This window comes from Sphaeramia orbicularis, chromosome 14 (assembly GCF_902148855.1).
Source record: "Sphaeramia orbicularis chromosome 14, fSphaOr1.1, whole genome shotgun sequence".
NCBI lineage: Eukaryota > Metazoa > Chordata > Actinopteri > Kurtiformes > Apogonidae > Sphaeramia > Sphaeramia orbicularis.
The window spans coordinates 15272046-15416224 of record NC_043970.1 but is presented as its reverse complement, the minus strand read 5'-3'; the positions used below and the strand labels follow the sequence as shown (position 1 = coordinate 15416224).

General features: G+C 36.6%; 4 protein-coding genes and 1 long non-coding RNA gene across 5 annotated transcripts in view; 3 read left to right on the top strand and 2 right to left on the bottom strand.

Annotated features, from left to right (window-relative positions):
- LOC115432955 (dapper homolog 3-like) overlaps positions 1 to 30753 on the top strand; it is a 60440-nt gene extending 29687 nt beyond the window's left edge. The window contains exons 2-3 of the mRNA XM_030154085.1: positions 14401 to 14530; positions 27828 to 30753. Coding sequence (XP_030009945.1) covers positions 14401 to 14530; positions 27828 to 29506 — 1809 coding nt within the window. The 3' untranslated portion in view covers positions 29507 to 30753. The remainder of the gene's footprint in view (positions 1 to 14400; positions 14531 to 27827) is intronic.
- Positions 30754 to 48193: 17440 nt separating this feature from the next.
- LOC115432851 (protein LBH-like) lies at positions 48194 to 57646 on the bottom strand. The gene is made up of 4 exons (XM_030153905.1): positions 57382 to 57646; positions 53644 to 53716; positions 53297 to 53532; positions 48194 to 48971 (listed from the first exon to the last, which is right to left on the bottom strand). The coding sequence occupies exons 1-4, from the start codon at positions 57405 to 57407 to the stop codon at positions 48854 to 48856; spliced, it is 453 nt and encodes a 150-aa protein (XP_030009765.1). The 5' UTR covers positions 57408 to 57646; the 3' UTR covers positions 48194 to 48853.
- LOC115432852 (uncharacterized) lies at positions 51601 to 60939 on the top strand. The gene is made up of 3 exons (XR_003937261.1): positions 51601 to 51697; positions 54612 to 54620; positions 60925 to 60939. It is a non-coding gene; the product is annotated as an uncharacterized LOC115432852 (long non-coding RNA).
- A 9378-nt stretch (positions 60940 to 70317) lies between these two features.
- On the top strand, positions 70318 to 129492 carry dmpk (DM1 protein kinase). Its single transcript, XM_030153904.1, has 15 exons — positions 70318 to 70668; positions 101413 to 101504; positions 104681 to 104764; positions 104888 to 104983; positions 106288 to 106436; positions 107568 to 107661; positions 108552 to 108749; positions 109434 to 109682; positions 109762 to 109841; positions 111001 to 111097; positions 111182 to 111336; positions 114458 to 114555; positions 120773 to 120834; positions 121129 to 121203; positions 127372 to 129492. Exons 1-15 carry the CDS (start codon positions 70503 to 70505, stop codon positions 127471 to 127473), a joined length of 1797 nt encoding a protein of 598 aa, XP_030009764.1. The 5' UTR covers positions 70318 to 70502; the 3' UTR covers positions 127474 to 129492.
- A 5225-nt stretch (positions 129493 to 134717) lies between these two features.
- Positions 134718 to 143816, bottom strand: LOC115433286 (putative transcription factor ovo-like protein 3). The gene is made up of 4 exons (XM_030154606.1): positions 143733 to 143816; positions 141179 to 141411; positions 140191 to 140380; positions 134718 to 135040 (listed from the first exon to the last, which is right to left on the bottom strand). Exons 1-4 carry the CDS (start codon positions 143734 to 143736, stop codon positions 134718 to 134720), a joined length of 750 nt encoding a protein of 249 aa, XP_030010466.1. The 5' UTR covers positions 143737 to 143816.
- Positions 143817 to 144179: the final 363 nt, after the last annotated feature.

The following is a 144179-nucleotide window of genomic DNA, read 5'->3' as shown; positions in this document are numbered from 1 at the left end:
TGAAGCTAAGAAACATGTATTTAAACTTATCACCAGAAAGTGATATACTGTGTGAAAACCATGAAATAAAAGCATTTTTAATACCGCTAATTTGATGTTTTCTCACATTTTAATGTACTATAATACTAGTTATTACTAATTTCATGGAGATATGTGAAAAATAAAAACTTTTTGTTTAAGAAAAGTGTTAATTACAGCCTGATAACAACTAGTAATTCATTTACACGCAAACATTTTGCTGCAGATCAGGTTTATCAAGAAAAGCAAAGTTACAGTAATGGTATGAATTGCAGTCTTTGGGATGATGCATAAGTGTCCACTGTGTTGGCTGATATGGAACTAAAACAACAAAACCAATGAATATACAAGAGAACAGCTGGAGAATAGCTGTCTGTCCCCCCCCCCCCATATCAAGGTGTCCAGGAGAGGGCGGGGTGTCACACCTCTTCAGTCTCCAAAAGCATACGACGAAAAGGTTTCTCAATAAAGCCAGTTTATTCAAGGCTGCTTTTCTTTAAACAATGTGTTTTCAAAAATGAAACAAAGTAATCCAGGTGAGTAAAGTTGGACAAAGATGGTACCAGAATAAATAAAAAAAACTCAGCAAACCAAAACCAAACTGACTGGTGACCCCTGCACTAACAAAAGAAACTGGTGGGACAAAATAAAACATCTGCCTCCTTACTAGTCCAAAAATAAAAATACAGAGGATGGCACCAACCAACTAATCTAGTGTATATAATATAAAACAATACTAAGTGTAGTGTATGGGGTACCCCGTCTTAACTAAACCCAACTCAACTCACCACAGAAGAACAAAGGTAGGGCACAAAAAAGCAAAATGGCTCTGACAAAGCATGGACAGAAACAAGAGCAGCAGCACAGACAGAGAGGCAGGGCTGGATTTGTAGTTTCTGTGGCCGGTCAGGATTGGACAGCTCCTCCTTCCTTCACCTGAGCCGGCCCCTTCAGGTACAGCCCTGGAGGAGGTCCTAGAACCACGCCCACACCCCGACGACCAGGCCATCCCCGACCTAGTGAACAGAAGGGGAGGAGAAACACACACACATATACATACCCATGCCCTCAGGCATGTAACACCCCCCCCACAAGAAAAAATCAAACATCATGTTTGATATAACTATGACTACGTATGAGACAGGGCATCAGCCATTACATTCTGTAGTGACCACAATACATGAAAGGGATATACATTACAGGGTGGGGAAGCAAAATTTACAATATTTTGAGGCAGGGATTGAAAGACAGTGTATGACCAATTAGTTTATTGAAAGTCATGAGAATTTATTTGCCACAAGAAAATTGACATAATAGAAAATGTTTTTATTCTATGTGTCCTCCTTCTTTCTCAATAACTGCCTTCACACGCTTCCTGAAACTTGCGCAAGTGTTCCTCAAATATTCGGGTGACAACTTCTCCCATTCTTCTTTAATAGTATCTTTAAGAAAGTCGACATTGCTGTGTGTTGTTCTATTGGTAGCATGTTCTAAAACGCCCCAAATAGCAGAATCCAGAGGGTTTAGATCTGGGCTAGAAGGCGGCCATAAACATGATTCCCAAAAATTGCTAAAGTTGGATTTGTTGCTGTTGTCAACCAGTGTTTTGGTGTTCTTGTGTAAGATTTTAACTTCAAATCATAATTTACTGCATTTCTAACGGTCTTGTTGTCTACCTCAAGTTCAATTGCCATTTTTCTCATGGATTTGGTTGGATCCTTTAGGATTTTGGATTTGAGAGCTTTAATAAAAGCTTTGGTACGTTTTTTGTTGCTTCCTCCACTTCCAGACTTTCTCATAATAGTTTTGCTCATAGTCATTCTCCTCTTTACATTATAAACAGTCTTTATGGACACTCCAACTATTTTTGAAATCTCCTTTGGTGTGACGAGTGCATTCAGCAAATCACACACTCTTTGACGTTTGCTTTCCTGATTACTCATATGGGCAAAAGTTTCTGAAAAGGTATGGATAATAGTGTTAGGTATGATTATGACATCAATATATATTTGGTTTCAAAACAATTGACGTAGTGCCTGCTGAGAAAAAACAACTAAATGTTCATTGTAAATTTTGCTTCCCCACCCTGTATATAGACTAAATGTCATCTAAAATTAATGTTTATTTGCAACATAGTATACCAAACTATTACATGATCAAAAACAAATTAATATTAGTAAAAAAAATCTCTGGGGTCACCAGATGTTAACCCTTTCATGCATGAATTATGAGAACCTTAATCATGACTTTTCCCCCCTGTTTTTATTCCTCTTCAGGCATGAAAAAAAATGCAATTGACAGCTTTTTATGAACCTCTGTTTTTATGGAGCTGCAAAAATGTTCACTCAAATGGATACGATGCGTTTAATTTTTGAAGCAAAGGAACATGTATTTACTGATATACTGTGAAAACTATGAAATATAAACACTTTTAATGCCGCAAATTTGATGTTTTCTCATATCTAAACATACTCTAATACCAGTTATTACTCACTTCATGGAGATAATATACAAAAAAAACCATTTTGCTTAAAGAAAAAGTGATAATTACAGTCGATTAACAATTGATTTACACTCAAACACGTCACTGCAGATCAGGTTTATCAAGAACAGCAAAGTTACATATGCATAAGTGTCCACTGTGTTGGCTGATAATGAACTAAAACAACAAAACCCATGAATATACAAGAGAACAGCTGTAGAATAGCTGTCCACTGTAGTGACCACTATGCATGAAAGGGTTAAAATGGAGTCATGAGCCAAAAAAAGGTTGGGAACCACTGCATTAATGTCTCATTCTGTAGCTTAACACTCAGAATAGCATTTACAGACTTGAAGCCAGAAACTGGGTGGTTTTCTCTGTGTATTTTCTCTTCATCCAGTCTATCAGCTTGTACTATTATTTTGGCCGGTGGCTTTTCTTATGAGGAAAATTTGGATTGGGTGTAAAGTTTGGTGTGGCTTCTGAGCTACCACTATTTACAAAAGCTTTCCAACTCTCCACTTTCTGAAGGAAAAGGCAGATGTGATGAAGTAGGAAAAAATACATAATTTCAAGTGCTTATCCACATTTATGGGTATGATGTATGTCTGAGAGGCATCCAGCGAATAAATCATGGCGGCTGTTATATTCTAATACCTGTCTGCACAGTTTGGAACAGCTGCAGTCTCCACAAAAGTCATTATGTGAAGCAAACTGGGCACGCCACTGGTCTGAGGAAACCCAGTCCAAAGTCAGTTTTTGTAAAGCGGCTAATGTGTGTGTGGTATTTGGTTGTCTTGGTTCAGTCAGCCAATGAACTTGTATATTTTCCTTCCAGAGGATATTATTATGTCTTACATTACACTACAGCATAAAACCAGCCGTGCACAAACTAATTTGGAGGTTCCACTTGTGGAGTAATACCTTCCAGTAACTTCCCAGTGAGTAAACAGCCGTCGTCTCTAACTCAGTCACATGCGCAACTAATGATGAAGGCACAGACTGAACCACCTACATGTTACATCACTTTCAAAGTCATCAGGTGGTTTCACTGGTCGCGGCACATGACTCTATTATAATATGGCATTAGGAGGTGGGTGCTTCTATGAAACTGGGATCTAAACATGGGACAGAAGGGCTAAAAATTCAAACCACATGTAGACTAATGTTACGAAGCAAGTTTGGAAGCACTTTGGGTCTATTTTAAAAATAAATACTTAAGAGAAACTATTTTTCAGATAGAACACATTTTTATTTGCCATATGCATTCAAAAATCCGCATGTAACACGGTAAAAAGGACATGAAAATTATGCACGACTATTTTTTCAGATGGATGCTTTTATGAAACTGGGTTTATTTTGGTATCTGGCACTTTTCCAGCTTTTCAGACCCAATAATAAAAGAGAAATGTGGACATTTTTCCCCCCAGGATGTACCTATTGATGACCTCTGATAAATATTTAAAAAATTATACTCTTGCTCTGAGCCATCCCAAAATTAATGCATTTTAATCAAATACTGGGGCCAAAAATAGGACCAAAATTGGGACATGAAAAGCCACCTAGGTGTCAGTGCATTTGATCTGGAAAATATGGCTGTAAATGGTCATATATACCACTATAAATAAAGACACTGTGTTAAATTTGATGATCCTAGCAGTTTTTCTAATCCAGACATGTGGGTTTTCTTGAATCTCTGTCTCATTCCAGGTTTCATGTGTAACCTATTGTGTCCCCTTGTGTTACATGCAGAACCTGCCCAGTTAAACGCATATAAATCGTAATGATTTTGCAACAGCGGTCATTTTTGTGAAACACTCTGCCTTGTATAATTAGTTCAATTCCTAAAATGTACCCGTGAGAAAATAAGAAGACATTCAAAACAGTAGAAGTGTCTAATTTTCGTGTCCTTTTGACCATGTTACATGCAGATTTTTGTATTAAATATAATGAAAAATAATATAAAAATGTGTTCTATCTGAAAAATAGTTTCTCTATTATCTCAGTAAGTATTCATTTTTAAAATAGACCCAAAGTGCTTCCAAACTTGCTTCATAACATTAGTCTACATCTGGTTTGAATTTTTAGCCCCTATTTCCTGTTTTTAGGGACCAGTTTCATAGAAGCACCCACATATCCTATCATTCTCTCACAGGTACATTTTGGGATTGGAACTAATTATGTAAGGCAGAGGGTTTCATAAAAATGGCCACTGTTGCAAAATCACTCGCAATTTAAATGTGTTTAAATGGACAAGTTCTGTATGTAACGCCAGTGGACACGATGGGTTACACGCGAAACCTGGAATGAGACTGAGATTTATGAAATCAACATGTCTGGATTAGAAAAACCACTAGGATATATAAGACCATTTACAGCCATGTTTTCCAGATCAAATGCATTGACATCTAGGTGGCTTTTCATGTCCCAATTTTGGTCTTATTTTTGGCCCCCAATATTTTACTAAAAAATCATTAATTTTGGGATGGCTTAGAGCAAGAGTATAATTTTCTTGCATTTATCTAAGGTCATCATTAGGTACATCCTGGGGGAAATATGTCTAAATTTGTCTGTTATTATTAGGTCTAAAAAGCTGGTAAAGTGTCAGAGACCAAAATAAACCCAGTTTCATAAAAGCACCATGGTTATAATGGTTAAAATCCAGTTAACGTTAATTTATGTATCCCAATGATAAGTAAATAAATAATCAGAAATATGACGATTTAACCCTTTCATGCACAGTGGTCACTCCAGTGGACAGTTATTCTACAGCTGTTCTCTTGTATACTCATGGATTTTGTTGTTTTACTTGCATATCAACCAACACAGTGGATACTTATGCACCATCCCATAATACACTGCAATTCATACCGTGACTGTGACATTCCTGTTCTTGATAAACCTGACCTCCAGCAACATATTTGAGTGTAAATCAATTGCTAATTGTTATTAGACTGTAATTAACAGGTTTTTTTTTTTTTAAGTTGTTGTGTTTTGTTGTTTTTTGCATATTATTTGAGTGAGTAATAACTACTATTATAGTATGTTAAAATGTGAGAAAACATCAGATTAGCACCATTAAAAAAACATCTATTTCATCGTTTTCACACAGTATGACAGTAAATGCATGTTTTTTTTTTTTTGCTTCAAAAATTAAACACATGGTGTCCAGCTGAGTGGACATTTTTGTAACTCCATGAAAAATACATTCATAAAAAACAAAAATTTCAATCACATTATTTTTTTCATGCCTAAAGAGGAATAAAAACACTCAGGAAAAAAATCTTGATTAAGGTTCTCATAATTCATGCATGAAAGGGTTAAGCCCATATCAGCTACAAAAACAAAAATTAATTGACCTTGTTCTTTGAGATTTTAGTCCAAGATTGACTGGCTTCACTTTTGAGAAACTGTCCATGTTTATATTCAGTATTTATAAATTACATAAGTCAGTACAGCCAGGGAGTCATGGATTACTGGAACCCATGACAACTGTGTCTGTGTGACTAGTTGAAGCTGTGGTTTTCCAGTGATTTAAAAATGACCCCCCCACATCTGTGATTCAGGCAGAACATTCGTGCAGGATTAGTCTGTTTTTAGGTTCACTCTATCGGTGCATATCCACACCATATGATGACATAAGCCTCCTGCATTTGCACCCTAATCCTCTTCTTTTATCATCAGTGTCCATAGTCTTTGACCAGGAAAAGGCTGAATAAAAGCACAGAGGAAAGCAGAATGATGCAAATCCAACCAAATCACATGTTATTTACATATTTATGAGGCTAATATGAATGATCACACTGTGGCCAAAACTATACCAGTATGAGTCGAATCAAATCGAATAGAACAGAGTAGAATAGAATAGAATAGAATAGAATACAATACAATACAATACAATACAATAGAGCATTCTAGAATAGAATAGAATAGAATAGAATACAATACAATAGAGCATTCTAGAATAGAATAGAATAGAATAGAATAGAATAGAATAGAATAGAATAGAAAACAGCATTCTGGAATAGAATAGAATAGAATAGAATAGAATAGAATAGAATAGAATAGAATAGAATAGAATAGAATAGAATAGAATAGAGCATTCTAGAATACAAAAGAGCATTCTAGAATAGAATAGAATAGAATAGAGCATTCTGGAATAGAACAGAGCATTCTAGAATAGAATAGAATAGAATAGAATAGAATAGAATAGAATAGAGCATTCTAGAATAGAACAGAGCATTCTAGAATAGAATAGAATAGAATAGAATAGAATAGAAAACAGCATTCTGGAATAGAATAGAATAGAATAGAATAGAATAGAGCATTCTAGAATACAAAAGAGCATTCTAGAATAGAATAGAATAGAATAGAATAGAGCATTCTAGAAGAGAAGAGAAGAGAAGAGAAGAGAAGAGAAGAGAAGAGAAGAGAAGAGAAGAGAAGAGAAGAGAAGAGAAGAGAAGAGAAGAGAAGAGAAGAGCATTCTAGAATAGAATAGAATAGAATAGAATAGAATAGGAGTAAAGTAGAACAGAATAGAACAGAAAGGAATACAATACAATACTATAAATTAGGATGTCACCAGTTCTTTAATGAAATCTAATTTAAAAAGGAAAAATTCACAACAACACAATACACATGATAATGAAACCGTTCAATATTTGTATAAATTTTGTTCTCCTTTATTGTATCTTTAATTTACACATTTAAGGAAATGTTATAAAGACATCAATCATCAACCCTTTACACGTCACATGTAAGTATTTTGACTTCAGTGGGTTTCTGTGATTCTGTCAAATGGAAACATGGTTAATAAACTGCTCCTTCATGGTAAGCTAATTATATTTATATGACACAAGCCAAGTGTTTAATCCAGTGTTGCGGTCTTTTAGAGGAAAAGTGGATTAAAACAGACATGAAATGGCTGATTCTGTAATTAATAAAAGAACAGATAGCGATTTGATTATTAGTTTATGGCTGGAACTTTTCTTTTTGTTCTCTAGATTTTGCCTTAATTAGGACAGAAAAAAAAAGGTTGAAACAAGCAAAACCGTTCCAGATGATCAGCGCTCCTTCCAGCTGGTTTTCTTCTCCGGTCTTGACATACAGCTGTTGCCCAGAAAAACAGAGAAATCTCTTCTCACAATGGGCTTTGTCTCCATGTTTGGGCACCTTCGAGACTCTGCTTTGCATAACACAGGTTTATAGATCTACAGTCCTGCAGACTTTTCCACACTGAGTTTATAACCTTTAGTTTATGAGCTTTTTTAATCTTCTGTTCTATTACTGCAAGGTTTTTGGAGTGTGTAACTTTTTTTGACAAATAGTAGCTGCTCAATAAAACCAGTGAAAACGTAGCAGGGTAGTAGTTGTACTAGTCTAAGCTTGAAACCCATCTTTTATCTGAAAGCAGTGGCATAAATCAGGTTGCATTAATAATCCAGATGCAACATTTGGTGCATTTTATTCACAGATGAGGTGGTGCTGAAGTCTGAACGCTGAAAACATGTGGGTATGGTTTAACATGTGAAGCCTGTCTGTAGTTGAGCAGACCCTCTGCTGTGTCTCAGGGGGAACCACACCATCTGATGCTTTCGGTGTCACTGCTGACACAGGCTGCTTTGATTAAACGGATTGTAAACTTTTATTGAATTCATGCAGGGAAAAGCATAATTAATAGGAGTGGTATTTTCAGAGTCTCTTCAGCCCTGTAGGTTTCTCTCCCCTTTCCCTTCTATGTCTCTGCAGCGCTCTGTTGTTTAGACAGCTTAAACTCCTACATAACAGATTTTGTTCCCATCCTTCAGCTTACATTTGGGTGGTTCAGGCTGACTGTGTGTGTGTGTGTGTGTGCGGCGTGTTATTGTTCCAGTGTTTTGATAATAAGTGCCTGTGGTCATAGCTGTCTGTGAATGTGAAGGTTTTTGCTTTCTGTCTACCTCTTATCCTGGGACACAGAGTTATTTGTATGCTCTCTCCAGATGAATGTGTGTTTTAATTGTAGTCTCATAATGACTAGGCCTTTGGGTTTCAGGGTGTGGATGTGTGCTCTTACAATGTTGTCCAGATTTACTGATAAGGACAAAAAGCACATAAAAATTTTAAATACATTTCACAAATCAGCTTACCAGGGAAAACAACTGTGCCATATCACATGAATACCTCTTTAAATAATACGATGCATTCACATATACAGCACTAAAGGTTATTTTGGTTACCGTGGTAAAATGTGATACGTTACGTCACTGCTTTAATTACTTTATCTAAGTTATGCAGCTTATTGCATTTACATTGTCATTACTTTCAAATAGGAATGCACCGATACCGATACGAGTATCAGGTATCGGCTCCGATACTCAGTGTGTGCTCGTATTCGTACTCGTAAAAGATATCCGATACAAATGCATCAATACTACTTACAGCCGAGTGACATTCACAGTTCAGTGCAGCAGGTATGTGGCAGTAGAATAATGTGTGGGGAGTGTGAAGAGTGTGGAGATTTTTCAAAATAAATGATGGTGATAAAAGTAACGCTGACTGCAAGTAACATTAAAGACACAGACAGATACGGACGCAGCGTTCTGTCCACCCTCTGCGTACATTCCATCTGTTTTCCAGGTGCTGGCAGATGCATACCCAGACAGAGAATACCAGCAGGAGTACAGAGCGGACCACCGCCAGTGGAAGTGAAAACAAAGCTTATCACTCATTTCTCTTTTCTCTTCCTGCTGAAGCTAAGCTTTTAAATGTTACCAGCGAAAACGCTGCAATATTAGTATCACATTAGTGTTGCCTCTGTCGTCTCCGTGTTTGTTATTACTGACTTTCTTCTTCTTCTTCTTCTCTAAAAACTAAAAACTTTACTCTTCTTCGTGATATTTGTCCAGTCTGGTTAATTCAGAGCGGCGGCCCCTGGTGGATCAATTGAGAAGCACTCATTCCAACACATTAAATGTCAGTAGCAGCACTTTGTTCCAGTCAGACTAATGACAACGACAATAAAGCACATTTACAAAAGGAACTAAGAACTGGAATGGGATTATTAAGTACTCGTATCGGTACTTGGTATCGGCAAGTACTCAAATGTGAGTACTTGTACTCGTACTCGGTCTGGAAAAAAGTGGTATTGGTGCATCCCTACTTTCAAATGTTTTAAAATGGGAAACAAAGTTGAAAATGTCAACTCAAATAGTGCCAAAGACTGTCTAGCGGAACCTATCTTAGAAAAAACATTTTAAAAAATTAATTGGTGAGAAAATTTTTTGATTCTTGTTCAGTTGTGCTTCCGTTCACACATGTGATGTTTTTCAATATATAAGGTAATTTTACGAGCAAAGAAAGTCACAGGTTGTGGGAAAGAAAACAAGTGGTGCCAGGCACAACAAACCCCGCCCCTTTGCACGTATTATAGCTTATTTTGGCATCGATCCAGCTGATGTCATCATGTATATGCGTGTGCTGATGTCAGCATATCAATTTCCTCTGTTAATTGAAGTAAATTGAAGCAAAATTGATGTTTTTATAAACATTTGAATTTTCGTCCATTATAAGTAAATGGGAGAAGAAAAAAGATTTTAAAAATTCATTAAAAAATTGGAACTTTGACCTACTTTTCCCAAAATGTAACCACATCTATTTGGGGTCACTGGCAATATATAAATCCAATTTGGTATGAATTCAACTCACAGTTTTGCTGCTACAGACATTTGAAATGTTGCCTATTATAAGTAAATGGGAAAAACAATTTTAAAATTCATAAGAAATTGAAACTTGGACCAACATTTTCCTAAATGTAATGACATCTATCCTGGGTCACTGGCAATCTATAAACCCAATTTGGTATGAATTTGACTCATAGTTTTGCTGCTACAAACATTTGAAATTTTGCCTATTATAAGCAAAAGGTAAAAAAAAAGATTTAAAAAATTCATTAAAAATTTGAACTTTGACCTACTGTTCCTAAAATGTAATCAGATCTCTTCTGGGTCACTGGAAATCTATCAACCCAATTTTAAATGCATTCAATCCATAGTTTTGCTGCTAGAGTGTTAACAAACAAAGAAACAAACAAACTGAACGAAAAACAATACCCCTTGCCTCCCCTCCAGGGGGCGGGGTAATAAAGAAACATTTAGTTTAATGGACTGCATTTCTTATCACATCTGAAACATGGCACCAAAACCAAATTACTGCTGCCTTGGCACGTTTCACTTTAATTTTTGAATGCAAGTATTAAAAGATGTGAAAATCCCTCCAGTCTGGTCCTGCTGGAGCTGCAGAGACATCTTCTGTGACTCTGACCACATCGTAGAAACCACCTCTGCAACATTCAGGTCATTCACAGTCTGATACATCCATAGTTTAACCACAAACTATGACTTTCATGTAAAATGATCTTTTAAATTGATGTAAATGATGCGTAACTCAAAGGAGATCAAAAATAACTTCTCTCACCTTTGACTGCGATTCAGATTTTCTCCAAATTAAAGTCCCATGTGGCACAACTTCAGCTCTTTACACACTTTACTACAGACTGACTTCCATTTTCCATGTCACATGGTTTCTCCACTGCCCCACCCCATTTAGAAGACTACGACCACATCACACCCTATTCATTCTAATGGGAAACAGTGTACAGGATGACAGATTTCAATTATTGTTTTCCCCTTTAGTCACGCAAGTGAATTTGGGCCCATTTTCTACAGGCTACATACCCTCTGAACATTGGAATGTTAAGATGATATTTTTCAGACACACTGATCACGAGAAAATTGACACAAATCTCACAGGGAGGCAAAAATGAGCAAGAAAATAAAGTGAATGGGAATTATGACAAAATAATGTTAGTGTTAGTAAATGTTAGTAAAGCACATAATAATAGTGTATTATTATTTTGTTATTTTATTATTTAGAGTTTTATCCATTCATTTGACATTTTCAACCTATGTGACCCCGCCCACTTAGGAGACAGGAAGTGAGCCATTTGATATCAATGACAAAACCCGCATTGTTGAAAATACACATCACTGATAAATGTCAAACTTTTATTTAAGTACAATAATGTTAGGAAAATCTTCAGTTCGGGTCAGTTCAGTCTGGTTTTATGGAAGGTGATACTTCATTTATTTATTAATGCTGCTATGGATGGTTTTATAATGTTATGTAATTATTCACAGGTATTGTTTTCACTGCATTTATTATGTATTTATTGAGTTTAAAGGTTGAGAGAGAGCTAGGGCAAAACTAATTTTAATTGCATTTTATTGTATGTGTACTTTAAATGTACATAAAACTGAATTTCAGACCCATCGGCAATTCATTTGTAAGTCCATACATCTAGTCCCAACTGACAAACCAAATTACATTTAAAATTAAAATGTTTGAGAGAATATATAACGACAGGCATGGGATACATGCAATAAATAAAAGCAATGAAAAAGCAATAGATAAAAGCAATAAATAATCTTTTATGGGAATTGTCTATGTTAAGCAGCCTAACAGAGGGAATGAAGGACCTGGATTAATGATTAGGCCTCATTATGGGCACATTATAACATCAGCCTGAAGGCGGCAGGGGGTTGTCTACTTTCTATATTCCAGGTTCCAGTACTGAAAGGTGTCCTTGCCCACTGACATAACCACCCTCTGTGTCATAGTCATATGGTCTCACACTCAGGTTGTTACAAGCCAATCAGAGTTCAGAGTTCGAGTCCATAATGTGAAATTAATGGATCAACTTAGATGTAGAGGCAGGTCCTTTACAGTATCCCACTGCTAATGGTGTTGGAAGAAACCATTCAGTTAACGAGTGAAAACAGCGGTCCACTTAGAGCTGTCCATCTGATGACATGTCAGATGGACATGTCTGATTATGTTTTATGTTACTGACTTCAGGGTTATAACCTACATTTATACTCAAAGACCAGGTACATGTGATTTGAGGTTTGGAGTGAAGTAGCCATTCTTAATATTCAATATAAATAAACATTAAGAGGTTGTTAGAAGTTTTTAACCCTTTCATGCATGAATTATGAGAACCTTAATCAAGATTTGTTTTCCTGAGTGTTTTTATTCCTCTTTAGGCATAAAAAAAAACCCAATGTGATTGAATTTTTTTTTTTTTTTTTAAATCAACCTGTTTTTCATGGAGTTACAAAAATGTCCGCTCAGCTACACCATGAATTTTATTCTTGAAGCAAAGAAACATGTATTTAAAACCCAATATCATAAAGTGATATGAAAACAGTGAAATGAAACCATGTTTAATGCAGCTAATCTGATGTTTTCTCACATTTTAACATATTCTAATACTAGTTATTACTCACTTCATGGAGATAATATGCAAAAAATAAATATTAACAATTGATTTCCACTCAAGAACCAATCAAGAACAGCAAAGTTACAACAATGGTATGAATTGCAGTTTATGAGATGATGTGTCCACTGTGTTGGTTGATATGGAACTAAAACAACAAAACCCATGAATATACTAGAAGCACTCGGAGAGCGCAGACCTCTGCCAAGGCTGATCAGTGGCCCCCCCCGTGGGCCCCCCCACGCCAAGGAGGTTATGTTTTTGCCAGGGTTTGTCTGTCTGTCTGTCTGTCTGTCCGTTAGTGTGCAACATAACTCAAAAAGTTATGGACAGATTTTGATGAAATTTTCTGGTCTGCGCCCCCGCCGTAGGCCCCCCCACCCCCGATCACCACCAAAATTTAATCATTTCTTCCTTATCCCATTTCCAACAAACCCTGAAAATTTCATCAAAATCTGTCCATAACTTTTTGAGTTATGTTGCACACTAACGGACAGACAAACAGACAGACAGACAAACAAACAAACCCTGGCAAAAACATAACCTCCTTGGCAGAGGTAACAAGAGTAAAGCTGTAGAGTAACTGTCCACTGTAGTGACCACTATGCATGAAAGGGTTAAATTCAGATTTTTTTCTAACAATCAAATAACGGTATCAATATCATGATATCAAGACATATGCATGCACACTTACCAAACAGATCAAAAAATGGCTAAATTAGGCTGAATCATAAAAATCTGAAGTGGTACAGCAACAACCATTCCTATCACTAATAAGGAGGGGTAAATTCATCAATCAGTAGGAATTGATATAACATTTTTGTGTATATACATCCAACAAAAGTATGTAAGTACAGTTAGATCCGTTTTAGTTATAGATGTTTTATGTCTTGTGTGTCTTTGAGCTGTTTTCTGTTCAAGATGGAATATTTCTTATGTTTCTATTCTGTATTAATTTAGTGAACATTACAGACATTACAGTCAACACATGCATATATACATATTTATTCACTAAGCCTGTTTCCATTTTTGCACCTCTCCCACACTTAGACAAGTATTTTTGGAGGTTTTCAGCATTGCCACCCTGTTTATTAGTGTCAGAACTGTTAAAACTGGTGTTTTCCCTCTGTTTTCATATGTTTTAGGTGGATTTTGTTCGACAAAGTTGTGTGAACTGATCATTTATTTCCATTCTTTGTGCAGAGTTGAGCTAACCAGCTGCTGGCTCTGGACTTATTTTTAACAACCACGTATATACAAGCATATATCACTCTTCTCATCTAACGCTGTGCCCGAAAGGGAATCAAAATGTCAACATTTTAGATGGTTTCGTGCCTTGGCACAGCTACAACTTTACAGCAGATGAGTACTTTACCCTCAAACATAAAAATGCAGCTCATCATGCTTGAGATAATGTTAGGCTGTAATATCACTGAACAGAGTGTGTGGTCACGAGGAGCTTTGGAATAAATGCAGAAAATGATGGGTCTCTGTGTGCATGTTCAGTAAATGTATTTTGATCTTTCTGTTAAGAGTATATCACCTTTCTAAGTTCAGTTCTACTTCTGTCCATGTGTTTCAGAGCAGTCTCCAGTGTACACCATGGGGTATAATGGCGTCTTTGGAGCAGCAGGTGGCAAAACTGAAGGTGAACACTGAGGTTAAATTGGCTGATTTCCCTGTTGATCTGGAGGACAGCCAACTCATTTCAGGTAAACTCAACTCTCCTTTTCAAAAACTGGAGAAAAAAAAAACTAAAGAAAAAAAAATAAAAAGGCCACTGCAACTTCATGAGTAGTTTTCATACATTGGTTAGTATAGTTATAATGATTTTATAGTTTTTATTGCCTTATTTGAATAAATGTTTTGTATATACAGAGCTGTGCTGGGCACCCTTAACTATGCTGTTTTTCAGTGTTTGAACGAGGATACATATTTATTAATCTGTCTACTTCTCAGAATACAAGAAAATACAAGAAAGCCGAACACAGTATTTCCAAAAAAAAAAAAAAAGAAAGAAAAAACACCAAAAAGTCTGAAGTAAGTGGCTCCTATAGGCTACAGTCAGTATCTGGAATCAAGTCCATTCCCATGACAAAAAGGAGCCTAAAATATAAGAAATGTATATGTGTTGAATGATACCTGATGTAAAACAGCAGAAAATTAATGCAGTAAAAAGTAGAAGTCATTGTTTGAACAAGAGTAAAAGACATTTTAATTGCAAAGTGAGGCCACATGAAATCATTGACTCTCTTGTAGAAGCTGTTATTTCCCACCAAATATATACAGGGTGGGGAAGCAAAATTTACAATATTTTGAGGCAGGGATTGAAAGACAGTGTATGACCAATTAGTTTATTGAAAGTCATGAGAATTTATTTGCCACAAGAAAATTGACATAATAGAAAATGTTTTTATTCTATGTGTCCTCCTTCTTTCTCAATAACTGCCTTCACACACTTCCTGAAACTTGCGCAAGTGTTCCTCAAATATTGGGGTGACAACTTCTCCCATTCTTCTTTAATAGTATCTTCCAGACTTTCTCCTAATAGTTTTGCTCATAGTCATTCTCTTCTTTCCATTATAAACAGTCTTTATGGACACTCCAACTATTTTTGAAATCTCCTTTGGTGTGACGAGTGCATTCAGCAAATCACACACTCTTTGACGTTTGCTTTCCTGATTACTCATATGGGCAAAAGTTTCTGAAAAGGTATGGATAATAGTGTTAGGTATGATTATGACATCAATATATGTTTGGTTTCAAAACAATTGATGTAGTGCCTGCTGAGAAAAAAACAACTAAATGTTCATTGTAAATTTTGCTTCCCCACCCTGTAGATATTTCCCATATATCTTGGTTGTATCTTAACATAGAAACTGAGAACTGCATATGTACGGTCATTATGAATTTTCAAAACAACAAACCTAATGATGGTCCAAAACTTTTGCAGGTTACTGCATATGTTTTGTTTTTTTTTAACACTAACCATGTTGTTTTGCTCTTATTTTGAAAAAGACAAAATTAGTTATAAGCTGTGCGAATATTGACTAAAAATATGTTTTTTTATACATATTTTTCCACTGGTGGCACTATCTGAACAGAATTTTCCGCTTTAGTTCTTTCAAACCATGTCATGAAAAGCTGTTGATATCATCTTTCACAGTGTTTGAAAGTATGTGTTTGTCCTCTTCAGACCAGCAATGTGAACTTTTCCTCAGAACATCCTTGTTTAGAGGAGATCTTTATCTTTACCCCAGTTGAGCATAAGCAGTAAAACCCACAAATGAAATGCACGTTTAGAATACACTGCATATATGTATGAAAAAATCCTTAAAAAAAAAAAAACAACAAAACAAAACAGTATAATACTGGCACATTGTCATTGTATTGTATTCTTAATATCCAAATGAAATAGGCTATTTATATGATGCATGACATATTTACAATCAAATAAAGCTGAAGTCCTTCTCCTTCCAGTTGTGCACCATGGGACTTTATTTTGGGAAATTAAAAAAATGCATAACGGTCAAAGGTGAGAGACAAGTAATTTTTTGATGCCGTTTTGAATTCTGCTATGATGTTTCAAAGGTAATTTTACAAGTCAAGACAGTAACAAGTTATGCATCAGATTGTAAAAATACATTAATACAAAGGCTACACACCCAAAAGTCTTGGATGTGAGATCATCATAACTGTCTCTTTCCAAGATCTCCTCAGAGGCGCTGCAGACATCGGTGCAGCTTCAACATAACCAGGCTTGTAGTCATTTATGCCTCTTTTAATATTTCTTCACCTCACTCTTGAAGGTAAAATAGCTGGTGCTGTTGTGGTGTTAGTCACATCCATCACATAACCATTACTGTATTTCACTACTGATGCTACCGTACCAATTTTATTACGTCCCCCAAGGAGGTTATGTTTTCATCAGGGTTTGTCTGTTTGTTAGCAAGATAACTCAAAAAGTTATGGACGGATTTGGATGAAATTTTAAGGAAATGTTGATACTGGCACAAGGAACAAATGATTAAATTTTGGTGGTGGCGATGGTGGGGAGGGACTTATCTGCCTTGGTGGAGGTCTGCGCTCTCCGAGTGCTTTTCTAGTTTATAAAGCACTTTAAAAACTTTACAGTTGGCCAAAGTGCCGTACAGGAATCATAGAACTGTAATGCTGCTAGTACGGACCCAGAACCCAAATGCAGAACTAGGAGGCGGATGTAAAAGTTTACAGAGTTTATTAAATTCAGGTATCACAAAAATACAGGCTGTGATAATGAACAGGATCTTGAGGACAGCAGCCAAGGAAGTCCTCGAGGGATTCGTCCTCCGGGCTAGGGACACGAACCCACGGTTAGTCTCCGGGTTTTGAGTCGGCACGCCGACTAGGGAGAAGCAGAGGGAGGTCAGGGATGGAAACAGGTCAAACACGGGAGAGCAAACAGACAGGCAACAGGACATAGGGGTAAAGCTAGCTCACATACCAAAAACCAGGTGAAGAAGTCAAAATCCAGGAAGGCAGATAGAGGCAGACAAAAACCGACAGGGAGCAGGCAAAAAACAGGCAAAACAGGATGACAAAACGGGTCAAAACACAGGTAGGCAAACGAACAGACAGGATCAAAACGCTGGTAAGTAGACTACGAGAGAATACGAACTGGCGTCTGATCAGGGGAAAGGACAGGGTATAAATACACAAAAGGGAGGGAAGACAACGAGACACAGGTGGAACACATCAGGGCGGAGTCAGGTAATCAGGGAAAAGGTGAACACGAACCAGGAAGGGAAGTAAAGACCACAGACAAGACACATGAGGAAAACTTAACAAAATAAAACAGGAAGTGACAGACAAACATAAAAGACAGACAACACCAGACTAACGTCCGGTAGCAGGCTTCACAAGAACAAGGGAATAAATAAATAAAACAGTGATGACACAAGATGTAAAGTGAGCTAAGAACAACAAAATACAACCATCTTAAAAACAAAGACAGATTCAAATCTGGGTAAAACAGCATAGGAAATCTAAAAAACAGGCAAAAATTAGAAAAGCACTCTGAGAGCGCAGACCTTGGGCAAGACAGATCAGTGCCCCCCACCACCGCCACCAAAGCGTAATCATTTGTTCCTTGTGTCACTATCAACATGTCCTGAAAATGTCAACCAAATCCGTCGATAACTTTTTGAGTTATCTTGCTAACAGACAAACAGACAAACCCTGATGAAAACATAACCTCCGCCGTTTCTCAGTGGAGGTAAAAACCCAAACATCTCACTCACCCAACAAAAAAAACATGTTCTTAGACGTGATTTAAATCCAGGCAGAGACCGAGCCTGTCTAACTTCTAAAGGCAACTGGTTCCACAGCTTTGGGGCAGCAACAGAAATGGCCCAGTCCCCATGAAGCTTCTTTTTAATTTTTGGGACCACAAGCTGCAGCTGAGAATATGAAAGGGGGCGTAGGGGTGGATCAGGTCAGACAGATAAAATAATTTTAAAATCAACTCTAAAACGCACTGGCAAACAATGGAGTGAAGCTAAAACTGGTCAGATATGTTCATGTGTCCCTGTTAAAAGCCGAGCTGCAGCATTTTGAACAAGCTGCAGTCGGTAAAGTGCATTTTCATTCAAACCAGCATAAAGTGCATTACAATAGTCGAGTCTAGTAGTCACAAAAGCATGGATCACAGTTTCAAAATGATCTGTAGGCAGAAATGATTAGACTTTTGCAAGTTTAGTGAAAGAAACTAGACTTGACAACACCCCTGCTACTGTAAAAAGATTGACATGTACCCTTTAAATCCTGTTATAGTTTATTCTTTATACCATGTCTTTATTCTTATTCAGTTTTTACCTCCTTTTTAAATGCGTGACATTGAACACGGTGAGAGAGAAACAGTATTTCAGTTCTCTGTATGTTCTATGCGTCTGGTGAATTGACAATAAAGAATCTGTGAGTCTTGAATCACATGCAACAAGGCACGTAGTCCATTAAACTGATTAACACAAGACTCGATGTTTCCTTACTACACTACAAACAAAAAGTTAAGGATAATTTTTTTTTGTCATTTTCTTTGTCATTTTAGCTATTTGTAAATAAAACTATGTCTGGTCAATAAAAAAATGTGTTTCAATTCACACACAAAAAAGTAAAAAGCACTGTGCAAGAATCCCAACTGAAAAAATAGCCCAAAATTTTAAAAATATCCTTAACTTTTTGTTTGTAGTGTATTTTTGACCACAAACCAAGACTTTCTCAGCTCATAAAATCTTATATTTCCATCTTATAATCGTATATTTAAATTGACAAACATCTTGTGTGTAAAAGATGACAACATTAAGCACGTAGTCCATTAAACTGGTTAACACAAGACTAGATGTTTCCTAACTACACTACAAACAAAAAGTTAAGCATATTTCTTTTTTTTTTTTTTTTTTTTTGGTCATTTTTGCTATTTGTAAATAAAACTATGTCTGGACATTAAAAAAATGTGTTGCAATTCAATTCACACACAAAAAAGTAAAAAGCACTGTGCAAGAATCCCAACTGAAAAAAATAGCCCAAAAATTAAAAAATATCCTTAACTTTTTGTTTGCAGTGTATTTTTGACCACAAACCATGACTTTCTCAGCTCATAAAATCTTATATTTCCATCTTATAATCGTATATTTAAATTGACAAACATCTTGTGTGTAAAAGATGACAACATTTAGCACGTAGTCCATTAAACTGGTTAACACAAGACTAGATGTTTCCTAATTTTTTTTTTTTTTTTGGCTTTTTTTTGGGTCATTTTTGCTATTTGTAAATAAAACTATGTCTGGACATTAAAAAAAATGTGTTGCAATTCAATTCACACACAAAAAAGTAAAAAGCACTGTGCAAGAATCCCAACTGAAAAAAATAGCCCAAAAATTAAAAAATATCCCTAACTTTTTTTTTTTTTGTAGTGTATTTTTGACCTCAAACCATGACTTTCTCAGCTCATAAAATCTTACATTTCCATCTTATAATCATATATTTAAATTGACAAACATCTTGTGTGTAAAAGATGACAACATTAAGGACGTAGTCCATTAAACTGGTTAACACAAGACTGGATGTTTCCTAACTACACTACAAACAAAAAGTTAAGCATATTTCTTTTTTTTTTTTTTTTTTTTGGTCATTTTTGCTATTTGTAAATAAAACTATGTCTGGACATTAAAAAAATGTGTTGCAATTCAATTCACACACAAAAAAGTAAAAAGCACTGTGCAAGAATCCCAACTGAAAAAAATAGCCCAAAAATTAAAAATTATCCCTAACTTTTTTTTTTTGTAGTGTATTTTTGACCTCAAACCATGACTTTCTCAGCTCATAAAATCTTACATTTCCATCTTATAATCATATATTTAAATTGACAAACATCTTGTGTGTAAAAGATGACAACATTTAGCACGTAGTCCATTAAACTGGTTAACACAAGACTGGATGTTTCCTAACTACACTACAAACAAAAAGTTAAGGATAATTTTTTTTTGTCATTTTCTTTGTCATTTTAGCTATTTGTAAATAAAACTATGTCTGGTCAATAAAAAAAATGTGTTTCAATTCACACACAAAAAAGTAAAAAGCACTGTGCAAGAATCCCAACTGAAAAATTAGCCCAAAATTTCAAAAAATATCCTTAACTTTTTGTTTGTAGTGTATTTTTGACCTCAAACCATGACTTTCTCAGCTCATAAAATCTTACATTTCAATCTTATAATCATATATTTAAATTGACAAACATCTTGTGTGTAAAAGATGACAACATTAAGGACGTAGTCCATTAAACTGGTTAACACAAGACTAGATGTTTCCTAACTACACTACAAACAAAAAGTTAAGCATATTTCTTTTTTTTTTTTTTTTTTTTTTGGTCATTTTTGCTATTTGTAAATAAAACTATGTCTGGACATTAAAAAAATGTGTTGCAATTCAATTCACACACAAAAAAGTAAAAAGCACTGTGCAAGAATCCCAACTGAAAAAAATAGCCCAAAAATTAAAAAATATCCCTAACTTTTTTTTTTTGTAGTGTATTTTTGACCTCAAACCATGACTTTCTCAGCTCATAAAATCTTACATTTCCATCTTATAATCATATATTTAAATTGACAAACATCTTGTGTGTAAAAGATGACAACATTTAGCACGTAGTCCATTAAACTGGTTAACACAAGACTAGCTGTTTCCTAATTTTTTTTTTTTTTTGGCTTTTTTTTGGGTCATTTTTGCTATTTGTAAATAAAACTATGTCTGGACATTAAAAAAAATGTGTTCCAATTCAATTCACACACAAAAAAGTAAAAAGCACTGTGCAAGAATCCCAACTGAAAAAAATAGCCCAAAAATTAAAAAATATCCCTAACTTTTTTTTTTTTGTAGTGTATTTTTGACCTCAAACCATGACTTTCTCAGCTCATAAAATCTTACATTTCCATCTTATAATCATATATTTAAATTGACAAACATCTTGTGTATAAAAGATGACAACATTAAGACGGATTAAAAAATTGTCATCTCTTGCCATTGACTGTCATTCATATTTTTACCCAAGTTACCTCCCATTGGACACAGCAGAAGGAGCAGTATTTCAGTTATCTATAGTGGTACATTACTGTGCATTAAAACATGTAGTCAAATGAAAGGCCTGAATAAGCTCCATGCTGCACAAACTGAACAACAGTCACTGCTCCTCTCGCTGCACAAACACAGGGCACTGTCTGACTCATCATCATTATTAAGAGCAATGATTCTTGCCATGCTACACACACTGGGGTCATTAAGGATGCAGTTTAGTGTCTGGAAAAACAAACATCAAGCAGACAAATCTATTACACGTCCTCGGGGGCTGAACATCCTCTATCAGTGAAGTTTTACCACATCCCATTCTCTGTGTCATGTATCTGGAGCACAGCGAGAGTTAACATGACAAACAACATCGTCTGTCCCACCACAAAGGCTGTAATCTGTTGGTACTGGTTATACATGACCGTAATTAAACTATACTCGTGTCTGGCAAGACCACAAATGGGTTTTATCAGCAAAGAGTAGCTATGAATTAAGTCTGGATTGTTTTTATTTGGTGATTTTAACTGTGTTGTTAAGAATAATCGTAACGCACATAAAACAACACACTCTCTTCCATCAATGTCTTTCCAAGGAAATGGATTCTTTTAATCAGAGCCTTACTGTGTAATGGACTTTAGACTATTTATAGCAAACAGCCCTACAGGTCATATACATGTCAATCCAATTATCAGAAAAAATACAGCCATTATCCCATAAAGACCCACTGATACTTTTGTGGCAGTTCCCAAATGAATTTTTCTCTCTAACCCAGTGTTTTTCAACCTCAGGTGGGGTCACCTGAAATTCAAATGCGGTCACCTGAAATTTCTAGTAATTGATAAAAATAAAAATAAAAACTCACTAATAAAAAATATATGGTGAGTTTACAGACACAATCACAATCCATAAAAGACATGACAAACTCTGAAGCTGAAACTGAAGCACTGTGGTACTGTTTATCTGTCAAATGTTCATTGTGGTCGGTTTCAGATGCTGCATCTCTTTCATAATTCATAGTTTGAGTTCTTGTTTGTTCAGTATTAATTGTCAGCCTTGTAAATCCAAGCTGGACTGACTGTACATATCCTGACCAAGGAAAATCAAATTCTCACTTTTTGCAGTAATCTACACCTGGATCTTCTGCTTCCGTCCATAATAATATACATTATATAGACTAAATGTCGTCTAAAATTAACATTTATTTGCAACATAGTATAGCAAACTATTACATGATCAAAAAAAAAAGTCTCAGTTTTGAATGTCTGGGGTCGGCAGAAATTTGTGATGTTAAAATGGGGTCGGAAAGTGCATGAGTGGCCTCTGGGGGGGGGGGGGGGGGGGGGGCTTTCTGGCTGCGGTCATTGGGTGCCCGGGGTCTCTGGGCTACCCCACTCCTTGGCGGCCCTGCCTGGGGACGGGTACTGGGGAACGGGGGTGCAAAAAAGGTTGGGAACCACTGCTTTAACCATTCTTAAGTGATTCATCACCATTTATTATAATATTATCCACTGTATTTTCCATTTTTCTTCCCAGTGAAAATCAGATATTTTTCTTTATTTAATTCATTGATCATGTTGATGTTCATAAAAGCTCAAATTAAAGTTGAGGGTTATTATATCAGAAACAGAGAAAACTGAGGAAAAAGTGACTTTTTCAGTAAAATGTATAATTAACTGAACATAATCCAAGTGTCTCCGTCCACTGTCACTGATCCAATCTGTGGGTTTTACTCGTGGCAGTGTTTCCACGTTCACTGCAGAGCCTCTGAATGTCCAAATGGGTCATATCTGATGACCATGAAAAGATGACAAACTGTATTTTACACCAATTATTTACATGTATTGACAGGATTAGTGGATCAACAGTTATTAAACATTTCATATCAGTAGATGGTTTTGGTTGTCAGTGGATATTTGGGTCTGTATGGGTTAATCACTTTAATTTTGATGCAAAACTACATATATATATATATATATATATATATATATATATATTAGGTCTGTAACGGTACACAAAATTTTCGGTTCGGTACGTTTTCGGTTTTCAAAGCCACGGTTCGGTTTTTTTCGGTTCGGTACGGGAAGAAAGAAAACCCCTCAAAATATCTTTAATACGTTTGAATTTTTGAACATTTTTCCCCCAATTTTTGGACACAATAGAATATAGAAAAACAGGAATAATATAATTCTGCTACTATAAATCAAATAGAAAATAAAATAAATTATTAATATTACTAAATGTATTTTAAACATTAGTATTACACTTTTCCCTGACAGGTAGTTTTGAACAAACAACAAAAATCTAATCACAGTTCTGTCAGTTCACATTCTGCATAAAAATATCAACAAAAAAATTCTGCATGTAGTGCAACATTAACAGGAGGGTAAACTGGTATTCTGTTTTAACAAACTTAAGAGCAACACTGACAACAAACTGAACCAAATTATTTATTTTAGGACAGAGAACAAACTGTTTAGAACACTTTGTGTACTCGTGTGTGTGCGCGTGTGTGTGCGCACACGCAAGGTGCGATTTGTCTGGGGGATGGTTTGTTTGTTTGGTTGTTTTTTTGTTTTTGTTTTTTTTTTTTGGTCGGAGCCGGGGGCGCGTGTGGGGGGGGGGGGGGGCGGTCCGGTCCATAACTAACGTAACTAACGCTGGCGTGAAACGAAAGTGAAACTTTATTTTTATATACTTTCAACGTCCAACTCCGAGTTCTATTCCTCTGGTATACAGCGTGCGTGAGAGACAGACAGACAGTTAGTGTGTTTTAGAACTACCGTAGCTCCCAGGGGCCACACAGCGTTCGTCTTATCTCCGTCTCTTTCCTCGTTGTTGTCTTTCACCGGGACCTGAAGTGATCCCAAACTGGACTGTACTGATGGTGGAGGGTCTCCAATCTCTTCCTTCCAGGTTCTCATCATATTTTTTTTTATTTATTTATTTTTTTTACCTTATATCAGCTGCTATTTCATATTTAGGGTCGATGTATGCGTCCTTAAATATGTCCGTGTGAAACTTGCGTGTATTTAACGTTCCGCATCAAACAATGTCTTTTGTTCCTTTTTCTTTTTCTCAACAGACTGTGCCGTTTCGGTACAGCTGTGTACCGAACCGAACAGGTGTGTACCGAAACGGTTCGGTTCGGTACGTGTACCGTTACAGGCCTAATATATATATATATATATATACTGATGAATGGTGGAACACTGAGCACTTTTTGTCTTTTTGTCTTGTCTGTATGCGTGATCAAGTACCTGTTTTACATGTTCAAAGTATGTATTGTTGTAATACCAAAGCAATCACCTAGACTGCAAAACAAATCTACCTACGGGTACATATAAAGTAACCTTGACCTTAATATATAATAATAAAACTGCCCTGGGTATTCACCAGTATATTGACGTTCCAGTACATACACAGTAATGGCGGTTTGGAAGTACATGGTTGATGATTCACATTTCAACACCATTTCCACATCACTTTTTCCCCCTATATTTAATTTTACTGATCATGTCGATGTTCATAAAAGCTCTGATTAAATTTGAGGATTATCATATCAAAAACAGAGAAAACTGAAGAAAAACTGACTTTTTCACGAAAAGATATCAATAACTGAACATAAACCAAGTGTCTCCATCCACTTTCATTGGTCCAACTCCAAGGGTCTTACTGACGAATCAATGTTGTAGAAGAGGACGGTGCTTCCACGGTAACTACACAGCTTCCAAACATCCAAATGGGTCATATCTGATGACCATTTCTGATGCATATTGCAACAATTATTTTAACATATTAATAGGTTTAGTGGTTCAGAAGTTATTAAACATTTTAGATCAGTAGATGCTTTTAGTTGCCAGTGGCTGTTTGGGTCTTAATGGGTTAAATATTTTGCAAACCTTGTATACATATAATGTCAGCATTCATGTAGTTGATGACTCTTAGTGAAGCTGTACCGTATCTGGTGGTCTGGTTTGTAACTTCTCACTTCCATATCCACTTTTCTTCACTCCTCTGTATTCAATCTGTTCCATCACTGTGTCCTTGAATCCAGTAAACACATCCAGTTGTCCTTCTACAACTTTACATGTGATGATAAAGAGCAGGTGAAGAAGATGAAGTCAGTGTGTAATGTTACTAGTGTAAATCAAGAGAGAAAAAAATAACATTACCTATCATTCGATCCCACTGCATCTGCTAAACTGGATCTAAATGAATTCCTCTCCCGTAAAATAAGGCTTTTATGAGGTGTTTCACATTTTCACACTTTGTGTTTCATTTGTCAGTGTACTGTCCAGTTCAGGGGAAGGTAGGTAGGTAGGTAGGTAGGTAGGTAGGTAGGTAGGTAGGTAGGTAGATAGATAGATAGATAGATAGATAGATAGATAGATAGATAGATAGATAGATAGATAGATAGATAGATATTCAAGGTAAATACATTTGTTCCACACACAGCTAAACACAAAGTATATGATGCACTGCTGATAATATTTAAGACATCATCTATTGCAGGTAAAACAGTGACTATGGAAACTTATCATTGTATTTCAGTTCAGTAAATTAATATCGCCCTTTCAGAGCCCTAATTAGTGCCTTATTTAAGAAAAAAAACTTTTTGTAAACTCGCATACATGTCCCATCATTGTTGACTGCTTGAACACAAAAGGACTTTTATGCTTCAATGATTTTATAACTCGATAGGAATATTAAACAGTTATAGAGCTGCACAATATATCGTTTGAGCATCATCATCGCAATGTACGTGTGCACAATAGTCACATCGCAGGTCCTGTAATGTAGGAGGCAAACTAACTCAATGTGTTTTCATCTAATTTCAACCTGGATATCTGACACACCCTGAGCACAGCGATCCACCAATCACAATCATTCTTAATCAGTTTGCCAAAGCAGACCACGCCCCTGCACATGGAGTAAATCACTGGAAACGACATTGAAAAATGAGCAACGAACAAGAGAAAAATCACCAGAAATTAAGACTTAGTGCCAAAAAAGAAAAGCAACGTCAGTTAATCTGGAATTATTTCAGCTATAAGAAGGATGATAATGAAACGTGTTCTGAACGAGGAGGAAGGAAACACAACTAATTTGTTTGAACATTTACGTCGGCACCATACAGCTGTTAAATCCTCCTGAGTAGTTTTTCATATTGCAAATTTTTTTTAGTTAGTGATTTAAAAAAATATATATATATCTGTCTCTGAGATGTGCTGAAGTAGAAACCAAATAAAGTAAGAAGTGCTTTAAAGCGCTGTAGTTTATGAGTCAAAGTACCTATAGACCACCACCAATACAGACTATTTCAGTGCACTCTGAACTGTATCTGTGTATAAGGGCGTTTTCACACAGCATACTCCAGTCCGTACCGTACTTGGATGCTGCATTCACATGCGCATACCGAGGTCCGTGCCCGAGTATGAATGGGTGTTACAGGGCCGAAACAGTAGGTGGCGATGTGGAGGGAATTGTGTCGCTATACTACAAACGTGGGAGTCAGAAGACAAACCCGTACCTATCTGTTAGCCTGTTTGAGGCAGAGAGAAGCAGAGCGACCTTCGTTATCCCTGATATATCACCGAGTGTTTCAGTCAATAAGGCGAACCCGTGCCGCGTGGATCCGAAGCTTTTTCAGGAGACAACAGGAGCACCATCTATGGTCTTGTGGTGATTAAGCCACTTCTGTTGTCGGAGTAGTGATTAGGTCACTTGCGGACTTGGGCATGGATCACATTCACACGGCAACATACCATGCTGGAGTACGGGCAGTCCAGACCCAGGACTACCTTCTCAACTGGACTTGAGCACGGAATGGTTGCATCCACATGGATAAAATTAAGCGGACTTGGGGGTCCAGCGTACTCGGATACAGACTCGAGTACGCTGTGTGAAAACGCCCTAAATTGACAAATAGAATTATTCTGATAAAATAAAAATGATAAAACTGTCAAAAGTCTGTGTATTATGTTAATGTTTCTGTGCTTTGATATCATATTTATTCAGATGAGATGACATTAATTGCAGTATAATTGTAATTAACAAATGTTCACATCATTAAAATGACCATTGATAACTATGAAATATTACATCTGTATCATATCTTCTTCATGTCTTATTGTCCGTTTATTGGAATGAATTCATCTCCAGAACCACTTTTCTCATTAAGTATAATTATGTTACATCACTCTCTTTGTCATGCAGTCACCACAAATCTACTGTTTATTGTTTGCAATAATCAGGACCCAGATTTTTCAGATTATCTTCAAAACTCTTGTCCTGTGTCTTGTTATTTGTTATCAGGGAGCTATGCATTGATTTATACACTACTGTACACTTTTTTCTAATGTTGTGCGTGATTATGGTGATCCTGAGCTTTATCTTTCCTCTATTTTCCAGGAGATGGGTTTTTAACAAAGCAAGATGGACCTGAATCAGATTATAACCCCAGGATTCCTCGTTCCTTCTCAGCTCCTGATGGGACCGGGGAGACAGAACCAGGGAACACATGGCTCTTAGATCTAAGCAGGGGAACAGTAGCTACAGATGCTTTGGGGGAGGTGAAGACTGTCGATCATAGTCAGGAGGGATATCAGCAAGCCCAAAAGGTAGAGACATATATTTTTGGATTGATCCAGCGCCGAGCTCTACCCCCGCGGCCTTCCAAGCCTCGTACCAGCTTGGCACATGACACCCGAGCAGTCAGTGTGGTGAGGCAGAGTAGTTTATGCCGCAAAGAGGAGCAACATTCACCAAAGCAAGTGCCAGTTCAAGGAGGGCAAGAGATTTCTACTCCGATCACCAGTCAGTCCCAAGAAAGAATGCCACCACAGGCTTGCCATAACTTGGATCAGGAGCGTTATTTGGGAACAGGGTTCAATGAAGAAGCCCCACCCCCTTACCATCACATCCAGCCAAGTGTCCAGCATCAACCTGGACATTATCACAAACCCAAGCAGGCCCCGATGGTTAGCAGCACCCGTTCAACCTCCTTGGATTACCCATCCTGCAGAGTGCTCCAGGGTCATGCAGACTCTAGCAACAGTGAACCAGATTCCCCGCAGAATTTCCCCAACTACCCTTCTCCTACAGCTCTGCCAAAGCCTCACCAACTTCCTCCAACTGATGAGCAGCTGGTCAATGCTGAGTATATCCCAGCCCAGCCCTGCCGAGCCTCCACCAGAACGTACGCCCATCACCACTCCAGCACCAATAAGGGCTCCGGAACATCCAAACCTAATCGGAGCACATATTCTCCAGAGAGAGGCCATCACCATCCAGAGCAGCAGATCCAGTCGTCCAGATCCAGAGGCGGTGCCAAGAAATGTCGCTCTAATGAGGAAAAAAGCGGTGCTACTAGGAAGCAGGGAAAGAAAGCATGTAGGTCTCAATCTGAGAACAGCCTGCAAAGGGTCCCGGAGCGCAAGTACAACACAGTAGAGAGGGACGGCGCAGGAAGTGGAAGTGGAAGCAGGGGAAGTCGTAGTAGTCAGTCCAGGAGCAAGAAGCAGCAGCAGCAGCAAGGAAATGGAAGCTATCGCCGCTGGCAGTCCACGTTGGAGCTCAGCCAAGATGAGGCTGACCAACCGCCTGCACAGCCGCCCATGCATGGCCCTTCAGCCTCAAACCAAAGGGACCATTGTTCAAGGCGCACTCGCAAATCTCGCCCTTCGCATACATCATACGCCTACCCCAATCACAATCACAACCACCACCATCACCAACACCAACACCACTCCCACCATCACCAGCACATGGAGTACCAGCTGGAGAGGGACCAGGTGCCACTGTGTCAGCCCACTGAGGACTACCCTCACCCAGGTCAGGGTGAGTCTGAGTCCAGCATGAGCGAGGCTGACTCCCCAGATTCCAGCTCTTTGTCCAGTGACTCAGATGAGAGCGGTGGTCTGGTTTGGCCTCAGCAACTTCCACCTCAACTTTCCCACCCATCCCCCTCAGCCCCACCTGGAGCACCTCTACAGCCTAAAGCTTTTGTCAAGATAAAGGCCTCACATGCCCTCAAGAAGAAGATCCTGCGCTTCCGTACTGGTTCGCTGAAAGTAATGACCACAGTATAAAGTGGAATACTGGCCAGCATCTATGGGATATTATGTATTGTTGGTGAGAGAGTTTCTTTTTACCTTGAGGGACCATTAGCTGTAGAGCTTTGGACTCTGAAGAATGATGGACTACAAATGTGATTGTAAAATTCACTCTGTATATAAAGGTGCTATTAGTTACCTAAATTAATAGAGTGGTTTTAGATCAGACCTAATGAACAATGAAGGAAATATCTATCACTAAATCAACCTTTTTGTTTGTTGGTATATTAAAATGTAAATAAACTCTACTAAAAGTGTCACATTTAGGACAAAGGGTACTTTAATTTGGCCACATTGGCCCCTAAATAGCACCCTTGCATACATACACTCACTACTGCTAATGATAGATGTTAAGTCATTGAAAGCTTTACAGATCAGTAACAACCATAATGCATACTTGAAAAGTATGGATTATCAGTCACCATGGAAATGAAGGATCTTTGAGACTATTTCTCTATTATTTAAGGGATCCTAAAATAACACTAACTGTGCACATCAGGAACTTATTATTAACACTAGTAGAAAGTACTGAAACGGGACACAGATTCATTATGTCCTGTTTTTTATCTTCACTTTTATTACAGAGGTGATGTATACCTGTTATTATGAAGTTGTTAAGTCAGACTGTATATAAATAACAGATAATAACTTAAGTCAAGCAACCAAAACTTAATGCTTTCTACATGTTTGTGTTTTTCTTCATAAACATACGGCTTTTAAATGTTTTGTGGACAGAAAGTAATTTATGTGTCAGACATGGGGAAATGTAACCACAGTAGATAAAATGAATGGTTGTGAAAGAGTGGATTGTTCAAACAATGTTCTTGTGAGACATTTCATCTGGAATTTGCGGTTGAGATAAATCTCATTGGAGGAAAAAAAGTGACTTTTGCAGAAAAGAAGTCTGTAAATCTTTGACATTTTACTGTAGCAGCTGAGACAATCCAGCAAGACACCGCAGTGAACAGATTTAAAGCATCTTTTAGGAGTTTTGGTGAGGAAAAATAATCACAGTCACATATTTTAAGTCGTAAATTGCAGTTTCTACTGTTTTAATGTTAATAATAGGTAGAAACCTCAACCAGCCCAAAGAATGTAATTAATGTTATAATGTCACTTTGAATATTTGGCAGTATTATCATTTAAAGTGCACTATCCCATCTATTATCAACTGTTTTTGTATGAAATTTGTCTTTGAAAATGCGGTGTTTGTATTAAAAACTGGGGGGAAAATGTGTGTTTCTTTACAGTTTGAACAGAAAATTAATTCTACATCAACTTTTTCCTTTCATGGTAACTGTTCATCGCATCACAGTGCAAGGTGTCACCAAATGGTCATGCTAACGTCCCCGGGCAGACCACACATGGTGGCACAGGTACTGAATCCACTCACACAGGCCACTCAGCAGCCGGAGTGTCGCTGATGGAAGTGTTGAGTGACTGAAAACTGTGAGAGAGAGGAGTGGGTGAGTGGGGGAGGTGACAGAAGGAGGTGGGATTAAAGTGGAAAGTTATGGGCTCAAGGGGAACGTTGGGTAGTTGGAGACTAATGATGCCAGTGACGTTTGGAAGCCAATATTCCACAGTAAAATGGCACAAACAGGACACGAAGAGAGTGGACTGAACTGGAATCAAAGTACTTTTCTCATTTCCACATCATCTACAAGCACTATACCTATCATTAATCTTACTTTTATAATGTTTAAAGGAAAATTGAAAATACCACTTTACCTTTGCTACTACTAAATCTACCGCTACTTCTATTTTTTTGTCCAAATTGCTAGTGCTACTTTTATTTCCACAGCTGGTAATAATAGAAGTACTGCCATTGAGAGCTGTACAATTTACACTTATGTTACTCTTCAACTATTACACTTCCTGGCTGTTTTAACACGCTACAACTCCTCCTGTTATTTCTATTTCTGCACATGAAAGATTTTGCTACTATATTCAGTGGTGTAGTGGTCCCTGGAGAAGTGGGTATACTCTCAATTTTTTGCTTTTTTTTAATCCAGAAAAACGCCCTCTTTTAGAAACTGTAACTGTAAGACTACTCTATTTAGTTCACCCAAAAATCCATCAGTAGAATTTGCTCACTAATATAAAATTATCATGATTTGATCAGGAGCAGTTTGTAGGTATTACTGATCACACAAGCAGCTGCACGAATGTAAATGTATTCAGGATGAGGCAAACATAGGATAACATTAGCCTTTCATAACGTTAGCCTACTCACACAGTTTATCTATTGGGACAAAATCTCTTCTCTTCTAAATGTGCAGTCATATGGTCATTAGTTTAACAGTGACTCATTCTGAAACCACCTTAAATCTTACCTCAGAATTATGCATTACATGAAAAACGTTTATTCTGCCTTTCTTGTTCGCATTTCCCATAATTGCACATCTCTCAACTAGACGTGCAGTCAAGACCTGTCAATCAATTAGGGTAGCACTGGCACCTCAGGTGTTCCGTCAGGTTCCAGGGGTGGCCACCGGTAGTTAGCAATATTTTCCTTGGCATGACCCGCCCTACTCTACCTCTGATTGGCCATCAGTCTTCATGCCTAAAGTCAACCAATCTAATCAGTGAAGACAGCGAGTACTAGCCAATTAGAGGCAGAGTAGGGCGGGTCATGGCTTCACCATCCCAGGAAAAATTATGGGCAATTTGGCTTGTAGATACTACTGAATGGTGCACATCAGGGGGATTCAGAAGCAGGTATATGCAAAACTGACTGAAAAATTAGCAGGTATACTCCATATACCGCCATATACCCTGGACTACACCTCTGACTATACTGACAGGCAATATTATTACCAATCTCATACTGTAATGCCTTCTTATACAGGGTATAAATAGTCTTAAAATATGTAAAACCATAAGAGATTATGGTGTCTTAAAAAGTCTTCAATATGATTTTGAATGGATTTAATGTTTGGTCAGAGTTTGTTAAAATAGCACATTTGACGTCTGCAGTTCCTTGTTTCATGCAAGTGAATGTGGGAAGCCAAAAAAGCATAAAGCTGGCGTAAAAGTCCAACAGCCTGGGATATAACCAAGTCTGGTCGCAGCAAGACAAGGCATAAAATAGCTCTTAAAAAGAAACAAAGCTTATCTTGTTGAAACCTGCAGAAATTATGTTAATAAATAACTGGTTCTAGTAAAATAACTAATCAAATCTTTACTTAATCCGTCATTATTTGTAGACACTGTAGGCTACTAACAGTACATGAGTACAAACTATATGCCACTGTTGGTATATACAGTGGTGTGCAAAAATATTAAAACACTTGTCAAATCTGAAGAAACTGGTGGTTTATTTGTTCCCAGAGCCTGAATTTCACTTTTTTGCCATTGCAACAAGTAAAGGCAAAGGTACTGAGAATATTTAACCTCCAAATTTATCAGTCCTGTCCTTTTTTTTTTTTTTACATTTTACTGTAATATTTAGTACCCCCCCACCCCCGCCAACAATCACAGCAGTGCATCTTTCTGGCATGGTGTCAATGTATTTTCTGAGAGTTTCAACCCCAGTGTCATTCCATGCTCTCAGAAGCTCATTCCACAGAGTTTCCTTAGAATTTCCTTAGATTGTTGGCAAGGGGGGGGCGGGCTCTGGGAACAAATAAACCACCAGTTTCTTAAGATTTGACAAATGTTCTAATATTTTTGCACACCACTGTATAAATAACTATTATCACTGCTAATATTTACAGAAATATACTGTTGTCCATGAAGTTGGAATAACTTAGTTTTCAGACTCATTGCTCTTTTTTTCCTATTTATACACATCATGCACCTTTGACCAGGTACAATGATAACATTAACAGTCCCTGTTACAGTTTATCGACCAAAAATAAATCACACTGTTGCAATCATTTCATGAGAGGAGGCAAAACGTCTCATTCCAACTTTATGGGCAATAATGCAAAATACTTTACAGCAACCAATACCACAGATTACACCAGTAATACGACTGCTGATGCTACTCATACATTCTTGACCAATATACAAGTATTTTTAGACAAGTCCATGGTGCATTTATCATTTTTGTCCAGTGTCCAGTGTCTGCAAAATGTGCTCTTTGACACTAGGGTGAAGTGTTAAGTAATTGATGGTCAGAAGTCAAAGGTCAAGGTCTCTTTGACCCCTGATGCAAGGATAGGAATTGTATATGATTGAGCTTGTAAATGGGTCTTGTTTCACCACCACTAGGCCTCTACAGAAACCAGTGAAAACATAATTAGGGTATTTCAGTTTTGTCATGACTCTACATTTTAATTTCTAATCAAACTAGATCTAGTTCTTTACTGCTTTTACATGCACTAACCTTGTAGCTACCACTTCTAGTATTACTTCTAATGGTCCTGCAGTATGGTCTTAATAAAACAGTGTCTACCACTAATGTTTCCCCCTCTACATCAACCACTAGAATAAATATTAAAGTAAATATCTGGTTTTGCCTGGAACAGTAATTAAGCTGATCTATATCGTCCTTCCTCACACACACATGTGTACAGTACAGACACACATATGTACACACACACAGTCCTTACTCAGCAGACACACCGACCACTCATCCATCACACTCAGACCCACTCACATGCAGAAAGTCACTCACCTCATGATCTTGTTTCTAAAAGGAGGCCTACTGAGTGGGTGAAGAGGTGTGTGTGTGTGTGTGTGTGTGTGTGTGTGTGTGCGTGTGTGTGTGTGTGTGTGCACTTTCCAAAGAAAAGTAGACTACGAGGGGATTTCTATGGGTTGGGCTGTTTTATGACATTAGGATTCAGTTCCAGCTGCCTCAGTTCATTAAAGTCGAAAAGAGGGACACAGAAGAAAGGAGAGGAAGAGAAGATGGAGGGGGAAAAAAAAAGAGGAGGAACGGCTCGAACTGCATGAGCCACGACGGCTCCAAAGGGAAACAACAAAACCTCTCACTTCTGAAACATTTTAAGCTCTTTATCATCTTGCAATCTATCTCAGGATTGCCGACATTTTCCCAGCCGCCATCCTTTCTTTCACTCTCATATCCTTTCCTTTCCTCCTTCATCCCTCCATCTGTTAGTGGTTAGAAGAAACATGCTCCCTTCAGGGCCAGGAACCTGGAGTATTTCCTGCTCTGCCAGAGAGCACGAGGGGGAGAGAGGCAGGAGAGGAGGAGGAGGAGGAGAACAGAGAGGCTCTGAGCCTGAGGAGGAAACCCACACCGAGAAAGAGAAACAGAGCCACGGAGTGAGAGAGGGGGACTGAGGGGAAAAAAGAGAGGAGGAGGTTGAATGAAGGCCTCGTGCGCATGCATCTGGCTTTGATTAACCAGACAGAAAGGGTGATGGTGAGAGAGAGGAGACAGAGGGGCTTTTATTTTTGGCACTTTTGGGGATACAGAATGATTGACCTATTTTTTCTTCTCCATCCTTTTTGATTTTTTCTTCCTTATTTCTACCCAGTTTATTCACTTTCCAAATCTCTGCATCCAACTTTGTTAGTCTGATGTCTCTGTAGACAAAGCAGCAACCCATTTTGGATTATCTTTCTCTTGGCTCCAGTCGACTCGGATTAATTTAATCATGTTGTAGTCTTTATTCAGAGTTCAGTAATATAATAATAATGATAATAACTTTTATTTATATAGCACCTTTAAAAACTGAGTTTACAAAGAGTTTTGACAGACAAAGCAGAAAGGCACAACAGCAGGATACGATCGAAAAAATAAAAAACAAGATACAAGCAAAGACACTAAGACATAGAAAACAACACAACACAACACAACACAATAAATGAGATATGTACGGCAAACTTGGACAACATAACACTGAATGGATTTTAATGTATCGAAGTAGAAAAGGCAGAGATTACATAACATGATACTGTCAAATCAATGTAAAAATGAAGGGATGGAATAAAACATCATGTATGTAGTGTCTTTCAGCCTTGGGGTAGGGACGCCACATGGGGTCACCTGGAATTCAAATGAGGTCGCCTGAAGTTTCTAGTAATTGATAAAAAAAAAAAAAAATACTAATAAAAATATTTGGTGAGTTGAGACAGGCAATCCCATTCCATAAAAGACATGACAAACTGTGAAGCTGAAACTGAAGCACTGTGGTACTGTTTATCTTTCAAATGTTCATTGTGGTCAGTTTCAGATGCTGCAGCTCTTTCATAATTCATACTTTGAGTTCTTGTTTGTTCAGTATTAATTGTCAGCCTTGTAAATCCAAGCTGGACTGACTGTACATATCCTGACCAAGGAAAATCAAATTCTCACTTTGTGCAGTAATCTACACCTGGCTTTTCTGCCTCTGTCCATAATAATATATATTATATAGACTAAATGTCATTTAAAATTATGTAACATAGTATAGTAAACTATTACATGATCAAAAACAAATTAATTTTAACATAAAAAAAAAGTCTCTCTTTTGAATGTCTGGGGTCGCCAGAAATATGTGACGCTAAAATGGGATCACAAGCCAAAAAAGGTTGGAAACTACTGATGTATTTTAATATAAATGAATAACCAAAACAGGGTAAAATTAAATAATCAAACATTAAAAAGAGACAACATCACATAAAGGAAAGCCTATAAAAATGGGTTTTAAGAAGTGATTTAATAGATGTCACTGATTCTGCAAGCCAGTAGAAAACATTACAATCAGTATAATATATGTTTAGCCTTTTGACAATACTGTATGTCATTTTTAACTCCCCTCCACGATTATCAATCAATATGCAGTGAATTTAACCCATAAAGACCCAGTGGTACTTTTGTGTCACTTCCCAAATGAATTTTTCTCTATTTAACCTTTCTTAAGTCTTTTATCACAATTTATTGCAATATTATCCTCTTTATTTTGAGTTTTTTTTCAGTATAAGCCATGTATTTTCCTATATTTAACTTACTGATCGTGTAGATGTTCATAAAATCTCAGAGTAAATTCAAAGGTTATGATATCAAAACAGAGAAAACTGAAGAAAAAGTTACTTTTTTCTAGCAAAATATATCATTTACTGAATGTCAAAACAAGTGTCTCCATCCATTGCCATTTGTCAAACTCTATGGGTTTTAATGGTGAATCAATGATGTAGAAGATGACAGTGTTTCTGCGTTCACTACGGAGCCTCTGAACATCCAAATGGGTCATATCTGATGACCATGAAAAGATGACAAACTACATTTTACCCCAATTATTTACATGGATTGATAGGGTTAGTGGATCAACAGGTATTCAACAGTTTACATTAGTAGATGGTTTTGGTCGTCAGTGGCTGTTTGGGTCTTTATGGGTTAAGATGGTAATATGTATGTTTCTAGATGAGGGAAAGCCTTAATTTAATGTATAATTTTAATCTATCAGTCCTCTACATAGAAGCAGTGTATAGGATATCTGCTCCTATACACAAACAGGGTATATGTTCAGTTGGAAGAAGCTAAAAGTGAAGGAATCTACATCACATTATGATTGTGATTAAAAAAATAAATGGTTTTCCACAAATAATTAACATCATCTTTGTCCAATGTGCAATGTGTGCCATGTTTACTGTTATCTAGAGGTGAAGTTGCAGATTGCAGTCGACATGGTGGCTACAAATGTGAAAAACACAAAAGTCAGTGTTTGTTTCGTCCATTCTGAGCTTTTTGGTTCCGATCATAATAACGTTGGTTCATAATTTACTTAAACAGCTCATTCTTAGGTGATAAAATCAGAATTATAGATAATTTGTTTCTTCTCTGAATTTACATTCCGCAAGTCATATACACGTACTTTTAAAAGAATCATATCAAGTATTTCCTCTTTTTTAAACCCTGACCAAATTTTCAGGGTAAAAATGCCTAAAAAGACATACCCAAAGTAAATGAAGAATTACTTATAATACTTATAATAATAAGGTTAATATGGATGTTCTTGGTGTCTATGGACATTTAGAGACCTCACAGAATCTATTCCCATTGTCTAAAATACTGTATCTATTAATATGCCTGAGTAAACTGTAATAAACTAAAAGAGAAATTAGAATTTTTTATCCTCGCCTGTTTTTTTTCGGCTGAATTGACAATGATATGCATAAATGAATTGTTCATGTTGGATATTTTTAATAGCGTATATTTCACCCCACAAAGATTAAAAATCATGTTCGAACATTAAAGTTTGCACTAAAATACACTTTTGATGTACTTTTATTAACATTAGGGTCTAAACTTTGAGCAAAAGTTGAAAAAAACATCCATTGTCCTGATTTATTATATTTTTATAGTAGATGAATATTAATATTATTTTTTTGGCCCACGGGATAAAGGGGTTTAAACTATTCAAAAATGGTGTGAAATTATAATTAGATTATTAAGAATCAAGAGCTTTTTGCACTTATGGGATTTGTGTGACCACTAGAGGGAGTAGTGAGTTACACTATTGGTTTCAATAGGTGTTGGGGAAAAAAAAGATGAAGCTGAGAACCATCAAGAAACAACTTTTAGATTTAAAGGAAGTGACAATGTGATTAAGAAAAAAAAAATAGAAAAATTGTTCTTTTCACCACTGGACACAGCTCCAAATGAAAAGAATGGAGTTTGATGCTGAAATCACAGAGTTTCTTCGACACAGGTGAGTTTGATTCAACGTTATTATTATATGATGTTATTATCTAAGTTCAGTGGAGGTGATTTATGGTTTTGCTGTGACTGTTTTCTGTCTAGAAACAGAGCTACGCTAACAAAGCTATAATGTAAACTATCAGCTGATGCAGTACATGAAGATTATAAGACACAGTGTTATTTTGACTGTGTTTTTATTGATGATACTACAATACAGACATGTGGAAACAATGACCTTCACAATAAATTAAAGCAGTCTGTGGAGATTTAGCATTGTTCTATTTCTATGGTTTTTGTAGCCATGAGCGCAATTTCCCTCCGCTGTTGTTAGTACTACCTGTCTAAAATATTCTAAATATTATATAACATAATCCAGTACCTTGTTGTAGCTGACACTAGTGACTTTTCCATTGGACATCAAAACTTCACAGATATTTACTAAATGTTGAAAAAATAGAAGTGCATAATGTCGGTTTTTCCATTAAACAACTACGATGATTTGTTTATTCAGTATCACGAGTTGACACGAGAAGTCACTCCATAAACATGGCAACGAACATAAATATCTGTTGTTTTTGTAGACTTCTTGTTACCCCTCAATCCCGTTCTACATTAAAAACCGATTTGGTTTCCTGGTGTGTCCACACATACTCCACCATGTTTCTTTTAAAACTATTCGTCTTGTGATTTGTCAAAAAAAAAAAAAACTGAGGAGGGGATGTTTTGTTTTTTGTCAGAGCGGGGTGGGGGTGCGGTCCATAACAAGCATAACTAACGCTGGCATGAAACGAAAGTGAAACTTTACATACTTTCAACGTCTGACTCCCGGGTTCTGTTCCTCTATTATAGTGCGGATCTTACACGAAATTTTCACAACTTCTAACCTGTGTCCGCCCCAGTGCATGGGGATGTTTGCGAATTCTGAGACTACCGACAGTTCGGTTCAGGTGCACTTTAGTTCCAGTAATGTAGGATATAGGTGGAAGAAAACTCAGTCACAACCTGCCTGTTATTTACATTGATTGGTTGTCAACAAACATAAATATCACGTTGATTTAGAGATACATTCATTCTTATTAGGGATGCACCGATACCGATACGAGTATCAGGCATCGGCTCCGATACTCAGTGTGTGTACACGTACTCGTAAACGTAATCCGATACAACAGCACAGATACCACTTACGGCCATGTGACATTCACAGTTCAGTGCAGCAGGTACGCAGCAGTGGAATAATGTGTGGAGAGTGTGAAGAGTGTGGAGATTTTTCAAAATAAATGACGGTGATAAAAGTAACGCTGACTGCAAGTAACGTTAAAGACACAGACAGATACGGACGCAGTGTTCTGTCCGTCCTCTGCGTACATTCCATCTGTTTTCCAGGTGCTGGTGGATGCGTACCCAGACGGAGAATACCACCAGGAGTAGGGAGCAGTGCAGACCGCCGCCAGTGGAAGTGAAAACGAAACTTATCACTCATTTCTCTTTTCTCTTCCTGCTGAAGCTAAGCTTTTAAACCTTACCAGTGAAAACGCTGTAATATTAGTATCACATTAGTGTTACCTCTGTCGTCTCTATGTTTGTTATTACTGACTTTTTTCTTCTTCTTAATAAACTTTCTTCTTCGTGGTATTTGTCCAGTATGGTTAATTTAGATCGGTGCCTCCTGGTGGATTAATTGAGAAACACTCATTCCAACACATGAAATGTCAGTAGCAGCACTTTGTTCCAGTCAGACTAATGACAACGACAATAAAATTTACAAAAGGAACTAAGAACTGGAACAGGATTATTAAGTATCGGCAAGTACTCAAATGTAAGTACTCGTACTCGGTCTGGAAAAAAGTGGTATCAGTGCATCCCTAATTATTATTATTATTATTATTATTATTATTATTATTATTATTATTATTATTATTATATATTACCCCTCTATCCTGTACTAAATTAAAAAATGATTAGTTTTCCTGGTGTGTCTACATATACCGTGCCATGTTTCTTTTAAAACTCTTTGCTTCTTCTTCTTTGCTTGTTATAACGTCCGTCAACATCTGTTTTGTTTTTTTAATTCACATGACTTTAGTTGCAGAAAAAGGTCTTTCCATTGCAGTTTTGCAGTTTTCCATTTACACTACGCCTGAAAAACCACCTCTTGCCAGCGCAAAAACTTTTCATCGAAAAATGGGAGTTTTGGAAAAATTGTCGTTTTTCCATTAGGTAAATTTTAATGCACAAGTTATATCCACACAATTTGAGGGTCAATGGAAAAGTGACTAATGAGTAGGATTTTTTTCTTTTCATTCTGAAGACAAGTTTAACCCACAGCTGTTTTTTGGGGGGGGATTCAGAGCTCACTGAGTCGCCTTTTTCCTGGATACATTAATTTTCTGGCAATATTTAGATTTTGTTTGGATTTCACCCTCAGGTTTCTGTTCATTACGGAGTATATTTCTGCTCCACAGTTTGCATAAATCCAGTCCTGGTGTATTTATGCATGTAGCCTTAAGTCAACACATTTAAACCCAGTATCTCTGCTGGGGAAATGCAGAATTTCCCAAATGGGTTAGAGCAGCACTCTTCTGATTACTTCGCTTTGTTTAGACCTCAGCTTTGGGGTTTCATGTTTAGTCTGGGTTTAATATAAAAACAGAGAAAGTCTTGTGGGAATGACAGAGCAGACAAAGAGTGAAAGTTTTGAAGATGGAGACAAACTGAATGAAGCTCAGTGTCAGCATAGTCTCTCCAATCTCTGGGAAATGTCAACCAACCTCTGACAGCTTCTCCCCAGGGGACCCCCTCCCCCCCGGGCCTTAAATTCAACTCAATCTGATAAATGTGTGTGTTAGACAGAGAGAGAGAGAGAGAGAGAGAGAGAGAGAGAGAGAGTGAAAGAGCAAGGGCATGTATATCATACGTTACAACCACTCAGCATTTGTGGAACATGGGAACATTTCAGGCTGGAAGTCGGCCACTGTCGATAATATTACTGCTTCATTTTCAGATATCAAACTGTGTAATCTGTCTTCAGGGGAGGAAGAAAATCTTTTATTATCTGTCTACAATGAAAACACTTTCATTTCAGTAACACATAACCTTTCTTTGGGGCTGCCTCTATGTGCGTTGGGAGTCATTTCTGCTGACTATGGTGATATCAGCATGTGGTTCTTTAGGGAAAAGCACAGAATGATAAGTCTAGAAGAGCGTAAAACATGCTGACTATGGTAAAGCTGCACAAAACCTCCCATCAAAATGTTTTTGCTTTGAATTTCTTTCTAAATTTATCGTGGGTGACTAAAGATGCCTTCTGTGTTGATTTAGTTTTTTTGGTTTATTTTTTTCTCTAAAGGCTTGTTCACTGGTCTGCATAACTATCCTGCTTCCTGTCATCAGCTGACTGAAATGTTGTCCAAAAGTCTGGCATCGGTTTCAGGCCTTGGTCTTTGTTCTACTTTAATATCCTCAACAAAATTAGAGGGAATTAACTCCAGATTTTTTTATTTTTTAACCCTTTCATGCATGAATTATGAGAACCTTAATCAAAATTTTTTCCTAAATGTTTTTATTCCTCTTTAGGCAAGAAAAAAACAATGCGATTGAAAAATTTCTTCTGAAAAAAAAAATAAAAAAAAAATAATAATAATAATAATAATAATAAAATTACATAAAAAATAATAATGAAAAAAACAATTCTTTTGAACCTATTTTTCATGAAGTTGCAAAAATGTCCACCCAGCTGGACACCACATATTTAATTTTTGATGCACAGAAACATGTATTTACTGATAAATTGTGTGAAAACTATGGGAAGGGCTTGTGATTCTGGGGGTTTATGCTCAGGAGATCTACATAATGTTACCAATTCATGTCAGTAAAGATACATAGTGTCTTAAAACTTTAATAATGATATGTGTAAAAAAAAAAAAAAAAAAAAAAAAAAAAAAAAAAAAAAAAAAAAAAAGAAAAGAACAACAAAATCTATGAATATACAAGAGAACAGCTGTAGAATAGCTGTCCACTGTAGTGACCAGGATGCATGAAAGGGTTAAAATGACTAAATCACATTTGTTTTGTCTTCATTGTCATTTATCATTTAACCTACATTCAACAAACATATTTCGTGTACAAACACTAGTCCCTGAGGAAATAGGAAAGTACTTTAAGATTAAAAATGTTTTAAAAAATGCCATGGTAAAACGTTTATTTATTTATTTATTTATTTTGAACATGCAAAGAAACAAAATAAAACAAAACAAAGCAAATTAAGACAAAAACAAAATAACATTTAAATTAACAGAATCTATCTTCAAGTACGTACAAGTCTGAATTTCACATGGTCGAAAAGGAGTAGGAAGAAGTATAAACTTATTTAATCCTACCCCTCAAGTGCTTTTACACCTTTATCACTAACTTAATACAACAATCAAACAATGCATTTTTCCTGATTTTAGCATTTTAGCATTTTTAGCATGTTAACTTATTTATTAACAGGAAGCCTTTTTTATAGTTATGTTATCACTTCTGTGTCAGAAAGGTTGAGCAAAAACTTGAAAAATTGGTTGGAAGAGAAGGGCACGGACCAAGAACGAACCCTATCAATCATATCCACAGGGAGGCAGCAAGGTTTTTTGTTTATGTTTTTTTTTTTTTAGTTTTCTTTAATGCTGGAAAGCTGTGTTATCACAGAACATGCAACACTAACATTAAAATAAATTAAGAAATAAAGTTATCAGATTGGAATGCATTACTCTGGATTTTGTTGGGTGGGGGAGTTGGATGCAGTGGGTTGGGAATTGCATAATGTGTAATGTGGAAAATACAAAAGTACTGTTTTTCCTTGTATGACTATCACTTTTCTTTTACCTTGATTCCAATTAAAAGAACGTTGAAAAAAAAGTTACTGGTGGAAAAAACTGACAAAAAGAAGGAAAACATTGGTTCTCACTTGAAGTTAACAACAAAGAAGAAGAAAAAGAAAAAAAAAGAAGAATTACTATTACTAATTAGAATTACTATCTATTGTTATTTTTGTCAATAATATTTGTCATCAGAAGCTATCAGCAATATTCTGCCCATTTATGAAAACTGCAAGTGTGTAGACAGCGTTGAAGACAATCTGAACGATAAAGTCATGGACGACTGGAATCACAGCATAAAGCACCTATGAGACATGAGCAAAAGTGTAACTCTCGGGTCTGTATATACAGTGAATAGGTTTAAAGTGACAGAAAACACACATCCATGTTTTAACTTTATGAGTAGAGGATTAGATTTCACACCAGTAATGTACAGTATATATGTAAGTATGTTGCTCTGCTGCCCCCTACAGGTCACATGCTGTTATCACATGCACCATCATGAGGGGTAACATGATATGGGCCCCTAGTTTCAAAGGTTTACGGCCCCTCCAGTTAACGCTGCTGTGGAATTAGTGGCTACAGCCCTGTTTGACTTGTCAAGTCATTAATCACTGTGAAAAACCAGAGTGAGATGTCAGAAGGCAGTGGGAAACATGGGATTTCTGCTGGTGGTGTCATGTTTGGATTCAAACACAAGAGAAACAGAAGTAACACGGTCCATAAAATAAATGCTTAAGTTATAGAGAAGTATCAATTTTAGATCTTTCTCTCATTTTTCTTTTTTATGAAGATCTTTTTTGCACTAATACTTAACAACAATCATCAGTTCTGAATTGAAAAGATAACTTAAATGAGCGTATTTAAAATGAAATGAAGTATGAAATGTCACAGTATGATCAATGTTTTAATATTCACAATGATTTATGATTTAGTTTTTAGTTGTTTTATTTTGTTTTTTTTTTAGTTTAGTTTAGTATAGTTTAGTTTAGTTTAGTTTGGTTTAGACATAATACAAAACATAGGGGAAAAAAAACAAATAAAACAAAACAAAAATAAAAAAAATAGAAAAATAGATAAAAGAACAACTGTTGTGTCTTTATGCTGCATTTATGTATATTACATTTTATTGCTGCACATGTTTAAGGTTGAGCTCATGTGTACTACTTTATCTTCAGTTAATAGTTACATTTACGGCTATACTTCATATTCTATTAGATCATCATGTTCTGTATTTGTTAGAATCACATTTCTCTAAAACATCAGCTTTTCATGAGTTCAGAATAGGTGTATTTTCATTTAAAAAAAAGAAAAAGAAAAAGAAAAAACAACTAAAGATGAGCAAAAAAGCAGTGGTGGCTGATGAAAATAATTTTTGGTTGGGCGCCACTAGGATACACCAAAGCACATGCACCACTATTGCAAAATATTAATTGATATTAAAATAAAAATACACAGTATGTGTTTTCAGTCATTTACTTTTATTTATATGTAAATTTCCCCCATCTATCCCTCAAACATGCACATTTTTCTATGACTCTATTGTTAAAGTCAGGAATGTCCCCAACAAGTGTCTTTTCCATTGATAGTATGGACAATGTATTAGACCATCTTGTGTCTTTTTCTGTTTTTTATGTGTGCTTTTTCTTTTCTTTTTTTTTCTGGGTGTTTTTTCTTGTGTGTTTTTTTCTGTCTTTTATGCATTTGTGAGGAAGGTGTCGATTCTTTTCAGGATGTGACGTTTACTCCTGTGGGCGGTCCTTGGGTGCCAGTTTTGGCGCCCCAGGGTTCTCCTATTGTTTGTATTGGAGGGGGGTCTACTACGTACGCGCCGTTTATAACGAGACTCCATGGAAAAGATTTTTGCGCCACAGAGTAACAGGAAACATGACTTGACTGTTCACTAAACGGCCGACAACATTTATAAACTATACTTCAACACAGCTTACACATCATACTCATGGGCTGTATCATGTATAACTCATTTATTTAAATATTTGTGTTTTTGTAAAATTATTCGATGGGATTCCTATCGTCTTCTTCTTCATGTGAGACAGATGAGGCGGTGTCCTAGTGCCCTGTTTTGATGAGTTGCCACTGCACACCATAATATTTCCCTTTGAGATGTGGGAGTAGAAATATAAAGATGCACAAAATAAAATAAAAAAAAAACGCTGCAAATTTGTGCTTCAAAAATGAGCATATAATGAAGTTTTGTGGCATTCAGGCAATATTTTCCATGGCTTTGTTCCCTTTTGTTGTCCCATCAGGTTGTTCCAGTGAACCAAGGCCAAAACTGATGCACTGTTTTTAATACCAGCTATCAACCAGCGTGTTTTCTCTATGACAGTAATCATCCTGTGGCTTTCTTATCTTAGTACTTTTCCTGACCCAACTGTAGGCCAATCATTAGTGCTAAAATAAAACACAATACCAAACTTTTGTATTGAAATGAGTTTGAGATTTATTGAAATGTTGCATTACAAGATATAAATCCATAACACCATACTGTTCAATTACAACAACAAACAACAAACTGCAAAACAATAGCACAATATACACTATGCAACTGATATATGGGTTTTTCACATCAGTAGCAAAGGTTAGGGCTGCAGCAAATGATTCTTTTCATTTTTGATTAATCGGTTGTTCATTTTCTAGATTAATCGATTAGTTGTTTAGTCTGTAATATGTCCGAAAATGGTGAAAAATTTGGATTTGTGTTTCCCAGCGTCAAAGAGCACGTCCTCAAATGTCTCGTCTAATCGGCAAGTCAAAGACAGTTCAGTGAGGAAAAATACTAGTAAAAATATTCAAGTTTAAGGAGCTACAATAAGAGAATTTTCAATGTTTTATATATATATATAAAAAAATACTCAAAGCTGATAAATTGATTATCAAAATAGTTGGCAATTAATTTAATGGTTGAATCACTGCAAATCTGCTTGGAAGACTCATTCAGATGTTTCCACCTGGCACAGTAGCAGGATATTCTATTTATTTATATTTCAGGTTTTATCACTAAGGTCAGACTGGAAGACATAATGCCAATAATGTTAATGCATTAGCAAAAAGCTGTAATGTTTGGTCATTTGAAAAGAAGACAAATGGTTGTATATTTAGACTTGTACATTCAAGTGTTGAATAGCACGGATACAACTTTGAACTTTGTCATTACTTACATGCATGTTATATCATTAATATTGTATTGATTTAGTATGGACTATAGAGAGTCGAAGTTCTGCCTCTTCTTGGTGTGCCCCATGGGATTTAACTTCCGAAAAGAAAAATGCATTGGAATTAATGGTGAGACAAAAGTTCTATTTTGTTCCCTTCTGAATTATGCCGTCATTTACAGGGTGGGGAAGCAAAATTTACAATAGACAGTGTATGACCAATTAGTTTATTGAAAGTCATGAGAATTTATTTGCCACAAGAAAATTTACATAATAGAAAATGTTTTTATTCTGTGTCCTCCTTCTTTCTCAATAACTGTCTTCACACGCTTCCTGAAACTTGCACGAGTGTTCCTCAAATATTCAGGTGACAACTTCTCCCATTCTTCTTTAATAGTATCTTCCAGACTTTCTCGTAATAATTTTGCTCATAGTCATTCTCTTCTTTCCATTATAAACAGTCTTTATGGACACTCCAACTATTTTTGAAATCTCCTTTGGTGTGACGAGTGCATTCAGCAAATCACACACTCTTTGACGTTTGCTTTCCTGATTACTCATATGGGCAAAAGTTTCTGAAAAGGTATGGATAATAGTGTTAGGTATGATTATGACATCAATATATGTTTGGTTTCAAAACAATTGACGTAGTGCCTGCTGAGAAAAACAACTAAATGTTCATTGTAAATTTTGCTTCCCCACCCTGTACATATACAAAGTTTTTCAGTTTAAAAGATAATTTTACAAGTCAAGAAAGTTGTAGTTTGTGGTGAAACATCAGATTGTGACAACACATTAATAGAAAGAAGTTGCAGAGGTGGTGTCATCGTAACTGTCTCTGTACGTGATCTGTTCAGAGTTGCTGAAGATCTCTGCAGCTTCAACATAACCAGATGGTAATGATTTTCACCTCTAATTCTTTTTCACCTCGCTCTTAATGATTAAGGTAAAATGTTTCAGTGCAGAAGCCATTTTGATGTTGGTGAAGTGTATCACATGGAGAAAACAGATGCAGTCTACTCAGCTGTTTTTTTTTTTTGTTTTTGTTTTTTTTAGTTTAGTTTATTTCGAATATGCAACAAGGCAAAGTAATCTTACTTAGTCCTTAGAAATGAAACAGGTAGAAAGAAGTCATGGAAGGAAATAAAAAAACAAAACTTATACATATACATGACTTCATTTGCACATTCCAAAAGAAGTAGGAGGAAGTACAATTTATTTAAACCCACCCCTTCTCCACACAACAGTCTGGTTAACACAAAACCGGTTTCTTTACCATCTTTACCACAAACCACGACTTTCATGTCTCTTAAAACTATCTTTTAAACTGATAAAGATCATATGTATAAATGATGGCATGAACTTACGGTGGCCAACAAAGGCCAAACACATTGCAACGGCCAAATGAGTCTCAGTTAGAGAAAACAGCAGCAATTACAGAAACGACGCAAATTCACAAACTCAAACACAAGTCTAAACCAGGTACAAAAGGAGGAATGTGGTGCAAATCAAAAAATGCACTGTAAGGAACAAAAACACATGCATAATCATCAAATGGTCTGCAAATAGGGAAATTGGAGGACTTCTGTTGTTCTGACTGGTTATGCAGCGTTTTCGTTTGCAGATATTTTCTTGGTTTGCATCGTTTCTTTATTTGCAGAGCATTTGATGATTATGCATTTGTTTTTATTTCTTGCAGCACATTTTTTCTTTTGCACCACACTCCTCTTTTTGTACCTCGTTTAGACTTGTGTTTGAGTTTGTGAATCTGCATCATTTCTGTACTTGCAGCTGAGATGCATTGGGCCATTGCAATGTGTTTGGCCCTTGTCAGCCACCGTATAAACTGGATCCAAAAATGATCCAGTTCATTTTTAATAGAGGCAGTTCTGCAACCTTCTATGAACCACCAAGCAGGTAAAATTTCCAAGTTCATTGCAGAGACAAGTCCATCCTAAGGTTGAATCAGAAAAAACTAAAAAGAAGTATTTCACTTCAATGCGTTTAGGAATGTATGTGTTTTTTTTTTTGTTTTGTTTTGTTTGGTTTGTTTATGTTTTTTGGTCTTTTTCATTCAGTTAAGTCTTTACCAGTAACTTAACAATACATTTTAAATAGCAACAGTGATTTCTGTGTGTGTGCAGGATGTCAGTAATTGTTATCCTTGGTGTATCCATTGGCCTCTACACTTCGTCCCTTCCTAAGTGATGTCTGTACGTTCACTAATGCCATGACTGAATTATTCCATGACACAGTAGAGGCTTTTATTACTACAGTAACAGTCATAACAGACATGCTGGGTCTGGGCCAGGCTTTCATGCTAGTGTTTAGTAAACTGGTTCTGATACTCATTCATCACATGCTTATTTGCTGCAAGATGAAATTTGCGTCACTAAGGAAAAAATTCACCCTGAGAAATCCTCGAAGTTGTTGCTACAAACTCTGCTCACAGTGTCACACACAGCAGCCGCAATGTACAGTAGTTGACCACAGGTTATTGAAAACTAGGTGCATCAGTCCAAATTACAGCAAAAAAACTGGAATGTGTTTAGCGTTTCAGGTTAAACAGACTTTACAGAGTCAGAATGGTTTAATGTGTGTAAGAGGCTCCACCTTTCCAAAAGGTTTCCCGCTCAGAGGTTACACACAGTTCAGGTGAACTGCAGCCGAGTCAGTTCATGAAGGTTGTTCTGGTTCAGCTCCTCAGGCAGGGAGGGGCCGCCTCAGGGGGGGTGGGGGAAGCAGGTGGGGTCAAACGGGACAGGGACATTTGGCTTTGAGATGGTCCAATAGAAGATTTCCTGGAGATCGAGCTGCACCAAAGAAGAAGAAATAGTCAGTGGTACATAGAAAAGAGTTTATTAAATACGCAGCCTGGCCAAAAAAACACTAAGTCCTGGGGTTGAATATTTTACTTGGCTGCATTCACTGTGTCAATATTTTGCTAAGTTTATGCAACATCACATCATCAAGATTTATTTTCATAATTTCATGGATTTATAATGTTGCTGGGTCAAAATACGGTATTTGAAATCGCTCTGACAAGACATTTTAGAGACAATTTGACATATTAGTGTTGCTAAATGACCCACATTTTTACTTTTAAATGTATTTTTGCTTTAGTTGGACCATAAGGGATTATCCAAAACAAGGAGCTACTTTATACTGAAATAAATTTTGGAATGGCAATCAATTAAAGTTCACTCTCTGATGGGACATGACTGTGTTTTGGCCCAGCTGAGTCTAAAACAGACCACCTGAGTCCTCCCCAGATCATAACACTGCCCCCACAGGCTTGTAATGCAGGCACTAGGCATGATGGGTAATCTCTTCATCTGCCTCTCTTCTCACCCTGATGTGTCCATCACTCTGGAACAGGGTCAATCTGGACTCATCAGACCACATGACCTTTTTCCATTGAAACACAGTCTAATCTTTATGTTTTGTATCAAACTGATGGTTGTTTAAGAAATGAGAAGCTACTGCATCAGTTAAAGAACTATTTACAGCTGAGCATCACTGCAGAAATTATTGAATGAAAGGCTCTTACCTATGTACTAAGGTAAGGTGGGGACTTTTTTTCAACCTGGCTATGTAAATGGGTGCTTCTATGAAACTGGTTCCTAAAAACAGGACATGGATCCTAAAAATTCAAACAAGATGTAGAGTAATTTTATGAAGCAAGTTTGGAAGCACTTTAGGTCTCTTTTAAAAAGAAATATTTGCTGAGATAGAAGAGAAACTATTTTTCAGATAAAACACATTTTTATATTATTTCTGTACAAAAATCCACATGTAACACGGTAAAAAGGACACAAAAATTATGCACTACTATTTTTTTGAATATCTTTTATTCTCTCACAGGTACATTTTGGGAATCGAACTAATTATGTAAGGCAGAGTGTTTCACCAAAATGACAGCTGTTGCAAAATCACTTGTGATTTTTATGTGTTTAACTGGGCAGGTTCTGCATGTAACACCAGTGGACACGATGGGTTACACATAAAACTTGGAATGAGACTGTGATTCATGAAAAACCTGCATGTCTGGATTAGAAAAACCACTAGGATTGCCAAATTTCACACAGTGTCTTTATTTATAGCGGTATATAAGACCATTTACAGCAATGTTTTCCAGGTCGAATGCACTGACACCTAGGTAGCTTTTCATGCCCCAATTTTGGTCCTATTTTTGGCCCCAGTATTTTATTAAAAAAATCATAAATTTTGGGATGGCTCAGAGCAAGAATATAATTTGTTTGCATTTATCTGAGGTTTTCATTAGGTACATCCTGGGGGGAATGTGTCTAAATTTCTTTTTTATTATTGTGTCTAAAACGCTGGCAAAGTGCCAGATACCTAAATGAACCCAGTTTCGTCGAAGCACCCAAATGCAAAGTCCATTCAGTGCTTCTCAATAATTCCTTAACTGATAGACGAGGATCTGACAGGTGCAAATATAGGTAAATTTAGAAAATGACGTGATTGTTATGATTATTCTAATCAATCTCTGTGTACTTTAGTGTATGAAACCATAATGTAAATAACAGTCAGAGGAAAATAAAAACCAGATTGCATTTTCCCAGAAAGAAGAGTTAGTCATCAAAGAGTCATTAAAGAAGAGTAAATGTGATCTGATAACTATCTGTAAGTTACCAATAAAAAAAAGTCCAAAATAAAAAATCAGTTTCATGTGTCTATTGTTTATTACAACCTCTTCATGCAGTTCTCTGTGCCATGACCAATAAATGTGTTAAGAGACCTCGATTTTTGTCCATTGGTCAACGAATTAATTGAATCTGGGTCAAATTTCAGATTTTGTGTTTTAAATGTAATTGGAGCAGACACACCTTTTTACAGAGATGGGCTGACATTTCCAAAAGAGGTTGGAAGTAGATGTATTTCTAGATTTAGTGTCTGTTACACAATACAATACAAAATATAAACTTAAAATGTGTAAATCCCTTTTGGTATTTAAAAAAAAAAAAAAAGATTTTCACATCTTTTTCTGAACTTGTTTTATTGATTTCACTCAGTTCTGTGTGCAATAGTCAGTGAAATAAGTATCAGAAAAGTCTGGTCTGATTGAACACACAGGAAAAAAAATAACCAAAAAATAAGAGAGTATAAGCCAAATCTGATTGTGTATGAGGTGACTAAAAAAAAAGTGTATATGAATGGTTTTTATGGATGTTTTGTGTTATTGTAAAAAATATACAGAAGAAAATGTGTGTCAACAAAGCAAAGGAGGCGGATCTAGTTTGATTATTAGTTTGTAAAAAGGGGGTGGGAGTCAATAAGTTATACTTCTTCCCACTCCTTTTCGAGCGCAAAAAAATTGTATTTATTTATTTGTTTTGACCATGTTGTATGATTCTTTATCTGATGATCCTATGTGTTCAAAATAAACTACTACTACTACTACTACTACTACTACTACTACTAACCCTCAAATGTATTATTAATAGTTACAAGTACATGTAATGGACAGAACCACACTAATGGTCATACTCCACAATATCAACATATTTTAGTTATAGTTACCCCGCCCCCCCACAGGGTAGACAAGTTTTTTGGTTCAGTTTGTTTGTTTGTTTGTTTGTTAACACTCTAGCAGCAAAACTGTTGGTTGAATTCATACCAAATTTGGTTTAGACATTGCCAGTGACACAGAATAGATCTGATTACATTTTGGGAAAAGTAGGTCAAAGTTAAACATTTTTTATGAATGTTTAAAATCTTTTTTCCCCATTTACTTATAATGACGGAAATTTCACATGTCTGTAGCAGCACAAGTATAGGTTGAATTCATACCAAATCGGGTTTATAGATTGCCAGTGACCTAGAATAGATGTGATTACATTTTAGTAAAAGTAGGTCAAAGTTCAAATTTTTTATGAATTTTTAAATTCTTTTTTTTTCCTCCCATTTACTTATAATGGGCCAAATTTCAAATGTCTTTAAAACATACATTTTATTTCAATCTACTTCAAACTTGGCACATATATAGAGGCAGTTGATATGCTGACATCATCACATGCATAGACATGATGACATCAGCTGGATCGATGCCAAAATAAGATACAATACGTACAAGGGGCGGGGTTTGACTTGTTTTTGTTGCACACACAGGCAGACGACATCAGTTTGTTTGCTTTAGACTTTTATTTCTTGGCATTTGTTTCTAGATGTAGTGCACATAATTGTATCAACCCCATTTTCCTTGTCTTGAGTTACTTGGAGAACCTTTTACTCATCTGGTCAGATTATGCAGAGGGTGGAGGGAGGGTCCAAAGGGGGGATGTCGTCATTCTTTGTACTGAGTTGCAGTTATTGCCTATGTTACCCAGCTCAGTTATATTTATTGGTTTGATATTAATTTATATATATGCTTCCTTTATCTCTCATGTTTGCGTAAACACTTGTTTTATTATTCTTTGCATGCTTTGAGTATATTTTTGGGGAAGTAAATCCATGTGTGTTCCAACTTTAACCCTTTCATGCATAGTGGTCACTACAGTGGACAGTTATTCTACAGCTGTTCTCTTGTATATTCATGAGTTTTGTTGTTTTATTTGCATATCAGCCAACACAGTGGACGCTTATGCACCATCCCATACACTGCAATTCATACCATTACTGTCTTTTTGCATATTATCTGCATGAAGTTAGTAATAACTAGTATTAGAGTATTTTAAAATGTGAGAAAACATCAGATCAGCTGCATGAAAAATGTTTTTATTTCATAGTTTTCACACAGTATCTCATTTTCTGATGATGGGTTTTAAATACATGTTTTTTTTTTCTTCAAAAATTAAGTGCATGGTGTCCAGCTGTGTGTACATTTTTGTAATACCGTGGAGAAAAAAAAGTTCATAAAAGAATTTCAATCGCATTGTATTTTTCATGCCTAAAGAGGAATAAAAACACTCAGGAAAAAAATCTCAACTATGGTTCTCATAATTCATGCATGAAAGGGTTAATCATTGTCCTGTGCTGTTCTGTTTAGTCCCTAACAACAGGTGATGTTCTTTTTTCTTCTAAACCTGAACCTGATTTTGTTCATGTGTCCAGAGTAAAGTAAATCCATAGATTGAGGACAGGTTCTGTGATGGTCATGTGACTCTGTGGTCCTCACCCCTCCTCCATCCCCGTGTCCTCCTGCTGCTCCCCGTCCCCCTCTGTCTGGACTCCGCTGCTGTCCTCCTCATCCTCTTGCTCTCCACCCATGCAGCACCGTGGAGGCCAGCGCAGCTCCCCACTCTCCAGCTCACTCACCTCCGTGGGGTCCACCACGATGGAGGGGAGGCGCTCCCTCCGGTAGAGGAAGTCCTCCGGGTAAGAATCTGAGTCTTCGTTGGTTTCAGGGAAGATCTGGAGCCGGGAGGAGATTTGTACATTATGAGGATGATACTTGGAAATGGGTCTGTGAAATGAAAACACTGTAGAGATTATGGAAACAAATCCTTGAATGCTTGTTTGCACCTGATAGGCTCTGCTCCCTCTCCTCTGCTTGTCCTCCATCGGTGATTCTACTGCACCGATGATGTTAGTCATACTGCACAAACACAACACACACTCAATGAGTACGGTTCAACATGAATCTGCTCAGACAGAGTATTCGTATTTTTGACTGTTCTCGTCATTCTAACTATATAACTGTATATAAATACTGTAACTATCGCCCATAAAGTTGGAATCATTTTGTTTGCAGACATTCCTCTTTTTATTCCTATTTATACATTAATAATAAATCACATCACTGATTCTTTTTGATTGACATCTTTATTTCGAACATGTAGACAGTGAAATCAAAACAAAAATCAACCAAGAAAATATCAGTAATGATACATAAAAGGTTGATAAGTAAAGAAAAGATAAAAGAAAGATAAATAAATAAATGAAATGAAATTATACATGCTTGAAAAGGAGTAGGAAGAAGTAAAAACTTATATGCTCCATCCCCCAATCTCTATTCCTTATGATCTCTATATAGCAATTATTCATTTATATTAATATTGATATAATAATAATAATAATAATAATAATAATAATAATAATAATAATAATAATAATAATAATAGTGTCAGACATCCTTTTTCCTATATACATTAATATAATAAATTCTGAATGTAAGATTCTTATTCTGAATCTAAGGTTTTAACAATAAACGGAAAAAAAAAACACATCAAACTGGGTTTTTCTTTTACTTAGTCTATTTGTTCACATATGTTTTTGTTTAATGTATCTGGTAAATTAAAAGAATATTTAGAGGTATATAGACGGATAGATGGATGGAACAGAACAGACATCATTTCATTCATTCTTCCCACTCCTTTTTGGATGTGTAAATAAAGAGTAACATTATTGTAAGTATTTCTTTTGCATAATACAGTTTTTTGTTTTTTGTTTTTGTTTTTTGTTGCTTATTTTCTGTTGAAAATTTGTTTCAGGTTTTTGTGGTTGTAATGTAATAAAACAATCATTCATTCATTCATTTAACGGCTGGTCTGACTGTGTTTCCAGTATAGCAATGTTACTGTTTATTATAACTTCCTGTTTCAACTGTTAATTTGTATGTTTAGCCAACCATTTTATTAATTTAGAATTTTATTACTTCAACAGTCAATTCACTTCAACTATTTTTACTTTAAGTACCACAGTTATAGTGTAAATTCACTGAAAGAAAGAAAGACAGAAAGAAAGAAAGAAAGAAAGAAAGAAAGAAAGAAAGAAAGAAAGAAAGAAAGAAAGAAAGAAAGAAAGAAAGAAAGAAAGAAAAGCACAACTTAAGTCTAAAATGTTGGCATGATTTTTACCATACTTTTTAGGATTCTTGTCAAACTAATGTTGTTTTATATGTATATGTATGAATATTTATTGTGTGGTATGGTATGATATGTTTATTTATTTTAACACAAGACAATCTTTGCTTGATACAAGATGATTTGTTTATGTTTGAGAACATTCGGTGTCTCCTGAGTGGGACTGTTTTTGTTGAGAACAGCTACTATACCGTTTTTGGGGTCACTGAGGCAGTATTTTATCAAATAAAAATCTACTGAGTCTGAAGAGGCTGCACAGATCCGAGATGAGCAGGGAGATAATGACAGTCTTCATAATCTCCATCCTTAATCATCTTTGATCTTAGATGGGTCATTGCAGCCCTGTCAAGGTTTAGACCTACATATCTGCAATTGGAAAATACATGTAACTGCTAAAACCAAAGAGATTTAAGGGAAGGATTTCTGCTGTAGCTCAGCTCCGTCGGACACATTAAGTTGTCAGAATGTGTTCCCGTATGTTTCCTTGAGTTTAATGCAACTGAAAAAGCAGCCAGTGTTGACTACGATTGAGTTGAGGAGGCACTGGACACTTTCTTAATCTGAGAGTAAGCACTTAATAATTTAACAGGCTTGAGGAATAAGTGACTCAGTGGAAGGGTCGGAAAGGTGCAAAGGAGGTTAAAAGGTTGAATGACAATCATTTAGAAGGAATAAAGGAAGCATTTTATATTGTATTTGTATAACGAAACATATATGATGGAATACAACGAAGTGTAAAGACATACACCCTAATGTTCTGACCCAATAATTGCAGGATACATTTTATACTTAGATTTTTTTTGTGTTGTGTTATTGTGTTGTGTTGTCTTGCACCATACAATCATTCATTTAATCTAATTGCTGCCATCACATCCCACATACAAATGAGGGTTTAGCACACATATACAGCACTCTAATTATATAAAATGTATTGTATGTTCATATTATATCATCTTGTTGGGTTAAAATAGACTGATACATTAGATTGGATGATATTTATTCAATCCTCCATTTCACACCATTGATGTGTAGTAAAATAAAAAGAAAACTTTTGCATTTTCTATAAAAAAGGTATGATTTTGCAGCATTTTTGTAGTTATCCATATGGGATGCTGTTTGATGACAGTCCTTCCTTTCACTGCAAGTAGATAATCCCATTTTTAATCATGGAAACCACCCGTTTCCTAGAAACTTTCGTCAAGTACAAGAAATAGTGGGAAACTGAAGCATAATCTACTGTATTTACACTATTACAGTGACCTAACCTCTCACTTAATCGCAGATTACGGATGGATTTTTAAGAAATTGAAATGTTGGACTGATATGTTAAACAGCACTCCTCAAATCCATCATCAAAACACAAAATGAAGGGATGTGTTTTATTACAGCATTCATCCCTTCAGAGTTCACAGACTGTAGCATCAATACCAAAAATGAACGTATTATTACTGTTCATGATGTTTTTTCTTTCCCATCTGTATATCTGTGTCATAAAAATTAATGCAATATTATGAATTAAATTGCTATTATAATATTATATTGCTGCATGAAATAGGAGAGAATTTAAGAATTTTTCGTTAATAATCTATATATTTTTTATTTTTTCTGATCTATTATTTATTTATACTCATAAATACATGCTCAGTTAAACCCAGACATTTATAATTGACCATACTTTTTATATTTCCATAACTGCCTCTAAAGTTGTTTTTTTTTTTTTTCAATTATATTTTTATTTATTTTTAACATTTCAGTAACATAGTAATCAAACAAGGAAATAAGGAAAGAAGAAACAAACTAATAACAAAAGAAAGAACAGAGCAAATGAAATCAAATCACTCCATGGTCACAGTTCATCCTTTGTAAATGTTATGTACACATGTCAAACCTTATGATAATATAAAAAGTTCCCATATCCTCCTGAAAGCGTCCCCCTTATTCTTTAGGTTGTATGCATGTTGTTCCAATCTGAAAGTTTCATTTAAGATTTGTTCAAACAAATTAAATGATGGAGGTCTTTGCTGATTCCAATTGTTTTTTTTGTTTTTTTTTTCTTGTATGATTGACATGTTAGCGTGGGGCAACTGTGTGATAGTCTCTTGTATACAGCTTACAGTCACACCATACAGTCTTAAAATGGACTGGAAACTGGGGCACTGATTGACATGTTTATCCCATGTTTAATCTCATTTCCTCATCAAGGTTTAGATCAATTTAGTTCCAAGTATAGGAACCGTATTGTCTTATCTGTCTTTTTCAGCCCACATTGACCTTGTTTTTTCTTTTTTTTTATATATATATATCATTACATCTACATTCCTGCAGCTTTGGCTGATTAAACAGGTGGTAACATTGCATATTTATTTTTCTTTAAAGGATATTTAGGAGTAGATCTTACCTGTGCGATTCAGGGATACAGCTCATCTTTGCTAAAAATCCACAGGATGAAATAAAGGTATGAGAAAAGTTTTTTTTTTTTTTTTCCCACAAACGAAGAAACAGACAGCACTATTCCTTGCCCGTGATGCACACTGTGCTATCACTCACTTTCTTCTTCCTCCCTGTCATGTGTTGAGCTTCCTTCAAAATCCCCCCCCGTCACTCTTCCTCCTCCTGTGTTCATCCTCCCCCTCCTCCCTTTTTTTTCCCACAGCGTCCCGTTCGGTGACGCACACAACACTGCACAGCCAGACAGACGTGCAACTCTGCTTTCCAATCTGACCAGCTTAGTGTCACATTGAATTACTACCAAAGCCTTGATGTAACATGTGAGTGTGCAGCAGCACGGGGCCTCGTTCAGATACAGATTAGCAGGTGAGCTGTCCTGCCTACACAGATTCATCACATTTTGGAGATTATTTTACATCATATTTAATGCCATGAGTCTTTCACCCCAAAATAACTATTCATCATGCACTGATAGTTGCTGATGCCATGCTAGATTATAAAATTCCCAGAAAAGCATGCCTAATAGGGAATCAAAGAGGATTGTGGGTAGATGGTTTCCAATCAACAAGATTTTAGTGTAAACATGTCTTTCTGCGATATTCTGGGATCAGAGCTTAGTTTATGTTTCAGGCTTAAGCAGTGGATACTCTTCTGTACTAACTGCAAAGCTATGTAAACAACTTATTTTTACATACACATGGACTGACACTTTAATTAAATTGATCTGTTTCTCTTTATCTGGGGAGCTCCCCTGTTGTTCTGCAGCCAAAGGAGTCATGTTCCAGTCTAACCATCGGGAGGTGCTAGCACATTTGGGGCAGTGCTGGTGTCACCTATCAAGTACAGAAAATATAAGTGAGTTACAGGAAGAGCAGAGCGGGATAGTATGTATATGTGGTGGAGGATGGATTAAGACCCCCAAGTGAAGTACAAGTAATGCCAAACAGGGAAAATACTCACCAAGAAATAAAAGTTCTGTTAAAAATCTCAAGCAAAATCCAAAGTCCTAAGTCATTGTACAGTGAAATGGTCCCAGTCAGTGTTTTACTGTATATTACTGGAGCATCCATGTATATATTTGAATTCGTATATGCATTTAAGACTGATCTCATTTAACCCATGAAGACCCAAACATTCACTGGAAACTCAAACCATTTACTGATATAAAATGTTTAATACTTGTTGATCTACTAATCCTAACATTCCATGTAAATAATTAGTGCAAAATTCAGTTTGTCATCTTTTCATGGTCATCAGATATGACCCATTTGGACGTTCAGAGGCTCTGTAGTGAGCGTGGAAACACCGTCGTCTTCTACAACATTGATTCACACGTAAAACCAGTGGAGTTTGACCAGTGACAGTGGATGGACATACCGGGTTTATGTTCAGTTAATGATAGATTTAACTGAAAAAGTCACCTTTTCTTCAGTTTTCTCTGTTTTTGATATAAAAAATCTCAACTTCAGTCTTAGCTTTTATGAACATCTATATGATCAGTGAAATAAATATAGGGAAATAACTGATTTTCACTGGAAAAATGCTAAATACAGGGGATAATATTAGAATAAAGTGTGATAAATCTGTTAAAAATGGTTAAAAATGGAGAAAAACACATTTGGGAACGGCCACAAAAGTAGCACTGGGTCTTTATGGGTTAAACAATTTTATATACACAGGAAATTTCCCCGAATAAAATTTACTCAAATTGAAGAAAATGTGACTCTACTCAGATAACATTTGGTCCCGCTCTAAAAACAGTAAAAGTTACTCTTTGGGTAGAGCTCTACAACCTCAATATAGAGCCAAATTTATGCTTTCAGGGGAAAATACTTTTGACTCTGGAAAAAATGTTCATTAATTTTTCCTATGTACATAAAATACATAACTGTCTTGCTTGGTTAAAGGTAAAGAACAGATTTATTGCCTAGTTACTTGTTTTTATTGGGAAAATGTCAATGACTAAACTGCTAAGGCTAGTACATTAATGTCTGTCCTTCAGTTCCGCTGAACAACTGTAACACAAGGCATGCTACAGAAAGTAGATTTACTCTACCTAAAGTGAAAACAAATAAAATTAGAAGCACTCGGAGAGCGCAGATCTCCGCCAAGGCTGATCAGTGGGCCCCCCCGTGGGCCCCCCCACCCCTGATCACCACCAAAATTTAATCATTTCTTCCTTATCCCATTTCCAACAAACCCTGAAAATTTCATCCAAATCTGTCCATAACTTTTTGAGTTATGTTGCACACTAACGGACAGACAAACAAACAAACAAACAAACAAACAGACAGACAGACAGACAGACAAACAAACAAACCCTGGCAAAAACATAACCTCCTTGGCGGAGGTAATGAAAAGTACTGTGACGTATAGAGCCATGATGATATGGAATGATCTGCCGGGACAAGTCATTCAAGAAAATAACAAATACAGATTTGAAGAATTACTGAAAGAGTATTTATTGGCAAACCAAAGCTCGGTGTCTGCTAATGTTTAGTAAATTGACATTACATTGATATATAACTGTGAAATATATCTGACCATTTACAAAGTACGCTAAAAACTACTTTTTGGGAAGTACTGTTAATTGAACTATGTTCTGTATAATATGCATGTTGTTTTTGTTTTGTAATTGTGATGAATGTTTTTTAGTTGTTGTTTTTGTTGTTTTGTTCTATTTTGTGTGTGGGTGTTTTTGGTAATTTGTGTACTGCAGTATTAAGAAAATTGTGATGGGTGTGGACTCCAGGAAGAATAATGATGGCCTGAGCCAAAGCTAATGGAGATCCAAATAAATGAAAGAAATGAAATGAAATCTAAACTAACACATCACATAATGTAATTGTAGGGGCAGATCTACAGGAGATAGACCCTTGCCCCCTCAGCTGACCCCCATAACTTCTGTTCTTAAAACTGTACTTGTAAAAACACTGGACACTTTTTCCATAGTCATTAGACCTTTTAATAATTTATCGTAACACCAACTTGTCCAGGGACTACAACTGGAAATGAACAATTCTGCTCTAACCTGGCACAATGCATCTGTCCCTATATAAAATACAAAACAACAATTACATTTATAAACCGACACAATGTCTAGAACATTCTCAAAGCACCGAAACAAATGATAAATTGACCAAAAGTGGTTTCAAAAGTGTTTTTTTTTTTTTTTCTTCTTCTACTCCACTACATCTCAGTGGGGATTACTGTAATATTAACAGAGCAGGACTTACACTGTTAATAGAATATGTTCATTTTTCTATTAATACTTGAGTTGTGTAGCTTTATTTCATGTTAACACTGGTGTTGTTGCACTTGGGTGATGTGTTGATACAGATCATGATATAATACAGTGTTTGGATTCTTTGTGAACCTGTTTACATATACACTACTGCGCAAAAGTTACAGCCTCTAGGTCTCTTGTTTTTTCAGCTGTTTTTCAGGGTTGAAATGAGCATATGAATACAAAATATATGAAATATGTGCACAGCTGTAAAATACACACAAAAAACTGAACACAATGGATTGTAAAGGTTAAAGTCACTATTTAATGTGACCCCTGACCCCATGACAAGAAGCATCTGACATGTGTTGAATGAAACCTGGTACAAGACATCAGACAACTAATGCAATAAATCATATATATATATATACAGGGTGGGGAAGCAAAATTTACAATATTTTGAGGCAGGGATTGAAAGACAGTGTATGACCAATTCATTTCTTGAAAGTCATGAGAATTTATTTGCCACAAGAAAATTGTCATAATAGAAAATGTTTTTATTCTATGTGTCCTCCTTCTTTCTCAATAACTGCCTTCACACGCTTCCTGAAACTTATGCAAGTGTTCCTCAAATATTCCGGTGACAACTTCTCTCATTCTTCTTTAATAGTATCTTCCAGACTTTCTCCTAATAGTTTTGCTCATAGTCATTCTCTTCTTTCCATTATAAACAGTCTTTATGGACACTCCAACTATTTTTGAAATCTCCTTTGGTGTGACGAGTGCATTCAGCAAATCACACACTCTTTGACGTTTGCTTTCCTGATTACTCATATGGGCAAAAGTTTCTGAAAAGGTATGGATAATAGTGTTAGGTATGATTATGACATCAATATATGTTTGGTTTCAAAACAATTGACGTAGTGCCTGCTGAGAAAAAACAACTAAATGTTCATTGTAAATTTTGCTTCCCCACCCTGTATATATATATATATAGATATATAGATATATAGATAGATAGATAGATAGACAGACAGACAGACAGACAGACAGACAGACAGACAGACAGATAGATAGATAGATAGATAGATAGATAGATAGATAGATAGATAGATAGATAGATAGATAGATAGATAGATAGATAGATAGATAGATAGATAGATAGATAGATAGATAGATAGATAGATAGATAGATAGATAGAGAGAGAGATAGAGAGAGAGATAGAGAGATAGATATATAGATATACAAATTAAGTCGAACCCACACATTGTAAATAAATAATAGTAACTCCAACACTTTATGTTCACTCAACATACTTACAGTTAGTCGGTTCAACAAAAGCGTGTCTCGCTAAAGGAAAGTATTTTAATTAGATGGAAATCCTTTCCATAATTTTATTACGTTCATCCAACAGATAATTTTTGGAGTGTATGACCTCCCTCTGGAACCTACAGGACAATGTCAGTTTGGCAGGGAAGGTTTAAAGGGTTTGACTCCACTCACCCGCATGTAGATCCACTGATAATGCAACGGTGGATCTAGAAGGTTTTACATAGGGGGTCAAAGGGGTGGAAAGAGGTTTTTGCAGGGCGGTGTACCAGGGCATTATGTGGGAATCTTCTTATACATACAGTAAGTCATACACCAACATTAGATTTATTAGTTTAGTAAAGTTATGACCACACATACGCATTTCTCAGTTTCTCTATTAAGATGCAGTCTGCAGTGAGTGATGATCCTGGTGCCTGGACACCAAACTCTAAATATGTCTCACTACTTCAATGAATATTCTAATGTGAGTTGACATAGATATTTAGATTGCCACCTACTGTCCTCCTGAATTTCTCTAAAAAGCCTTTCCTGGTCTGTTTTCAGTACTGTGGTATAGTATTTCCAAGAGAATCCAGAAGGATTTTAAGGAAGTTATTGAGCTCAAGAACACGGCAACACAGCAGCTGATCACTAACATTCATAATCAACATATTTGGCGACACATGGTGTTCAGTAAATAAAAAGCAGATGTAAGTGGTCATTTGAAATGTGATGTAGTGGAGTTGAAAAATAAAATTTGCAGAAAATGGAAATAACTCAAGTGCGTGTACTTTAGATTTGTGCACAAATGAAGAAATGGAGTAAAAGTACTTCCAGTCCATCACTGGTCTTTGTCATCTATATTTTCTTTTGCTGAGTTTTGTCTGATTATCTCACTCAAAACAAAGAGCCATTTCACAGAACAATCACATTCCATAGTGATATATTTTTCAAAAGGGGAGGCAAGGGGTATTGTTTTTGGTTCAGTTTGTTTCTTTGATTGTTAACATTCTAGCAGCAAAACTGTTGGTTGAATTCATACCAAATTTGGTTAATGGATTGCAAGTGACCCAAAATAGATCTGATTACATTTTGGGAACAGTAGATCAAAGTTTCAATTTTTTATGAATTTTTTAAATCTTTTTTTTTTTTTTCCCATTTACTTATAATGCGCAAAATTTTACATGTCTGTAGCAGCAAAACTATTGATTGAATTCATACCAAATTGGGTTTATAGATTGCCAGTGACCCAGAATAGATGTGGTTACATTTGGGAAAAGTAAGTCAAAGTTCACATTTTTTATGATTTTTTTTTTTTTAAACCTTTTTTTTTATTCCTATTTATTTATAACGGGCAAAATTTCAAATATCTATAAAAAAAAAACAAAAAAAACATCCATTTTGTTTCAATTTACTTCAAACTTGGCACATATACAGTACAGAGGCAGTTAATATGCTGACATCACCACACTCATAGACGTGATGACATCAGTTGGATCAATGCTAAAATAACCAACAATACGTGCGAGGGGCGGGGTTTGCTGTGCTTTGCACCACTTGTTTTCTTCATGCTATTAGACACACCGTTGCTTTATGGGAAATGTAGGAATCAGTGTTTCTGCACGTTGGACTTAAAGCTTTAGGTTCTGTGTTGGAAAAATGTTGGAGCGTCTGTTTCACAAATAAAAGCTTACCCAAGCATTTTCTCTCCTACAGCAACCCTGAACAGTAATAAGAGCTGGCAATAATAAATTAGACAGATGTGTCGGTAATGACTATGTGTCCTTTTTCCAACTCATCCTGGCTTTTGGTTTCAGAATGGTAACCCAATCACTAAATTTAGAACGGCACATGACTGCAGCCATAAAGCCGGGTGATCCTATTAAAGTCGATGATTAATACTCTGTTGATGAACTGCATCATTATGACATTAGTAAACATGTCCACACTAATGAAGGGACAACCAGTAACCTTTATTTAGACTGTTGAGGTTTGTTTCACTTATGAATAAGCTTTATTCATGTAAGAGTTGTTACCAGTCCACATGAAAAATGATAAATAATACATGTTTGTTTAGAATAATAAAATAATAAAATGACCCAATGTTAAATGTTCAGTGTGTTAGATTTGTGTGTGTTTAGATGAATTCATGCTGGACTCTTCATATTTATTTTAGCAAAGATTCTCTATGTGACGGTTCACTTCCTGTTTTTAAGTGGGTGTGGCCAACAAGGGTTGAGAACATTGTGTAGATGGATGAAAGTAGATTAATAGGGTTAAATAAAATAAACTTAAAACACATATTTCTTACTGGTAATTATTATTATTAAACCATAAAGACCCAGTGCTACTTTTATGGTAGTTAATAAATCATTTTTCCTCTATATTTAACCTTTCTTAAGTGATTTGTCACCATTTATTATAAAATAATCCTCTGTATTTTGCTTTTTTTTTTCAGTGAAAATCTGATATTTTGTAATATTTAATGTACTGATCAAGTAGATGTTTATAAAAGCTCAGATTAAAGTTGAGGGTTATTATACTCAGTGCCAATGAAAACGCAACACTTGAATGTGTTTTATTGTTCCTGAGCTGCATCAATAGGTTTAAGTTTCACCTGTACAAGATAATCCCAGACAATTTCTTAACAACCTGAGACGGGTTGAGCTATTGTCACACTTGAATGAACTTGTCTGCATTCATAAGACTTGTTTTTCTCATTGCTCAGCGATGAACTGCTCAACTTAAGGAACTGTGGTCAGTTAAAGAGTGGTCATGTTCTGTATATAAAGGCAAGCTGAAAAGCACGAAAATCATTTGCAATAACTCAGCGATGCCTAGACTGACACGTGACCAAAGATGCCATGCTTTGGGGCTCCTGGAGGCCGGAATCTGTGCTCGGCAGGTGGCGCGCCGTTTTGGATGCAATGTGTCCACCATAGTCAGGATGCAACAGAGGCATGAAGAAACTGGCTCGACTGCAGACAGACCTCGCCCTGGACGAGCATGTGTGACCACGCCACAGCAGGATCGCTACATTGAGCTGCAGCACCTCCAGGACCGCTTTGTGACTTTTGGTTTTGGGGGTCCTTGAGTTTCTTTCTTTATCCTTATTTTTTGTCAACAAATTTGGATGTGATTTTTTATTTTTACTGTATAGAAATGGCCTATGATTAATTCCAAAGAGCTTATGGAATAAAAATCCTCATTAATTTAAAAAAATATAAGAGTCTTCAAGTGTTGCGTTTTCATTGGCACTGAGTATATATCAGAAACAGAGAAAACTGAAGAAAAAGGGACTTTTTTTTTGGGCAAATCTATCAGTAACTAAATATAAACAAAGTGTCTCTATCCACTGTCATTGATCCATCTCCATGGGTTTTACTGGTGAATCAATGTTGTAGAAGATGAAAGTGTTTCCATGTTCACTACGGAGCCTCTGAACGTCCAAATGGGTCATATCTAATGACCATGAAAAGGTGACAACCTGCATTGTAGACCAATTATTTACATGTATTGATAGGACTAATGGATTAACAGGTATTAAAAAGTTTAGATCAGTAGATGATTTTGGTTGATGGTGGATATTTGGGTCTTTATGGGTTAATTACCAGTATCACTTTATTTCCCTGTTTGTTTTTACTTTCTGTTGACAAGATTTATGTTTGGGCCTCAATCAGTGTTCATTTTTATGTGCTCACATTAGAAGACTCCATTTCTAAACAGCTGCTGGTGTTGTTTTATCGTTGTGGCTGTAGAGGAGCAGGAGAGAAACATTGTAGATGTTGGTGTGGTGGAGGGTCTTCATTATTAGATTTGATCAGTCAGTCCCCACTATGTTGGAAAAACATGATATCCATGGAATGGTTTGACAGAACTGGAAGTGAAGTTGGTAACCCATTTTTAAAAAAAATCATTGTTACTCATTTGCTTGAGCTGAATGATAGCTCATCTTCTCATGCATGATTTTGAGCAAAGACACATAGGACCAGTTTAGTCACTCTAGTGCAGGGATGTCAAACTCATTTTAGTTCAGGAGCCACATTCAGCCCAATATGATCTCAAGTGGGCCGGACCACTAAAATAATAACAGTGAAAAAGTAAAATTATATTATGATAATTGTTTACATCTTCAAAAATTCCTTAAAAATTTTAATAACATGAACAGATTGGAATGCCTTAAGAAAAACAAGTGCAATTTTAACAATATGCATCAATTTATCATTTATGCATGTGCGTTACAACTTACATTACAATACAAATATACAAAACAGTTAGTAACAGGCAAAATACTGGTCTTAAGACATTCATTTTTGTTCAGGTTATTCACACTTTGTGTAAAAGGATAGTTAATGTAAATAGTTTCATGTATTTACTTTTTTTTTTTTTTTTTTTTACACAAAAATAAAGAGAAAATGTGTGGTTTTCATTATTTATAGGTTATTATGATAATATTTTACTGGTCTGACCCACTTGAGATCTAATTAGTCTGTATGTGGAACCTGAATTACAATGATTTGTACACCACTGATTGTTAATATTTTCAGTGTAATTTTTGCACTTCACATATTCATCCCATGGGCCAGACTGGACCCTTTGGGGGGCTGGATTTGGATCCCGGGATGCATGTTTGACACCTGTGCTCTAGTGTATGATCATGTGAAAATAAGACTCGCTGTGTTTCGTTAACATAGAGTGAGACAATATGCACATCATGAACTAGTCACCTCCATGGAGTCCACCCTGTTTCAACACTGGCTCTTCCTGTTCTTCTCCTTTATTGTGTCTTATGACCGGTTGTATCTAGTGTTAAGGTTAATTACCATAACTTACTACAGTCTACTCTCGTTATACCGCCAACTTCCGTTCACGGCCAAATTGGCGGTATAGCGAAAATGGCGTTACAACGGGTTGCGTCCATAACGTGCATGTCTTTACTATATGATGTCTATGCTGCCTCCGTTAACCCGTTCTAATTGCGTTTCTAAATAAATCTTGATTCTGTTATGTTGTAAGGGATCATTTAAAGTGGGGAAACATTTTAAGCATTATTATACCGTGTCGGGAAATGACACCCCATCATCTTGAGGCTTTGGCTTAGTCCCACGTCCTCTTCCTGACATCCTGACCTACTGAGTGTTCTGCGATAAATGAACGGTGGCCGTTCCGTAGACCTACTCGTAGCTTGTCACGATCAGCGTCTGGCGCGTTTGTTTCAGTGCATTGTTAAAATTTATGTGTACTCGATGGCAATCACGCTGGCGGTATAACGGTCGGGAAATCAATGGTATAAGTGTTGTTTGTGCGTGGAACTGGGCTGGCGGATGGCGATAGGCGGAAATGGCGGTAGCTAATGGAATAATGCATTGGGGATTTTTGTGCAATGGTTTTGGTCGGCGGTGAGCGAAAATGGCGGTATAACGGTGGGCGGTTTAACGAGAGTAGACTGTATATCTCAGTGTGTACCCTAGACTATGGCCCAATCCCAGTTCCACCCTTAGCCCTCCCCCTTACCTCTACCCCTTGCCCCTTGCACTTGGCACTACCCTTTGAAACTGAGCTGCAAGGGTTAGGGATTGAAACATTCCCCTATGAAATGGGACAACCCTTCGAGGCCTGTTACGTCATCAGCGGTCACTGATGTGATAACTTTGTTTCCGAAAGTATTCCCCATGGCGTCAGTAGCTGTAACCATCTCTGTTGCATGGGCTTTGGTCATCTTTTTGCGGCTATCAACTATAAACCGCAGAAATCTATAACACATTGAAACGGCATTAAATGGTCGATCAAATGATTAAGTTGTTTATGAACAAAATACACACATTTATGCGTTTCTTTCATCCCACTGCTGCACTCTTTGGTTCTGTTTACCTCCATCTTGCCAATGATTCAAACAGAATTATGGGAAATTTCTCCTACCCCTCTGTTTGTAGAGTGGGCCTGAAAAATCTTTGTTTTGAGGGCCAAACAGCCCTCTGCCTCAGCCCTTCCCTCAGTCTAATCGAGAATCGGGACAACACTACCCCTTTACGTGTACGCACAAAACAGAGGAGTAGGGGTAAGGGGGCGGGCCAAGGGGTGAATTGGGATTCAGCCCATGTGATATAGACAGTAGTGGGAAAAAGCTTTTGGACACCCCATGCATTTGTGAGGTATTTCATTAAGAATCACTCACTTGCAAAACATGCAAATCAATTGCATTTGTCTGTGACTGTTCATGGTAATAACTGAGATGATGTAAAATAAAAAAATAAAAAAATAAACTATTTTTTTCAACAACTGTCAGTTCAAGAGCTGTGGCATCACCCATTGTTTTCTGAACTGCTGTTTAAAAGCCAGTAGTTTGTGATTTGACCATTGGATTTCATGGCGGTCTCCACCTATGAGCTACAATACAAATATTTTTCTTATTTTGGGGCTCTAGATGACAAATGTTGGCACTATCACAAAATTTTTTATCAGAAGCACTCCATAAATATGAAATATTATTTAAATGTCCTCAGAGCCTGGCTCACCACACCAGCATCAGCCTTGAATCATCTCAAGCCAAATGAAATATCAAGATGACAGGAGAGGCAAAAGAATTAAAAAATAAATAAACATAAATAAAATTCCATCATTATGTACCCACACTATCCCTCGGTCATGCATCAGCAGTTGGCAGGGTGAAAATATGCCCACATCTGAATGCTTTAGTTTGGCCAGCATCGCTTTCCTGGCAAATCATTTCCCTAAACACTGTCTGGACCACACAAACGCTGGTGTGAGTCAATATTCACAGAAGAAATGGAGCGTGCAGTGGTCATACTGTACATAGGGGTGGAAAAAAGGTCCACAACTACCTGTAGACAGTAAAAGAAGAATTTAAGTCATTTACTTTTTGTACAAATACTACAGCTCTGTGAACATGCTTCACTACAAGCAAGTTCTGACATAAAACCAAGGAGTATTATCAGCAAAATGTGCTTGAAATGTTCAAAATCAATATATTTGGAAATATTTGGACAGGGAAGGGAAGAGAGAAAAAAATACTCTATTTGTCTATGAGATGTAGTGTAGTGTATTTATAATGAAGCCTAAAATGGAAAGTACTTGTTGCATTCCACCACTTCCTGTTTGCTCATGCTCATAATAAAAAGTCACTACCTAACACCTTCCTCATGCGTGCAACAGAACTTGTTTTCTAGATAAAAACTGATTCTTTACTCACAAACTGTAAAAAAAAAAATTTAAAAAAATAAATAAAAATACTATCACACTGTAAACCCATAAGGCTTTGGAAAACAGAAAGCACATTGTATTAGTTTGCAGAAAATTTAAATTAAACAGCCACGAAAAGGAGAGATTAAAAGTTTTAAGGCGGTGCTGTGTGGCAGCTGTGGTGTATTTATACAGACAGAAGAGGAAGGAGGCAGTTCACTCGAAAAGTCAAAACAGAAAAGTTGGGGTGGAGAAAGAGAAGAGGGTGAAAGAGAGTACAGACCGAGCGAGACACAGACGCTGCAGGAGAGGAGGACAGAGGGACGGAGGGACGGCAGGGTTTACAAAGACACTGAGCTGCACAAGAACAGACGATCACTGCTGCATCTTTGGAAAAGAGTTGAGGAGCAGAGGAAAACATGACACGGGGAAGACCGACAGGGTTGACAGAAGGGGGAGAAGGGTGAGACAGCAGGGGCACACAGAAAAAAATATCAAGGAACTAAAAAAGATCCTTGGACCGTTGACAAAATAAGAGATTTGTACTTTTTCAAAACATGACTGAGTGTAACAGCAACAGCTACCACTGATTCAGGTCAATGGTTCCTGTTTGCTCTGTCATAAGGGGAAGAAAAAGGGAAGAACAGCAAACAAGAGCAGGTAGTAAAAAATAATTAACAAGTGGCAGGAGGAAAAGAGAAAGAGGAATTGTTGCAGTGATACTTCTCTAATTTGTGTTGTAGTAGAAAGTTTAGAGGACTTTGAATAGAGGGAGTGGGAAGAGAGGCAGAGGGAGACTCAAAGACCAAAAAAGGTCTGGAGTCAGAGCTGGAGAAACTGCAGGCTTAACAGATGCTGCACCTCCATGGGGAGAGAAGAATAAGGAGAGAGACAGACAGACACAGACAAACGGAGGGGACAGACGGATAAAGACAAATAAGACAGAAGATTAAAGAATGTAAGTGGTAGTAAAGTTGAAACCAAAGGAAGGAGAGTAGAAGTCAGTTAATGGGACGAGTTAAAAGAGGATGACTGCAAAGAAAACACACACTCCTGTCCTGTGATCAGTCAGAGTAGGTCAAAAGAAAAGGCAGGTCAACAGCAGACAGGCAGGCGGGGGTGGGGTGGGTGGGGTGTTGAACCACAGACACATCCACAGTGTGTGTTTGTCACTGAGGGGTGGGGGGGTGCAGTCCAAAAAAGACTGAGAGGGTGGGATGTTACTGTAAATGTGTTAGAGGACAACACCACTCTTACTGTAAAGCTAAGACATCATGGACACCAGGCTGTCTCTGAAGATCTAACCCAACCGGCCCCCCACCCACTGGGCGCCATGTCGACGGGCCCTGGCCTTGGTAAACTGGACCTGGCTGAGGGCCCCCAGTCCACGGGACTGGTTGGACTCCAAACCCTGCTGGACCTGCTGGTGGGAGTCTACCAGGAGTTCTATTCCTCGCCCTTCGCAAGGGAGAAGTATGTCTCTGGTTTCCTGCAATGGGGTGAGTGTTGTTCTTCCTACATGTGGGTTTTAATAGTGTTTATTCTGTCATATCAGGCTGAGAAACCCCAACAAACACAGCCATAAAGTTACATTAAAATATTAACATTAACCCTTTCATGCATGAATTATGAGAACCTTAATCAAGATTTTTTTTTTTTTCCTGGATGCTTTTATTCCTCTTTAGGCATGGAAAAAACAATGTGATTGAATTTTTTTTTATTAATCTATTTTTCATGGAGTTACAAAAATGTCCACTCAGCTGGACACCGTGTGTTTAATTTTTGAAGGAAAGAAACATGCATTTACTGACATACTGTGTAAAAACTATGAAATACAAACATTTTTAATGACGCTAATCTGATGTTTTCTCACATTTTAACATATTCTAATACTAGTTATTACTCACAAATAATAATATGCAAAAAAACAACTACTTTTTGTTAAAAAAAAAAAATGCAACAACAAGCAATTGATTTACACTCACATATGTTACTGCGGATCAGGTTTATCAAGAACAGGAATGTTACAGTGATGGTATAAACTGCAGTGTATGGGATAATGCATAAGTATCCACAGTTTTGTTTGATGTGCAAACAAAACAACAAAATCCATGAATATACAAGAGAACAGCTGTAGAATAGCTGTCCACTGTAGTGACCACTATGCATGAAAGAGTTAAGTTGGCGTAGGGGGCAAAGTCCTGCCCCTTCCCTGTTAAAAGACAAGTTTTTGATCCAGTGTGATCAGTACTATCAAGTGCACAAGGGAATGTGGTTAATTTAAGGGTTAACTGTTTGAGCTTTAGGTGTTTTGTAAACTTGGAAGGAGCTGTTTACATCCACAGAGGGTCCACTATGTCTTTTACAGATGTTCACTTCAGACCAGTTATCTTCTGTTCCTTTTTTTCTGTTGAATTAGTTGAATTATCATCACATACTGTGTTTGAGCTTGGACCCGGGTCATTATCCTGTTAAACAGACAAACCAAACTGTAGATTAGTCAAGGGCCTTTAAAAAGGCATCCATAGGGGAGGGTGAGGTGAGGTATCCCCTTGGTTATAATCTGCAACATCACTGTTAGATGCTGCTAAAGACACACTGAATCTGAAATGTAGTTTTGTGTTTTGGGCCACATATTCTTCACTAACACTAACGTGGCAGTTACCTTGACCTATTTTAACAGAGGTCGAAAACTCCCCTGTCTGATCTGCAAAAGGATAGTGAATCACTTCCAAAGTTATGATGGTGTCAGGACTTAAACTCTCTGGAGGGTTTCTGAGATTTCTTTAATCTTCTCCCTCCAAAGGTTTTTTTTTTTTTTTTTTTTTTTTTTGATGAGTAGAACTTCCATATCCGATCTGAGTGCCCTACACTGTGCAGACTGTAAAGCCCTCTGGAAAATTTATTATGTGTGATTTGGGGCTAATATAAATAAAACTGACTTAACTTGAAATTACTCATCACACTGCTGATAGCACATGTTACTTGGCAACCTCTGTTTGGCTCCATCTAAAAGAGTCAACTGATGCATTACCTTCCACTCACCACTCACACCACTGTGTGTGACTAAGCAACCACTTCATGTTTCTGCCGTTCCACAACTGAATTCCTGAATAGAACACTAGTTAATTCACTAATGATTAACTTTACCATTGATGTACTGTACAGGCACATTGCATTAATTTAAAACCTCTTTTAATGACCTTCAAAGTGACTTAATGGCTAAGTTTTTATCATGCTGTTGTCAGTTCACAGTCATGTTTCTTCTGTTTTTGAAGTGCAGCTGTTTACATTCACAAAAGGACCATTGTCTTTGATATCCTCTTATGTATGCAGATTGAGCAAAGTAAAATCACTGGGAAGCTTACCCCTGCACATGGTTAGCACACAATCCTCTCGTTATTATTACCCAAATATTTCTCTAGTCATTTTTTCTAGAGGGTTCTGTGCAGTTTCCTTTGCAGCTGTGGAAAAGTGAAGGTAATATATCACAGTAGGGGAGCAGCCATGTAGCATCTGTGAGTAGAGATGGAAAGCAAAGTCATAACAGGGATCAGTAAATAGATATGTCACATGTTTAACTGTATTTAGTGGTGTAGTGGTCCCTGGAGAAGTGGATATACTCTCAATTTTTGCCCTTTTTAAAAAACTTTTAAGAAGTCCAGAAAAAAACACCCTGTTTAAGAAACAGTGACATGTAAGACTTCTCTATTTAGTTTACCCAAAAATCCATCAGTAGTATTTGTTCACAATTAAAATGATCGTGACTTGATCAGGAGCAGTTTGTAGGTATTACTGATCACACAAGCAGCTGTGCAAATGTCAAATGTATTCAACATGAGGCAAACATAGGATAATGTTAGCAGTTTATAATGTTAGCCTTTCATAATGTTAGCCTACTCACACAGGTGACCTATTGGTGACAAAATCTCTTTTCCTCTAAATGTGCAGTCATATGGTCAGTAGTTTAACAGTGACTCATTCTGAAACCACCTTAAAACTTACCTCAGAATTATGTATTCCATGAAAGTAGGTTCTCTTAATATGTGTCCCTCATTTGAAAGACGTTTATTGTGCCTTTCTCCTTCACATTTCCAATAATCGCGCATCTTTCAACAAGACGTGCAGTGACCTGTCAGTCAGCTGGGGTGGAACTGGCACCTGAGGTGTCCAGTCAGGTTTGAGATGGCCGGCACTAGTTACCAATATATTCCTCGGCATGACCCGCCCTACTCTGTCTCTGATTGGCTCATCAGTGCTCATGCCTAAAGTTAACCAATCTAACCAGTGAAGACAGCGAGTACTGGCCAATTAGAGGCAGAGTAGGGCGGGTCATGGCTTCACCACCCGAGGGGAAAAAATGAGCAATTTGGCTGCAGATACTACTGAATGGTGCACATTAGGGGGATTTAGAAGTGGGTATACGCAATACTGACTGAAAAATAAGTAGGTGTACGCCGTAAACCCTGGACTACACCGCTGACTGTATATCCTCCTAAGACCCAGGAAAGAAAAGGTTTTGGCATTTTTCTGTTAAATAATTGTACATCTGGACTTTTTTACGTAGTGTCCTTTGCAGTGGACCATGTTTTTGTTTTTTTTTTTTGAAGTAAAGCTGTAAGTAAAGCTCCTGTCACCTACAGAGGACAAGAATGCATTGTTGGGCCTCAAGAGGATATGATTGGCCAAAATTTTGCATCATCAGGCAGATTTCGACTGTCTGTAAACAGAGTCAAGAGGAGGCGCAGGAGTCTTGTTTCCTTTTACACCACTTCAATTACAATACGCTGAAAAGTTGTTGTCCCCTTTTGCCAAAAAGTAGCAAAAGCATTAAAACTTTAAGTGGATATCAGTGCTAATCCACATCAAAAGGCAAGGATCAAGGCTCCAAAATGAAACTAATTTGTAAGTATTTTAATCTAATGCTCCCATAGACTTACACTGGACTTCTCTCTAAGCCTTCTAAATTAACAGTTTACAGAACTCCTTCTAGTCTTAGTCATTTTATTCAGATCTGGTGGTCATCATTAAATTATTGCTTCATTAATATTGTTAATTCAATTTAATTATTAATTTATCCACTTCTAAAACCTATAATGTTTGGTGGGGTTGGACTGCTTTACTTTTCTTTTATTTTTCTTCTTCTTCTTTTCTTTGAGGATATGAATGCACATAGGCTTTACACCGTGTTTATGTTATTGTTGCTTCTACTGTAAATGTATTTCTTTGAAAAGTCCAACCAGGGAGGGGAGTTGCAAATTAGAGTAGCTCAATGCTATATTCTCCTTATACAGACCATCAGATATTCTATATGTTCATTATATTCCACTGCATTGTCCCTGACAAGTAAATGAATAAATAAATAAAAATGCACATCACATGTCAGATTTATTTTCATTATACTTGTAATTTACAGCATGTGTCTAAGCTATTAAAGCTACCAAAAAGCAGCCTCCTGAAACCTTTGGTCACATCCCTGTGTCACATGATCCTCGTCTTTCATGTTACAACGCTCTGTCAGGACACATGAGCCCACTGTGACCCACTGAAGTGACCCACTGATGTGACCCACTGAAGTGACACTAAATCCTACTCTTTAGCACTCAGAGCAGTAAATCCTGGTCCCTGCTCTTAACCTCTATTAACTACAGCTTGGGATTTCTTAGTGTTTTCAGCCAGTGGTCTTGAAAGCAAATCTTTACACAAATTTAACTTTCATCAGTTTCAGATTTCAATCAATCAATCAAATTTTATTTATATAGCGCCAATTTTTTTTTTCTAAACTTGTCTTGTCCAGCATCATAACAGCAGAATGGTTGTGTGGCTGCCTGTTGGTGCTGAACAAATTAGCTTTGCCAAGGGAAACGTCATAAAAGTAGTAGTAGTTTTTATTATGAGTTTTATTGAACCACATTTCGATGCCGGACCTGACATGGGGGCGGGGGGCAAGGATATATATTTATTGCCAAATTACTGCCAAATTAGTGCCATCTTGGTGACAGTGGTGAAGAAAAATTTCCTTTTAACAAGCAGAAACCTGGGGCAGACCCTGACTTTGGAGATTGGTCATCTGCCTTGACCAGCTGGGGTTAAAGAGAAAGAGTTAAAGGAAGAGAGAGAGAGAGAGAGAGAGAGAGAGATGGGGAGACACATGGATGCACAGAAAACTGAATTGTAACTGTTAAAAACTAGAATTGCTGTTGCTAGTATAAGTACAAATCAGCTGCTCGTCCTTCAGACAGGGGAAGCACATCGTCGGCTTACATCAGAAAATAAATAAATAAATAATTGTCAGGTTATTTAAACATAAATTCGGCCCTCCGTTCCTTTTTAAGAAAATGCTCGGTGATCTTATCGTACCAAATAGGCGTCTTTTCCAGGGACTGGACCAGTGTCCTCTGAATGTCCAGCAGAGCTGGTCTGCTTAGATTGCCTTGGCCCATTGTGTTGTGGGTGTAAGACTCCAGCCTTTTTAAACTACAGATGCTCCTTTCACTCCAACCTAGCCGACAGTTTGATTGATTTAACTATCTACAAAACGATATTAAACTCGCACAAGAAATGATTTAATTATGTAACTGAAACAAGAAAACGCTGAAATTATGTTAAATTGAAACAAGGAAGTCCAATGAGTGTGTTTTATTTACAGTGCGAGAAATGAACGAGTAATTTCGTAGTGGTTTCTCTGATTTCACAGCAGAATGCGCGATGTTATTAAACTGAACTGTGTCAGTGAAAGAGTAGATCTGAAAATAGCTGTCAATCAAACGGGATTCAGCCTTTCGACTGATCATCCAATCAGCATGTGGGATTCTGGCGTCCAGCCCGGCCGAGCTCCGCCCACAGCTCCATTCACCCACAGAGACTCCCGGCGTCCGGGGGCGGGACAACATCGTGGCATTTATCCAATTACCGTCCAGTTTTGAGGCAATGAAAAAAACTGTTCCACTCAGTCCCATTGAAGCCCAGAGACGCCCGCAGTCTACGGACAAATGCACTGAGCAGAGATGTATGAGAAAACAGCACAACAGGAATGGAAGAGAAGTGAACAACATCGCGTTTGTTGATTTGTGATAAAGCTGATTCTGAACGAACTCATCTTTGAGATGAACGTGTTCTAACACATTTGTAGTCAATAAAATGTCAACACAACCGAACATATTTAAACATTTAATTTTCGTAATTTTAGGGGAAGCCGGGCTTCCCTTGCAGTGTATGAGAAATCACCACTGGTACAAATATCCGTAACTGTTAATACTACTACTCCAAATACAAGTACTAACAGTGGATATACTACTCCTGCAGCTGTTAGTAACTAACAATAGAAACCGCTATCATCAATGTAACTTTATAAAGAAAACTAAGTGTGTCAAAATTAACACATTAATGTGGATTAATCCATCATCATGATTAATCTGATTACAAATTTTAATGCAATTATCCTCTCTGCAGCACAGAATGACTCTGAATGTCTCTAGCAATGTATTTTTGGGGCAGTTTGTCCAAGTAGTTACCATCACACATGCGCAAATGGTCAGTTGATCCGGCAGTGACAGGCAGCAGAACCAACCCATAAAGATGGAAGACCCTAAACAGCACCTCTGGATGGAAATATGAGGACAAAAAAAAACAAGACAGGGGGTTATGCGCAGAGGGGGGAGGGACAAATGGCAGTTGAGTTTGATAGACATATCACCGTTCAGTCATTTCGATTAGGCGCTTAAAATGACGGGATGGTGTTTTTTCAGTCCTGTCTGTTCCACAGGTGACTAAATGTTTTTATTTTTGTGTTAGAGCATTTAATTAGTTGGTTGTAAATGGGGTGTGAAGGGGATTTTAAGCAATATAGTAAAAAAAAAAAAATGCTCCAGGAAAACATCTCACACCCCACCTTTAAAGTTACGTATTTTCCCAGCACACTTTACCATATGTAAACATTTATATTTAGCACTAGGCAAGGTCAAATTTACAGACGCATGTTAAATTGTTCATTCTGAAGCAATGAATTTAGCTTCATATTTATAATGGGAAAAAAAAAATATTAACGTATAACACTCAGCAGTGGACTGTGGTGTTTGGCTCTTAGCTCAAAGAACAGCATTGTTGAAACAGAATTACTGTCATAACTGAATCACATCAAAGCGGGAAATATTTGTAAGAATTTTTATCTTTCAGCGTGCTCACAGGAAATATCTCAAAACATGTTATCATCTTCACTGAAGCAAATTAAACACAACAGATACATGTTTCTTCTGGCTTGTGCAAAGTGACTAAGAAATTAGGGGAAATTGGGAATTACAGCATGTGGCTGTATCTGTGACATGTGATGACCGCTTTTCTTATCATTCTTGATTTATTAGTTGCTCTTGTAAATCTCGCAGACACGTCACGACCCATTAGAGCCCTATATATCCCTGTTTTACACCTCTGTAGTTGAAAAGTACTCTTCTTAACCTCACGGTCACCCTGCAATTTTTAGCACTTCCTCTATTTTTAGATTATTATATTTTCCATTCCTTACTAAATAACTCACCATGGGATTTTTTTGCGTAAGCCCCCTTAGACTTAGAGTAAATGCTTTTCTAAAAGATGATACTGAAGCCAGAATGAGTCAGGGACAGAGGAGGAAAATACTGACAGACAAAAGTGTTAGAGCTTTTTTTTTTTTTTTTTTTTTTTTTTTTGGAGGGCAGCTGTGTGGTGATTTGGATGGTTATTTCTGTATTCTTCACTGCGAAGCCCTAACAGTTTACTTTAACAGTGGTCATAAGAGTTTTGCATTGGTTTTCATTTTTACTGCCTTGTTAAATTAGCAGTACTTTAGAAAGTGGTTAGTGTTGCATCAGCTATAAGTTCTTTTTGTTTTCAGCATGAAGTGACCTCATAGCACGAAGGAGATGAAGCAAAACAAAAGGCTTTTCTGAGGCTGATGTGTTCTTGTTGTAGACGATAAAGTTGGCATGAAGTCATTTTATATGTTTAAGTGTTTTAATGTTTAAAGGTTATATAGACACATACTTGTTGCTCTTGCTCTGTTATTGAATCATGGTTTTTGTAAAGTTCCTTTTGCTGCTCTAGCATACCATTTAGCATGCTAGCGCTAATGTAGCCCACCTCCTCAACAATGTTTGCCTTCGGGAGCTTTGGAGGCATAATTCCAGCCTTCATGTCTGATGTAAACAGTAGTTGAGCCAAGTCAGTTGGTACCAACCTGAGAAAAAAGCTCTGGTTCGGTGTCACACTATTGAGGAGCAGAATATTTTACAGAGATTCACACTTTTCGTTGCTGCTACCTGAACAGGTGAACTGGGTGAACAGGTGTCTTGTGGTTTTGCCTGACATAGAAATTATATAGACTTTATATAATTGGTGGATGGAGGAAGGTGGGTCACCTTCTGGTTTTTGAATTGCCTTTTTACCCATGTTGGCTTTTCACAAACTGAAGTGACCATATTTGGACAAAAAGGGCAGAGCTGTGGGAGTGTAAGGGGACAGAGTGTCTGCAAACTGTCATGGGTGAGCTAATGCTAAATGCTAACTTACTGACTTGGTTAAACAGTGAACTTCATCAAGCTTTGCATTGTTTTATGTCTCATCTGCAGCAGAGCTTTCTCAAAATAATTAAATAAATAAATAAATAAACAGAAACTCTGCTGGCAGCAAACTCTCATAGAAATCTGTGAATTAAAATAGATATTAAAGCCTTCTATGCAACCGAAGATCTCATGAACAAAGAAAAAATTAAACAATGGACCACCTGATCTCCTATTAGAGGTTTCAAAGAAAACAAATGAGCCCCTGAAAAAAAAAAATATATTGATTGATTGTTTTTTCAGAGACGTTCAATGTAAGAATATGGAAATCAGGGTTTTTTGGATCATCACCCGGTGGCCATCAGTGGTATTACAACATTGTATTGCTTCCACATTGGCTTTATTTTGGCACCAACATGCCAGCATCTGTCCCAACCATGACAAAAATATTGTTTTTAATGGTATTTTATAATTTGTCATTTCCTACTGCTTTTGCATGCGATGAACATTTCTGTTCTACCTGCAGAGAACCAGTGAGCTGGTAGGTGTGTATTGTCAGTGGGTTGTTATAAATTTTTGTCACTTGATGGACTTGAACATCAGAGCAGACAAGGATTTTTAGACAGAGTAACCTCCAAAGATTCCTGTTTTTACGTGAAACATGGATGTTTACAAAAGCGTAGCTATCCATTAGGCAACACCTAAATGGTCAAAATTGACTCTTTCCAACCAATGTTTGTATTTTGATAACAACTGAGGTCTATCAATGAAAAAACAGATAACCTGAATTAGATGGAAACTCACTCTTATCATCTTATTTGATGTCCATATATTTTGGAATCACATGTAACCACATTCACTCATATGTATAAAGTAAAACAATTGAATGAATGTACCATTGCTGTACCATACTATTGCTGTATATTGCAATTGACAACTCAATAAAATCTGCTCCGTGATTTTTGACTCTATATATCTATAACACCAATAACCTAAGGATATTGAGAAAAAGAGTCATTTATAACAATTTTCTATGTGATTACTTAAATAATATACATGTAAAACATATTGCAATAAATGATTCTGTTGGGTTTCTGTAAATTGACTTAGAGTCTGGTTTTGACCAACCCTATATATAAAATGTCAAGAGATAACTTTTTTTGTGATCTGGCACTATATAAATAAAATTTGATTGATTGAGTGATTTAATTGGTTTTCCCCTGTAAGTCGCTTTGGAAAAAAGCGTTTGCCAAATGCGTAAACATAAACATAAATGTTCTGGTTTCATTATTCTACAATGACAGAGAAGAAAAGAACTCACCTTCTTGTTGAAAACAGAAGCAATGTTCTCTGATGAAATCAAAAATGAGACATCAGTCCTAAAAGATGTAACAAAATGCAATTAGACAAATAACATTACAAGATCTAAATGACATAAAGATGCAATAAGAGTGGAAAAAAAACGTGAAAAACGTGAAAAAGATTATAATAACATAAATAAAAGCAATGTAAAAACAGGTAACAAGAAAACAAAAATGTAAAAATGCCAATTGATGAATTACTGGAATTAAGGAATTACTGTCTGTAATTAAATTGTCTTGTCTTTGAATTATATATCACTAGTCGTTTTTCCATTGACCCTCAAACTGCTTGAATGTAACTTGCGCATAAAGATTTACTTAATGAAAACATGACAATTTCGCTAAAAGTCTCATTTTTCAATTAAAAGTTTTTGTGCTGGCAAGAAGTGGTTTTTCGGGTGTAGTGCAAATTGTATATCACGCAAAACAGCAATGGAAAGACCTTTTTTCACAACTATAGTCAGGTGAATTTAAAAAAATGGATGTTGATGTTCGTTACAACAAGCGAAGAAGAAGAAGAAATATGTCGCGGTATTTGTGGACACACCAGGAAACCCAATCATTTTTTAATTTAGTACGAGATAGAGGGATAATATATAATAATAATCAATATATCTGTAAATCAACACCATATGTACGTTCGTCGCCATGTTTATGGACTGACTTCTCATGTCATCTCGCGATAATAAATAAACAAATCATCGCATTTGTGATTTAATGGAAAAACCAACATTATACACTTCTGTTTTTTCGACATTTAGTAAATATCAGTAAAGTTTTGCGCAGATGTCCAATGGAAAAGCGACTACTGATACAGTAATATATATCACTGTACATTAGAAATGATTATTCTGGTTTTTGTCGCTGAGTTTAAGATAGGTAGATGTGCACTCTATGTTTGTGTTTATTTTTATATTTCTTATATTTTTTACTCATCTCAAAAAATTGTGATCCTGGAACTCTTTTCCACTGCTGCTCTTGTACTCTGCTGCTGTAACGCTGCAATTACCCATTGTGCCACAAATAAAGGTTTTCTTTTCTTATCTTATCTTATCTTATCTTACCTTATCTTACCTTATCTTATCTTATCTTATCTTATCTTATCTTATCTTACCTTATCTTACCTTATCTTATCTTATTGTATCTTATCTTATCTTATCTTATCTTATTGTATCTTATCTTGTCTTATCGTATGTTATCTCATCTCATCTCACCTTATCTAATCTTATCTTATTTTATTGTATTTCATCTAATCTCATTTTATCGTATCTTATCTTATCTTATTGTATCTTATCTTGTCTTATCGTGTCTTATCTCATCTCATCTTATCTAATCTTATTTTATCTTATTGTATCTTATCTAATCTCATTGTATCGTATCTTATCTCATCTCATCTCATTTTATCTAATCTTATTTTATCTTATTGTATCTTATCTAATCTTATTTTATCTTATCTTACCTTATCTTATCTTATTGTATCTTATCTTGTCTTATCGTATCTTATCTCATCTCATCTCATCTCATCTCATCTCATCTTATCTAATCTAATCTTATCTTATTTTATTGTATCTCATCTAATCTCATTTTATCATATCTTATCTTATCTTATTGTATCTTATCTTGTCTTATCGTATCTTATCTCATCTAATCTTTCTAATCTAATCTAATCTAATCTAATCTAATCTAATCTAATCTTATTTTATTGTATTTTATCTAATCTCATTTTATCGTATCTTATCTCATCTCATTTTATCTAATCTTATTTTATCTTATTGTATCTTATCTAATCTTATTTTATCTTATCTTATCTTATCATATCTTATCTTATCTTATCTTATCTTATCTTATCTTATCGTATCTTATCTTATCTTATCTTATCTTATCTCATCCTATCTTATCTTATCTTATCTTATCTTATCTTATCTCATCTCATCTCATCTTATCTTATCTTGTCTTATCTCATTTTATCTTATCTTATCTTATCTTATCTTATCTTATCTTATCTTATCTTATCTATATACTGAATAGATATCTACTTCTGTAACTACAAAGGCTAACTGCTGACTAATAAACTGAAAAGTGTCAGATAAATACATCCCGTCCTTCACATGTTCCTCATAAACAAGTATCTAACAATTAGCACTAATGTTGATTTATGAGACAGTGACATCTAGTATTAAGTTATGAAATAATTCAGCTGGATTTATGCCCAGAGTCCAACTGACACAGAAGGTCGACATTTTCCAGGGATTACAATGCCCTTACAGGACTTGGTGCCTCTGCTCTAAATTCAGTCCGTGCCATAGTTTTGGCCCCACGAGGTGTGAGCGGCATTTCAGAGCGACCACACAGGTTTACCTCTGGATTACGACCCAGAATGCAGAGTCCTTAAACGCAACACGAGACCATGACAAGGTCATGAAAGCCAACACTTCACTGCTGACTTCGTGCTAGGCATCATGATCCCCTCAGGGATTTTTTACAGGGGTCATGTCACGAGGACCACCATGACTCAGTGAACATAAAGGGAGATAAACACGTCTGGACAGTAATAATATGCACAGGCACATCGGGTTATTATAGGTAATGACACGATATACATGATAAAAGTAGCAGTGAAAGAATTATTTTGTCAACTGAAATAAAAATAAACCCAGCAAGCAAGTAGTATTAGATTTAATTCTGCTTCAGCTCGAGTTAATGTTAATGGTTCATAGATGGTTTATAAGAATAAAATGACATAAATGCAAAATATGGGACCTTTACATGTAATGTCATGCCTTCTTTCATCCTACATTGTTCTGCTACTATAAAACAAAAAAAGAACAAAAACTAAATAAATGATAACAATAATGACAATAATAAAAATGGCCGCTGCTAACTTAAAAAAGCAACGCTAACAACACTTACAGTGGAATTTTACAAGATTTCTTAAAATGTTTTCTTAAAGTAGCTGATCAATGTACTTATTAAAGCCTAAATATTTAATTTAACCAAATTAATATCACAAGAAAAGGCAATTTAAAAAAAAATTAAAAATAGATATTGATTCAGATTACACAGATTGATATTTAGGTTTAATATTTACAGAAGCTCTTCAGACATTTAGTTAAATACTTTAAAATACGTTTAAATACGTTGTAAGGGAATTTTTATCTACTGAATGTCTCTTAAAGGCCACAGTTTATCTGCTCTGTGCTCAATAACATTGTTCACAAGATTCATTTAAAAAAGCCAAAAAAAATTTGACAGAAATTTTAAAGTGAATGAGATCAGTTCCTTACTCATCCGCTGTTACAATAATTAGATTTTTTTCTGCTAAAATTGTTTTAAATGTAATCCATAAATAATTCAAATGTGTATAATTCATTGTTACATTCATTTAATAAAGCTACATTTTGTCGTATAAGTATTATCAGGGATTATTTATTAAGTATTTATTCAACGTAGTTTCAGATTTTGCAGTGAAAAACTAGTCAGTCACTCAGAATAAAACCACTTATGCAACGTATATAACGTAAAATATATTGAAAAGCATGAAAATGCAAAGACTGTAGTAACTGATGTACATTAAAGCACATGTACTGTCCATTAAATCACACATACTGTACATTAAAACACATGTACTGTCCATTAAAACACTAGTGCTATACATTAAAACACTTATACTGTACATTAAAACACATGTACTGTACATTCAAACACACATACTGTACATTAAAACACATGTACTGTACATGAAAATACATGTACTGTACATTAAAACACATACTGTACATTAAAACACATGTACTGTACATTAAAGCACATGTACTGTACATTAAAACACATGCACTGTACATTAAAACACATGTACTGTAAATTAAAACACATGTAATGTACATTCAAACACTTATACTGTACATTCAAACACATTTACTGTACATTCAAACTCTTATACTGTACATTCAAACACATGTACTGTACATTAGAACACATGTACTGTATATTCAAACACATGTACTGTACATTAAAATACATATACTGTACATTCAAACACATGTACTGTACATTAAAATACTTATACTGTACATTAAAACACATACTGTACATTAAAACACTTATACTGTACATTAAAACACATGTACTGTAAAATTAAAACACTTACATTGTACATTCAAACACATGTACTGTACATTAAAACACATGTACTGTACATTCAAACACATGTACTGTACATTAAAACACTTATACTGTACATTCAAACACATGTACTGTACATTAAAATACTTATACTGTACATTCAAACACATGTACTGTACATTAAAATACTTATACTGTACATTAAAGCACATGTACTGTACATTAAAATACTTATACTGTACATTAAAGCACATGTACTGTACATTAAAATACTTATACTGTACATTCAAACACATGTACTGTACTGTATCAGCTGCTGCTGTGATGCCATGTGTCATATTTCTATCTGTTATAGACAACTACACACATAAACCCACTGGATGCACATAAATGCTTCCCATTGTACCAGAACTGGCCGCCGGCCATCGCTCTGAACGACCATCTGCTGTGATGTCAACAGGCTTCATCTTTGACCCCAGCCATCATCATCCTCTGTGTCCGTCTGCTCTTGAATAACTGTGTCAGGGCATGTGATTGTGACTGTGTTTGTGAGTACTGTATTGTCCAGTAGCCGGGTGGGGAGATGTGGGCCTATCATGTGTCCCCAATAATGGGACTGTCCAAATTTATCCACAGCATGTGTCCAGGATGAGGATCCAGTGACAGAGTTGGCCGGCCGACCGGTGATGAAGCAGATTTCTTGGTTTAGTTGGACTTGGCTGAGCTTAACAGTACATCTGTTTCACAGCTGGAAGAACTCCTTTATGTTGTACTTCAAGAAAATCAACAGTAACAACAGTGTACATTCTCTTTTTCAAGACCTCACTGAAAAATACCAACAAATAAAAGCTGTTGTCCAAACTGTACATAATTTATGAATCAGTTTTTACACAGAGGAGACTGAAGTTCAATGTAATGTTAAATCATGCTGTAATAATCAACTCTATCTGGCCTGCCAGTAGGTCTAATCCGGCCTGTGGGATGAATGTGTGAAATGCAAAAATTATACTGAAGATATTAAAAATCAATCAAAAATCATTTTAATTCAGGTTCCACATACGGACCAATTAGATCCAAAGTGGGTCAGACCAGTAAAATACAATCATAATAACCAATAAATAATGAAAAACACACATTTTCCTCTTTGTTTTAGTGTAAAAAAAAGTCAAATACACAAAAATGTTTACATTCAGACTAGCCTTTTTACAAAAAATGTGAACAACCAGAACAAATATGAACAACCTGAAATGTCTAAAGAGAAGTATATGAAATTTTAATAATATTCTACCTGTTATTAAATGTTTGGTGTATTTGTAGATCCACTGTGATCTGTAAGTAAAAATGTACATGTGTAAATGATAAACTGAGGCAGAATATTATTAAAATTGCATGGATTTTTCTTAAGAATTTTCAGGTTGTTCATATTTGTTCATGTTATGTTCAAGTACACTTCGTAGATGTAAACAATTTCATTACAGAATCTGACTTTTTTTTTTTAACTCAAAAACAGAGAATACTTTGGAGTTTACATTATTTATGTTTTTATCCTGTTATTTATATTATTTTACTGGTCCAGCCCACTTTAGATCATATTAGGCTGTAAGTGGCCCCTGAACTAAAATGAGTTTGACACCCCTGGCATAAGCCATCAGATCAGTTATCAAGGGCCTCCATCAGAGATAAGAAGCAACTTGTTGTAATGTCTTTCAGCATATATATTTCACTGTGCAATACATTTTAAAGCTTTATGAAAAAAAAAAAAAAAAAAAAAAAAAAGGTGGCACAACAAACCCCGCCCCTCGCATTGATTGTAAATTATTTTGGCATCAATCCAGCTGATGTCATGTCTATGCGTGTGGTGATGTCAACATATTAGCATATCAACTGCCTCTATATATGTGCCAAGTTTGAAGTAAAATTGAAAAAAAGAAGGATGTTTTTATAGACATTTGGAAATTTTGCCCATTTTGAGGAAAATGAGGAAAAAAAGATTTTGAAAATTCTTTTTTTTTTTTTACTTTGACCTACTGTTCCCAAAATGTAATCAGATCTATTCTGGGTCACTGGCAATCTATAAACCCAATTTGGTATGAATTCAACCGACAGTTTTGCTACTAGAGTGCTAACAAACAAATAAACAAAGAAATGTACAAAGAAACAAGCAAACCGAACCAAAAACAATACCCCTTGCCTCCCCTTCAGGGGGTGGGGTAAAAAAACGAAAACAAAAAAAATAATCGGACCTCACGACAAGAATCACAGAAATGACAAAATGGATGATCCATGAAAGGGTCTAAAATGACTTTAAACTTAACACACTCTTTCATTTCTAGCTGACAGTAAACGCTGGCATTCTAAATTGTCTGTCGGTGAGAATGGGAAAGTTAACAGCAGATGGTTCATACATGTCAGGACACAAGAAGAATGTTAAATATTATTATGAAGATAAAATATAAATGCTCAAATGTACATGTTTTATCAAAAACAATTGCTGAAAATAACAACATTCATTCCTTTATTTTCTGAACCCGCTTTATCATCACCAGGGTCACGGGGGTCGCTTGGAGCCCATCCCAGCTCCTTATGGGCAAAGGCGGGGTACAGCCTGGACATTTCACCAGTTCATCACAGAAAATGACAACATACAGAAGCATTTAATTTTTTTTCATTTAAACACAGACTGACTGAGGTTAGAGGGGCTGTGTGAGGGACACGTACATTCCATCCAAGAAAACTGTACAAAATAACAAAATCACTTTTCAAGAGGTTTTAAATTGTATTGATATATGTGCAGGTGTTTGCCCATTTAAAATAAAACCCCAGAATTTCATTATTGTGAAATGTGTTCCTAAACTGAATGAATGAATGAATGAATGAATGCTGTCATTTTAATTGTATTTTTATTTTAACCCTTTTCCAGAGTTTTTTCCTAACCCGAACTATGTCGCGTTTATGCTGATTTCTTTAATCATGACATTGTGGCATACTATCAATAACATTTTTTGTCAGACTTCATGGTTGTGCTCATGTCAGTTTGTGAGTGAATAGAAGTTGACTTGAGGAGGGCATGTTGAAGAAAGAATGTTACTTTTCTGCAATTTATTAACCCTTTACAAAGTCACAATTTTGCTTCGAGCAACATAACTGAATGAAACAGACAGCTTTTTGAAATCTTGTTGTCAAGAACAAAAAACCCTGGCACCTAAAGGGTTAACAGTTACTTATTTCTTTTTTTCTTTGATGTCATTGCACTCTGCTGATTGTATTATATTACTGCATATCTATCAATCAAATCAATCAATAATCAAATTTTGTTAACATATCGCCAAATCATAGCAGAAGTAGCATATGGCTATAGTTTTACACTTTGTCTTCTGTTTATTCTGTGTGTACTACAACCAATTATTTCCCATCCTGGTATTAATAAAGTATTTCTGATCTGATCTGAAAAGGTATTTACTAGAAACAAAATTATGAAAAATGGAAACAGTGTTATTATAAAGAACTGAGCAGGAAATATTCTGTCGGAAAAGACTAAATTTATCTTATGAACCATAGTGCACAGGTTTAAGAAGAAGAACTGGTGGAATTAACCCATAAAGACCCTGTGCTACTTATGTGCCAGTTCCCAAAAGAATTTTTTATCCAGATGTAACCTTTCTCAAGTAATTTATCAGCATCTATTATAATATTATCCTCTGTGTTTTGCATATTTTTCAGTGAAAATCACGTATTTTTCTATGTTTAATTTATTGATCATGTAGATGTTCATACAAGCTCAGACTGAAGTTGAGTGTTATTATATCAGAAACACTGAAAACTGAAGAAAAATGGATTTTTTCAGCAAAGACATCAATTACTGAACTAAAACCCATGTCTCCATCCACTGTCATTTATCAAAATTTACAGGTTTTACTGGTGAATAAATATTGTAGAAGATGACAGTGTTTCTATGTTCACTATGGAAGCTCTGAACGTCCAAATGGGTCATATCTGATGACCATGAAAAGACAACAAACGGCATTTTACACCAATTATCACATGTATTGATAGGTTCAATGGTTGAGAAGTTATTAAACATTTTATATCAGTAAACTGTCTGGGTCTTTATGGATTAAAGCAGTGGTTCCCAACCTTTTTTGGTTCGTGACCCCATTTTAACATCACAAATTTCTGGCAACCCCAGACATTCAAAATGGAGATGTTTTTTTTTGCTAAAATTAATTAGTTTTTGATCCTGTAATAGTTTGCTATACTATGTTGCAAATAAACATAAATTTTAGATGACATTTAGTCTATATAATGTATATTATTATGGACGGAGGCAGAAAAGCCAGGTGTCGATTAATGCACAAAGTGAGAATTTTATTTTCCTTGGTCAGGATATGTACAGTCAGTCCAGCTTGGATTTACAAGGCTGACAAGTAATACTGAACAAACAAGAACTTAAACTATGAATTATGAAAGAGCTGCAGCATCTGAAACCGACCACAATCAACATTTGAAAGATAAACAGTACCACAGTGCTTCAGTTTCAGCTTCAGAGGTTGTTGTTTATGTATTGTGATTGTCTCTGTCAACTCAACATTTTTTTTTTATTGGTAAGTTTTTATTTTTATCAATTACTAGAAATTTCAGGTGACCCCATTTGAATTCCATGTGACCCCATATGGAGGTCTCGGCCCCAAGGCTGAAAAACACTAGGTTAAAGGAAAACAACGAGCTGAGAAAAAGTAACCCAGACCGAATATCATTCTGACCAACCTGAGCAACGCTTCAAGATTTAATTCTTACTAAATTCCTAGTTTTCCAGCTCTGTTTTCATGTAGTTTTCCCACCATCCATTTCTCTCTCTGAGTCTGTTTTGCTCATGGTCTGATGACTCCCTACATGGCTTTTCTAACAGGACAGGTCAGCGATGGGTACGAAGCCAGAGTCAACATTTATAGGAACTAGCAGTGCCTCCATCTCTGTTTTTCCTCTTTGCCATGTTATGGTCCCAACACTATCATTAGTAACAGCGAGTGGCAACAGATTTGACAAGTTGTCTGTCCTGCTGATTTGTAAGTGAGCTAATGAAACCAGGGTGAGGAGGACGGCTGACACGGAACATCTTTTTGAAATAATTTCCTTTTTTGTTTTTTGTTTTTTTTCACAATAGTTTTATTGGTATTTAAGTTTTATAATGAAAGGTAAACAAAGGAAATAATAATATACATAACAAACATGAATCAAAACAACACAAACACTCATACACATGTAACTGTAATGGGACTAGTACGAAGGCTGAACCCAAATGCAAGACCAGAATGCAGATGACCAATTGAGAGTGTTTATTAAACACAATCACAGTAGTAAAAACACAGCACAAAATAGTTAACACGTCTGTGAAGGCGTGTGATTCTGGACTCTTCGTCCGGGCTGTGAACGGGGAATATGGATGGTCAGCACGGCCGAGCCGGAGGATTCCCGTCAACACCCCGACTAGGGCAAAACAGAGGATAGTCAAAAAACAAGCCAGGTCATACACAGGAGGGCAATTCAGGAGGCAACGGGACATGAGGGAAAGGCTACTCACGGTCAGGGTCCAGGCGAGGGTCGAAACACAAGGTAACACGTTGGAGGCTGAGGTAATCAGGGAATAGGCAGAATCAGAAGTCGAAGTACGAACCAGGTCAGAACCAGACGAGCAGGCAGACAAGGAACAGGCAGGATCGGTGGTCGGAAGGCAAAACGGGTCAAGAACGGGCAGACAGACTGACAGGTATCCAAAAACGCTGGTAAGTGAGCACACAAAGGTAGAACACAAACTGGCAAAGGAACAGGGGAAAACACAGGGTTTAAATACACAAGAGGGCGGGAAGACAATTGGACACAGGTGGAGATAATCAGGGAGGAGTCAGGTAATCAGGAGCAGGTGAAACAATCAAGGAGGGGAAGTAAAAACACCAGACATGACACAAGAGGGAAACTTAACAAAATAAAACAGGAAATGACAGAGAAAACAGAAAAGACAGACACAGTCTGGGAGCAGACATGACAGTACCCCCCCCTCTAGGGGACGGCACCGGACGGCCCAGGAACCTCCGGGTGGTGGCGATGAAAGTCCCGGATCAGGTCCGGGTCCAGGATGTAAGAGGCGGGCACCCAGGAACGCTCTTCAGGGCCGTATCCTTCCCAATCCACCAAGTATTGAAATCCTCTTCCCCGGCGACGGGCCGCTAGGAGCCGGCGAACAGTGTAGGCTGGGCCTCCATCAATGATCCGGGGTGGCGGTGGTGGCTGGGTGGGAGGAACTAACCGGCTCTCCTTAGCCGGTTTAACTTGACTCACGTGGAAGGTTGGGTGTATCCTCATGGTCCTAGGTAGCTTCAGGCGAACAGAGACAGGATTAATAATTTTTGAGATAGGAAATGGGCCCACGAACCTGGGTGCCAATTTGCGGCTCTCCACCCTCAAGGGAAGATGACGGGTTGACAGCCACACACGTTGGTCGCGCTGGTAGACCGGGGCTGGAGTCCTGTGCCGGTCCGCAGCTGCCTTGTAGACCCCCGAGGCCTTCAACAGAGCTTGTCTGGCGCGAATCCAGGTCCTTTTGCATCTCCTTATCAAGGCCAGAGCTGAGGGGACGCTGACATCCTTCTCTAGGGCCGGGAACAGAGGAGGTTGATAACCACAAACTACATGAAAAGGAGACAGACCAGAAGAAGCACAGGGTAGCGAATTGTGGGCGTATTCGACCCAGATCAGCTGGCGGCTCCAGGAAGCAGGGTTGTGGGAGGCCAAAACTCTAAGACCGGCCTCCAGCACCTGATTGAGCCGCTCCGTCTGACCATTGGACTGTGGGTGATAGCCCGAGGACAGACTAACAGACGCCCCAATAAGGGAACAAAAAGCACGCCAAAAACGTGCAACAAACTGAGGACCTCTGTCCGAAACAATGTCTCTGGGAAAACCATGTAATCGACAGACATGATATAACATGGCCTCTGCTGTCTCCTTAGCAGAGGGGAGCTTAGGTAGTGGGACAAAGTGAGCCATCTTGGAAAAACGGTCAACAATGGTCAACACAGTGGTATTTCCATCTGACGGGGGCAGCCCCGTCACAAAGTCTAGTGACACATTAGACCAGGGTCTACTGGGAACAGGTAGAGGGTGTAATTGACCAACCGGAGGTTTATTGGAGGTCTTACACGCAGCACAGACAGGACAGGCAGCGACATACTCCGCCACTTCTTTCTCCAAAGCGGGCCACCAGAAGCGCTGTTTAATAACGAATGCAGTCCGCTGGACTCCCGGGTGACATGTCAGCCTGGATGTGTGAGCCCAGTGGATGACCTGTGGGCGAGGTGATCAGGAACAAACAGGCGGTCTGGCGGAACGCCAGCCGGGATGTCACAATCACGTATGCATTAATAACAGATTTCTCAATCTCCCACTGTACCGCCCCCACCACACAGTTCTCAGGGAGGATAGGTCCTGGTTCAGAATCTGAATTGACGGGCATAAAGAGTCTGGACAGAGCGTCAGGTTTCACATTTTTGGAACCAGGCCGATAAGACAGTGAAAAATTGAATCGTGTGAAGAACAGAGCCCACCTGGCCTGACGGGAGTTGAGTCTCTTTGCAGACCGCAGATACTCTAGGTTCTTGTGATCCGTCCAGATCATGAATGGTATTTCGGTTCCCTCCAGCCAGTGGCGCCATTCCTCCAGGGCCACCTTGATGGCTAGCAACTCCCTGTTGCCGATGTCATAGTTACTTTCCGCTTTGGACAGTCTCCTGGAGAGGAAAGCGCACGGGTGAAGCCTGTTGTCCTTTGGAGAGCGTTGGGAAATGACTGCCCCGACCCCCAGATCAGAGGCGTCCACCTCCACGACGAACTGACGAGCTGGATCCGGAACCGACAGAATGGGGGCCGAGGTGAACGCCCTTTTCAGCTTCACAAACGCTGCGTCTGCTTCGGGGTTCCATCTGAAAACGGACTTGGGAGAGGTTAGAACATGCAAAGGGGCAGCCACACTGCTGAACCCCCTAATGAACTTCCTGTAGAAGTTAGCGAATCCAAGGAATCTCTGGACATCCTTACGACTGGTGGGCGTGGGCCAATCCCTGACAGCACTGACCTTGTCTGGGTCCATCTGGACACTCCCCTCTGCGATGATAAAACCCAGAAAGGAAACAGATGGGCGGTGAAACTCACACTTCTCAGCTTTTACAAACAGTTGGTTTTGGAGAAGTCTTTGGAGCACCTGGCGGACATGCTGGACATGTGACTCCTCATCCGGGGAAAAAATAAGAATATCATCCAGATACACAAATACAAAAACATTGAGCATGTCACGTAACACGTCATTGACTAAAGCTTGGAAAACAGCGGGGGCATTAGTGAGACCAAACGGCATCACTAAGTACTCATAGTGTCCACTTGGGGTGTTAAAGGCAGTCTTCCACTCGTCCCCTTCTCTGATTCTCACCAAGTGATATGCGTTACGGAGGTCTAACTTGGTGAATACTTTGGCCCCGTGTAATAGTTCGAATGCTGAAGACATGAGGGGTAATGGATATCTATTACGGATGGTAATGTCATTAAGGCCACGATAGTCAATACAGGGGCGTAGCGTCTTATCCTTCTTGTCGACGAAGAAAAACCCTGCCCCAGCTGGAGATGAGGATGGTCGAATCAGGCCGGCCGCCAGGGACTCATCAATATACTTTTTCATTGCGGCCGTCTCTGGGCCAGACAGAGAATACAGCCTCCCCTTAGGGGGGCAGGTACCAGGACGCAAATCAATAGCACAGTCATACGGTCTGTGAGGGGGTAGCGCAGTAGCGCGTGACTTATTAAATACCTCCTTAAGGTCGTGATAACACTCAGGTACCTTACTAAGAGCAGGGAACACCGTCTCCTGCTCCTCCGGAGAGATGACAGGTGCCACAGTGACCTGAACTGGCTTGGACGGAGGATCAGGATTCCGGACCCCCTCACAACAGGAACCACACCCCTCTCCCCAAGCTTGGACCTCCCCCGTTTGCCAGTTAATACAGGGGTTATGGAAAGATAGCCAGGGGTGACCTAATATAAGAGGGTGAGAGTCAGAACGATAAACATGAAAACTGATTTCCTCAGAGTGACCATCTTTGAACCGGACAGTAACTGGTTGAGTCCGTTGAGTAACTCTACAGATAATGTGATTGTCTAAAGCCCTCGCCTCCAGGGGCTTCAGAACCGGGAGCAGACTGAGGTGGAGCTGCTTAGCTAATTCTTCATCCATCAGATTAGCGTCTGACCCGGAGTCTATCAGGACTGGAAGCTGCAGAGACACAGAACTAGAGCATACACAGACCAAGGGCTGAACACGAGAGGCGCTGGACACACAGAACGTTCTGCTCAAAAGAGAGTCCTCACCTGCCATCGTTCTAGGTTTCACTGGGCAGTTGCTGACTCGGTGCCCCTCCTGACCACAGTATAGGCACAGACCAGCCACCAGACGGCGTTGACGTTCCTCTGCCGACAGACGAGTCCGACCCACTTGCATCGGTTCCACTTTCGAACCCCCGCTGGACTCAGGTACTGGGTGAGGGGGTTCTGAGTGGGGCTTACTCACGGAGGGCTGGCGGTTCCATGATGGTTCTGGCTGCCAAAACACCGACTGGTCAGTAACCCAAATAGCAGCCTCGATGACATCATCCAGTGAATGGAGTTCCTGCCGGAGCGCCATCTCACGACCAACGGTGCGGTTGAGACCGCTCTGGAACGCAGAGATCAAAGACTTCTCGTTCCATTCAGATTCTGCTGCTAGAGAACGAAACTCACTGACATACTGCCTAATGGGGCGATCTCCCTGCCTCAGCCTCATGAGTCTTTGACCGGCCTGTGGTCCACGGATAGGATGGTCATATATCCTTTTTAGCTCAGCCATCAAACCCGAGGCTGACTGAGTGATGGGAGACCCTTGTTCATAGGCTGCGTTGAACAGGCTTAAAGGAGGGCCTTCCAACAGACTAGCAATATATGCAACCTTAGCTAACTCATTAGCAAAACGGCGGGGCTGGGAATCAAAAATGAGCTGGAGTTGTGTACAAAAATTACGGCAAGTATCAGGGTTACCTGTGTACTTAGATGGAGGTGGGATGTTGGGTTCCTCCAAGGTTTTAACGGGTGAGACAGAGTTAATATTCTCGACTGGCGGGACCGGAGCAGAAGCCTGGTTACCAGAATACTGGGAAAACTGAACGGACAGCTGAGTCATCTTATCCATTAGGGAGTGCAAAATCTGTTCATGTCCCCCTAAGCGTTGCCCCTGGGACCGAACTGCCTCCCGGACCTGGTCTAGGTCTGCTGGGTTCATCTTATTGGCCAGTTTGTACTGTAATGGGACTAGTACGAAGGCTGAACCCAAATGCAAGACCAGAATGCAGATGACCAATTGAGAGTGTTTATTAAACACAATCACAGTAGTAAAAACACAGCACAAAATAGTTAACACGTCTGTGAAGGCGTGTGATTCTGGACTCTTCGTCCGGGCTGTGAACGGGGAATATGGATGGTCAGCACGGCCGAGCCGGAGGATTCCCGTCAACACCCCGACTAGGGCAAAACAGAGGATAGTCAAAAAACAAGCCAGGTCATACACAGGAGGGCAATTCAGGAGGCAACGGGACATGAGGGAAAGGCTACTCACGGTCAGGGTCCAGGCGAGGGTCGAAACACAAGGTAACACGTTGGAGGCTGAGGTAATCAGGGAATAGGCAGAATCAGAAGTCGAAGTACGAACCAGGTCAGAACCAGACGAGCAGGCAGACAAGGAACAGGCAGGATCGGTGGTCGGAAGGCAAAACGGGTCAAGAACGGGCAGACAGACTGACAGGTATCCAAAAACGCTGGTAAGTGAGCACACAAAGGTAGAACACAAACTGGCAAAGGAACAGGGGAAAACACAGGGTTTAAATACACAAGAGGGCGGGAAGACAATTGGACACAGGTGGAGATAATCAGGGAGGAGTCAGGTAATCAGGAGCAGGTGAAACAATCAAGGAGGGGAAGTAAAAACACCAGACATGACACAAGAGGGAAACTTAACAAAATAAAACAGGAAATGACAGAGAAAACAGAAAAGACAGACACAGTCTGGGAGCAGACATGACAGTAACCGGTTTTGTCGGGCTCTGCGTTGTGTTCTTTTTTCTTTTAATGATGAGACCCGCACGTGTGTGTCTTTGGAGGTAGTCTCCGTTTATTCATCTGACAAAATGATAAAACATAACAACCTCCGGTCAGCATTCCCCATGTAAAACACTCCTCTCCCACAGAAAACCGGAACAAAAGGGCACAAAATACATTGAATTATTAAAACAAAATACAACATACCTGACAAAATGATAGAACATAACAACCTCCGGTCAGCATTCCCCATGTAAAACACTCCTGCACAAAACAAATAATAAAGAAATATGTTTAAATACATTATAAGTGCCTAATACAGCCTAAACTAGCTGGTTCATGTAAAAAAAATTAAATTAACAAAGGTTAAACCAAAAGTTTCTATGACCTACACGGCTGCTTACCTCTCCCACAGAAAACCGGAACAAAAGGGAGGAGGCAAAGGCGCGAAAACTCAAGTTATAGTGCGCAGCGTCACACTGTAAACCGTTCGATGGGGAACAGACCAAAACAAAAAGTTCCACACACACTGATCCAGAGGCCCACAATGTCAGGTACTAAACCAAAAGAAATTAAAATAAAATGCACAGATTTTGTGTAATTATAACAATACACAATATAATGTACCCACATTGCTGCTAGATTATTGACCCTGTTACACACACACCCATTCACACCACACAGACTTGCACCAAATGATATATAAATATATATATATATACAAATAACATACATATATTCTTATGAACATGTGTACATATATGCAAAAAACATACATTTAAATACAGCAGTCATGATAATTAAAAAAAAAAAAAAAAAGATAATTTGGATGACATGTCCCTATTTCCCAGACACAATAATGTTCATGTAAGGTTCCCATAATTGTACGAATTCTTCTTTTTTTCATTGACAGCATTTATATGATAGGATCAGCAGTTCTTTAAAGAAGCTGCACATTTGTTCGCCAGATATGAGGATGGATCTTATGAATGGCCTTTAGTCATCGACATGTGCAGTCATGAGACAGTATCACAAGACACTAAAGCCATTCACATTTGGTGCTCAGGACTTTATGTCCCATTCAGAACTGTCTCATTGTCCTATTTTACAGCATTTAGAAGCATTATGCAAATGGAAGACACACCAGCAACAAATGTATCTTCTCTTTTGAAGTCTTTGGTTTAATTTCCAGTCAGTCAATTTGGTGAAGCCTCATCTCCATTTCGACCACTCTCTGTCGTCTCTGTCGTCCTTCATACGGTGGAGAAGTTTCCGTTGACGAGGACAGGAAGCTGGCAGACGGGCTGGCAGGGCACTTATGGTGGTAGACTTGAGTAAACAGGCGCAGCCACGGCAACAGGATATGCACACATACTGTATATGCACACGTGCACCGACTGTTCCACAGACTTTGCTTTTTTTGGGAGGATACAGCTGCAGGAAACAAAGGGAACAAGGACACGCAGCGTCGTCCACTTCCTGCACAGACAACGGTTTTCACCAAATGCTGGGATTTGGACTAAATGCTGCAGATCTGTTTTAAGTGAACATCAACAAGGCAGTGCCCCACATACATTTAGTATAACAATACAGACTCTGTTAAGAAGATATTATTTAAAAATATTGAACAAATTGTATTTTAGTCCATTTTAAACATTTATTCATAACTACACATTATAGTCACGGAAAAAAAATATTAGACCACCCCTTGTTTTCTTCAGTTTCTTGTTCATTTTAATGCCTGGTACAACTAAAGATACATTTGTTTGGACAAATATAATGAAAACAACAAAAACAGCTCATAAGAGTTTAATTTTAGAGCTGATATCCAGAAACTTTCCATGGTTTTTTTGATAATAATAATGGGTCAATAATGTAAAGCATTTTGAGTGCTCAAAAAAGCGCTATAGAAATCTAATCCATTACTATTATTATTATTATTATTATTATTATTATTATTATTATTATTATTATAACCACAATCACTTCAGTTCTTACATCAATAGCTCAGATTTCAGATTTTATGACTACATAACTTTTCTGAAGTATGGGCAGATAATATCTCTTTTTTCATTCTCTTTGCGTAAGTTTTATAAAAACTCAACATTTGTTATTAATCTGACTGGTAAAAAACAGTAGAGTTTTCTTGTGCAAATGTGAGTCAAAAATCTGTCAAATACATAGAAGTTTGCTTTGCAAATTTAATAAAGACAAATACTTTATATGAATCAAAAACAACAAACTAAATTTTCTCAGCAAGAACTAACAGAAAAATGGATCTTACATTAAATGCAAGCTATTAACAACTGATTATTCATTGTTAATAGCTTGTATTTTCATGTAAGATACATTCAAAAACTGAATCTTACTAGAAGGAGAAGTACTTTTTAAAAAGATAATGTAAGATGTTATTTGACGGAGTATTATAATGAATAGAAAAATCACAGGTATGCCTATTTTTTTTCTCCAATACTATATATGTGTAATACATGAATACACTACTGCCCATGAAGTGAATAGTTTTGTGTCAGACACATTTCTCTTTTTATTCCCATTTGTACACATCTGTAATCCCCTTTGACCAGATGTAATGATTACTTACTGAGTCTCAGTTACACTTTATGTATCAAGAATAAATCCCACTGTCATAAGAAGAGGTACAAATATTTTACAGTGCATTAACAGCGTCTAATACTTTTCCTGTGTGAAACCTGTAGGTTTTTAGATTTACATAATAGTTAAGAGTTAGAAAAGCATTGTGGTATAGGCCAAATGTGAAAGTACACGAGTCATTTTTATCATGTCTTTTTCTGTATGTGAACCAAGCACTTTCCTAACTATGTGTGCAGCTTACAAGAGACAGTAATACTGATATACACAGCAGGTTTATGGTTCAGTAATGTTGAATGTTATATGTACAGCAGCTATGTTTTGCATAAATGTGCATAGTAACATTTAATTCATTAGCTTTGGATCAGGATCTGTACATTTGTTTATATTGCATGAATATTTATATAGATCCTTTCAAGCTAATTTTCAAGCTTTGAAACACTTTCCATAAACAATGCATTCACTGTTTTAAAAAGTACTTCACCTTCTTGGAAGATTCACAGTTTCTAATGTCTACCTTGAATAAATACCCAGGTGCCCATATGGACTTTGAAACAGGTTTTGCGTGCTATAAACATTGCTCTTGTTTACACTGGGCCTTAAAAGATCAGTCTGTCAGACAACTATCTCTCAGAGTTACAGCCTTTTTGAGATCAAATTCACTCTTTGTTCTTGTGACAAAAGCATAAAAGTTGAGACCATATAAATGATACCATATATACAGGTCAATAACCTTTATGACTTTATGACAGTGGTTCCCAACCTTTTTTGGCTCTTGACCCCATTTTAACCCTTTCATGCATTAATTATGAGAACTTTAATCAAGATTTTTTTTTCCTGAGTGTTTTTATTCCTCTTTAGACATGAAAAAAAGCATGTGATTGAATTTTTTTTTTTTTTTTTTTTTTTTTTATGAACCTATTTTTCATGAAGTTACAAAAATGTCCACTCAACTGGACACCATGCGTTAAATTTTTGAAGCAAAGAAACATGAATTTACTGTCATACTGTGTGAACACTATGAAATAAATGGGTTTTTTTTAATGTTGATAATCTGATTTTTTTCTCACATTTTAACATACTATAATAGTAGTTATTACTCACTCAAATAATATGCAAAAAACAACAAAACACAACAATTAAAAAAAAAAAAACCCTGTTAATTACAGTCTAATAACAATCAGCAATTGATTTACACTCAAATATGTTGCTGCGGATCAGGTTTATCAAGAACAGGAATGTTACAGTAATGATATGAATTGCAGTGTATTATGGGATGGTGCATAAGTATCCACTGTGTTGATTGATATGCAAGTAAAACAACAAAATCCATGAATATACAAGAGAACAGCTGTAGAATTACTGTCCACTGGAGTGACCGCTGTGCATGAAAGGGTTAATATCCCAAATTTCTAGCGACCCCAGACATTCAAAACAGAGCCTTTTTTTGGGTTTTTTTTGCTAAAACTAATTTGATTTTGATCATGCAATAGTTTGCTATACTATGTTGCAAATAAATGTTAATTTTAGATGGCATTTAGTCTATATAATGTATATTATTATGGACGGAGGCAGAAAAGCCAGGTGTAGATTACTGCACAAAGTGAGAATTTGATTTTCCTTGGTCAGGATATGTACAGTCAGTCCAGCTTGGATTTACAAGGCTGACAATTAATACTGAACAAACAAGAACTCAAACTATGAATGATGAAAGAGCTGCAGCATCTGAAACTGACCACAATGAACATTTAAAAGATAAACAGTACCACAGTGCTTCAGTTTCAGCTTCACAGTTTCTCTGTTATGGATTGGGATTGTCTCTCTAAATCACCATATATTTTTTATTAGTAAGTTTTGGGGTTTTTTTTTTTTAAATAATTACAAGAAATTTCAGGTGACCCCATTTGAATTCTAGCTGACCCCACGTGGGGTCCCGACCCCAAGGTTGAAAAACACTGCTTTAAGATTTATTGATTTGCTTATTGTTTAAAATCCAACTTCACAGCATCATGAAGGTGGTACAGCAGCGCAGAGCATGTGTGTTGGCGTTCATTCAGGATTATTTTAGAGAATTCTCACAGGATTTTCATGTTATTTCAGAAAACCAGGTGTCAGCATACGTGTCTCAAGTCCTCTCTCTCCTCGTCTAACAACAGTTTACACTGTGCCGCTGACTTGCATTCCTCTCCGTGTGTGAGGAGGTGGGGAATGAAAATAAAAATAAAGGACTGGAAAACTTGCCGCGATTCATAAATGATGGCTGCTATTTTTAGGAGCGGGGAGAGACTCCGATTCAGACAGTTGCTCCGTTAAAGAGGAACTCCCTTTATGGCAAATAGGATCTTCTGTTCCACTGTAGCACACACACCAGCGTACTGAGTGCACATCCAAGGTTTATGAGGCAGCTGATTTCAAGCCAAAAGCAAATGGACAGACCTGAAAAAGGAAGCAGAGCACGATATTTCAAGGTCTTTTACAGGAAAGGAAGAAGTCATTTACACAGAAGTGAGCACATATGACCTGATAATCACTTTAAGTCACATTTAAGTAGGGTAAATGTTGGAATCATCTTGACCTGCTTATTCATATGAGTATGAGTACACCCTCCAAAACTAATGACTTATAGTTAATGACAAATACTGCTATAAAACCATCATATATCAATTTTTTTCTTTCTTTTTTTTCAGCATAAATAACCCTGAAGTGCTCAAAACCACCAAAAGTCCAATCATTTTTGGAATTGTAACCCTTTAAATGCCAGTTTGAATAGATAGTGACACTGTTATTTATGAGGGAAAAAACAAGAATATGGACATGTCAAAAAGTAGTAACAACATTGACATCATTGCATCCCTATTTTTTTTATGTGAGATCAAAAATGTAGTTCTGATTTAAGTCAATGAAACATTTTTTGGTATGAGGGTCCTACTCACAAAAACACACAAAAACTACTAATGCAATGAAATCAGTGTTATTGCTGATCTTTAACATGTCAAACACTTAGATATAACACAACGCCAAGTTCCTCCACCATGTATTATATAAAATATCTCACATGTGTTGTTTTTTTTTTTGTTTGTTTTTTAGCCATTTAAAGGGTTAAAATCCTGGAAATTATTGAAAATTTGGTATTTTGTAGCAGAGGTGAAGTGGTTTACAAGATGTATGCAGAAAAAAGCAGAAAAAGTATATATATTTGGTGATTTTTCTTTACATGTACATTTTTGTCTCGAGGATCCCCAGCAGATGTAAAAAGTATATGTACTTTAAAATAAACCTGTAGCAGTAACTGACATTAGATTCAAAATATGTCAAAAAAGAAACAGTCTTGCATAAAAATTTATAGTCAGCCGTACTGACACCAAATCAAAAAGAAAAATGACCAGAATTAAATGAGTGCTGTAGAAAAGGAAAAAACTATGCTCATTCTACTCCCTCTTCTGTCCAATCACAGCGGAGCCCCTGGTGAGGCAGGTGAAGAAGACCCGCATCAAAAGAGAAGACTTTCACATCCTAAAGGTGATTGGACGAGGCACTTTTAGTGAGGTGAGCATGGAAATGATCAACATTTACATTTTTATAATTCGCTCCATTGTCTTCTATCTGCAGGCTACTGTCTAATGCAGGGGTCTCAAACTCATTTTCTTTCAGGGGCCACATTCAGCCCGATTTGATCTGAAGTGGGCCAGACCAGTAAAATAATAGCATAATAATCTATAAATAACAACAACTCCAAATTTTTATCTGTGTTTAAGTGAAAAAAAAACATTAAATTATGAAAATACTTACTTTTATAAACTATTCAAACGAAAAAGATGGGAATAACCTGAAAAAACTGAAATTTATTAAGAAAAAAAAGTGCAATTTTAACAATATTATGCCTCAACTTATCATTTGTACATGTGCATTATGGATCGGATCTACAAAGACACTGTTCGTCCATCAGTCTGAATGACGACCTTGACTTCAGTTTTTGTGGGTCCTGGAGTATCTTGTCAGACCTTTTTTTGCCCTGAAGTATCTCCAACAAAGACACTAAACATAGTAACACGCAGAAAATTGTTAAAATTGTGCTTAATTTTCTTTAGACATTTCAGGTTGTTCATATTTGTTCAGGTTATTCACATTTTTTTGTTACAGGGTAGTTTGTAAATGTAAGTATTTTCATAATTTAGTATTTTTTTGCACTAAAACAAAGACAAAAATTTGAAGTTGTCATTATTTATAGTCATAGTGTGATATTTTTTCACATCAAACCAAGAAAAAAATATGGAGTTATTATTTTTTGTAGGTTATTCTGCTGTTATTATTTTACTTGAGATCATATTGGTTTATATGTGGAACCTTAACTAAAATGAGTTCAACAGCCTTGACTGTGGAATTTTTGCACAAATACTGCACTTAAATTCATCCCACGGGCCGGTTTGGAACCTTTGGAGGGCCGCATTTGGCCCCCGGGCCGCATGTTTGAGACCCCTGGTCTAATGGAATTCACTGTGACTGTTTTAGTATTTGTGACAGATTTTGTTTTCGAAATGAGTCAGTTTTGATTTAAGTTGTTGTTAGATGCATTAGATTATACTACTTTACAGGTTTATTGGACAAATCTATACACGATGCACTGATTATTATCGACCCATTTATAGAGGAAGCTTTCAGACTGCTGAAGTCAAAGTAACAACACAGCGATATGTGTTAAAATCTGACATGAAAAATCCTGTTTGACAGATGGAAATTAGCACTGCTGCTACAATCTGGCATATTTACAGCTGCAATTGTTGTAGATGTTCATTAATATGCACTGTCCCTAATAAATAAATAAATAAATAAATAATAAAATATATGAATAAATGAATAAATAAATAAAATAAATAAATAAATAAATAAAAAAGAACGCAGACATCAGAAGCAAAATGTAGAGACCATACCTACATGATTTACTCTAATGCTGCTGGAGGTGGATCCAGACTGAACTACATTATATCCTGCTTCATTTACACAGACACCAAATAAATCTGAGTTCACATGATTAATAACAAAATTTAAAAACCAAGTGGTGCCAGGCACAACAAACCCCGCCCCTCGCACATACTGTAGCTTATTTTGACATGGATCCAGCTGATGTCATCATGTCTATGCATGTGCTGATGTCAGCATATCAGTTACCTCTATATATGTGCCAAGTTTGAAGTAAATTGAAACAAAATTGATGTTTTTATAGACATTTGAAATTTCGCCCATTATAAGTAAACGGGAGAAGGAAAAAGACTTTAAAAATTCATTACAAATTTTAACTTTGACCTACTTTTCCTAAAATGTAACCACATTTATTCTGGGTCACTGGCAGTCTATAAACCCAATTTGGTATGAATTGCTACAGACATGTGAAATTTTGCCCATTATAAGTAAATGGGGATTTTTTTTTTTTTTTTAATTCATAAAAAATTTGAACTTTGGCCTACTTCTCTTAAAATGTAACTACAGCTATACTGAGTCACTGGCAATCTATAAACCAAATCTGGTATGAATTGAAGCAATAGTTCTACTGTTAGAGTGTTAACAAACAAACAAATAAACAAACCGAACCAAAAACAATACACCTTGGCCCCCCCCCCCCCCCCCCCCCCCCCCCAAAAAAAAGAAAAGAAAAGAAAAGAAAAGGGAAAAGGGAAAGTTAAGTTCTGATGCAAAAATCTGATTTCATTCTTTACACTTATTTATTTTTTATTTTTTTACACATACTTATTTTAGTGACATATTGGATAAGTTCATCATTTGTGAAATGAAACCATGTGAGACGTTTAAAGGGACAGTAACTATTTTTTGGAGCTGTTAACGTGTCATAGACATTCATAATGTTGAACCTAAATACACATTGTTGTAATAAGACAAAAAAAGTAAGAAAAGAAAAAAAAACAAAAAAAAAAAGAAGGGACAAGAATCGAAATACAACAAATTCTTAAGGTAAGACTAATAATCTCGGGAGGCAAATAATCATTCTTAGAAATTAAAATAAGTGTCAGAAAATAAAAGAGATAATGGATCAAGCATGTTAAAATGTCACTATTAAGAACTCTTTGATTATGTGCGTTTGTGGAACACCTCAACCTACAGTTTTCCACAAACAGTGGAAATGAAAGGAAATACTTGTGTGAAACATAATACATGAATATAACTACCTGGTCAGATTCAGCCGATTATTTTCTCTGTGTGTTCATGCTCCATGTAGTAACTGTTGTCATTCTTTTCACCCTTCAAGACCCAGTTTTGTCACAACTTCCAAATGATTTTTCTTTCTCTTTCCCTTATTCTGTATTTTTGAATCTCTCAGTGTAAATCATTTATTTTTACTATATTTAATTAATTGATCATGTAGATGTTCATTAAAGCTCAGAGTAAATTCAAATGTTTTTATATCAAAACAGAGAAAACTGAAAAGAAAGGGACTTGTTCAACTAAATACATTATTAATGAACATAAATACAACCACTGTCTTTAATCAAACTACATGGGTTTTACTGGTGAATTGATGTTGCAGAAGATGACGGTCTTTCCTCACCATGAAGAGATAACCCACATTTTACCTCATGTATTGATAGAACTAATGGATCAACAGTTATTAAACACTTTAGATCAGCTGATGCTTTTGGTCGCCGGTGGATGTTCAGTCTTGTTTAGTCTTTATGTTTTAAGTGATTTTTTTTTTGTGTGTGTGTTTGCAGGTGGCTGTGGCAAGAATGCGCAGCACACAACAAGTGTACGCTCTGAAGATAATGAACAAATGGGACATGCTGAGGAGAGGGGAGGTAAACACACACCTGATGGAGTGTATGATGAATGAACACGCCACAGGAAAAGGAAAGAGTTGGATTAGAGCTGTTTCTGTTTCAATCCACTAATAACTTTTTTGTTTGTTTTGTCTAATGCAGACGGCATGTTACCAAGAGGAGAGAGACGTTTTGCTGAGGGGTGATAGGCGCTGGATCACTGAGTTGCACTACGCCTTTCAGGATGACAACTATTTGGTTTGTACAAACGCAGTAAATCATGGAGCAGGGGTCAAACTCATTTTAGTTCAGGGGTCACATTTATTTAATTTTATTTATGTATTTAAATTTTTATTTCAAACATTTAGACAGTGAAATCAAAACAAAATCAACCAACAAAATATCAGTAATGATACATAAATGGTTGATAAGTAAACAAAATAGAAAAGAGAAAAAAAATAAAAATAAAAATAAATAAAACTAGAAGCACTCGGAGAGCGCAGACCTCCGCCAAGGCTGATCAGTGGCGCCCCCCGTGGGCCCCCCGTGGGCCCCCCCACCCCCGATCACCACCAAAATTTAATCATTTCTTCCTTACCCCATTTCCAACAAACCCTGAAAATTTAATCCAAATCTGTCCATAACTTTTTGAGTTATGTTGCACACTAACGGACAGACAAACAAACAAACAAACAAACAGACAAACAAACCCTGGCAAAAACATAACCTCCTTGGCGGAGGTAATTAAACATGCTTGAAAAGGAGTAGGAAGAAGTAAAAAGTTATATACTCCTACCCTTTAATCTCATTCAGCCCAGTATGATCACAAATGGGCCAGACCAGTAAAATAATAACAGCCTATAAATAATGACGACTCCAAATTTTTCTTTTTGTTTTAGTGCAAAAAAGGAAAAATATATAATGAAAATGTTTACATTGACAAACTGTCCATTCATAAAAAAAAAATGTGAATAAACTGAACAAATATGAAAAACCTGAAATTTCTTAAGAAAAACAAGAGCAATTCTAACACACAATATTATGCCTCATATTTATCATTTATACATGTGCATTACAGATCACAGTGGAGCTATAAAGGCACAAAACATTTAGTAATTTGAAAAGCACCTAATCAGCCCCCACCCCCCCACGATCATCAATAAAAATTTAATCATTTGTTCCTTGTGCCAGTATCAACATTTGCTGAAAATTTCATGAAAATCCATCCATAACTTTTTGACTTATCTTGCTAACAGACAAACAAAGAAACAAACAAACAAGCAAACAAACAAACCCCGATGAAAACATAACCTCTGCCGTTCCTTGGTGGAGGTAACAAACAGAATATTGGTAAAGTTATTATTTTTATGTATGGGTTATTCTGCTATTATTTCACTGATCTGACCAACGTGCGATCAGTTTGGGCTAAAATTAGCTTTATACACTTGACTGATAATACATTCGGTGGAATTTTTGCGCTTTGTTTGACACCCCTGTCATAGAGGGTCTGCAGGAGAGGGTTTTTGTGTGTGTCTCATTATGCTTTTCCTTTCATCCCTCAGTACCTGGTGATGGATTACTATGTAGGTGGTGACCTGCTGACTTTGCTCAGTAAGTTTGGAGACCGGATCCCAGAGGACATGGCTCAGTTCTACCTGGCTGAGATGGTCATGGCTATTGACTCTGTCCACAGATTGGGTTACGTCCATAGGTACACCTATCTCCTCTGAGAATGAGAGTAACTTTACACAAGATTTATCCCTCAAAGACTTCAACAGAACCAAAAACATTCACTGATCTAAAATCTTTAATAACTTACAAAACACTATTCCCATCGATACAGTTAAATAATTCAGTTATAATGCAGTTTCTCAGCTTTTCAGTGATGTCAGATATGATCCATTTAGGCATGCGGAGACTTTGAGGTGAACATTTGAACACTGTCACTTTATGCAGTTTTGACTGACCTGTAAAACCCACATGGTTTGACAAATGTCAGTGGTTGTAGGCCAGGGGTGTCAAACATTTTAGTTCAGGGGCAACATACAGAAAAAAGTAAAATTACATCATGAAAATGTTTATAAAGTATGAACAAGTACCCTGAAATTTCCTAAAAAAAAAATAAAATAAAATAAAAATAAATAAATAAATAAGTGCAGTTGTAACAATATTATGCCTCATTTTATCATTTACAACGTACATTACAACTTACAGATCACAGTGGATCTACAACAGCACAAAACAGGCGGAATATTGTTAACATTCCACTTATTTCTTTTAAGACATTTCAGGTTGGTCATACTTTCTATGAAAAGATAGTTTGCAAACGTAAACATTTTCATGTAATTTTACTTTTATACACCCAAGCTAAATTTGGAGTTGTCCTTTTTTATAGGTTATGGTGATAGTATTTTACTGGTCTGACCTACTTTAGGTCAAATTGGAGCGTATGTGATCCCTGAACTAAAATGAGTTTGACACCCTCGACTGTTAGCATCTTTGTTGTAATTTTTGCATTTCATTCAATCATTCCACAGGCCAGATTGGATCCTGCAGTGGGCCTATTTTGGCCCACAGGTGATATGTTTAACAGCCCTATTGTAGATGCTTGTGTTTGTGTTCAGTTAATGATATATGTTTCTGAAAAAGTCCCTGATCAGTAAATTAAATATAGGACAATACCTGATTTACACTGAAAAGGCAAAATATAGAGAATACATTTTTTAAGAGGTTGTAAATCATTTTACAAAGGCTCAATGTAGAAAAAAAATGCAAGTTGCCACAAAAATAGTCTATGGCCTTTCGAGGATAAAAGGCTGATTAAAACCTGCATCTCATACAGAGACATCAAACCCGATAACATCCTGGTGACGGCGGATGGACACATCAGACTTGGAGACTTTGGGTCCTGTCTCAGGCTCCTAGAGGACGGGATGGTGAGAGTTCATGTTTATTTTAAAGGTGTGGGAGACTTTCATGACCAATTTTTCATCAAATCTGTCAAACCTCAGTCATATCCTCAGTATCATGAATCTGTAAGTCTTTCTGTGATTACTCACCTGAATCTCTTGCATTACAGTGAACAATTTCAAAGTGTCATCCACCATAAACAAACTGTGTGTTTACAAACAGAGCCAGGAGGTAACTCGGGCATTTTCGGAATTTTGTCGTGACATGCTTTGTGGGAAGCGAAGGCTCGCACCACCGCCTGACAGCCACAGCGGCAGCACAACCATATGACATTATATGGATGAAACAAACACGACGTGGAAACGGCTGAAACCTGGAAATGGCAGGAGGAATATGCATAAAGGGAAGGGAGCTCCTGCCGTTTCTGCGTCGTGTCTGTAGCAGCTGCAGCTGCCAGGTGGCTGCGTGAGCTTCCCTTTCCCACAATGCACGTCACAACAAAATTCCGAAGATGCCAGAGTGACCTCCCGGTTCGGTTTGTAAACACATGGTTTGTTTATGGTGGATGACACTTCGAACTTGTTCACCGTGATGCAAGAGATTCAGGTGAGTAATCGCAGAAAGACTTACAGATTCGTGATACTTAGGCCATGACTGGGGTTTTACAGATCTGATGAAAAATTGGTCACGAAAGTCTCCTGCACCTTGAACAACACAAGAAAAATACAGATTTCCTTTTCTTTTTTGTCAGACAAAGGGGAAAAACAGTTAATTATTTTACCAAAAGTCTGACAAAACAGAAAAGGAAATCTGTATAAGTTCTAGTAGACAGTATGAACCTAATGGGACTAACAAGAAAAAGTAAAAAAAAATCCAGGAAACTTTTTGCATCTGAAAATCTCTTCTGGTTTCTCAGGTTCACTCGTCACTTGCGGTTGGGACCCCGGACTATTTGTCCCCAGAGATTCTGAGGGCAGTGGAGGGAGGTGGAGGCTATGGAACTGAATGTGATTGGTGGGCTCTGGGTATCTGTGCATTTGAGATGTTACTGGGGTCCACACCTTTCTATGCTGAGTCCATCTCTGAAACATACGCCAAGATCATCCACTTTCAGGTACATATTCAGAGGTAGTTTCCATGTATGTCTCCGTATATTGTGGAAAAAAAAAAAGAAGTAGGCACTGTGGTGTCACCTATTAATATCTGACTAATACTTTGACACTGGTCATATGGCTGGGTTTTTGGAACCAGAAGTGATCAGATTTGGACAAGAAGGTGCAGATTGGGAAGAGGAAGAGGTAACGTCATAAAGGTGTTAAATTAACTGGATATTTGTCGAGCTCTCCAACCCTGCTGCCCAAAAAACATTTTCCCCTCAGACCACAATTAAAAAGTAGGCCATTTTATTAGGTACACCTTTTCAACTGATTATTAACAAAAATATGTGTGAGGCTAAATCACATGGCAGCAACTCAGGGATGAAGACATATTAAAAACAATCAGCTGAAATTCAACCCGAGCATCAGAATGGAGAAGAAATGTGATATAAGTGACTTTGAATATGGCATGGTTGTTGGTGCCATCTCTAGAGTTTACAAAAAACAGAAAAGGTACAAAATAGTGGTTAGTAATACAAGCCAGAATAATTTATGCAAGTAGAGCCAAATAACGGGATTAAGACAATAAGAAGGTAAGATATTTCCACGTTGGCTTCATTTCCAACCTGCAGCTGTTGCCCTGTGATCTGAGCAGATTAAAAGAATATATTAAAAATTCAAAGGCTATTTTTAATCCACAGGAGTATTTTGAGTTCCCTCCATCTGGTCCAGAGATTTCAGACAATGCTCGGTCTTTTATCACTGGGCTCATCTGTGAGAGAGATGTCCGTCTGGGGAAGAAAGGCTTCAGTGACTTCAGGAGCCACCCCTTCTTCTGTGGACTAGACTGGGGGTCCCTTCATAAACTCCCAGCACCTTTCCTACCTGAAGTATCTAATCCAACAGACACATCCAACTTTGACCTTTTGGACGACTGTTTGAGTGACATGGTATTGTTTTAACACTTTAATAACAGCAGAAAATATCCATTCAACACGTACAAAAACCCTGAATTGTTGTTTTCTGCAGGAGACATTGTCTGATGTGATGGACAGAGCACCAATAGGAGTCCATTTGGCTTTTGTAGGATTCTCTTACACTGCTACCAGGTGATCTTAAACTCATGCAACACTGGCCTTTATATGAAGTGGTCTTGGGTGTTGTTAACCCTTTCGTGCATACTGGTCACTACAGTGGACATTTATTCAAAGCTGTTCTCTTGTATATTCATGGATTTTAGTGTTTTAGTTCCATATCAGCCAACACAGTGGATGCTTAAATGCATCATCTCATACACTGCAATTCATACCATTGCTGTAACTTTGCTGTTCTTGATAAACTTGATTTACAGGAAAATGTTTGAGTATAAATCAATTCCTTGTTATTGTTATGAGACTATAATTAACAGGGTTTTTTTTTTTAAACAAAAATAATTTTTTGCATATTATCTCCATAAAGTGAGTAACAGCTAATATTAGAGTATGTTAAAATGTGACAAAACATCAGATTAGCAGCATTTTAACCCTTTCATGCATGAATTATGAGAACCTTAGTCAAGATTTTTTTCTTCAGTGTTTAGCCATGAAAAACACAATACGATCAAGTTTTTTTTCCTATGGAGTTACAAAAATATCCATGCATTTAATTTTTGAAGTAAAGAAACATGTGTTTAAAACCCAATATCAGAAAGTGATATGAAAACAATGAAATAAAAACATTTTTAATGCTGCTAATCTGATGTCTTCTCACATTTTAACATATTCTAATGTTAGTAATTACTCACTTCATGGAGATAATATGCAAAAAAAAAACCTTCTTGTCTAACAAATAACAATTGATTTATACTCAAACATGTTACTGCAGATCAGGTTTATCAAGAACAGCACAGTTACAGTAATGATCTGAATTTCAGTGTATGGGATGGTGCATAAGCGTCCACTGTGTTGGCTGATATGGAACTAAAACAACAAAACCCATGAATATACAAGAGAACAGCTGGAGAAGAACTGTCCACTGGAGTGGACAGTGCATGAAAGGGTTAAAAAAAAAAGTTTTCATAGTTTTCACAGTATATCAGTAAATATATGTTTATTTGCTTCAAAAATTAAACGGATGGTGTCCAGCTGAGTGCAATTTACAATCCCATGAAAAATCAGTTCATAAAAAAATTTAATCGCGGTGTTTTTTTCGTGCCTTAGGAGGAATAAAAACACTCACAAAAAATTCTTGATTTATGCATGAAAGGGTTAAATGATCTTCTTTTTACAGCCAGACAGGTGCCATCGACCGCAGTCAAGACATCATGATGCAGATTGACCAGAGAGGGCTCAGAGAATGTGAAAGCCTCTATCCTCCTGAGAAACTGGTGTGAAATTTCTTCTATATGTTCGTTTAACTTGTCCATAACCTCATGAAATGTGTTTGAGATCACTTCCATTTTTGGATTCAGAACCAGCTGTGGCAGCTCAGAGACTCCCTACCAGACAACCTGTCTGCGCTGCTGCAACTCCCTCTGACTCTGGACCAAGGTCCGACTGCATCGACCCACACTGAAGAGGAGGAGGAGACCGACCAAATATCAGGACTCAATGATGACATGCAGAGGTAGCTAAAAAACACTGAGCGTCTAACCTTTATTTAACTAGGTTGGTTCCACTGAGATGAGAGGTCTCTTTTTTCAATGGAAATAGCAGTGATACAGTCACATAATTATAGTCTTACAATAATAAAAGCATTTGCAAACACAGAAAAAACATATACAATCAGTTAAAACATTTATAGGCCAACAGCTTTGGTTCCAGAGTTTTAAAGCTCTCTTTAAAATCAGTCAAAGGAATCAATGTTTTTAGGTGCTACATAAAGCCAATAAAAATCAGCTACCACCCAACATACAGAAACTATTTGCCCATAGAGAGGGAGGCTATGACCTGAGGGGATGTGGAAAAATTCAAAGTCCCAGCAGTCAGGACAACCAGGACAAGTTTGTGTGTATCAGTGTTTGGGGTCAAGCTTTGGAATGGGTTGGGGGTAGACCTCAGCCAGTGTCCAAACGTTCAAAAATTCAAAAAAAATGTACAAAGAAATGGTTTTGTCACAATATCTGGCTCAAGGAAGGGACCGAACATTATTTGGATTGTCAGGTTGTTATATTGTATGGCATGTGTGTGTATACATGAGGGTGTGGACGTGGGCTGGTGTGCAAATGTACATATACACTGGTGTGTATGTATATGTGTATGTGACTGTATGTGTAGGGGTGTACAGGTTTGTAAGGGTGTGTTTATGGATAATCATAATCTTATGTTGTGTAACAGGCACTAACAGTGTGAGGACTGGAATCAGGGGGTAGGACTGGATATGCACTGGCTTCTTCCAACTCCCTTTCAGGCACAACAGTTGTTCTTTTTTCTATTATTCTATTTTTTATTTATTTATTTATTTATTTTTTTACTTTTTTCCCTATGTTTTGTATTATGTTTGTGTCTGAAATAAACTAAACTAAAAAGATGGAGCTCAGACTTAAGCTTGTTCCAGGCATCAGGAGCTGAAAACCGCAAATATTTATTTCCTAATTCAGTCCTTATCTTTGGAATGAACAGTTTCCAAGTCTTCATTGTGCATTGATTACCATGATTTCAGGTTAACAGTGAGCACAGGAAAGAAGGAAGTCTCCCCAAAACTGCTTTTTAAATGATATTTTACCAGTGGAGATGCAACTACAAAGCACAAAACATTTAGTAACAGGCATAGAGTTTTAATTATTTATGCATTTTTGTGATTGCATTTTACTGATCTGATCCACTTGAGACTGAAATAGGCTGTTTGTGACCCCTGAATTAAAATGATTTTGACACTGCTGTTTATTAATAACTTCAGTGTAATTTTTGCATTTGACAAATTCATCCCACGGGCTGGATCAGACTGTTTGGTGGACCAGCTTTGGCCTGTGGGCCACATGTTTGACACCCCTGATCTGAACAACAAAAGGTAGCAGAAGTCTGACTGAAATGTCAGATGAAACTTGATTTTACAAGTAAAGTTGAATCTAAAGACTGTGTTCAGGAATAACAGAAGAGTTAGGAAAGTTAGTAGTGAATTTAAGTGGGATCAGTGAACTCCATCTGTATTTGTATCTGTAACACAATAATAGATAGATAGATAGATAGATAGATAGATAGATAGATAGATAGATAGATAGATAGATAGATAGATAGATAGATAGATAGATAGATAGATAGATAGATAGATAGATAGATAGATAGATAGATAGATAGATAGATAGATAGATAGATAGATAGATAGATAGATAGATAGATAGATAGATAGATAGATAGATAGATAGATAGATAGATAGATAGATAGATAGGGGCCAAAACACGGTATTCAAAATCTCTCTGACGGGACATTTTACAGACAATTTGACAGATTAGTGTTGCTAAATGACCCATATTTTTACTTTTAAATTCATTTTTGCTGTAGTTGGACCATAAGGGATTATCCAAAACAAGGAGCTACTTTATATTGAAATAAATGTTGGAATGGCAATCAATTAAAGTTTGATTGCTGATAGGACATTACTGTGTTTTGGCCCATAGATAGATAGAGAGAAAGACAGACAGACAGACAGACAGACAGACAGAGACTGACTGATTCCTAAGAGTACTTTTTAGTTCCACAAACTATTAATATGTGGTACTTAAACTACAGTTACTTTTTAAAAACCAATAAATTGCTTAATTATCACAAATTTCTAGTTGATTTAAAGTTCATGTGTTTATAGTTCATCATAGTAGGTGGTGTATACAGCCCTTTCTTAGAGTTGACAACAGGAAAATCAAGTAGAAAAACATAAGATTGGGGAAGGGAAAATACCAACAGCTTATGAAAACTCTCACTTGTATTAAATAAAACTTTATTAATATTGGATCTACATGTTCCAGTTATAAGTGTTTGGTGTTTTTCACCTATTTTCGCCCTTTTAGAAAACAGAGAATATGCAACCTGTGTTTTCTGGTCCTTTTTTATTTTAAAAACACACTTCAGGGAGTGAATCAAAAACAAAATGTTCCACTGTGGAACTGTTTTCATCTATGTTTACTGGTTTTCACTCTACTCTGATGTTATGAAAAATAAGAGGTCGAGGAAAAACTGACTCTCTGTCCTCCGTGCCAGACGAAACATCACACTGCTTTTGTGTTACATCATGATAATAGTCCTATACATTCAGAGTGAGGTTCAGTCTACAATATTGTGTAAACATTAATTCACAGTTATATTTAATGATGAATGAATCAATGGATACTTTGTAATAAGGGCATGTCTTCTGGAAGTTGTAGTGAAATACTTTCCCTGATCATGTTCACGTTCGTGTGTTAACCATAAAATGTTGAAAATAACTGTAAAATTACAGAACTAAGTAATATGTTGATATGTTTTGGCTCCAGGTGAAATCATGATGCCAGATGTTTTGACATAAATTGCCATGTAATAGTCTTATCAAGACAAAAACATGAACATACTGATTATGTTTTTATGCCAGTTGTATGACTTTATGTTTGAACACATACAGTAAAGGTGAATTAAATGTTGGAAAAAGTCAAGCATCCATTGCAGGGACGTTACATCATCTTGGCTGCACCGACTTTGGATGAAAAACAGCTGAAATAAAGTAGGAAGAAGATGATATGATGAAACTCAGTCTTTTCTCTCTGTTTTTATCCACCAGGCGGTTGCAAGAAGCAGAGAGGAGATACTGTGAGTTGGAAAAAGAAATGGAGAAGTTGAAAGAAGAGATGCAGGACTGGAGGGCCCCCAAAGAGACAGGCAAGGGATTGACTCCGCCCCTTCTTCATCATGCCATCGTCTTCGTCATCAGTACCTTCATGGCCATCCATTCCCTGCAGCTTGGACTGCACCTTTCTTATGCTGCTTTCAGTAGAGCAGGGGTCTCAAACTCATCTTCTTTCAGGGGCCACATTCAGCCTGATTTGATCTCCAGTGGGCCAGACCAGTAAAATAATTGCACAATAACCTATAAATAATGACAACTCCATATTTTTGTCTTTGTTTTAGTGCAAAAAACCTCCCATTAAATGATGAAAATACTTACGTTTATAAACTATCAAAAAAAAAAACAGTATGAATAACCTGAAAAAAATGAAAATTATTGAGAAAAATAAGTGCAGTTTTAAAATATTATGCCTCAACTTATCATTTTTACATGTGCATTACGGATTGAATCTACAAAGACACTAATCGCTTAGTAACAGGCAGAAAATTGTTAAAATTGTGCTTAATTTTCTTAAGACATTTCAGGGTGTTCATATTTGTTCAGGTTATTCATATTTTATTGTTGCAGGATAGTTTGTAAATGTAAATATTTTCATAATTTAATGTTATTTTTTGTATTAAAACAAAGACAAAAATTTGAAGTTGTCATTATTTATAGACATAATGTAATTATTTTTTTCACATCAAAAGGAGTCATTATGTTTTGTAAGATATTTTACTTGAGATCATACTGGTCTGCATGTGGAACCTGAACTAAAATGAATCTGTGGAATTTTTGCACTTTGCAAATTCATCCCATGGGCCGGATTGGAAACTTTGGCGGGCCGCATTTAGCCCCCGGGCCGCATGTTTGAGACCCCTGCAGTAGAGTTTAGTTATGACATCCTCAGCATAAAGACACCTAAGTAAATAGGTGTTCCAACTTGGCATCCACAAAATACTATGGTATGGATTAGGGATGCACCGATACCAATACCAGCATTGGGTATCGGGTCCGATACTCAGATGTGTACTTGTACTCGTACTCATAAAAGTACTCCGATACAACCACACCGATACCACTTACGGCACTGTGACATTCACAGTTAAGTGCAGCAGGTACGCAGCGGAGGAGTAATGTCAGCAGTGGAGATTTTTTAAAATAAATGACGGTGACAAAAGTAATACTGAATGCAAGTAACATTAAAGACACAAATGGATACGGACGGAGCGTTCTGTCCGTCTTCTGCGTACATTCCATCCGTTTTCCAGGTGCTCACGGATGCGTACCCAGACACAGAATACCACCAGGAACCGTGGATGTAGAGCAGGGGTCTCAAACATGCGGCCCGGGTGCCAAATGCGGCCCGCCAAAGGTTCCAATCTGGCCCGTGTGTAGCAAAGTGCAAAAATTCCACAGTCAAGGCTGTCAGATTTATTTTAGTTAAGGTTCCACATACAGACTAATATGATCTCCAGTAAAAAAAAAAAAAACAGCGCAATAACCTACAGACTATAATGACTCCATATTTTCTTCTTGTGTGAAAAAAAAAAAAAATCTTACATTATGCCTATAAATAATGACGACTTCAAATGTTTGTCTTTGTTTTAGTGCAAAAAATAACATTAAATTATGAAAATATTTACATTTATAACCTGTCCTGTAACAATAAAACATGAATAACCTGAACAAATATGAACAACCTGAAATGTCTAAAGAAAATTAAGCACAATTGTAACAATTTTCTGCCTGTTCCTCAGTGTTTAGTGTCGTTGTAGATCCGATCCATAATGCACATGTAGAAATGATAAGTTGAGGCAGAATATTGTTAAAATTGCACAAATTTTTCTTAAGAAATTTCATTTTTTCAGGTTATTCACATCTTTTTTGTTTGGATAGTTTATAAAAGTAAGTATTTGCATAATTTAATGGGGGTTTTTTGCACTAAAACAAAGACAGCAATTTGGAGTTGTCATTATTTATAGGTTATTATGTTATTATTTAACTGGTTCAGCCCACTGGAGATCAAATCGGGCTGAATCTGGGCCCTGAAAGAAAATGAGTTTGAGACCCCTGATGTAGAGAATCTGTACAAAGAGCGACTGTGTGAGTTAGAAAAAACACTACTGACAGATTTATGACAACTACTAGGCCTGTAATGGTACACAAAATTTTCGGTTCGGTACATTTTTGGTTTTCAAAGCCACGGTTCGTTTTTTTTTTTCGGTTCGGTACGGGAAGAAAGAAAACCCCTCAAAATATCTATTAATGCATTTATGAATTTTTTTAACATTTTTTCCCCCAATTTTTGGAGACAATAGAATACAGAAAAACAGGAATAATATAATTCTGCTGCTACAAATCAAATAGATAATAAAATAAATTATTAATATTACTAAATGTATTTTAAACATTAGTATTGCACTTTTCCCTGAAAGGTAGTTTTGAACAAACAAGAAGAATCTAATCACAGTTCTGTCAGTTCACATTCTGCATAAAAATAACAAAAAATTCCACATGAAGTGCAACATTAACAAGAGGGTAAACTGGTATTCTGTTTAAACATGCTGAAGAGAAACTTTGACAACACAATGAACCAAATTATTTATTTTAGGACACAGAACAAACTGTTTAGGACACTGTGTGTATTTGTGTGTGCCTATGTGCACGGGGGATTTTTTTTTTTTTGTCCGAGCCGGGGGGTGGGGGGGGCGCAGTTATATATCTGGGGGTGCGGTCCATAACTAACGTAATGAATGCTGTCGTGAAACGAAAGTGAAACTTTACATACTTTCAACATTCTATTTATTCCTCTATTATACAGCGTGTGTGATAGACAGACAAGACAGACAGACAGAGCTAGTGTAAGTGTTTTAGAACTACCGTAGTTCCTAGGGGCCAAACAACGGCCGTCTTATTAACGTCTCTTTCCTCGTTGTTGTCTTTCACTTGAACCTGAACTGATCCAAACTGGACTGTACTGATGGTGGAGGGTCTTCAGTCTCTTCTTTCCAGGTTCACATCATATTTGTTGTTGTTTTTTTTAACCTTATATCAGCTGCCATTTCATATTTCGGGTCAGTGTGTGCTCCTTCAATATGTCCATGTGAAACTTCTGCGGATTTAAAGTTCCGCATCAAATGACGTCTTTCATTCCTTTTTCTTTTTCTCATCATACTGTGCCGTTTCAGTACAGCTGTGTACCGAACCGAACAGGTGCGTACCGAAACGGTTCGGTTCGGTACATGTACCGTTACAGGCCTAACAACTACCCTCATCAGTATCAATATCAACATTGGTATCCACATTAGTATTACCTCTGTCGTCTCCATGTTTAATATTACTGACTTTCTTCTTCCGAAAAAACTTTACTTTTCTTCGTGGTATTTGTTCAGTATGGTTAATTAAGAGCAGCGCCCTCTGGTGGATTGATTGAGAAACGCTCATTCCAACACATTAAATGTCAGTAGCAGCAGTGTGTTACAGTCAGACTAATGACAGCGAGAGTAAAACACATTTTCAAAAGTAACTAAGAACTGTAATGGTATTATTAAGTACTCGTATCAGTACTCGGTATCAGCAGGTACTCAAATGTAAGTACTTGTACTTGTACTTGTACGCGGTCTGGAAAAAAGTGGTATCGGTGCATCCCTAGTATGGATGTAGCAAATTTGCAACCCGGTCACCAGAATAAAGCGTTGTTAGAATATATTCATTGTCCCTAAGGACCAGTTTGGTTTGCAACAGCAATTGGCACATTGAAACACCTAGAATAAAATAAAACACTGAATGAAACAGTGAAATAAATAACAACACATAAAATACAATTAAAAATAAAATTAACACAAAGTTGTCATCATGAATGCAACTGAATGCAAAGCTCTACAGCTGATCTAAATATTTAACAGCTGATAGTACAAATGTAGGATTGCAAAGTGTCTTAAACAAAAATGTTTTACCTGAACACATATGTGATATTTTAACCACTCATGGCATTTTCCAGACATGTTTCTCATTCATTTCATTCATATGTTAGTGTTTAATGATTTTTATGGTAGAAGTGCCCAAATGTCTCCTTATGAAGGGCCAAAAAAGAAAAATGATCTTACATTAACGTTGCAGGAGCTGAAATCACAGGGGGAAAAACAGAAATTTCAAATATACACCTTCTCTCTGCAGCTTTCTCCTCTTGGTCCAAATCAAAAGACTGAATATCAATACAGGTGAAGTTGACATTTCATGCTGTTAAGGAAAAGTAGAGCAGTAGAATCCTGTCTGTTTCGCATCTGATTAGCAAGTCAAGAATGTATTTAATCTCCCCATCCATTTAAAAACACCAGTGATTAGCTAAAAAACCTGCATTGTAAATTTTCTGTTGACTAAAACACAGAACAGAAGAAACAGAACAACTCATGTCCTCCCAGACCACTTCACTTACAATAGATTGAAAAGTAATTGGGGAATTTTTTGCCCCATGATGATAATGTAAAATACCAAGTACAGCACAGGCAGCTACAGAAAAAAACATTATAAATGGAAAATTAAATAGAAAAAATGGAAAACACTACTCTTTAATGATGCAGAAGTCAAGTGAAGCTTACGTATCAGTTATGTGAGTTGCTATTGCTTCTTTGATGAACTGCAGAGAAGTAGAATCATGTCTGACAGAATCTTAAACAATAATCTGCAATCAAAGCTGTCAGTCACATATTTACTCTGAAACTCTGAAATATTTTCAAAATCTTCCATCACAGTTTTCTACCTCCTGAAAACACATCCAAGCAGCAGAAGCCACATTATTATTATTATTATTATTATTATTATTATTATTATTATTATTATTATTATTATTATTATTATTACCTATTTATCTATTTATTATTTTTTTAAACACTTCAGTATGCTTTAACCTTTTAATGTGGTAACTTATTTTAGCCTATTTTTGGGGTTAGGGGTCAGAGAAAACAATTGATCTTGAATGGTTAAATAAAAGGTGCTCTTTTGACAACTTTATTTATGTTAAAATTGCATTGAAACAACATGTTAAACAAAAATATTTAATAGAAAAGAGAGAGAAAAATACCATAAATACATGTAAATACATAATTTAACAGAGAACTACTGAATATGTTTATAGAACCATGCTGTACATTCCTGTAAAATGCTAAAATTGTGTAGAATAGAATAGAATAGAATAGAATACAATACAATACAATACAATACAATACAAAAAATAGAACAGAATTGTGCATGAGTTTTCCTTACTCTGTTTAGGAAAAGATACTTGAATTTGGTTTTACACTCGTACAGAAAAAGATGTGATAAGAACATATTCGTCAATGCATTTAGTGAAATTTGAACCAAACCACAGTCTTTTCCAAACCCTTATATTACTAGACTCAGGATTCAAACTGTGATCTCTGATCAGGTGGCAAAGTCCTGGATGTTATAAATCCACCATCCACCCCAAACATGTCCTGTCTACTGAGGAAAGCCAAAACAGCATTCAAAGTATGTTAAGATGACACAAGTCTACTTTCCGCAGAATCGAACAGTTATAACATTTTATTCTACCACCTTGGTTGCAAATTTTCCCCCGCTGGTGAAGAAAAATCTTCTGAGGCTGTTTTCGGAATGCCAGGTATTTTGGTGCCATTACTTAATCACACAGACATCCACAAAACCTAAGTACTACTTTACGGTCCAGAGTCTCTTAAGAACAACATAAATGTGAGGTGGAATGAGTTCCAGACAATATGAGCCACTCTGAATAAACAGAGTCCTGCACAGTCGCAGCAGCATCTGCTTATATTGGAGGCCTCAGTCAGAACATGGTGATAAATACCCACTCTAAGAATAGCCTTGGTATGCACCAACTTGGATGCCAGTTTCCATAAATCAATACAGTGTCATGAGTTTTTTAAAGATGCAGTGGTGAGGGTCTTCTTGGTGCTGGACTGCTGGATGAAGGTGTTATTAATAATGACTTTGGTTATATTGCAAAAGCATGTGGACAAAAAGCCTCCCTTTATGTCTGATGATAAAAACACGTGTGAGTTGCTTTTTTCACTTCAACCACCGCTTTTATCCATCACGCCCTCTCCCTTTGTCACAGCCACACTCTTATCCCTTCCATCACTGCAAATGTGTACTGTTATTGTCTGTTTCTTTGTGTTTTTGCAACCTTGGTAAGCAACACCTCGAAGCTGAATGCGACAGAGCTGCCACACATCATGGCCTCTGACGTCCCTCTCTCTCCTCTAATCACAGAGCTGAGTATCTGCCCAGCATCTCTTGCTCTGCCTGCCCACTGTGTGGACGCACCAGGGGATGTAAGCCTATCTTTTATCCACTTTCATATTCTCTTTCTCTGCCTGACAAGGAAAACTAAAACAAAGTCGGCATGTAACCTGTTTTGATTGTCCAGTTCATTTGCAGAAGCTTTGCTGTTGTTGTTGAGTAAGTAACACAATCCAGGCTCGCTAATGGGTGAACAAAGTGTTTCAGTGACTGACATAAAAATAGAGATGTACAGCTGGCCAAGCTCTTACGAACATGCCAGACTCTACTGATGTTTGTGCAAAGCTGCCGTCTTTGCTCACTGGCTCCACTTACATGTGTTACAGAGGGAGAGAGCGCCCCCTGCCTGCCATTACCCACTGGTGATTCCTCTCCACAGACACCTGCTCCTGTTCCACAGGGTATGGACTTAATGATTAAAGACTACTGCTTTAAAGAACTGCTTTAACCCAAAAAGACACAGTTATACTTTTGTGGCCTTCCCAAAATATTTTTTTCTCTATATTTAACTTTTCTTTTCTTTTTTCTCTCTTACAATTTATTATGACATAACCCTCTGTATTTTGTATGTTTTTTTGTGAACATCAGGTAATTTCCTATATTTAACCCTTTTATGCATACTGGTCACTCCAGTGGACAGTTATTCTCCAGCTGTTCTCTTATATATTCATGGGTTTTGTTGTTATATTTGGTCATCGGCTGACACAGTGGACACTTACACACCAGCTCACACACTGACATTCATACCATTACTGTAACTTTCCTGTTGTTGATAAATCTGATCTGCAGTAACATGTGAGTGTGAATCAGTTGCTCATTGTTATTAGACTGTAATTAACAGTTTTCTTGAACATAACGTTTTTGCTTTTTTTGAATATTATTTCCATGAAGTGAGTAAAAACTAGTATTAGAGTATGTTAAAATGTGAGAAAACATCAGATTAGCTGCATTAAAATGTTTTTATTTCATAGTTTTCACACAGTATATCACTGTCTGTAGTTGTGTTTTAAATACATGATTCTTTGGTTCAAAATTAAACACATGCTGTCCAGCTGAGTGGACATTTTTGTAACTCCATAAAAATAGGTTCATTAAAGAAATTTCAATCACATTGATTTTTTTCATGCCAAAAGAAGAATAAAAACACTCAGGAAAAAACATCTTGACAAAGGTTCTCTTAATTCTTGTACCAAAGGGTTAACTCACTGATCATGTAGATGTTCAGAAAAGCTCAGATTAATGTTGAGGGGTATCATATCAGAATTTTTTTTTATTATTTATTTATTTGTTTATTTAGCAGGGACAGTACACATTGATGAACATTTCTATAAATGTGCCAGTATTAGCAGAAAAGCTATTTTTCAACTGTTGTCCCTGGGTAAGATGTAAAATACCAGCATTCATAAAATTAGAAACATTTCAAAATTAAGGCTACATTAGTTCACATATACAGTATACACAGTTAACCTTCAAGTATTAGTAAAACACCTGGAGAATCACATATAACTGAAGAAAAAGAGATTTGTTCAGCAAAATATATCATTAACTGAACATAAACCCAGTGTTTCCATCCACTGTCATTGATCCAACTCCATGGGTTTTACTGGTGAAACAATGCTGTAGAAGATGATGGTGTTTCCATGGTAACTACAGAGCCTCTGAACGTCCAAATGGGTCATATCTGCTGACCATGAAAAGATGAAAAACTGCATTTTACACCAATTATTTACATGGATTGATAGGATTAATGGATCAACAGGTATTACAAATTTTAGATCAGTAAATAGTCTTGCTCACCGGTGACTGCTTAGGTCTTTCTTGGTTAAGAAATACCATGGCTAAATATACTTCATTATTAATATTTTTATTATGTAGAATGTCAATATTACAGGACTGATAATGATGCACCACACTTTATTTTACCACACATCAGGGTTACTATAGTTTATGAAAAATAAAACGAGCGGTGAATTGATTTAGTTCATTTTATCAGAATCAGCTTTATTAACCCATATAGACCCAAACAGCCACTGGCAACCAAAATCATCTATTGATCTAAAATGTTTAATACCTGTTGATCTATTAATCCTATCAATACATGTAAATAATTGGTGTAAAATGCATTTTGTCATCTTTTCATGGTCATCAGATATGACCCATTTGGACGTTCAGAGGCTCCATAGTGAACATGGAAACACCGTCATCTTCTACAACATTGATTCACCAGTAAAACCCATGGAGTTGGATTAATGTCAGTGGATGGAGACACTTATTTTATGCTCAGTTATTGATTTATTTGATGATAAAGGCCACTTTTTGTTTGGTTTTCTCTGTTTAAGATTTAATAACCTTAGAATTTACTCTGACCTTTAATAGACATCATCGTGATCAGTAAAATAAATACAAGAAAACACATGATTTACACTGAAAAAACACAAAATATGGAGAATAATATTATAATAAATGGTGATAAATCACTAAAGAAAGGTTCAATAGGAAGAAAATTGGGTTAAGTATGTAAACACATGCAAGGAATTCTTTGCCAGCAGTTGTTGTCTCTCATGTATAGATAAATACAGAAGGTAATTAAAAAAATTAAAAAAAAAAAAAGGCAAAAATAATATGGGAAAAATTCTACATACAGGGTGGGGAAGCAAAATTTACAATATTTTGAGGCAGGGATTGAAAGACAGTGTATGACCAATTAGTTTATTGAAAGTCATGAGAATTTATTTGCCACAAGAAAATGGACATAATAGAAAATATTTTTATTCTATGTGTCCTCCTTCTTTCTCAATAACTGCCTTCACACGCTTCCTGAAACTTGCGCAAGTGTTCCTCAAATATTCGGGTGACAACTTCTCCCATTCTTCTTTAATAGTATCTTCCAGACTTTCTCGTAATAGTTTTGCTCATAGTCATTCTCTTCTTTCCATTATAAACAGTCTTTATGGACACTCCAACTATTTTTGAAATCTCCTTTGGTGTGACGAGTGCATTCAGCAAATCACACACTCTTTGACGTTTGCTTTCCTGATTACTCATATGGGCAAAAGTTTCTGAAAAGGTATGGATAATAGTGTTAGGTATGATTATGACATCAATATATGTTTGGTTTCAAAACAATTGACGTAGTGCCTGCTGAGAAAAAACAACTAAATGTTCATTGTAAATTTTGCTTCCCCACCCTGTACATAAAAAGAGCTATCTATTTACATGCACATTAACTGAAAAAAAAACTAGAAGAGATTGAAACTATCAAAGCAGTGATGATTATGAAATAAACTAAAATTAAATATTGCAGGAAAAGCCATGTTTTCCTGTACCTTCAGTCTTAACAGTTCATGGTGCACAAGAATAAAACAGCCTGGCACAATATGGGACCACAAAAAACAGTGGTACATTTTGTAATTTAGTTCTTTCATCCTATATTTTTCAGGTTCTTTATTTCAATTCTTGATTTCCTCATAATACCTGACAAAATTAAACAAACACTGAACTACTATTGGAATGAAAACTACACAACAGTAATAGACCATTCACTGCTGCTGTCGTTCATTAGGACATGTAAATAAAACTGCTGTAGAATATGTTAAAATAACAGTCTCAATACACCATATAGGTTGAATTAGTTTTGCTTTATTAGTATTAAACTTTTAGTGAGTGAGTATCTCCACCAGTTCATGGATTGTTTCTGAAGTTTCTAAGGAAATTCCTACATGAGTGAAAACTAAAACCTGCAAGAGGTTGTTGGTGATTCAGTTACTTTATCTTGTTCTGCAAATAAACACAGTGCAAATGTGCAGAGAGCAACAATCAACAAAGCTGCACAAGGCAGTGTTTAGTAAAGCAGACACTGATAACACTAATGAGGACTCTGTTCCTTTTGTTTGGCCCCAGAGGTCGTCTACAGTGACTCTGATAAACCTCACTGGGAGGTCATTCAGTTACACCACTTACACCCACGTGTGTCCTGACTCAACAAGACAAAAGGTGTGAAAAGAGGATTATTTTCAGGATACAGACGTGAGAGTTTTGTCACATTTCTCATTGGTGTGTTTAGGGACAAATGAGGGGTACTTTTTAAGCATTTCTCCAAAATCTTGTCTTGGTCTTGCTATTTAACCGTTCAATGTACACATTTTAAAACCAAGAATGAAGAGAAAATATATTTACGTCAGTAACTAGAAAAGCACTTGACAGCAGGCAGCAGACCTCCACCAAGGCAGATCAGTCCCCCCCGAATCACCACCAAAATTTAATCATTTGTTCCTTGTGCCAGATTCAACATTTCCTGAAAATTTCATGAAAATCCGCCTTTAACTTTTTGAGTTATCTTGCTAACAAACGAACAAACAAGCAGATAAACCCCGAAGAAAACATCACCTCCTCTATTCCTTGGCGGGTTGCTAACTCCTGGTTTAACTATTCCTAGGTCTAATATTATGCTTGCTGGTTTGTTTGCATTACTGTCCATAAGTTTTAAAACGTTTCATGGAAAATAAACATTTGGCCCGTTGGCCAAAACCGGCCCACAAAAGAGTCCAATGAGATGAATCTGTGAAATACAAAAATTACACTGAAAAGTGGGGGTCAGACCAGTAAAATACTATCATAATAACTCAATTTCTTTTCTCTTTTAGTGAAAAAAAGTAAAATGACGTGAAAATGTTTGTATTTACAAACTATCTATGCTATACTATACTATGACCAGGCTGCATTTGTAAATAAGAATCTGTTCTAAATTGCTCGCCTGGGTAAATAAAGGTTAGATAAATACATAAATAAATATCCTTTCACAAAAAATGTGAATATCCTGAAATGTCTTAAGAGAAATAAGTAGAATGTCAACAATATTCTGCCTGTTATGAAATGTTTCGTGTATTTGTAGATCTGCAGTGATCTGTAAGTTGTAATGCAGTGTGTAAATGACAAACTGAGGCATAATATGGTTAAAATTTGACTTATTTTTCTTAAGAAATGTCAGGTTATTCATGGTTATTATTCACATTCTTTGACAGATATGTTGTAATGTATTCACCTTTTTTCAGTGTTATTATTTTAGTGGTCCAGCCCCATTTAGATCATGTTGGGCTGAATGTGGCCCCTGAAGTTTGTTTGTTTGTTTGTTTGTTAAGTTTATTTCAGACACAAACATGATACAAAACATATGGGGAAAAAACAAAACAAGACAAACCTAAAAAATATAAATATAGAAATAGAAAATGGAACAACTGTTGTGCCAAAAAGGGAGTAGGAAGAAGCCACTACTTATCCAGTCCTACCCCCTGATTCCAGTCCTCAGACTGTTAGAACCTAATCACATGTGTTACAACATAATATTGTGATTATCTATAAAATATATACACACCCCTACATATACAGCCACATACACATATACGAGGGGCGACTGAAAAGTTTTGAGCCTAACATGGAAAGGATTAAGATATGAAGACCAAATCTGGTCCATGAAATCTTTCACATATCTTAATCCTATCCACTAAATTTCTTAGTCATAGCAATCCTTTTCCCTGTTTTACAGGTCCCTGAACTTTCTGTATCAAGTGTTTCCAGAAAAATGGACAAACTTGAGTATGGGGCTGTCATCAAGTACACGTACGACCTTTGCCTTCTTTGGGGTTGGTGACATGGGATGTTTCCATCGTTTTGATTGCTCCTTTGTCTCAGGCTGATAGTGATGGACCCAAATCTCATCCATAGTCACAAATCAGCCCCATACTGAAGTTTGTCCATTTTTCAGGAAACACTTGATACAGAAAGTTCAGGGACCTGTAAAAGAGGGAAAAAGATTGCTATGACCAAGAAATTTAGTGGATAGGATTAAGAAATATGAAAGATTTCATGGACCAAATTTGGCCTTCATATCTTAATCCTTTCCATGTTAGTCTCAAAATTTTTCATTCGCCCCTCGTACATACACACCAAATTATATCTACAGGGTGGGGAAGCAAAATTTACAATATTTTGAGGGAGGGATTGAAAGACAGTGTATGACCAATTAGTTTATTGAAAGTCATGAGAATTTATTTGCCACAAGAAAATGGACATAATAGAAAATGTTTTTATTCTATGTGTCCTCCTTCTTTCTCAATAACTGCCTTCACACACTTCCTGAAACTTGCACAAGTGTTCCTCAAATATTCAGATGACAACTTCTCCCATTCTTCTTTAATAGTATCTTCCAGACTTTCTCGTAATAGTTTTGCTCATAGTCATTCTCTTCTTTACATTATAAACAGTCTTTACGGACATTCCAACTATTTTTGAAATCTCCTTTGGTGTGACGAGTGCATTCAGCAAATCACACACTCTTTGACGTTTGCTTTCCTGATTACTCATATGGGCAAAAGTTTCTGAAAAGGTATGGATAATAGTGTTAGGTATGATTATGACATCAATATATGTTTGGTTTCAAAACAATTGACGTAGTGCCTGCTGAGAAAAAACAACTAAATGTTCATTGTAAATTTTGCTTCCCCACCCTGTACATCTATCTGTGAAGTGAAATAAGTTTGACACCCCGATGTAACATCTCAATGTCCGTCCAGGTTCGTCTTCCACAGGTGAGGAGTGAGTCGTACTTGCTGGTGTGTGCAGAAGGGGGGGAGCTCCAAGCCTGGGACAGACACTGTTACACCGAGCTCTCTTGAGGAGGCGCATTCAACAGGACGGAGGACCGAGCCCCTGATCTGCCGTCCCCCCCTCGTCGGCAGCCTACACCGCACTAGCAGAGGGGCTTGAATGAGAGCAGCTGAGGGTGTCATTACTGTAGGAGTGTGTGGACTTTCCAGTTTCTGAAGAACTGACAGAAGAAGACGACTGGGAGCTGAGGAGGAAGGAATGATGAGGGAGATCTTCTGAACTACCTTACCTGCTCACCAGACTGAATATTTAGACCCGAGAGACTTACATGAATGGGAGACTATGTCAGTGTTGAAGTGACACAGAAAAGGGGCCAGAAGGATCACTCCATGAGCATAATATCTTCATGCATTTTAGATCATACTGGTGCATTATGTTGTTACAGTGAATATGTATCATGTATCTGCACCCAGGAGTGGTTTGCACTTGTGTTGCACTACTATAGGCATGTTGTTGTTGTGCCTGTTTTAGTATTCAGAAGGTAACTCATAATGACAATGGCTGTGGCTTTGGTGTTATAATGGTTGATGCATATTAAGTGAAGCCACACCACTGCAGGGTCTTTTAGTGTGAATGGTGTGTGTGCAGAAAGTAGATGAACGGCGTGTTGCACTGAGAGGGATGGGAACTGACACCAGTACCTTTAACGAGCCTGCTTATTGGTCTGAATTCTTGTTGATTCCATTATTGATTCTTGATCGATTTCTTGTGTGGGGGAAAAAATTAAGAAGAAAAACACAAGCACGTAATCAAATGCTGTGATCTTGAGCCTCAACCGTTGCTGTAGAAACAGTCTGTCCTCATCTAAAATAGATGAAATGAGACTATATTTGTACCCATTTTGATTTGAGTTATTGTAATGTGCAGGATTTTAACCACGCAACACATGTGCAGCTTAACAGGGAAGCAGAGTGTCAAATACACAGCATTTCCATGATCTAACATCAGAAGGATACTGCATCTTATTATTGATGCTTCTGTTCTTACTTCAAGTGATTATTTTACAGACATCGAACCAGAAGTGTTGTCATCTTTCTTTATAAAATGAAGCCACACTTTGGATCATATTCTGTAGCATGTGTCTTATAGTGTCACTGACTCTGTTTCCAAAAAATAGCAAGTAAATTTTAAGCATACTTTTGAGAAGTTGCATTATAATGCATTTCTATAAACTAGCTGGAGTGGAATAATTCGGCTTCATTGTGTCGTCAGCAGGCGGCACTGTAGGCTATATTACACATGGCTGTAAGAAGCAGAGTAGAAGAAGCAGGACACTCTATTGTTGTTTTTTATCTACAATGTACAGTATATGATGTCGTCTTTCTCAGATAAGAAAGATGATTAATTTATTGGTCCACACTACCTGCTGTACCAGCCTAGTATTCAGACTTGATTGAAATATGTGGGAAAACACAGCAAAAATCTGAACAATCACAGGAGTTTAACATTTCTTAAATCAGAATTTAATTAAAAATAAATAAATAAAAAATTCCTCTCTGCTTCTAAATCAATCTCTAGCCACTGAAAGTTGTTTTTTTGTTGTTGTTGTTGTTTTTTTTTAATTTTGTGAGTTTTTTTGTTCAATAAGAAATCTCCAATGTGAAATTTCAAATATTAAATATGTTCGTGAAAACACACCTATTGTTAGAAAAAAGTCAAAAACCATCAACAAAAAGAATGTGATAAGCTCATAAATGTATGACGCAGATGGATCTGGTTCTTGATTCCCATCCCTTCAAGTGCAGATAATGTCGAACATTTATTGATTGAACCAAGAGTAAACGGTGGGAAACTGATGGACAAATAACATGTTGCTGTATAAAGCCGATTTGTAGGGTTTTGTTTATTTAAACAACGTGACACTATGTGAAAAGCAGGTATTAATTGCACTTTTTATGTTAAATCCATAGTACTCTACATGTTATAAACAAGCCTGAAACAACCAAAACTTAAGAAAGATAGCAACATTTGCACTCTGCTATATTCAGCTCTATTTATTTAAAACTGAATAAATTCTGATCACATCATTTTAAGTGTAAAGATGGAGTGTTTTTTTCTTGCATCTTTAAAGGTGCTGTATGTAAGAATTATGTTCCAAATAATCATAATACACTGTAAGGCCAGATAAGTTGAGTTGCCTTAAAAAAATTAAGCAATGAGTAATGAACACTTGAGTGTATTAAACTTAAATGCTTGATTTGAATGGAATTGCTATTTTAAGTACAACACACTAAATGTCAAGTTAATTTAACTTAAATTTATTGCATGGTCAATTACGTTGTATAATCATTAGACTTCATATCATCAGTTCATTATACTCAACTCTAAGCTGATTTAAATTTAAATATTTTACAATATAAATTGCTTTGTATAATTATTCAACTTAATATATTGTAGTGTGGATGGAAGTTTGGCAGGAAGTTAGCTCACTGTAATTTGCCAGTACAGGAAGTGCTTCTAATTTGGCAAGGCATAAAGATTTACACTGAAAAAAACAAAATTTATAAATGAATAGGAAAGCCATTGTTGGGCCTGTGGCTCTCACTCATGGTGCAGCTCTACAAAAATACAAAAACAAACACAAAAAGGCCAATAAACATTACCATAAACACATTAAATCCAAATTAACACTAACACCACAACCCCGCTGAACCCCTGCACATAAAAATAACACATTTTTAACAACATGATCAATACCCACAATGCAAAACAAGATAAAAAGGTGTGGTCGTGACTAAAACTAAGTGATTTAAATCCATTCAACTTAAACTTTTTAGTACTTTTAACTATGTCTACAAATTAGTAGAATATACTTAACATTTTACAGTAATGTCATAAAACTGAAATCATTTATGTACATTATAATTAAAGCATTTTAGTATATTCAAAGTCCGGACTCACAGTGTATGACCCTGAATATCATCAGACATTAAAGCATCATGTTCATTTCAAATACTGATATCACTGACAGTAGTAGTCCAGCCAGAATATTTGCATTTGAAAAGCTAAGCATCAGCCCACAAGTACTGTTCATGTTGTCATGTTGTGTTTGGGTCTGATGCTCCGCCCATCACCTGTCTGCCAATCACAAAGTCAGTAGTGTTTGTTCATCCAGGTTGCCAGTTCCCACTGAGCTGCAACTGGAACATTTCTGATCACAAATGTCTGATGCTGATAAACCTAAAAGGCCTCTTATTATTCCCAAACACGCAGTGACAAAGTGAAAAACAAAACAAGTATATGTATAGGAGATACTTTTGAAACATGGAGACAACTGAAAGAGGAGAAGAATTTGAAGACCGACACCAGCTCTCCTATGGTCTCCCCAGGTTCTCAGTGGCTCTTACCGGGTGGTGAGACTGTGGGCCACGGTGTCTTCTCCCGGTGTGGTTTTCATCCCATCTCACTTTCTGACACTTGGGTCACTGCGGTGTTAGTTTTCCTCAAAATGGGACAAGACTGATTCACTACTCCCTCTAGCGGTCACATAAATCCTCAGACTATCAGTGAATGGATTATGTCATATCACTATAATCTAGCACATCTGCATCTTTAGCAGAACTTCACAACTCTTTATTCTAAACTCTTGTATGATAATTTTAAGTAATTTTTAACCCTTTCATGCATGCTGGTCACTCCAGTGGACAGCTATTCTACAGCTGTTCTCTTGTATATTCATGGATTTTTTTTTTATTTTTTTTTTACACATATCTTTATTAAAGTTTTAAGACACGACATATCTTTTCTGACATGAATTGGTAACATTATGTAGATCTCTCCTGAGCATTAACCCCCAGAATCACAACCCCTCCCCATAGTTTTCACACAATGTATCTGTAAATACATGTTTCTGTGCATCAAAAATTAAATGTGTGGTGTCCAGCTGAGTGGAAATTTTTGCAACTTCATGAAAAATAGGTTCATAAGAAATTTTTTTTTCATTATTATTTTTTTTATGTTTTTTTTTTTTTTTAATTATTATTATTTTTATTTATTTATTTATTTGTTTATATTTTCAGAAGAAAATTTTCAATCACGTTGTTTTTTTCATGCCTAAAGAGGACTAAAAACACTCAGGAAAAAAAAAAAATGTCATTAAGGTTCTCATAATTCGTGCATGAAAGGGTTAATATTTGAAAGAAAAACACAACATGTAGCTCACTGAATACTTTTTTTTTTTTACCAACTCTGCTTCTAACATACATTCATAAGATTAATCACTCTTCTCAGTCAACACCCAAAAAAGCAAAGCCCACAAGTACATCCTAAAATGTTAATATAACAGTCCCATTAACCCACTGACAGACTATGTAGGAATCACATGACATGAACAACGAGCCTGTTTACATGACCATAAAACTCTGATAAGTGGGAATAATCCGATAATTGCCATAATCAGATGAGACGCTTTTACTTGCACTTCAGAAATACGATAATCGAAAAACCCTGGCTTGCGTGTTTTAGTCCATTATTTTATTTCCTTTTTTTTTTTTTTATTAAATCTTTATTGAAAGAGGTAGACTATACAGACAATGTATACAACAAGAAAAGAACATAAAAACTTTGCCTGGGGGAATACACTACAATCCAAAGTCCAAATCAGAGCAAATACTGATGGTTTTTATAGCCTTTTTCTTTCCAGATTTATCTCACTGCTTTAAATAAAGTTCAACATCTTTCAGAAAATAAATAATATTTGGTTTTGTGTTAGAGAACTTACTTTTGTGAATAAAAAATTTAGCAAGTAAGAGAAATAAATTAATTATTATTTATTTTTTTTTTTTTTCCTTTTCCTTTTTGGGGTATCTGTAACAACAAAATAATGCATTTTTCCAGGATATGACAAAGTCTTTGAAAACATGGTCGATAATAAATCTGCTGAAGTCCTTCCACTGTTTCTTGGTGGATGAACAATGCCAGAAGAGGTGTTGCACAGTCTCTGGATGGTCCCCTCAAAAAAAGAACAGTTTATATTAATGTTTTTTTTTAATTTTATTTCAACATGTAGTGGTCAGCAGGGTAATATTTGTGAAGAATTCTGAAGGATACTTCTTTAACCTTGTTGGTGATAAGGTATTCATTGGGGAATCATCCGAACTTTGATCCAAACAATATCATCAACAAAACGATTCCAATATGACATTACACACAGGGTAGAAACAATGTCTTTCTGAAATAATGCTAGTATATTTTTGTTGACATTTCTATGAGCACATAATGAAAAACAAATCTTTCCTTCTGGTGAGGTAACTTATTTGATTTCTTTTGGAGTACGTATGTGTGTTATGACGTAAGACATACACTTCCTGTTATTTTCTTGTCTCGCACATTCTGAAGGACAACTTTTGGAATATGTTGCCATTCCTATTTCCTCCCATCAACCAGATGGAGGATGTTGACAGTTTTTATTTGTTGTAGCATGAAATTTGTTTCCTCTTCACTCCAGATGTGAGTCTTTGCCGACTTTTTGCTGCTTTGTGCCATGTTTGTTTACCTTTTTTTATTCTTTATTTATTTATTTATTTATTTATTTATTTATTTATTATTCAACACTAGAACATACAAAAAATGTGAATATAACAAGAGTCTACATTCTACATCAGACATTCCAAGACACAATAATCATAAACCAATAATAAGAAGACAAAGAAACTACAAGAATAAATTAATTAATTACACAAAAAAGACAAAATAAAAAAAATAATAATAATAAATTAAAGACAATAAAGATGAAGAACCAACAATAAGTAAAAATATAGTTAAAAAAAAAAATAGAAAAAAATATAACAATGTGAAGTGGCAGACAAATTTACTCAAGGGGATATTTGTTTACCTTTTTCCTTAGGCTCACGTTGTCAGTGCGGAACTTCAGTTTATATTGACTTTTTTTTTCTTTACACATGTGCAGATGTAAAAGAATGAAAGAAATCAGATTACCCTGTATACATGCATGAAGACATCAGGGTACTGGGGAGAAATCTAGGCGTGTTAATCTGATTTCTCATAATCAGAGTACTGCTGTTGTCAGATAAAGCCTATCAGATTATCCTGTTTACATAATCACTTGAACAGTCTGATAACTCCAGAAATTGGATAATGATCGGAGTATTGGTACGCATGTAAACGGGCTCAGTGCTTCAGCATGTTGAATGTAAACATAATGTGATCCAGGATGAATGTAAAACACATGCAAATCAGGAAACAGTTCCACAGTTTATTGGAAAACACCGAAGATTCCCTACTTTCAAGTGTAAATCACCATAGAATAAGACATGATGTGAGAGGCTGCCTTAGGGCATTATTTTGCATTTAATTTACAAAGAAACAAAGTGCGGGTTACCAGATCTTTTTATGTGGTGAAATTAAATGTACTGTCTTATTTTTATTCTCTTTAACATTTTGTAAGCTTCATACCAACTTAAATACCGTATTGTTTTAATAATATTTAATTCAACACTTACGTTCATTGCTTGTCATTTAGAGACTATATAATGAAATCAAGGCAGAGACCGTTCATTTTTATTTTAATGGTAGACATTTTCTCTGTTGAGCAGCAAAAATATATACAAGTAGAATGAAAGGAAACAGAAGAAGATTTTTTTGTCATGAAATTATTGAAAATAGAATCATAAAACCTAGTAAATATAAATAGTCGGCTTACAAACACAGACTTCTTTACTTAAAACCACTAAACTTTGCTGTTTTCCTTCATTAACCCTTTCATGCATGAATTAGGAGAACCTTAACCCTTTCATGCACAAATTATGAGAACCTAAAGACTTTTTCCCTGAGTGTTTTCATTTGTTTTTAAACATGAAAAAAAAACTGTGGTCAAAAATTTTCCTATGAAAAATAAATAATATAAATTTAAAAATTAAAAAAAAAAAAAAAGTTAAAAAATACATTAAAAAATTGTAATAATAATAAAAGAAAAATCTCATGAACCTATCTTTCATGAAGTTGCAAAAATGTCCACTCAACTGGACGCCATGTGTTTAATTTTTGAAGAGAAGAAACACGTATTTACTGATAAATTGTGTGAAAACTATAACTATGCTCAGGGGAGATATACACAGTGTTACCAATTCATGTCAGAAAAGATATGTAATGTGTTAAAACTTTAATAAAGATATGTGCAAAAACACAAAACAACAAAATCCATGAACATACAAGAGAAGAGCTGTAGAATAGCTGTCCACTGTAGTGACCACTATGCATGAAAGGGTTAATGACTTATATTACTGAGTCAGATTTACATGTAGTATGCAGGGCTTGAGTACAACAAATATGGGTTGATTTTTCTGTCTGCTGGTGTGAAGCTGCTGTTCTCGTGGGCCTGGCGGCGGTAGTACCGGCGCAGGGCAGGACTACCAGGATGACACTGCCTCACGTGGAGGAAGTACTCATCAGGTCGACTGGACGTGTAACCGCAGTCCTCACACACAAAGATCTTAGAGCGACGTTGGCGGTAGGCGTACTGCTGGTGGACACCGTGGATCTTCCTCATGTGGGACTCCAGAGAGCAACGCTGTGTGAAGGCTTTCTCACACAGCTCACACTTGTATGGACGAATACCTGCAGCAGAGGGAGACACAGGAGTTTACTTTACTACTGGGTCAAGTGGAGAAGTCCCAAAAACCACTGCTGCCACTGTGAGCATATGCAGCAATAACACTGGGTGACAAAAAAATGTTTTTTGCAAGTTGTCTAGGGTTTTTCAACTGAATTAGGACCATTTTGCACCGCTAAATCCGAAAATGACATCTGTTTTTCTCAATCGGGTCAGGTTTTTTTGCTAATTTGATTTTGAAAAATTTGATCTTCTCACAAAATTGATGACAATTTTGTGACTTTATCAGTTGATTTTTTATATAGTTCTCACCCAAAATAGGTTTTAAGAGAAAAAAAATCATTTTCTAACAGGATTCCTGTTAGGTACAATGGTGTATTCACCGCAGATGTAGCAGAATACGTCAGGCTTATTTTTGCAAGACCTTCTAGTCGAAGCCATTTCATTCACCTGTAATATTAAAAAAAACATTAATCATAAATTGGCAAAAGTAAAATCTTCAGAACTTGTTTATTGCAAGAAATATGAAAGAATTTTGAATCATATGATGTGAAAATGCCCATAAATGTAAGCAAAAATGTTAAAAAGCCAATATGTAGCATAGTTCAGAAAGTTGACCTGATTGAGCAAAATTAATGTGATTTTTGGATTCAGCACACCAAAATTATCCTAAATCAGCTCAAAAAACTTAAACAATAAATTTGTTGTTGACCAGTGTAATAAATAAATACTGTCAAGTCTCTTTACAATGTAACACATTTATTATAAAAGCAAATGAATAGATAAATCTGTGGTAATTATTAGAAAAAGAAAATTAGATATTTAAGGTTTTTTGGGTTTTTTTGCCTCATATAACCCTTAAAGCAGTGGTTCCCAACCTTTTTTGACTCATGACCCCATTTTAACATCACAAATTTCTGGCGACCCCAGACATTCAAAACAGAGACTTTTTTTTTTCGCTAAAATTAATTTGGTTTTGATCATGTAATAGTTTGCTATACTATGTTGCAAATAAACGTTAATTTTAGATGACATTTAGTCTATATAATGTATATTATTATGGACGGAGGCAGAAAAGCCAGGTGTAGATTACTGCATGAAGTGAGAATTTGATTTTCCTTTGTCAGGATATGTACAGTCAGTCCAGCTTGGATTTACAAGGCTGACAATTAATACTGAACAAACAAAAACTCAAACTATGAATTATGAAAGAGCTGCAGCATCTGAAACCGACCACAATGAACATTTGAAAGATAAACAGTACCACAGTGCTTCAGTTTCAGCTTCAGAGTTTGTCATGTCTTTTATGGATTGGGATTGTCTCTCTCAACTCACTATATATTTTTTTTATGAATAAGGTTTTTTTTTTTTTTTTTTTTTACCAATTACTATAATTTTCAGGTGACCCCATTTGAATTCCAGGCGACGCCAAGGTTGAAAAACACTGCCTTAAAGAACCAAACATCCACCATCGACCAAAACCTGTACTGATCTAAACTGTTTAATACCTGTTGATCCACTAATTCTATCAATACATGTAAATAATTGGTGTAAAATACAGTTATTCATCTTTTCATGGTCATCAGATATGACCCATTTGGATGTTCAGAGGCTCCGTAGTTACCGTGGAAACACTGTCATCTTCTACAGCATTGATTCACCAGTAAAACCCATGGAGTTCAATCAATGACAGTGGATGGACACACCGGGTTTATGTTCAGTTAATGAGAGATTTTACTGAAAAAGTCACTTTTTCTTCAGTTTTCTCTGTTTCTGATATAATAACCCTCATCTTTAATCTGAGCTTTTATGAACATCTATATGATCAGTTAATTAAATACTGGAAGATATCTGATGTTCACTGGGAAAATGCAAACTACAGAGGATTATTTTCTGATGAATGGCGACAAATCATTTAGGAAACGTTAAATATAGATAAAGAATCATTTGGGAACTGCCACAAAAGTAGCACCCAGTCTTTATGGGTTAATCCACCTCTATATGGGCACCATTATTTGCACAAAGCACATCCAGATGGTACTGGATTTGTTGCCATGTTGGCTGTATCAAAGCCTCATCAGTGGCGTCAATGGCATCAGTGATCTTTTGCTTCAGGTTGTTGATGTCCGGTATCTTTGTTCAGTAGTTCAGTAAACGATATCTTTAACATTACCCCATAGAAAGAATTCCAGGGGAGTGGTATCTGGTGAACGAGGTGTCCAGGGAATTGAACCATCCCTTCCAATCCACCAGTGTGGAAATGTTTGATTTAGGGACCCACCAGTATGCAGTCCCCAATGTTAATTATTAATATCATAAAATATCATCAAATTATCATATTTAATACCATCAATTAATGATGGCTGGTTGAAGGTCATCCATGTGGTGCCGCATATTCAGTCAAAAGGTAAAGGTAAACATTTGTAGTAACTAATCTGTCATTGAAAAAAAATGAACCAGTGATTCGATTGCACATGTATGGAAGAAAATTAGGGACACTTTTATTATTATTCTGAGATTAAAGTCAGATTTCTGAGGTAAAAAAGCCAGAATTCATTCTGACATTTTTCTCTGAATAATAATTTAAAAATTATATCAGACCTTAATTTTTTTCCTTTTTTTCCAGTGCCCCTAATCCTCTTCCGTACACATGATCCCACAATGTGATTAAACACTTTGACAACCACTGCGTATATGGAACAAATCTGATTAACATATCTCATCAACTGCTTTTGTTATAATTTTTTTAAAGTGTAAAAAGCCTTTGTGGATGACCTGTGCATCCTTATAGAACAGGGGTGTCAAACATACGGCCCGTGGTCCAAAACCAGCCCATCAAAGGTTCCCAATTAAACTGAAGACGTTAACAGTCAAGTGTGTCAAACTCATTTTAGTCCAATTTAATGTCAGGTTGGTCGGACCAGTAAAATAATAGCAGAATAACCTATAAATAACGACGACTCCAAACTCCAAACTGTAACATAGCATAATATTGTTAAAATTGCACTTATTTGTAATCAGAAATTTCAGGTTGTTCACATGTTAGTCATATATTTTTGTGAAAGGATATGTAGGATTTGTAAAAATAAAAAATTTCATAATTTAATTCTACTTTTTTGCTCAAAAACATGAGAAAATGTTTGAGTTGTCATTATTTACAGGCTATTTTTCTATTATTTTACAGGTCCGTTTGAGATTATAGTGGACTGTATGTGGCCCATGAACTAAAATGAGTGTGACAGCCCTGCTATAAACAGAAATATTCCCTAAGTAAACAGTTTAACTAAGCAATTTATCACCCATGTGAATGTTGACAGTGCAGGAAACAGTTGGTATGCACAAATTCAGATCAGTCACATAAAATCAGTCATTTCCACAGAGAAAAAGAAGATAGAGACAAATATTCAGTGGTGAGAGAAGTATTCAGATCCTTTACTTAATAAAAAATGCCAGTAATGTAAGAATACAGCATGAAAAACATTACTTAGAGGAAAAAAATGAAGTACTGAAGTCTGTGTACCAGTTGGTTCCCTTATTTATGATTTCATTACATTATTAATAGTGAAGCGTCAGTGTTAAAGCAGCCTGTTAGGGTTGTGTTTGCTGAGTTGAAGCCAGTTTAGGTCATTTCACATCTTGTTTTATAAACTTTGACGACATATAAATCCGATGAGTTATCATATGATTAACAGGAGAGAAACAAAAAAAACCCTCTAATATTAAAATGTGTCACTTCTTGGACCTCATAGACATCTGAAAATGTAATCCATTTTTGCAGGACGTCAGAAGACAAAAGGATTTAAAGGCTCTGGTTTAATCTTTACCAATGGGCTACTGCATCAAATCTTTCAAATAAACCATCAGATTAAGTTGAATTACCGTCACAACACAGGATATATTAGATGTTTGAACAACAGACCTATTCTGAGGGTCTGAACCATTTCCAAACCATTATTCATTTATTTATTTATTACTCAACACACGTTGACCTTTCTAGTTTTAAGCCTAAATTATTCTTACAGGTGACATTTTAATGCATTTCTCTCAAAGATGCACATTTATGTATGTATGGATATAGGATTACATGGGAATGTTATGGTCTTTGTGCTTGTACTGATGTTTTTTATACAAACGGAGTACTGAACAGGTACATAAAGTTCTTTGAATAGAAATCTTCAACTGAAAATGCACTAACATTGTCACATAAATGTAGCATAATAGTGTAAATATAATGAAGTCCACAAATTAATGTTGTTAGAGTACATAGATCAAAATCAGGGGTTGTCAGACTTTTTACAGTGAGGTACCCCCTGAAATATACTTTTTTAGCCAAGTACTTTTTATAGTGGAGTACCCCCTGAAATATACTTTTTTGGCCAAGTGCTTTTTACAGCGGAGCGCCCCCTGAAATATACTTTTTTGGCCAAGTACTTTTTACAGCGGAGTGCCCCCTGAAATATACTTTTTTAGCCAAGTACCCCTAACTCTCACTTCAGCATTTTTGATTGGGAAAAAATTTGGCAAAATTGGCTCCTGTGCCAATTGTGTCTGTTTATACTTTAAAACTTTGTAAACAAACAACATATATTTAACTGTGATATATATAAAAAAAAAAAAAAACACATTTTTTAAAGTAAATTTTGTGTTCAAAATATAAATAGAAAAGTACCCTCTTTCACTGATAAGAAAAAATAAATGAATAAATTGGTCATTAATTAATAAATGAACCTTTCATCAACAAAAATAATTACTTAGCTACTCATATAAACTCATTTTAAATAATATGAAATAGAAATGTTCTTAGAATGTTACAAAAACTTAAACAAGATGATTGACAATGAAACTATTAATGAATGTATTTATTGTTTTATATATCAGCATTAATTCTTAGTATTTATTTTGTATTCAGTACATGATGACTTACTTAATGTATTTTTGCAAAAAAATGTCAAGTACCCCCTGGACTTCTTCCAAGTACCCCTGGGGGTACACGTACCCCACTTTGGGAACCCCTGTTCTAAATGAAATACAATGAAATGGAAGTATAAAGTATAATAAAATGTAAATACCGACAAACTGTATATGACTGCAGATCTGAGTAAAAATATCTCAAAAACAATAGGATGTAATTTCACGTAAATGTCTGTTGATGTACCTGTATGTGTCCGCATATGTCTCTTGAGGTCAAAGGTATCGTTGAATCCTTTGCCGCAGAACCGACATGGGTGTCTTTTCACCAGACTGTGGCACTTGAGATGACGAGTGAGCATGCGCTGCAGGGGGAAGACTTTGTGACAAACTGAACACACAAAGTCACCTGAACTGGGGCAGCTACGAGGACGGGACTGCAAAGAGACGCATGAAAACAACACAGCAAATATCAATAACAGTCACCATTAGCACATGTTTATACTGAGGAAACTACTGGTCTTTACTGTGATTACATTAATTTAGCAGGTTTCATGAGTTTTTATATTATTATTATTATTGTTGTTGTTGTTGTTGTTGTTGTTGCTGTTGTTGTTGTTGTTGTTGTTGTTATTTTGTGTTTACTTTTTGTTTTCCATGTCAGTTTTTGATGATTACTTTTGAACTTTTTAACCTTCTGAGACCCAGGAAAGTAAAAGTTTTGGCTTTTTCACATAAAATAATTGTCTTGATTGGAAACAGTATAATGCAATAATTCTTTCAGATTTTTTTTTTTTTTTAAGGTAAAGCTGTGAAAGTCTTTTCCCCTACAGAGGACACCAATATTAAAGCAGGTTTTTTAGTTCAGCTGAGTTCTGCTTAGTTCAGGTCAGAAAATGTATTTTGTCTAAAACATTTGAATGCTAAATAAATGTATTTCTAAAATGTATTTGACTTTCGCCACCATGTCAGGTGTGATGTGCTGCCATTTTCTGCAACAAATTTTTTTTTAGAATAACTAGTCTATTGTATGAAACAGAAAAACAGAAAACAGAAAAAGATGGAAAGTAAAGACTTTTAATAAAATTTTGGCTCATTTCCATTAGATTTGTAAACTCACAATACTGTGTTCTGTGTATTTTTTAGGGAATCCATATAATTCTTACACTTGCTTTTCCTCAGTTCATTAGTCCTAGTGTTCCTGACCCTGGTTGGTTCTGTGTGACCGTCCTTACCTTGGCTCTGCTGACCAGGGCCAGTGCACTGTGGTGGTAGAAGGAGCCCTGCAGCATCAGTGCGGACCAGTCCTGCCCCGGTTCGGCCCGGGCACCCCCTGAACTTGCCAAAGGTACTGGCACTCTAATGTCTGGAGTTGACCCGGATCCTACAGCAGGGACCGGCTGAGGTGGAGGAACCGGCATCTGGCCGTCAGGACCACAGGACGTCTGGTCTGAAGCACCGTCACCTGCTGAGAAGGACAGAAGCAAAACCTGTCCTGTAGAGTCATGGAAAATATAGAAACCAAGAACAGTTTACCACTGATGAACTCAGTGTTGTAGTAACAAAGTACTAATACTTCACTACTGTACTCAAATGTGTTTGGGGAGAGTTTGTACTTTACAGAGTAATTTTTTTATTTTTTTTATTTTTTTTTTCTTTTGTTCAGACAAGGTATAGTTTTTAGATGTTACCTGCTTGACAGTTTCGACTGTGACTGAACAAAAGAAAAAAAAGAAAAGAAAGAAAAGTATAATTACATTAACAGAAGACAAAATGAACGTCACTAGCCTTAGAGTCATTTTTATTCTGTTTAATTTTACTTTTACTTCACTACATTTCCTAATTACAGTGCATACTTCTACTCCGATACAGTTTTAAAGGGGTCATAAGATTAAGACTCAGATTTATTGTCAGTATACAGTACATTTTACCACACACTGAAATTCAACCTCTGCTTTTAGCCCATCTCTAGAACATGCAGGAACACAACACACACACAGCAAACTAAAGGATAGCAGCCACCCAGGGAGCAAATGGGGGGTTAAGGGCCTTGCTCAAGAGTACATCAGCCAACAACTTTTTCTCCCAGTCCGTGGAATCGAATCAGCGACCCATCAGTCACAAGCTGTCTCTCCAGCCCTCTAGCCACGGCTCCCTCCATATTTTGCTAAACCCATTTTTAGTCTTTGGTTCATTTATTTGTGTATTTGGACCCTAACAGTACAAAAAGTTTGAAGTTGAACCCTCCAGGTGTTGCAAAGCTATCTTTATATTCATTCCAGCAAAAATCAAGTGGATTTCTACAACCCATTTAATTCCTGCTTAATTTGTTACGTTCATGACATTTGCACGTATAAGGTCAAGACTTCCGATGAACATTTCTCCGAGTACGCCGTAATTGTTTATCAGCAGCAGCGGTTGTAGTTCATCCTGAAAATATGTCCAAACTTTGAGCTGATTACTTAAAATGTTCAGTTGTTGGTTGTACTAACGAATGCAAGGGGTTGAACGTGACAGAAAGCACGGTCAACAACCTGGAGGGGGTGGGGCATGAAGTGGCTCATTTGCATTTAAAGGGCCAGCGCTCAAAACCATCTTTCTGGTGTCATTACTCAAAAATAGGGTTGAAGATGGACCTGTGGAGTTGAATTAATGAAGAATTCAGACCCCCACTTAGCATTTACAGTTTATGTAGACCACAGGGAAATGTTTTAAAATGCATAATTCCATTTAAAAAAGCAAAATATCACTCCTTTAATGCACAGTATTGTCACTTGTTCAGTGTTTCCACCACTGCAACAAAGTCAGGAAGCTGATTTGTCATTGGGCCTAATCGCATAATGCACTAGAGCAAACAACAGTCCACACTCAACCTGTCGACAATCTGTTGATGTGAGGGAGAGCTGAAAGAAACTATGCCATAAACAGGTTGGTATTATGTCAGTGGTTCAGACTTTGGATTCCTTGTTTGCGAGGTATAATTTGGGCTCCATGTTTGGAGGTGCCACATAAGCTTTATAGTTTTCTTTTCCTTTTTTTTCATAATTCTGACATTTCTAATCCTAGCAGTAGCCTACTCCTGTTTAGGTTTGTGAAACCTTGTTTTTGAAGTGTGTGATGTAGGAATCATTTTCAGTAGTTTGACTCCTTGTCTTTTCCTTTACCATGTTTTAAAATCCTGGATAAACCTTATAATATCCTACATTCTGACTCCCTTTGGTTATTATTAACATGAACTTGAGTAGCATTTCAGTTGCTGACTTGAACTTCTACCACAGTACTTTTTTAGTAGAGTACCTGTACTTCTACTCAAGTTTGACTTTCAATACTTTACACAACACTGGATGATCTACATGAGTTAAACTGGTGACCTTAGGTTTTCTTCCTGAATAATAACAGCGATCCTGAAAGTCTTATTGACTGAATTGAGTTGAAATTATTGAATTGAAAAATCTTTCATGTCCCCAAAGGGCAATTTGATTTGCAACAGAAGTGTACATATCTCACATATCACCAAAACAATCAATCTCACATAGTACAATAAAAACAGTAAATTCAATAAATACAGTAAATAAATAAATAAATAAAGCCATCATAGTTAATGATGCATTGTTCCCAACAGGCTCGTCTACAGACTATTTAAAAACTTAACGGCAGATGGGACAAATGATTTGAGCTATCGGTTTGATTTGGCTCTGCAGGGGAATATGTATCTTCTCTTAGATGGAAGAAGCTGAAACTCAGCATGAAGAGGATGGAGAAGGTTTGCCAAAATGGCCTTGAACTTACCCATCGAATCCTTTTCTTTCCACTCTGTATTTTCCGGTTCCTTCCATCGCCATGCACCACAGGCCCCACGCTTCTTTTTCACAAGAAAAGCTCTTGGCATCTTCAAGTCTTTCTTCTTCTTCTTCTTCTAATGTGGATGATGATGATGATTTGGATCTACCTGACATTAAAACCAGTCGTGGTATCACCTCAGCTCAACATCCAACCCTCGTCCCTCGATGACTGAGCTACAGTATCAGAGTAAAATCACTGCATTCATTTTCATAACACTCTCTGGGAAGAGTGGTGAAGGTTTAGAGTTAAGTAAGGCAGCAGCTAGGGGGGGTGGGGGGGTGGATGTTAAGTGTTTTGACTGTAACACACCTGTGTTGATTGTGCGCGTGCGCCATTTTAACTGGTCCCCCACTGGTTTTGCATGTCAGGCAGTGAGAATCCGGGGAGCTTCGC

What these genes read in the sequence shown, in the direction of transcription:
- LOC115432851 (XM_030153905.1), bottom strand. Translation starts at nt 57,407, where the DNA reads ATGAGCTGTATCCCTGAATCGCACAG. An exon ending in TGTATCCCTGAATCGCACAG is followed by an intron (nt 53,717 to 57,381) that starts GTAAGATCTACT and finishes GTGTTTGTGCAG; the next exon opens with TATGACTAACATCATCGGTG. An exon ending in GAGGGAGCAGAGCCTATCAG is followed by an intron (nt 53,533 to 53,643) that starts GTGCAAACAAGC and finishes TCCCGGCTCCAG; the next exon opens with ATCTTCCCTGAAACCAACGA.
- dmpk (XM_030153904.1), top strand. Translation starts at nt 70,503, where the DNA reads ATGTCGACGGGCCCTGGCCTTGGTAAACTGGACCTGGCTGAGGGCCCC. An exon ending in GGCTCCTAGAGGACGGGATG is followed by an intron (nt 107,662 to 108,551) that starts GTGAGAGTTCAT and finishes CTGGTTTCTCAG; the next exon opens with GTTCACTCGTCACTTGCGGT. An exon ending in CCAAGATCATCCACTTTCAG is followed by an intron (nt 108,750 to 109,433) that starts GTACATATTCAG and finishes TTTAATCCACAG; the next exon opens with GAGTATTTTGAGTTCCCTCC.
- LOC115433286 (XM_030154606.1), bottom strand. An exon ending in CCCTGGTCAGCAGAGCCAAG is followed by an intron (nt 140,381 to 141,178) that starts GTAAGGACGGTC and finishes GTCTCTTTGCAG; the next exon opens with TCCCGTCCTCGTAGCTGCCC. An exon ending in ACATATGCGGACACATACAG is followed by an intron (nt 135,041 to 140,190) that starts GTACATCAACAG and finishes CCTCTGCTGCAG; the next exon opens with GTATTCGTCCATACAAGTGT.